Source organism: Halichoerus grypus, chromosome 13 (assembly GCF_964656455.1).
Source record: "Halichoerus grypus chromosome 13, mHalGry1.hap1.1, whole genome shotgun sequence".
In the NCBI taxonomy this organism is placed as follows: domain Eukaryota; kingdom Metazoa; phylum Chordata; class Mammalia; order Carnivora; family Phocidae; genus Halichoerus; species Halichoerus grypus.
The window spans coordinates 4,551,692-4,673,587 of NC_135724.1; the positions used below are offsets into that span (position 1 = coordinate 4,551,692).

Here is a 121,896-nt window from a genome sequence, read left to right on the forward strand (position 1 = left end):
GAACATCTAGGCCCAAGATCCCTGACCACGTTGTCAATGCAGCTTGACTGAACGGCTGAGTCTGAAGATTAAAAGAGGAGGCTCATTTTTAAATAATAAACTAATAAACCAGAAGGTTTAGGTGCCTGCTCTAAGGAAATAGGTGGAACATGTTTGGTTTGGAGAAGGAAGCTATAATCTTAGCTATTCATTTATCCATCCATTGATCCAAATATCATCCATCCCTATCTAACTATGAATGATAGTATTTCCTTACAAAAGAAATAGCTTGCATAGAGTTTGAGAAAATAATATTAAGTAAGATGGTATTATTTTTGGGGACTGACATCCATGGAGATGTTGCGAGTATAAATGACACAGGCTCGCACAGGAATTGGGGGGTACCATTCACAGTGGGGTGCCAAGTCTGTATGGCCACACGAGTGGAGCCCATCAGCCAAAACTTGCAGAACATTCGGTGCTGGGAGTGAGACAGTCAAGAGTCAGGGGAACAGGTGTGGAGTCCTCCCTGACCCCTCTGCCCATCGTGGGAATTTTCTTTGAAAATGCAGATGTTTTGTGTGGAATTGAAAGGACAAATCACATTCTCCCACGTCCCACCATCCCTTCCCCCCACCCCCAAGCTGAAGAGGATGGTCCAGCCTCCTAGGCTTTTGTAAGCACCGTTTTGAAGTTTTACCTGGGTCTTTGTGAGGTCAGGACAGCCATGCTTAGGAGGGAGATGCCTCAGAAATGGGTCCAGTTCTTGTTCTCGGCAGGCCCAAGGAAGCAGAACCGGGGACTGTCTGAGGTGGTGGTAGGACTGAGCAGGTGCACCATGCCCACGGGGCCGTGATGCACTCACAGCTTCCTAGGTGGCGTGACCTTGTAAATGGTTCTTGGGAAAATGTTAGCGTTCCTCCATTTGGCTCTGGCTTTGGCTTTGCTGCCGCTCGTTGAGGCTGAAATGGGAGCATGTGTGCGCACACGTGCATGTTGGTACCGGCTCCGTAACTAGGGGAAAAGGAGGAGGAGGAGCCCACACCCACCTAGTCTGTTCTCGAATATCCTCAGGGCGTATTTGGAAGGCAAACCCCAGCAGGGGGATGGGCACCAACCACTGGGGTGAGAAGCCGTCCTGCTGCCCAGCCGCTTTGTGATGGGAGCACTGACGGTCTTAGTGGTTTTTTGGGCGCTCGCTTCCCCTTGGACTTGGGGCGGCTGTGCTATCTTGCCCTGTTGACAAATCTCGCTCGTTACCTGGTCATTTCCCTTAGTTGTCGTTCTAAAACCTTGGGGGACTCTGCTTCACTTTCACGAGGTGGCGGTGTGGAAAATGGAGGGCTGAGGCAGAAAGGCAGGGGAGCAGGCCCGGAAGAGGAGTGCCTGGTGTCCCCACGGCTAGGACTGGAGTTCTAGGGAGAATCCTGATGGCGGTGGGGCCGACAGAGAAGCAGCTGTGGAGGGAACAGGGCAGCCCCTGGCCGATGAACTGAATTTCACATAAAGAGTGAAACCACCCTGGGGCACCTGGGTGGCTCAGGTGGTTGAGCATCCGACTTGTGATTTTGGCTCAGGTCTTGATATTGGGGTCATGAGATCGAGCCCCACATGGGGCTCCACCCTCAGCACAGGGTCTGCTTGAGGTTCTCTCCTTCTCCCTCTGACCCTCCCCCTTCAAATACATAAATAAAATCTATTTTTTAAAAAAAGGAGTGGAACCACCCAAAAACCTTTTGTCGACTAGGAGGGGACCCCGACAGTCAATTAATGGTCACAAATAACTTATAATGCTGGTAAATTGTTGAAGGCCAGAAAAATCCCCCATGTGAAACCACAGAGAGGAAAGTGAGTATTGTTGGCAGAATGAGCCATTGAAGGGATTCTTGCAGACTGGACCTAATTTCTGGTGGCGTGATAATAAGCTCAGGGGATAATGGGAATGCGGTCAGCTAGAGTATCTCTCTGCTTCTTTGAGCATTTGTGGTTTCTCAGAGAAAACCAGCTGCTTTTATAGCCATGTATTGCAGTTCTATTGACTCCTATTTTTTTCCCACTGAAATCATACACCAACTAATTATTAATAGCTCAATGTCAAGGCGGGAGGGAGTATTGATCCAAAGAAAGCACTTTTCTCAATTGCTACCAGCTTTGGAAATTGAAATTGACAGTAAGCCTTCTGGTTCCTTGCAAGAAATACACGGGAATCAATAAAAGAAGGCTCATAGGGGGCTAAAAAAAGAAACCGGTTGGGAAAGAAAAGCTAAACCAGTAAATGAAAAGTGGTGCAGATGGATGGTTGGGTGGACAAGAATACGTCAAGGAGAGAGGCTCCCAGCACTGGGAGACCCTGTCGGGATGTCTGCTGTAACGCGACTGGAGCGTATCAGTCATTCATAAGGGATGGCAAAGTAGCCTTCACGAGTGGGTGCCATGGGCTCTACCCTGAAGACTTCTCCGTAAATTCCCGGCCTCGTGGGTGGAGCTGGTGGGCTTGTGAGCTGCTCTCTCCACTCCCAGAAGGAGGGAGCCTGGAATCTGTTACAGCAGAACTTAGTGATAAGAGAAGGTGGACTGGTGCTTCCCGCAGGTCTGCGAAGGAATTCTGCTGGTCCCGCATGATGCTCAGGGAGATGCTCTGGGAGCAGTGAGGCAGGAGGGGCTGTTTCCACACAGTCCCAATGGGTCCCTCAATTCGGTGCAGGCTCCATTAAGCCCCATGCAGCCGTCTTCCTAACACCCACCAATGATCTCACCATCTTTCTGCTTTAAAATCCCCATTGTCTATAGAAGAAGTTAGTGTGAGCTTTTAGAGCTAGTCTCAGTTGAATGGAATCATCCTAGCTCTGCACCAACCATGTCGTTAAAAGAAGAAGAAAGCAAAGACTATTCTTTAGAGCGGTTTTAGGTTCACAGCAAAGCTGAGCAAAGTCCAGAGTTTCCGTAGACTCCCGGCCCCACCCATGCAGGGCCCGCACCACTAACCGCGGCCCCCCCACCCCAGACAATGCGTTGGTTACAACGGAGGGACCGACACTCATGTGTTGCCATCATCAAAGTCTGTAGCTTGCATTAGGGTCCCCTCCGTGGGTTTGGACAGGTGTATAACAAGCACCCACAGAGCAGCTTCCCTGCCCCAGAAACCGTCCGTGAGCCGCCTGTTCGTGTCGGAAGAGGGCAGCTTGCAGGGAACACAGGAGGGTCAGGGTCAGAGACCCGCTGGAAATGACCAGAGGTTGGGTTGGAGGTTGGAGGCTGGATTCGAGTTCCCCACCTTTAAGGGAACCTTTCAGAAAAACTGGTGGGCGACAGGATGGTACGGCCATATGTAGATTCAAAGGTCAGGGCTTGTGTCTGTTCTCTTCTCTTCTATATTCCAGTGTCTGCCACATCCTAGGTGCTCAATAAACGTATGTCAGGTGAACGAGCCAGACTCACCCAGAGAAGAGGGAATTTAAGTTGAGCCTGATGAAGGCTTCCCTGGCCATGATTGTTACCAGCGCCTGGAACTGATCACGAAATCCTCTATCTGGAGGAAATCAGGTCTCTGGAGCTGAGCCCGATTCAACACCGATTTCCTGAGGGTTAGAAATGCGGGGTGTTTGGCAGTAAACAACTGGTTTCTTATATCGTCCAGTCCAGAAAGCAGCAGATACACAGTTCACTTTAAAAACAGAGGGAGGCAATACGATGGGAAGTAACAGTGGAGGTGTGTGCTGTAGACCCGCCACGGGCTGGCTGAGCACGAGGCTTCCCGGGAAAGCACGTGGGCTGCCCCCCGCCCCCAAAGCAGAATCTCTGCTTTTAAAAAAAACAAGTCTTCCCCATGTGATTCTGATGATCAGCCGGCTGGTTTGCCAAAGGCCGGTATAGAAAAATCATCAAATAGGACGCCTTAAAAACAGACTAATGCTCATCAATTTAAAGTGAGGTAGATGTTCTTTGGAGGCTGGGGCCAACTTCATGCTGGTAAACTGAGGCAGGTCTGCTGGGGTGGGTGAGGGTGCCCCCTCACAAGCGCGCCCTGCATCTCCCACCCTCCGCCACCTGCAGATTAATTCCAGGTCCGGAGCACTGCCCTCCGGAGAGGCAAACACTCATTTCAGGGAGTTACCCTGTCCCCTGAGGCACCCGCTTTGTCTCCTGCAGCCTCTGAACCAAGTACCGCCAACCGAGTGGCTTAAAACAACACACGTTGATTTCCTTACATTTCTGGAGGCCAGAAGCCCAACACCAGTCTCACGCGGCTGGAGTCAGGGTCCCGGCAGGGCTGGTTCCTCCTGAGGTTCCCGGGGAGAGGCCCCCTTGCTCACCGCCTCCGGCTTCTGGTGGCCCCTCCACACCCACTGCTGTCCACCTGGTCGCACTCCCTCCTCCTCTTCCTCCGCCGATCGCCCTCTGCCTCCCTCATAAGGAAAGACACCTTTGCTGCCCTGTAGGCCCGCGGGACCCCAGGGTCATCTCTTCATCTCACGGTCCTTAGTCTGCTTCCATCTGCGAAGTCCCTTCCCTCGTATCAGGAAGCGTTCACAGGTTCCAGGAGTTAGGACGCGGACATCTGAGGGGGCATCGGCCAGCCGCCCACCACACCAGCCCAAATGAACCAACAAATGCGGGCATTTAACAAGGTCACTCACCTCCTAAGCGTAACTAAAATCAGCTGCTCCGAGTGGTGAGCGTTTTGTTTGACGGGAAAGTGAGCTGCAGAGCCGGGGACAGGATTGGGAACGCAAGCAAAGGCCACCGGGACTGAGGACACAAAGCCCAGCGCGGGCAGTGCGGGAGGAAAGGGGCAGGAAAGCGCGGGGGGCCGGTGTCACCTGCTTGTGCAGGGAGGTGTCCGAGCGAGAGGCGAGTGTGTGAACTTCTCTGCCCACCTCTGCGTGTGACCGTGAGGCTGGTGGGCACGGACGGTGAGCGCCACGGGCGCAGAAGCCTGCAGCCAACAGTAGCTACGAGCATCGTGCTTCAGCCCGTCCCCAAACGCCGGCTCTGTGCCCAGCTACCAAGCTCCCAGAAGGAAATCCTCGATTTTCACTTCATGTGTTTCGTCCTGTTAACCTAAAGCCACACTGCTCTGAGAAACCGCATTCTTCAGCAAAGCAAGATTTCATGAAGGTGAACAGGAGAGTTCGTAAGCGAGACTAGCAGATTACAAATCACCAGGAGCCTTTCGACAAGGCCTGATGGTGAGGTTGGAAGGAAGGCAGTGTTTTTTAAAAATACCTCAAGATTATGAACAGAAAGTCTTTGACCTTAAATAACTATTTAAAAAAGAGACATTTTTCCTTTAAAACAATAAGTGAATAATATTTTTGTCTTGGACACCAAATAAAGTCACTTAAGATGAAAAACTCCTCTGAGCCGCTAATGCTTGGAACCGACTTAAAACTGGGTGTCCGCAGCCCCTACCCTGAGTGTGTGGGAATGTGTTCTCTCTCTGCGAGCTTTCCAAAGGGAAAGTGAGCTGTGGGACCGGCAGGAAGCCCAGAGGAGAACCCGAGGGAGGTTATCGCCACCAGGGCCTCTGGAGAGAGGGGCAGGATCTCAAGGGGCCACTCGTGTCCGTGTCGGAAAGGGAAATGCAGGAGTGGTGACGTGTAGCTGGGCCCCTGGACAGACCCCTGCCCCCGCTGGCTCAATCCCGCTCCTCCAGCTGCTCTCAGAGAGAAGATTCGCCCTCCGTGACACGGAGAACTGAACGAGCGTGCCAGCTTGGGGCCCGGGCCACGCACTGGTGTCCCCACGAGAGGCCCACGGCGCAGACTGGGACGCTCACACCGCTGTGGTTAACCTTGAACCACACACTGACTCAATCTCGTGCTCCCAGACTTCACGGGGGCCTGAACCCAGCACGTGCCGAACTGACAGGTGGATTCGGATCCCGCCATCACTCCTGCATGGGGCCCTGCATCCGGGGCCCCTTCCTCTCGTCGCCGGGCCGCTGCCTGGTGCTGGGGTTCGGGTCTGGCCCGCGGGGCTGCCCCACGGGGGCAGGAGGAAAAGCCGCTGGGGCCCCCACGGCCGACATAGCCCAGATTCTTGTGTCCGGAGCCTTCCGCGTCCTGGCTGGGTGCTCCGGAGGCTTTATCTAGAGAGTGGCCCTGTGGCTGGACACCAGTGACAGCAGTGGAGAGACGCTCTGGGGTCTGGTCCTCGTCCAAGTCAAACAGCAGAAATCAGGGGAAAGTTGAGCCCAGGCCGCGGGGCCGTTAGGACCCGACTGAGAAAACACGCGAGGACAGACGGGCCCGTCTGCATCTTCCCCTCAGCGCCCCTGGCAGGTGGCCTGCAGGGCTTTGGGGGAGGCCGCCTCGGCTGTCAAAGGAGTCTCAGCCCCGCACATGCATGGCTTTGCCCGGGGCACGTTGTGAGTTCACATTACTGTGTCTGTTTGAGGGGAGTCGAAGGGAACAAGTCTGTGACGTCCTGATGATCACCCAGCCAGGGCCCCCGAGCGGGGTCCCCACACTGTCCGGGATGCTCTTAGAGGGCGCATGCAACCCGGGACACAAGCACTCATGGGGAGCCTCAGCTCCTAGTGCCATCGCCTTGGGGATGAGGCTTCAAGTTATGAATTTTGAGGGGACACGAACATTCAGACAGTAGCGATATCCTCTTGAAAATGCTAATCCTTGAAGCTTCGCTCCTGTGCAGGTCTCCTTCCTGAGACAGAAACCAGGGCATCATTTAGCACCTTTCCCACGCAGCAGGTGTACCTTCCTGTTCGGACGCCGGGCTGTGCTGGGAGCTGGGAGGCGGCCCGGCTTCTGGGATCTCCAGCAGCTTCCCTGAAGGCTTGTAGGATGAACGCGGGTGCTTTCCCGCTGTGCCAGGGGGAGGGGATGACCGGGAGAACAGCAATAGCAACGATCTTTATTAGTCATTCTACATCTTTCTCTCCCTTTACAGATAACCAGCAGAAGAGGCCTTTTTGGTGGTTTGTTACCTGTTAGTGGCTGTTACTACGTTTTGTATGTTCTTCACCTACTGCCCTCTGGGGGTGCGGCAGGGGGCCCAAGTCTTGGGCTACGAAGCTGGGGCTTCTAGAGAGGGCAGGAGAAGCACTTTCCCAGTGCTGAGGCCCCTCGGTGGGTGGGGTGGGGATGGAGACAGGCAGGGCTGTCTGGGTGAAGGCACTGCGTGGAGAGCCAAGATGGCACCAGCCAGCGCAGGGTGACGGGCACAGTGGGGGCCGCTCCACCGCTCCCACCAGGGCCCCGTCCCCTGGGGCTCAGCCGTAGGCTCCCGTATGACAGAGACCCGGGGAACAGAGATCTGCGGAGGGCTGAAAGGGGCTGCCGGATCTGATGTAACAACCCTACTCACTGATGAGCCCCGCAGACATTCACGCTCTCGGCTTTGCCTCCACTCACCCTGGCGACTCACGTCCGTCCTGCCTTGTGGACCCCAGAGCAGGGAGCTAATCAGTCTGCTTGGATTGGGGAACGAGTGGGCATCCATCCCGTCCCCTGAGCCCCTGAGTCAGCATGTGCATAATGAGCTCCTTTCTGCGGTGATGAAGGCGGAAGATAATCAAAATCAATTGCAGGAAAACATTTCAAAAGACCACGTCTCTCCCTCCTTCTGCCCCACCTCCCCTGCACTCTCTACCCAACTCCTCTCTCCTTTCTTCTCCTTCTTCCTCCCCTTCTCAGTTCTGCTCCCCTCTGCTCCCTAGCGAAGCCATGAGACTGTCATGGGGCGGGGGAGGGGGGACTGGATGGGGGCCCACCCGCCAGAGAGCTCCTTTATCCTGGCTTGGAGGGGGGGGGGGGATGGGCTGCCCTGCAGTGCTCGCAGTGGAAAGAGGACACACCCAGGGTAGTAGCTCTGGGAACCGGATACCCTGCACAGGGATGGGCCACCCGCCGAGATCCGCTTCAAGCTATTTGGGTCATCAATGAGATCAAACGAGGCATTATAGTCCAGTGAATGGCGGGCTCTGAACAGATGTGAAAGTAGCTTTTGCTGGAGTCCCAGCGTCCCAGAATCCCGGGGTTGGAAAGGACCTAAAGCCATCTGTCTAATCGCTCAGATCAGCTAATTGCTGGAATTCCCTCTGGCAGGTTTCCTGTCCGCTCAGCTCTGTCAATACCTGAGCTTTTCAAGCGCCCAGGAACTCAGTCCCATGCAAGGGGGCCTGGTAGCCTGTTCTAAGTTGTATAAAAATTTCTCAGATGAGTCAAAATCAGTTTCCCTTTAGCTTCTACCCGTGAATCTTGTTTTGCCCCTGAGGCCATGCAGAATAATTCTCCTTCCACTTCCATACTCCTTTGTTCAGCAAACATTTGGGAGGTTCCAGAGTGCCCTAGTGGCCAAGAACAGGGACTTTGGACAGAAGTCAGGCAGAATTTCCCGCTTTGCCATTTTCCAGTGAGTGACCCTGGGCAAGTGACTTAATGTCACTGGGTGCAAGGCTGTGCGTTTTTAAGTGGAGGTTAAAGATACACTTCCTTCCAGAAGCTGTGGGAACTGCAGGAGACATCTGTGCGGCATGCGCGAGGGTCAGCTGCCGTTGCTTGAGCACGCAGGTGGGGCACGGTGTTGGTCCTGAGATCCAACGGAGGCACAGAGCCTGCCCCTGCTCCCCACCCAGCAGAGCACTGCAGCTTGCAGGCTTGAGGAGCGGCCTGCTAGCGCTTGGACAGCATCTTTGGGTTTTTGTTTCTTGAGCTGGACTTGGTTGTTTTATCAATTGAAAATTCCAACTCTGCCCCGTGACCTCAGACTTCTGGTCAACATGACATGGGTGGGGCTGACATGGGAGACCCCCCCCCATCATAGTATGACCCTGGTCCAACCACAGGAAAATGCTTGATAAAATAACAACACTTTTGGAAATGCAGATCCAGGCTGAAAATTCTCCAGGGCCAAAGAGAAGGGAACTCAAAGCTGCAGCTGAGAATCAGAATGAAAACTCAGTGGGCTGAGAGGCTCTCAGAACTCTGCCTCACCTGCAGGAAGGAGGAGATGAGGCCAAAGGCGCCCTCTCACCGCTGCCCCGTCCACTGTGCACAGAGTTGGAATCTGACATTCATGGGGAGCCAGGGAAGACTGTCCCGTCTGTGAGCAGGGTTAAGAAAATTCTGCCCATCTGCCTGGGCTTATGACTCAGAACCACGCCTCTCCCTCCGGGTCACAGGTGGAAACAGAGTCAGCAGAGGTCTGGGACACTTGCAGGTGCAGGGTCTGAATCACACCACCTGTGAGGTGCAGAAACCCCGAGCTGAGAAATTCACCTGTGAACCTGGTCCAGCACTGGTGAAACCCAGGGAGCCCTGCAGGATGTCCCCATATCCCAGGGCAGATGCAGGGACTTAATGTGGAAATAGTTCATACTGGCGTTGACTTCACGGCCAAGTAGTGCACATCACGCAAAGAAACAAGGTGCTGCTTGAGAGCAAACGGCTGCGGCGGCGAGGACAAAGAACCTCCCTGGAAGCACCAGGAAAAGGGAAGTCTGGAAGAGACGTCCATGTACCTATGCTCGAACTCTCAAAACCGAGGCGGCAACGAACAAGCACAGGAAGACCCAGGAAGGAATGAGTAGAAATTCTAGGATAGGAAGTATGGTTATTCTAAAGAAAACTCAGTAGACGGCAGCAGGGTAAGCTAGATGCCACTGAAGAGAGCTGATGAATGGAAGAACGTGCTGCAGAAGCCCGCTCTCAGCACAGACAGCCGGAGAGGGGAAAACACGGCAGAGAAGCCGAGCAACGTGCCAGACCAAGTGAAGACGCTCAGTGCAGGCCTACGGGATATGTCGGCGCGCTCCCTCAGAAGGAGGGAGTGCACAGAATGGGGAAGGTGAATGTGAAGAAACAGAGGCTGAGAGTTTTTAGACTTTAAGGAAGACAAGTCTTCAGGGTGAAGAAGCACACAACGTTCCTGCAGGGAAAATGAAAACAATGCCACTTTTAGATTCACCATAATGAAATGGTAGATTATTAAAAATAAAGACAAACTTTAGAAAGAAGTAATATCCCTTATAAAGGGATGACAATTTGACTAAAAACAGATTTCTCATCAGTAATAACAAATACCAGTAAATAATGTTGAGAGAAAATAATTGTCAGCTTGGGGTTCTGTCCTCAGCTGCCTCTCAGTCAAGAACGATGGTGAAATAACACTTTCAGTCTAAGACATTTGCCAGGCTAAGTAAGCCCTTTCTGAAATAATCACTACAGGGTGTATCCAGCAAGAAGGGAATGGGACTCCTGCAAGACAATGGGACGATTTGTTAAAAAGGAAAATTTGGGGAAACTTAAAAACAAGGCAGGATTAAAATAATAAATTAAGAATAATGTGGAAAATGGGAGGCAATGAGGAATGAAGACCTTCTGAGGGGAGTGGTTTTGTTCCAGAAAATGACAGGAATTTTAATTAAATTTAATTTTGAATGTGAAGAATGAATTGCGGGATGATTTCATGGAGAACCCTACTGTGCAAGGAGAGAGAGAGAGAGAGGGAGAGAGAAAGAAAGAAAGAGAGAGGAGGGGGAAGTGGGGGAGAGAGAGAGAAGCATTTACCTTAGATACTGAAATTTAAAGGACTTAAATCAGGAAGTTCAAGTCAACCAGACTTTCTGGGGAGAAAAGCCAAACTTCACCTTTTTATTAAAATTCGAATTCCAGTCTTCTGTCTGGGTAATAAATATTCAAATAGATGCCGGCCACCTGGATGCAGCTCAAGGGAAATGTGGGTTGTGATTGTTTAGCTCAGCTAAGGAGGATGGCAGCATCGGTGTTCACACTCACCAGGATTTTCGTGGAAGACTGGGGGATGTGTCATGGACTTCTTAGTGGAGGCCACCTGAAACGGGGAGTCTCACAGAGGCTCACCAGGGCCAATCCGTGCTAACCATTTTCTGGAAGAAGCTGTGACCACTAAGCAAGAAAGGGACAGGCAGCTGCCATCAATGATTTGGGTGGAATCAGCGTTAGATAATCAATCAATATACCATAACTCTGCATGGTCTTATTTGCCTCCTTTAGCATTACGACTTGGAAAACTCCCTGAAGCCAGAATCTGCTGGACCGGAAAAGGCTGAAGCTCCTTCAGAACAGTTTGATTCAGGAGGATGGGGGCAGAGTTCCCTGGAGGGTGGAGCCAGCCCAGAGGGGCAGATACATCAGGAGTTAACACTCAGGGCTTTCAAAGGCACCTGCTTTTTAAGAATGCATGTGAAAATAGAATAGAAATAGAAACTGTAACTTCCCAACCAGGGGAGAAAAAAGAGGGGAACTGAAGAAAAATTGATAAATCAACAGAAAATAGAAAGGCAGAAAAAAAGGAACCAAATAAAAAGGAAGGCGAATAGGGAGCCAAACGCCAGGCAGAAAGAAGTCCACGCGGTACGGAACACACGTTGGAGCCAGTGCAGTAATGTAAGAAGAACAAATAAAAATTAGAAAAATTGGAAAAAAAGGAATAAAACTGTCATTCTTTTTTATTTATATGATCGCATATGTAGAAAACTGGAAAGAATTTAGGATTTAGAAAACTCAAGAGAATTAAAGAATAAAAAGTATCAATCAAGAACTAATTTTAATATAAAATTTAGCCATTTTGCAAGAAGTCACAAATGATTACAAAATGTAATTGGTAGAGATGTTGCTTATAATAGCAAAACTAGCAACAAAATACTTAGCAATAAGTTTAGTAAGAGACGTGTACACCCTTTATGAAGAAAATGATACAATTCTAAGGACCTAAAGAAGACTTAAGTGGAAAGACCTACAAAGACCATGTATTGACAGACATATTATGAATATGTCAATTTTCCCTCATAGTTGCTACTGCTGTGTAAAAAATTCCTTGAACTTAGTGGCATGAAAACCAGACATTTTTCTATGCTCTCACTCTGTGCATTATGGTCTGGAAAGGCCACAGCAGGCACGGACCCGCTCCTCCTGTGAGGCAGGAAGACCCACGTCCAAGCTGGTTCCTTCCCTTGTGGTCTGGCGCCCGGTCTGAGCACGGCCCTGAGCCCCTGCACGCGGTCTGGCCGGGGCCTGGCCTTCTCACGGCTGCGCTGGGTTCTGAGCAGGAGCGTGCGGATAGTATCTGATCCCAAGGTAGAAACTTCGTGGTCTTCATGGTGCAAGAACATTCTTGTTACTAATATCCCTTCCATAGTGTTCAAAGAAAAACAAAGCGGTCCTAGATAGCAAGAGAGGATGTCCTGTTTATAACACTCACGTACACAGGGATGAGGGGTCGGTACCCTGGGGCTCAGATGCTGTCTGCAATCTCTCCATTGCTTGGTTTCATTTTTCGCTCTCGCTCTTCAGCATGAGTAGATGTCTGTGCTTTGTAAACCTAAGCAGTCTATTTATCTCCTTAATTTGCTCAGTTTTTAAGATAAAACTATGTATTTATTGCTTGCCTTGGAAAACAGACAACATGAATGGATATCATGAGCCACCGCAGGGAAAATGACAGTGGCATTTCTAGAATGAGAGTGACAACTTCCATGCACACTAATTATAGGTGTATGGGTTTCCTGATTGCTCTCTTGGAGGGGAAGGTACTACACAGAACAAGGCTGGAAAACATGCAGATAGAAGCAAGCCTTTCCACTCATTTTCTGGAAATTGAGAAAATGTGTAGTCAATTGTTTGTGTAATAAAGTGTCTGGGGTTATTGCAAAATTGACTATTTCTCAGTGGAGGTCATTCTCTGACAATTCCTTCATGGTTACAATAAATATGTATTTGATGTGATGAAAAAGTCCTCAACATGAGAGGACTTAACTTCCTATCTTTTAGAAAAAAATAGAGAAAAGAAAAGGTGGCACAAATTAATTCTTCTCCAGTTGACTTTTGAATGTGATGATATAGCAGCTTTTAAAAATTGCTGATACAAAGGGCCAACAAGCTCAGGAGATGCTCAACATCTTAGGCCATGAGGAAATGCACGTCAAAACCACAATGAGGGGCACCCAGCTGGCTCAGCCGGTGGAGCATGCGACTCAGTCTCAGGGTCGTGAGTTTGAACCCCGTGTTGGGCGTGAAGCCTCCTTAAAATACAAAAGCCATGCAGCGAGACACCACTCTACAGCCACTAGGATGGCCGTCATAAAACACGATGGAAACTGACAAGTGTTGGCAGGGATGCGGAAGCCCTGGCCCGGCTCACACGCCACTGGTGGGCATGCAGACGTGCAGCTGCTGTGGAAAACAGTTTGGCAGCTCCTCAACACGTTAGACAGAGTGACCAGATGCCGCGGCAATTCCACTCCGGGGTACATACTGAAAAGAATTGGAAACAGACGTTCAAACAAATACTTGCACACGGATGTTCATAGCAGTGAGACTCATGATTGCCGTGAGGCGGAAACAACCAAAATGTCCATCGGCAGGTGGACAGATGAACACCGGCTGGCTCTCCACACAGTGCAGTGTCGCTTGGCCATCAGAGGGAATGAGGCACTTCACACGTTACCATTCGGAGGAACCTTGAGAATGTGCCGTGTGACAGAAGCCAGGTACCAAAGGCCACATGTCATAAAGATGCCTCTACGGGACATGTTCAGAGCCGGCAAATCCAGGGGGACAGAGAGCACATCAGTGGGTGTGTGGGGGGGGGAGCGAGATGGGGAGTGACTGCTGAATGGGTAGGGGTTTTATTTGGGGGTGATGAAAAAGTTCTGGAACTAGGTAGTGGGGATGCACATTGTGAGTATACTGAATGCCAATGAATTATACACTCCAGGTGGTTCAAAGGGTAAATTTTATGTCATGTGTATTTTACTAGAGTAAAAGAATTGCAGACCAGAAAGCAGAGATGCAGTATTTTTCCATCACACAACTCAGGGTAGACGGGCTTCTCAGTTTCCTGGACAGGCTTCTCCTGGAGACAGTTGCCTTCTAGCTGGGCTTGGGACACACGACTACGTCTGAATCAGAGGGCAGAGACACTGCTGCTGTGCCTCATGCCAAACAAAACAGAAAAATACACCCCCAAAATTCAAAAACAAAAAACAAAGATTTATTTCATACACATAGAGCCTAATTTTTGGAATTGAAGGTCCTTTGGTAGCCAGGGTCTGTGGGCTCCACTGAGAAGGCTGGTTCGAATCCGTGATCACTTGGGGGCAGAATTTCCAGATGTGGCTGGGAGTGAAAAATGGGAGCTATCCCTTTTCAGAAGAAGAGCGGTGGCAATGATGGAGGTGAGGAGAAGATGGGGGGCAGGCAGCGAGGGCTCCAGACCCTGCAGAGCTGGGCAGAGAGGGCCGCTGGTCACTTCTGAGAGCCCTGCTGTGGAGCTGGTGTGCTATAGTGATGGGTCTCCCCTTCCAGAAATGTGCCCAGGAGGAATCACAGCCTGAGGCGTGTGAGTCTGAACAGTGTGGTTGTCCTGTTTTCTCTGTTGCAATGCCCCTTCTTTCGCCTGCAGACTTTTGTTCATGCCTTAAGACTCAATTCCAGCAGGACCTCCTTGGGAACCCCTCAGCACTTGCCCAGCCAGAATCCGCCCCACTTGCCTCTATGGTTCATAGACCTTTCTGTATCTCCTCACTGCAGCTTTGTTAGGTTAGTAACTCACAGCCATGCTTGCTTTTGCTCCACTCCACTCCATCAGAGACTGCTCAGCTGGTCTGCAACGGCCATTCTCTTCTTCCTTAATAATAGAATCCTAATTTTATTAAGAAAGTTGGTGCACTTTTTTGGCCCTTCCCACCTTCCTAGTTCCAGCTGCCTGGAAAGCTTACATGATGACTGGAGCTCCAGCAGCTATTCTGGATAATAAGGTGTTCTTGAGTATGGAAGCCATTGCTTGGATAGTGAAGCATAAAAACTTCGAGGTGCTTCAACTTATTGTCATAGACCTGTCATGGACCATCATGGACCAGCCTTGGACTGCTTATGGACTTCCTTCACATAAGAGAGGAATACATATTATGTCAGTTAAGCCACTATTATTTTGGATATTTCCATTATATGCAGCCCAAATTGAATGTTAAGTGGTACACTTGCATAACCTTGCCCCAAAAATTCTCCCACAAATTCCAGAAGCATGGATGAATAATGTTCATTTTACTGAACACTGGAGAAGGATGTTATATTGCAAATCACGTGAATTTGTAAAATCCCTTTAAAACACTTCTGTTCTTTCTCCAAGATTCTTTTCCCTATAGCAGTGGTTTCATCCCTATTCTTCCCCAATCCCTCCAAATCTCCTCTTAAGCTTAACCAACCTTTCTCTTCCCCAACCCACACTCAAAGTTTTGTCAACCTGCACACTCTAGCTTAGTCATCTGCTGAGTAAGACAAGACCACCCATTGCTCACCAAGTATGTCCCCTGGGGCATCGAGTCACTCTTCCATATTTGAGATTATAATTACTTACTTCTATCTTTGTAGCCACTTCACTTCCTACCTCCTGCTCACATGGTGGGGTTCATCAGTGTTCATGCAGAACGCCGTATGCATCTGTGTATCCCCACTGCCCAGCACAGCACTCTGATGGGCAGAGTTCTCAATCCACCTGCCCCCTTCCTTGTGGCCACACCTGCCACTGCAGCCTCCAGAGTAAGTAAGTCTGCTACGTATTTGCCACATAAAGAATCGGCTGTACCAAGGTTATGCCCTGAGCCACTGGGAGTTCTTCACTCCTCTTGACCTGTACTTGGGGGGCTGTATATCACCTCCTCTTTGGTTTATTTCTAAATAGGGTGCAGGACAGGAGGACCAACTCAATTGGTCTGTAAGCTACAAATTTTGAAGCTAATGTGTGTCTAGGCTTCATGTGTTTTTTGTGGGCTTTGCTCTGTGCTTTCATTGGCTTTATCCCAAGCCTCTTGGGCAATTATTTTTGGCTCATTCAGGGAATGGCTTTAAATCAACTTTTTCTGTTCCAAATGCTTAATATAGGGCTTGTCCACATGTACTGTTCATAGTATTATTGGAAAGTGTCTCTTGTACGTAAATCTTTCTGTACCTAATCAGTTGCCTCCATGCGGGTGCAGTATACACCCTATTTGCCTAGCCCGACAGAGAATTCTTTTTTTAAAAAATATTTATTTTAGAGAGAGAGAAAGAGAGCGGGGAGAGAAGCAGAGGGAGAGAGAGAATCTCAAGCAGACTCCCCGATGAGGGCAGAGCCTGATGCAGGGCCTGATTTCACCACCCATGAGATCATGACCTGAGCCAAAACCAAGAGTTGGGGGGCGCCTCGGTGGCTCAGATGGTTAAGCATCTGTCTTTGGCTCAGGTCATGATCCCAGGGTCCTGGGATCGAGCCCCACGTTGGGCTCCTGGCTCAGCGGGAAGTCTGCTTCTCCCTCTCCCCCTGCTCATGCTCTCTCTCTCTCTCTATGCATCTGTCTCAAATGAATAAATAAAATCTTAAAAAAAAAAAAAAAGGGTTGGACACTTAACTGACTGAGCCCTTTAGGCACACCGCCCCCCGCCCCCCATCAGAGAATTCTAAGTGGGTTCTCCACTGGAGGAGCTATTTCTTACATCCCATTTCCACAGAGGGGGAGACACTGAAAAACTGTACTAGGATTTCTACACTATCCAATCTATCCAGACCAGCATAAGGCCTTTGGAGTCCCTAAAGACCGGTGGTCAACAACAGAAGTGAAGGGGCCAACTACACATCTTGGGGGCAAAGAAAACCCTTGGGCAGGGCTGCTCACACTGCAAATGGGAACCCAGGTCAGTGACCCCCTGCTACAGGTAAGGAGAGATTATTGTGCCCAGGCTCTGATCAGCATGTGGGTGTGGAGGACTCAGGCTGGGTGTGGGGGATTCATGCTGGTGCTCTGGTCAGGGGCTGCGTCTGGGGGATTCAGGGGGGGTGCCCCAGTCGGGGGCTGGGTGGGGGAGACTCAGGCTGTTTCACATTTTCTCTCTGATTTCATCTCTTTCTGTATAATTTCCAACTGCTGCTGTAGCAAATAACCACACACTTAATGGCTTACCACACACTTACACACTTAAGACAACCCAGACTAATTGTCTTACAGTTGTGGAGAAGTCTGATATGGGTCCAATGGGCTAAAATCAAGGTGCTGGCAGGATCGTGTTCCTGCCAGAGGCTCTAGGGGAGAACCCGTTTCCTTGCTTTCTCCAGCTTCTAGAGGCCACTCAATTCCTTGGCTCATGGCTCCTTCCTCTTTCTTAAGCCAGAAACATGCCATCTTCAAATCTATCTCTCCCCTCTGCCCCATCCTCACGTCTTCTCTCACTCTCCTGCCTCCCTCTTCCCCTTAGTCCTAGATAATGTCCCCACCTAAGATTAACTCAATCACATCTGCAAAGTATGCCATGTAAGGTAACGTATCATAGTTTCTGGGAATTAGGACTGTGGGGCATCATTCTCTCACCCCTCCCTGTGCACTATGAGACCCTGGAGGCATGTCCTGTGTTGCTGCTTCTAATTTTGGCCCCTCCCACCCCCAAGTCCAACACAGGCACTTCATCTAGTGGTCAGGTGTTGATTGACCAAGTTTGATAAAAAGCTTCTCTTGGCCACTGGTTTTCCCCTTACAGACTGACGGCTGCATTGTCCAGAGAGCCCACATCCCTCCCTCTGCCTTCTTCGTTTATCTTGATTTCTCTATTATCAACTTCCACCTCATTTTTATGTCTTTTGATTGCATGACAAAGCTCCAGAGCTTACAGAGGAAAGGGACGAGGAGGGCTGTTCACAGAGGAGCCCCGTTTCTTCTGGCTCTGGTCCCCAGATGCAGCTGTGGGCAGGAGTGAGGAGGCGGTTCCACGGCAAGCGGGGCAGTCTGGAACTGGATTATTTTAAGCGCAGAAATGTGCTAGAACTTCAAATCATTGCTGCAATCTGCTGGCTTTTTCCCCTTTTAGGCTGGCTTCTTTAATAGTTCTCTTCCCTCCCCTGAAAAATAATAGCCTTTACATAACTCTGTGGCTGGAAACACAAGATAAGTCCACTGGTTGTTTAGGAAATGTGAATTTTAAGATTAGGAAGCAAAAAAAAAAAAAAAAAAAAAAGAACACGTTGCTTGGGTAGCTGAGATTCTCAACAGGAATGTATGTGGACACTGTTCTGTCTTAAAGGTGACAGTTTTAAAGCTTAGTAATTTTCTTTAAAAACAAAATCCAAAGTGGTTCACAGTCTCTCTTTTTTTAACCTTAAAAGCTTTTTTCCCCTCTTAAATGATTCTGCTTAATCACTTCAAATACAGTGAACAGAAATATGGGGGTGGGGGTGGGAAATCCCACACACGCCATGGTTCAAACCCCGAGCCTGACAACAGCAGTGAGTAAGGATAGAAGCCAGCCTTAGATGCTTCTACAACTGCCTGAGGTCACCTGAGAAAGGCACTGCCTGCCCAGAGGTTGTGAGCGCCCTGGTCCCCGCACCAGCCCCACAGCATCATGGGGCACGGGGAGAGGTGCGGTCCCCGCCCCAGTGGACAAGTCCCCACAGGACAGTCAGGGGGTCTGGCCTGCAGGAGCCCATGTCATCTTCAGGGCCACCTCCCAGGGCTGAGCTCGGAGATTCAAGGACAGGATACATTAAATCTCACAATTAGCAATGCATTCCTTTTATATTAAGCATTACCTCCCCTTTTTAAAATAGAAGAGATTGAGAAACACCGTCGCTTATGTTGTGCTCTTTTGAGGACCTGCCAGGGCATCCCTTGGACCAGCAGCTACTTTGCACAACTGAGGAGGAAGGGTCACACCTCTGGTGCAGGGCATGCTGTACCATTTAAAAGAATACGGCCTTCTAAACAATACTGTTTTAATATTATAGAATGAGATGTAAAAGTATGAGGAAGGCAGGATTTATCGTGTCAGAGGAAAATAATACAAGAGTTTTGCACATTCTACCTGGGAAAGTCTACCTGGGTGAAGGTTTTCCTTCTTCTCTTGCTAGTGGCGTGGACGGTTGCAGAGTGTAACCACTTGATGCTGGGTTATACTCAGTTTTGTGCTGAGGAAGTGCCCCCTAAATTTTACACACACAGATGAACCTGAATGGAAGGTCGCGAGAATTCCGCTCTCCCTCACATACTCCTTGTGATTTGTGGGAATCACCTTGCTTAACTTGTCTGGAGCAGAGCCACCTTCTCACGGAGGGGTGCTGAGAAATAAATACCTTAAAAGCACTTAAAAGTGCTTTTTGCAATTGCAGGGTGATCTAAGTCACAAATGCTAATCATTATTTTCCCCAGGCTCTTAATTTCTCCAGGTGCCAGAGAAATGCAAGATTAACTTAAACATTAGCAGATACCTCGAGTGCTGCATTTTTAATGTTGACACATTAGCTGTGGTATTTCAAGTTGGGAAACACGAGACCATAATATATAAATTGGAATCCTAAGTATTCAATCACGCTCTCCCCGGGAACTCTTATAATAGATGGAAGTAGCAATGTTTCTTGAGAATATGTCCAGAGATCTGGAACTGGGCTAATGTTTTCCAAGTCTAACGAGAAAATATGATGTGTGTTAGAGACTTGAAGCATTTTTCTTTCCTTTGTGTTCTCATGGGGTTGGGATCTGTCCCTCCTCCTCTGCCTGCGGGGGCTGGAGCCCCACGTTGATCTAGAGCTGAGTGCGTGGTGCCCTGGGATTTAACAGTGCACCTGAGCAGGCACATCCCTCCCCAATACTGGCCTATCGTGATATTGTTCAGGTCATTGTGTAATATTTACATTACTATGACTAAAGAATATTTATTAATCCATGAGCCATGAGCAATTTGCTGTCCAAAGTTCTGTTTTCCTTGAACTTTATAATCGTTTTTTATTTTTTACTTATTTGGTTTTCATGTTTTTATTATGAATTCAGCCTCAAACTGTTCTGCATCTGTCCAAATCTCCTCTCAAGACCTGTGGAAGCACTGATTTCACTTTCTGAGCGTGTCTGAGACCCCTCTACTCTGCCCAGGACTGATGGGCGCCTGTGCCTGTGGGCCAGGTGAACACCCCTGCCCTTCGCTGGTACGCTGCAGACTCTCCTCAGCGCCTTTCCATCCTGGGTCTCTTACTTCCTGTGTCCCCCATCTTCCACTTTCTTGTTTTGGGGAAGCACATTCTCTAGTAGCTTTCCAAGAAATGGAGCACGAGAATTAATTTAGTTTACACCTTGCGTGCCTAAAATATCTTTATCTCTCTGATGCATGGTTGACAGTTTGGCTGAACATAGACGTCTAAATTGGAAATTTAATTTTCCTTCAGAATTTTGGAGAATTTATTTCATTGCCTTCTAACTTCCACTGCTGAGCTGTGATACTTTTCTGATTCTTGCTTGTGTGTATGCCACCTATTTTTTTTCTCTGGACATTTTCAGGTTTTCTTTCTTTTTTTTTTTTTGCTTCTAATATTGCAAAAGAATCAATTATTATATTGGGTGCTCGGTGGGTCCTTCTAGTCAGCTAACTCATGTCTTGTGCTTCCAGAAGTTTTCTTGAATTCTTTCTCTGATGATTTCCTCTCTTACACATATTCTTTGCATTTTCTTTTCAGTTATTAGGTCTCCTGAACTTATTCCCTCTTTTTTTACCTTTTCTCTCCTTTTCCCCATATTTTTCCTTTTGCTCTATATCCTGGAGATTTCCTGACTTTTACCTCCTAATACTTCTACTGAGTTTTCCATTTTCCTGTCATATCTTAATATCCAAAAGTTCTTTTTTGTTATTCTCTGAGTTTTCCTTTTTTGAAAAATAGTATCTTGTTCAATCATCTCATTGAGAATACCAATGATAGTACTTCTGAAGTTTTCTTCTTCCTCAGAGTCTCTCTTCACTCCACCTGGTTGTCTCCTGTGTTGGTCTCTCTTTCATGTCAGAGGGAAGATGTCTGGTGATCCTCAGATTTAAGGATTGGGGACTGAGAAGCTAATGGTAAGCTCTGAGGATCTGGGTGGGTTCTATGGATGTAGGGTTCATTGTGGGGAGACGTGCTGAGCTCTGGAACCAGGGAACCTGTGATGCTAGTATTTGTGTTTAGGAATTTCCTTGAGCTGCTCAGCTTCTCTGGAAAAGTGTTTTTCAATCTCTTGCCTGAGGGACTTAGTTCTAGGAGCGACATGGAGGAGGAAGGCTGAGGATCTCTGTACCTGTGGGGTTCTCCAGAGAAGCAGAACATACATATATATTCAGAGATTTATTCTAAGGAACTGGCCTATGTGATTGTGGGGCTGGCAGGTCTGAAATCCAGCGGGCAGGCTGGAAGGCTGCAAATGCAGGCAGGGCTGATGTTACCATCTTCAGGCAGGATTTCTTTTTTTCTGGGAAACTCGGTCTTGCTCTTAAGGCCTCCAACTGATTGGGTGAGGCCCATCGACATTATCAAGGGTAATCTGCTGTGCTGAAAGTCAACTGATTGTCAGTGTTAACCACATCTACGAAATACCTTCACAGCAACACTTAGTGTTTCATTAAGTAACTGGAGACTACAGCCTAGCCAAGCTGACACCTAAGAGGAATCATCAGTCTTCTTATCTGATTAAGTTATAATTAATTCATCAATCAATAATAATTAATTCAATAAATATTTATTGAGCAGCTAGTCTATGGTCTTGGCCTTTCATCCTCACTCTGGTGTGCACCCGGCTCTCAGGTGTGCACGCCTCGCAGGACAGCCTGTTCACACCCTGCAGAGAACCTCAGGCTCACCGGGGCACCGGGGGTCAGCACATCTGGAATGGCAGAACAGGGAAAGATACGGGTTTGCTTGTAGACAAACGTCTCTATTTTATTGCCTCGCGTCACCCCACTCCATCCAGGCAGGCAAAGTCATCTGTCACCTGTCCAGAGGCCTTCCAGATTTTAAAACCACATGGCTACTTGAGTAAATCAGCTACTCTGTAAACACTTTATTAGGAGCCATTTGCCGTCCATTTGAAAATCATCAATGATGTTCCTGAATAGAGAGCCTAGCTGTGTTCCCTCAAGTGCTTTTCTGGCAGACAGGGGTCCGTGCTCCCCAAACTCTGTGCACAGAGCCCCACCTGCACATCGGCATCTTCAGACTGAAGGTCAGAGTCCGTCGTTATATTCTGTTGGGGATTCTCAAACTGTATCTGACTGAAGAAGAGCAAACACCCCGGTTTGGGGAAGGGCCTTCGTGATGGGTGCGCCAACGCTTCGATGAGCATTCCCTAGGCAGATGCCGTTCATTCATCAGCAGCAACTGAAAGGTGTTTTCTGGCCTCTTCTGCCTGGACACACAATAAGTCTACACATCTGAGTTTTGTGCGTCCAGCCTCTCGGCCACCTGGAATAGAGCGGTACAGCGGAAATGCCCCTCGGCTCACGTAGACATGGTGTGTCCCACAAAGCTACATGTAAACACCATTTCCCTCAACCATGCTCGGATTTCCCAGGCTCTGAATCTGCTTTTGCATCCGACTCCCGTTTATCAAAACCTGAGCTGTTCCCATGGGCACGCCTGCCACCTCAAGCCGCACGTCCCCTCCGTCCAAACTGGTCCCAGGCAGGCCCAAGGGCGGATGACATTTAAGGCTCTCTTACCCAGGAATTTGAATGCCTCCCTAAGCAATTTGTATCTGGCCATCGATAAACAGTTTATGGGCATTGCCTGGTGCAGGCTGACGTATTTATCGAAGGTCTTATCTGCAATCTCGATTAATAAGAAAGATACAAACATAGGGCGCCGGCAACACAGAGAAGTGACTGGATGACTGGGATGGCTCTGCAGCTCCCTCATCCGACACACCTCCAGCTCCCGTCACCCAGGCCACATTTATGGCCCCTTCCCACGTTCCTTCGCTCCGAGGGTGGGCCTGTGCTGCTGCAGCGCTCACGATGGAAGGGAAGGGGTAGTTGGCGCAGCCAGTGGAATGAACACAAACAGGAAACGACACATCTAAAGGCAATTCGTTATAGGATTTCTGAAGTTCTTTCAATATTTCCTCAGGTGCTGGGGGCAAAAACGATCAAGTATGAGCAGCATCAGCCCTTGAGGAGCTGACGGCCTGGGAGGGACAGTGTATTACGTTCCACGGAAGTGAGAGGACATGCGGGAGGAAAGGGGGAGGCGTCGGGGCTGGCTTTTAGTGGTGCCACGTGGAGAAACACATTTCTGGTGAAGAGGAAAGATTCTCAAAGGTACAGGAGTGAAGAGGCAGGTATATATAATATAGTTACAGAACTAGACAAAGCTATATGCTTGTGTATTAGATTATATACAATATACATCGTATATAAAAACATATGCAATATCATACCCTGGCCTGAGGTCCCAGTTCCTAAAGGCAGAGGCGGTGGGGCTGGAGAAAGCTGTACACTTGCCTGGACCCGCCGCACCAGGCATCAGAGGGGTGCCTTTATATGGAGGCAAGGTCTCAGCAGGCTCTGCTAGACACACAGGGTTACTGGCCAGTCGCCTGCCCATTAGCCACCCCCCCCCCCCGGAGGGGCTGCAGCGCTGTTATGACCAGCCAAGGTGGGCGGGGGGCGCCACTCTGCAGGACAGGCATGGGGCACAGGCTTTGTCTCTTTCTCTCTTTGTCCTTGACCCCCTCTCAGGGGGTAAGCCAGGAGGGGGAAAGGTGGGGGAAGAGCAGAACCTGCCCCGACTTCCCTCACCCCTCCGCAATACACATACATACACACATGCACACACGCACACGCACGCACACGCGCACCCGCTGCACCCCCTGGGGCTGTGATGCTAGCCTGCACTGTGGGAGGATGGGGCTGCCAATCAAACAGGAGATTTATACCTTCAAATGGATATGACTGCATCTTAAAGAGCCCAAATGAAACTTTCCAAAACCTTGTGGTAACCTAAGAGCTGTCAGTAGGGAGTCTGCTAAGCCGTGGGGAGGGGACTGGACAGCACAGTGGGTAGCAGTTTTGAGGCACATTTGTGTCTAAAGCAATCTGCCACCAGCCTGGTTCCAGAAGTGAAAGGATAAGCTAGTGTTTTTGATCATCAGCGGCTCCTAACCACACCTGCGGGAGGGTGGCCTCCGCCCACCTGCAAGCTCCCTCCCCAAGCCAGCCAGAGCCCTGGCTCACAGGCCATCGGGCGCTCGCACCTCCTAGTACTTTATTCCCAGGAGCCGAACCTGCAGCTTTCAGGACCCTTTGGGCAGCATTTCTTCTTCCTTCCTTCTTCCCTGGGTTAGTTCCCCCAAATAAGGAAGGCGGCACTCCTCGACTTACATTGTGACCTCGCGTAAATATCTAGCCCATGTGTGAACACGGTTCCAAGGCAGGAACTCACACTCACCATGCACTGCCCGTGTGGTCTGATTCTCCATCAGGAGGGTGATCCGTGGTGACTTTTCAGGGGTCGATGCTCTGCAGTCAAACAGCCATCATGAGAGACCGACGGGATTGCAGACAGGCTGGGGCTGAGATTTAGGTTTTGGAATTACTTGGATCCCGTGTCGGAACAAACACCAACAGTTCCATTCAGTGCTGTTTCTGGGGTTTGAAAACACAAAGGAAGACAGTCATGTAGCATAGTGAGCGTCTTCCCGTCCCAGGAACCACCAGCGTGGCACGGCTTCGAAGCGTGTCCTCACTGGCCTCTGACACGGGCTCGTCTGTGTTCTCCATCCACGGGCAGGCGGCACCAGACTCCACCTGTTCCTCTTGTGGCTTTGGGAGCTCACTCGAGTCATGGGTTTATTGAGGGCCTTTTTTGAGGCCCTGCATTGCACCTCAGGTTCATTCTCACCTGAGATCTGATTCCCTAAGGAACCAGTGTTGAGAGCACCTTGTACACAGAAGGCCCTCGATCAGTTATCTGTTGAATGAACGAGTATGGGATAGCAGGGACCATGGTTCTGGTGGCTCCCACTGTTGAAAACATCTTTATTTTCCTCACTGCCATCTCTTACTGGCACAGGGGTCACGTCTACTTCTCAGTGGCCAGAGGGAAAGCCGCAGACTGTGAACTGACATCCTGAGAGGCCTCACCTCTGTGAGGTGGCGGAGGGGGATCTGAGGTGCGTGTCTTCCTTCTACCCTTGCCACTTACTTCACAAAGTTACCAAGTGCCCACCAATCAGCATCCGGCCTCGAGTGAAGTCTGGAGCCCTTTAGGGCCCCCCAGTTGGACCCCAACCCACCTTCACACCTTCTCTCCCACAGCGTATCCCCTCGGGTCAGCCCGGGACTGTCTGTGCCCAAAGAGACCTGTAAGCTTCCAGCATCCTTCCTTGGCCTGTCCCTCAGGTCTCCCCCAACCAGCCCAGGGGGAACGTCCGTCCCCTACCCTCCTCGAGCGCCGCTGTCTACACCCACTCACAAGGCTCTACTACGTGTACTGTGAGTCAAACCTATTTTCCCCACGGAAACACACTCTGCAGAAGAGACCCCGTTTTCTTGTGACTGGGTTACGGAAAACCTAACTCTGGCAGTGCTGTCACCGCTGGGAGCCTCGCACTGGCTCGGGGTCGCTCAGCCTCAACACTGCCACCATTTGGGGTGGATGCCTCTGCTCTCAGAGGCTGAGGGGAACAGCCTCCACGGCACGCCTCTCCAGTAATTTCCACCACTGCTTTCTTAAAAACATTCTTTTCTGGATTTCTTCTACGTAATCATCTTAGAAGAAACCGTGTGGGCTCCCACGTCTTACCTCAAATGCAAACTACCAGATCCACCTGGGGAACAGATGTGGGCTGCTCAACAGGCCAGTAGAAGCTTCTGGGGTACAAGCGCAGACTACAGTGAAGAAGCCTGCACTGTGATGTGGTGGACAGTGACATTCAGAGCACGACCCTACTGTAGAAGTCCCCTGTGGCGACAGCTGATGACCTCGGACAGCTGCCGATTGCTGGGTCCTGATGTGACAGGGGCAGGGCCGGTGGCCTAAGGACAGGGACAGACAGTCACTCTCGGAGAAGCTGAGCTGCCGCCCTGGCTTGGCAGCCTCATGGGACATGGAGGTTCCCGATACTAAGGACGCTCGAGAATGCAGGACATCTTCTCTCATTAGGGCTGTGGTTGAGTCAGGACTTGTGGAATTCAAAACTAGAGCCTGATGGAGAAATCAAATAAAACGTGAGGGTTCGAACAGAGCTTCTCAAGATGTCCACAGAAACACATGTGATCTCCTCAGATGTGGGACAGATGTGGCTAGAAATTTCCAGTTAAGGAGTGTGGGTAGACTTCATGGTTTTTAAGACCCCCAAGAAGAAATAACCTTCAACAGAGAATAAAAAGTGCCTTCAAGCTGGTCTCGATTAAAGTTGCTGCAGGCTACCACATGACTTCTTAACCCGATTTATAGCCCCGGTTCTATCCCACTTCCTCCTTCCAAGGACAACGTTCTGAATGACAGGAAAAAAAAAAAAACAAAACCCAAACAACTCCTTGTTTTCTTCCCTTTAAATACTACCAAATTCCCTGGAATTGGTGACCTTAAGGACTTAGAGAAATTAAACTACCAACTCCAGAATTTCCTCACTTAGTTTTTTTTTTTAAGATTTTTTATTTATTTGAGAGAGAGAGCATGAGAGACAGAGAGCATGAGAGGGAGGAGGGTCAGAGGGAGAAGCAGACTCCCTACTGAGCAGGGAGCCCGATGCGGGACTTGATCCCGGGACTCCAGGATCATGACCTGAGCCGAAGGCAGTCGCTTAACCAACTGAGCCACCCAGGCGCCCTCCTCACTTAGTTTTATCAGTTGCTCCTTTGATAGGTCAGGAGGCAGGGAACTGTACCGTGTTCCCTGAGGACAACTTTGATGCGATCAAAGAGGATCCCATCTCAGCAACAAGTTCTCTGCAGAGACCAGTGTCTCAGACCTTAGCAGAATTACAGTGTTGTGAGAACCAAGTTGAACAAGCACTTTCCAGGGCCCACTGTGGTTAGAGGAGAGCAGAAGGTAGAGGGGTCGGGAGCTGGTATTAGACATCAGTAGGCACCCACGTGCATTCAGAAGCTTACGTTCTAGCTACTCACGGCAGGTAAAGCAGAATCCACAATTCCCAGCTCATGTTCCCAGCCCAACACATGATTCTCTTCCTCACTGAACAATAGTTGTAAAAGGCGGTGCCGCTGGGGGAGACAGGTATCAAGTTATATGTATATATCCTCATTGAAGAGAGAATGATAATTAAAATTCTAAAGTTCCTGCAATATCTTAAGAGATAGGAGGTTGAATTGGCTTTTGAAGCCGAATGTCTTTTTCTTCTGGGAAGCCACTCCTAATGGGGAGAGACCTTCTGGGAAGGAGATGTTTGGCACCGCGTGGCTCTGCCCCATGGAGGCTAAACTCCGCATTATAATGTAAAGGTTGTAATTATTGTGGTGTCTCATTTCTGCAGACTGTGATTCTTTAGAGTAATTTTCTTTTCCAAATATGGATTTAGACTATGATGCGCCAATATTTTATTGCTTATTTTTGTGGAATTGGTGCATAGTTCTTCACAGGCAGTGTCGAGAAAAAATCCACAGACTAAAGGAAATGCATGCAGGCCTGACCTTCTCTTCACTCCTATGTACTGGAGAGAGATCGTTGAAGAAGAAAAAGACAAAGAAGTCAGGTAAGGCAAGGTGAGGTCAGCTTAAAAAGGGAAGGGAATCAGCTGGTCTTGGGAGGCACAGTAACACAGACTATATCCTGGGCTATAAAAAAACAAGTCTCAGTAAATAAATTTAAAACAAATGACCACAGTAGCATTAAACTAGAAAACAATGACAGAAAGAGATCTGCAAAAGTCACAAATATTTGGAAATTAAACAAGCTTCTAAATAGAATTTGTAAGTATTTTAAGCTGAATGAGGATGAAAACACAACATGTCAAAATTGTGGGATGCAGCTAAAGCAGTGCTTAGAGGGACATGGATAGCACTGAATGCTTATATTAGAAAAGAGAAAGATCTGACACCTATGATCTAAGCTTCCATTATATCAGTTAACCACTAAGTCCTGGCAGCTCTACTTCCTGGGTATTTCTTAACCAGTTTATTTCTCCACATCATGCGACTGCAGTCCCCTAAGTGATCTCCTGTCTCCAGTCTTGCTTTCCTCCAACCCAAATCTCCAGACCCTCCTCTACAGCTGCTCTCACTGCTCTTCCTACCTTGTGTTCTAGCCCTGTTTATCTTCCCTGGCTCCTTGGAGTTCTCGTGCCTTCCTCTGGGTCTTCTCACACACACGTTCCCTGCCCCCCCTCCATCACCCTTTCCTCCAGTTCACACCACTAATTCCCACCCTCAGAAATATCCTAGCTTAAACTTCCCTTCTTTCCGGAAGCCATGCTCCTGCTATCGCTTCCATGATAGCTCATAGTGCTTCCTTTGTGGTAGCATTTAACACATCCTCAAAACGTGTTGCATTGTGTCTCTTCCTCACTGGATGGGGGGACAGCAACCAGGCCTTTTATATTTGATATTGCATATCTGGCTTCTAGCATAACTTCTGTGCCTTGTAGGTGCTAAGTAAATATTTTAAAATGAATGAAAGCCTACTCAAGTGGAAATATGACCACTATGTCAGTGGTTACAGGTCAATGAGGTCAGGATTTTTGGATCACAGCTTGCAGTCAACGTCAGTTGTTTGCTGGCATCCACTGATTCTTCCAGCTTGACAACAGCCCTGAATTCTATTTGGGAATCTGCATGGTTCCTGGGACACATATACTTACTCTGGCTCCAGCAGTTACTTAAATATTCAGCATTGAGAAAGCTGATCTGCTTGTGGCTTCAACTGCTTGAAGCCACATTTCTCAATTAAATGAGTTATTGGGATTCCCTAAAAGGCTCCAGGGCCCTCCCGCTTCGTCATCTTCCCATCACGAAGGTGCCGGGTGACTTCCCTGGCAGTATTCCTGTCATCTTTCCTGGCAGGACTATTTAGAAGTATCTGGGCGATTGCCCAGTGCTCTAGAAAGAGTATAAGCAACAACTTGGCACATGTCGGAGTGAAACATGCCTAACACCATGAGGAGATGCAACAAATAAGAATAAAAAAGGAAAACCAATGTGGAATTAATCTAAATTTAAACAGTATCACTCCTTCAATATTTTTGCACATATCAGGCAAAAGGAAACGGATGTCTGGCCAAAAGAGAAAATGCTATGTCTTGTTCCATCTATTTTTCAAAATAAATGAATTGTCTTCTTCCTGATAATACAAATAATTCATGCTCATTATAAACACTTGGGACATTTTTTAAAAGGTACAGAAAAAAGAAAGATCACTCAAATCAGGATGCAAAGTAACCACTGGTGATGTTCTGATGCATTTCCTTTCATAAGTTTTTATACATGTAATACAGATGTACATTTTCCTTCTCAAAATTCAAATGTACGTTTTTGTGTATCACTTGCGTCTACATATGTGACTCTAAGAAGCAATCTGTGTAACCTGCCATTTTGCAGATACACTATAACTTACAAGAAACTCTTCTCCTATTGTCGAACATGTGGGCTTTTAGTTTTTACTGTTATAAATTACTTGGTGTTGAGCACATTGAATATTAATCTTCATGGACACCTCTGCTTAAATCACAGGTCAGCTTCTCCTCTTGTGTTTGGATCCTCTCTTCCTTTCTCAAGGACACTCCTCCTACCTCAGTGTTCCCTGCTTGAGAATCCTTGCCATCAGTGTGCACACTTTCTCTAATGTCTTCCATCTTGCACAAAGCAAAGCCCCTGTCACCCATGCCCTTTCCAGCTGCCAGACCCTCCCTGCTCCAGTTGCTGACCGCTTTCCCTTTATCCGATCCTGACTTCAGCTCTACTGCCTCACCTCATATTCACTTCCATCTGCTCTGGTTGGGTATGGCCCTGCCCCTCCAGGAAAACTGCTTTTTCCATCTCTGTTTGTTCATGCATTTCTCTGTCCTCACTGTCCCTGACTTGTTGGCACCATTCAGTAGAGCCTACCTTCCTTCCAGAGACAGTCCCAGCTCCTGGCTCCCACGACACCATCCTTTTTTGGTTCTCTGACTTCCACATTCTTTGCTGGCTCTTCTTCGGCTTGTCCGAAAACTGTTGGGGGTACCTTAGGGTCAGATCTCGGACCTCTTCCTTCTATACCTTGTCTGGGTAATCTTATTTTCTCCCTGGACTTTAACTACCAGTGATATGCTAATGACTGCAAACATGTCTCTCCAGGTCAGACCTTTCTCTAGATTCACAGATTAACTGCCTACCTGATATACTTCCCTTGGGTGTCCGTTAGGTAACTCAAACCTAACACTGCTAAAACAAAAACATTTAGTTCCCCCATCTCTTCAAAATGGCTCCGTCCTTCCCCTCTCTTCTGAAACTCAGTAACTCCCATGATGATTCACTGGTATTTCAAGACAAAAATGTAGGACTCAAGCTGATTTCTTTTTCTCACTTTCACATCCAACCCACTATGAAGTTCATTTGTCTATCTCCATAATATTTTTGAGTTCAGCCTGTCTCTCCATCTCCACTGGTTCTCTTCTTTTCTAAAGCCTTCACCATGTCTTGCCTGGATGACCTGGCAGCCCCTTCAGTGCTCTCCAGGCTTTATGTCTTGTCCGAGTGTGACCCATTCTCCACACATCCCCCAGAGTGGCCTCTTTACCAGCCTCCCACTGCTTCACCACCTGGCCTCTGCTGTCTCTTTGATCTCACCTCTTAGCACTCTCCCATGGGCTCTAACACCCTAGCCACCTGGGCCGTCTTGCTCTTCCTCTCCCACGCCACCATTTTCCACCCTAGAGCCTTTGTGTTTGTTGTTCTTTCTCCTTGGAACATTCTGCTCCCAATCTTCACATGACTGCCTCCTTCCTACCACCCAGGACTCACCTCAAATGTCACTTTACAATTTAAAGTTGGCTCTCCCTTCACATATTAACTCCAGAGTCTGAGAAACTTGCACATATGCAAATCACACACAAAACAAGTGGAAAACAAAGAAAAATGCCAACTGGAAATAATCCGTCAGCAGTGGAATGGATAAAATATGGTATATTCATACAATGGGATAGTACAGCAAAGGAAAAGAAATGAACAAGAGCAAGGGCATCAGCATGGTTGGACCTCAAGTCATGATGATGAATGAGAGAAAGAAGTCGCAGAAGAATGCACACAGCATTGAGTTAACCTACACAACCTTCAAATATATTGTGTGGGGATATAGCCACATATGTGGTAAAACTATAAAGAAAAGCAAGAGAATGATTAACAAAGTATTCAGGGAGATGATGACCTCCCTTCTGTGGGAGCAGCAAGGGGTGCATAGGGAGCCTCTGAAGTTTGGTAAGGTTGTCCCTTAACTTGGACGTAGGATATTTGTTTCATTTTTAATCTTTAAGTTGCACATGTATACTTTATAAGTGCTTTTGAATTAATGGTATTTTTTACAATAAAAAGTTTTTTTTTTAAAGATGGGACTGTAGAGCAACAGAATTATTTTTTCCTTAGGATTAAAATAATAATGTGAACTATGCTCACTCTGTGTATCTTGGTTCCCTCACTGTTGAGCTGAAGGAACTGGACTCCTCAGCCAAGATCTCTTTCTGTTCTTACATTCTGTCATTCAGCACAGAGCAGGCTGGTTTGAAGGGACCTTGCGAGGACATCTGGTCTATCTCCACATGTTCCAGAAGAATTGCCAGTTAATTAAAACCAGTCCAGACAAAAGTGAACCAGTTTGATTTGGAAATCCCATTCTCCATCTCCCCAGGAAGAAATTACACAGCCTTGTTATATAATTAACTTTAAACGTCTGAAAATTCTTCCTTCTGACTTATATAGTTGGTTTACACTTTGGGGCCTCCTTTCAAACAATGGGACAATACATTCAAAGTCGGAAAGTTTGGGGAGACTTAGACTAAACAGGGCTGTCCGTCAGAAATGCCATGGCTCCCCACACCCAGATGGAGCCCTATACCTGCTCCTCGAGCACAACAGGATGGAGACGCAACAGGTAGTACGCGTGTGTGGAGAGGAACGCTGGGCTAATGTGCTCTTGGGCCCAATAAAATCTGTCAAGTTGATGGCACGAGTACAATGTTCAGTAATCTCTCAAAGGAGAACCCGCCTGATGCGTGTCAATGTTCTTATACGGCAGGGACACGCAAGATTGTGTTTCAACATAGCTATTCTCGGACACTGTGGAAGCCGCGTTCTGTTTCCCTAGCCCCCAGGACTGCACTGCACTGGGAATCAGGTTAAGCAGAGCTAAATGTAATCGTTGTGTGACCCGACTGGTATATGCAACCTGGTATTGAATATCCTACTTTATGTTGTTTTTATTCTCAATTTCATCTAGTTATTTCCTTAGGGACCACAGAGCAATAGTAGGCAGAGAAGTAATGAAATGTGGTAAATATGGTTAAAGAGAAATAGGACTAAAAATACTTTGTTTCATCCTCGCAGCCCCATATATAGTGTGGCTTACTTTAGTTTACAAAGTCCCAAAACTAGTTCTTAGGAGGAAAAAGGCAAGCTGAATTTATTGCTGTGGGAAACACAGAGCTTGCTCAGTTTTATAACATAGAAGTTCTCTGTTTTATAGATATGCCACGAAAGTCTGGGTCATAATCATTAACTGCCATTTATACCGAGTGCCAGAGCACGCTCGCTGAAGGTCACGGGCACTTCTGAGCCGGTGCACGTGTGGGCTCCGGCAGGCCCGTGGCGCCCTCAGCAGCTACAGAGCAATCTCGGGGCCTGGGTGAGGTAACACCGCATGGACTCTGGAAGCCTCAGGCATGATCTCTGAGGGAACAGGTCCTTCTGCTGGTAACTGAGAGAAGCTTACACTGGTTTCTCAAACAGGTCTCAGTGCTATAAGCTGGGAGGACTTTTGGGCATTTTGGCCTAACCCAAGAGTGAGTCTCAAGGGAAACAGAGGTGCAAGGGGAAGGATTCCCCTCCTACACTCCTCAGGTCTTGAAGGGCTTCTGCCAACGTCTAAGCTCCATGCACCACTGCCAAACCCTCCCTCCATCTAGAGATTCACTGGGTGGGGTGAGAAGTGTCTAAAGGGAGCGAGTTTACAAGGGGGCAGTGAAGCAGAGAAAAGATGAAGAACTGCTTACTTGAGGAAAGGTTTTGAAGGGTTGTATGTGTTCGGAGGTCACCAATACCCATGAAAATGATCATGTGAACATGTCTTCTAAATCCTTCTCTTAGATCACACATTTAAAAAATCTTGAAAATCGTGAAGCAATGCAGTTCAGCAGAAAGAATGCTGCATGAGTGTTCCATTTGTCACTGGCCAGTTGATCAGGTCCCTCTGTGTCGCCCGTCCCCCACGTGCTTCCAAGGCAGAAATGCCACGCGGCCCTCACAGAAGGCAGGGAGAGAAGGGCCATCATGACGCTGACAAGTCCCCTGAGAGGGAAACGCGGGGTACCAGGGAGGGGCACCAACGCTGGTGTAGGGGGTTAGCAGGCTTCCCGGAGGAACTAGCATCTGTGGGAAACACTCGCTAACCAGGGACAAAGACCTGGTGCTCTGTCACCTCCCAACACAGAAAGATCAATATTTCCCACCGTGCGGTAGACTGGGAAACACAGACGTCCCGACGTCCCAGGGCATCGGACTCCGCTGGCGAGGCCTCCCAGCTCCACTCTGAACGGTTGTCCTCCTACACAAATGGAGAGCATGCCAGTGAGCCCAACAGCACGGCACAGGGATCTGCTCATGTCTTCATACTCATGTTCTCAGGGGCTTGCCTAGCACTGTTGCTTGTGAGCCCTGTCGTTCGTCCTCGTTTCTACACTGTGCCGTTGTACTGCTCGTCTACTGCTGTGTAGCACATTAGCCCTGAAACTCAGGGGTTTAAAACCACCGTGAATCTCTCTCTCTCATGGTTTCTGTGTGTCTGGGATTCGAGAGTGGCTCGGCAGTGGGAAGAGACCACGGGCGCCAGAAGTAGCAGAAGGGGAGCATCACAGGGAGGCATCCTGCAAGTTTCTAATAAGGCTCCTGAAATTTTGAAGTCCATTTCCCATCGACTCTCCCCCTCCAACTTGCAATAGTGACAGTAATTGTGAATTCTGTCCCCCCAAACCCCATTCCCTAACAATTTAGGTTTTGTGGGTTTTTTTGGCGGGGGGGGGGCATTTCCCTCCTCTCTTTAAAGTTTACGAGATGTGCTGGGACTTGGCTATTTCTTAATAACACTTCCTATATTCCACAGTATGGTTACTTATATTTGCTTTTCAAGTTAATAAAGGAATAGGTTTTCTAATGCACTGTTGTTCTTTATATTGAACCCTGAAGCAAATCCATGAAATAAAAAAAATAATACCTTAGACTCACATTGCTCACACGTAGCTGCCATGGGACTTCCCTCCCTGCTTTTTTTCCTCAGGACGATCCCTCAGCATCCTCATTACATGGATAAGGGCTGAATAAAACTAAGTTGGAAGCAGAGATTATAGGCTGTTTTTTTTTTTCGTTTGTTTTGTTTTCAGAACTCACATGAATTGATCTTAAAACTGAGGTCCACAAAGTAAAAACCATGCAATATGACTGTAGACCTAAGGTCAATTCACTCTTTTCACACTAACCATTTCTAGTTAAAACTTCTCAAAGCATCTGACCTGATTTGACCACTTAGTTCCATGCCATAGTGCTGCAGATTTATGTTGCCCTCTGCCCTGACCACTCAACCCAGATGCCTCTGTTGGGATTTTTTTTTTGAGCCTAGGGTCCTCCTACTATGCTATCTTGCAACCTCACATACATATATTTCTGTAAAGCAGCTCATTCTGAGAGTCCTGGGCACCTGCCATCCTTCAGAGAATAGTCAGAACGCAATCCTTATGACCTACAGCCCCAGTTTACTTTCTTATGGCCCTAAAGGAAAGCCCCTTCAGTATTCTACACTATGTGAAGGTTATTTTTTCCCATTTTATTTTTCTCTTTAAAAAACAAAACCCTGTGTAATATAACACACACACTGAAAAGTATATAAACATATAGGTACAGTTTAATGAGTAATAAGTCAATGCCTGTAGAACTACCACCCAGGGACAAGAAACAGAACAGATATTGCTAGTATCCCAGAAGGACTGCCCTACCATTTACCTGCCCCAGCCATACTCCCTTCTCTCCCTCATGACACACCAATATGCTGAATTTTTAAATAATAATTCCCTTGATTTTCTTCATAATTTTTACATGGTTCTTTTGCTTGATCTGACTTGAGTTCACTGCTCTGATAGGTTCATTTACTATAAAGTTTGGTAAGAAAACCATTTTTAAAATCTCCAAATAACTGTCAATACATTGCTTTTTCTTCTTTCCCAAAAGAGGCATATGTAGGTTGCAGAAACCTTTATATTGCTTATGTGATTTTTAAGGATTATATGGTTGTCTGCAGAGAATTAACACTTATATTAGCAAAGATTTCTTTGTCTAATATATTGCAGCCTTTAAACAACATTGACAGGAAGAGTAAAAAATTATAGCGAAAAATCCTTAAACAACATGGTTGAATTCTTCCTGTTTTTAAACTTCACATGGATGGAAGCTCATTCACATCTCATTTCTATCATGGTAGTAAGATTCATAATGGCCATTTAGATTGCCTTTGAGCCATTATGAACAGTAATAGTATGAAATCTTATTTATATACAGTCTACTGGGCTCTTCTGTTTCAGCAGTTTGTCAATCTGAACACCAATACCATATTGTTTTAATTATCATAGCTTTGTATAAATCTTGTTATCTGGAGAGCAAGTTATCTCTCTTCTTTTCTGTTAAGAGTCTTTATTTGTGACTTCTGCAAGCCCGTATCAATTTTAGAATAAACTTATCAAGTTCTAAAAACAAACATGTTGAAATGTGGCTCAAAATCACAACTGAATCTTTCCATTATCCAGTTTCCAGTCTATGAATATGGTACAGCCCTCCATTTATTTTGATATTCTTTAATACCATTCAAAAACATTGTTTCCTTCCTAAAGTTTTTGATATTTCTGGCACCTTTATAGTTCTGATATTATTTTAAATTCTTGGTTTGAATTTTCTTGGATCACCTTGGTGAATATGGGCAGAGATTCACTGGGGCTCATGTTTTCCCCCTATTTTTCTCACACTAAGGCGGTATACCGCCCCCCCCCCCCCCCGCCCAGGCACTTGGGGGTGGTGGCTGATGGTACCTTCACCTTGGGCACAGTCTTCAGGTTCCCAGCAAAACATGCCTACTGCAGAGTGAGGTGGGCATCTCCAGTAGGCTCCCCGCCTTTGACAGGCACTGAGGGTTTACATTTCTGTTCCCCTCACTCTTCAACATCATCAAAACACAGCTCCATTTCCAGTCTGGGTTATCAAATATCTTAAGAGCAAAAGTAATTTTGAATTCTCTGTTCACTTTTCTGGTTTTCTCTTAGCATTTATACTGGTAATTCCTTCTGTCATTTTGGTTCTTGAATGTTTCTATGAACTTTAAAAAATGTATCCATCATTACTGGTTTTCTGTGACAGGTTTAGTTTAAATAACCTAGCCTGCCATTATTGAAAACAGGAACTCATTGAGGAAGTTAGTTTTCAAATTCTGACTCAGACCAAAACAAGTTCACCAAGTGCAGAGCTGAAAGAAGAGGGTAGGGGAGGCTCTCTGCTTCACACAAACAGTCCCATGTCTATTTATCTCAGTACGGCAACATTGGTATGGAGCACAACTAGGAATGGATTTGGGAAAGAATGTTTTTAAATAAAACTTTTAATGGTTAAAACAGTATGTTTATAAAATTCCATTGTATTACTCATTTTAGCTAAATGATTATGTTAATGTATGTTCCCTCTAAGTGTAGACCCAGGATTTTAAGGCAGCTTAACTCATGTTTTTCAGAGATTTAAATATTTTATTCCTAAATTATTTTAGTGGTAAGATAAGTAGATATATAATAAACCACAGAACCAATTACGTTTTGCCAAGTTTCTCCTTAATTATAACTGCAGATTTCTACTACTTTTATATAGTAATACAGGCTACCAACTAGAAATAATTCCCATTGATGCTCTGGAAAAAAGCTAGTGGAACAAAATTTAAAAATATTATGCATATATGTAATTTCTTTCATGGATAAATGTCAATAGCAAAACATTCTTTGAATAAATTCAGAAATTTAATAATATAATGAATATATAGTAACAGCCAGGATGATCTTTGTAGAAGACAATAAAATACTGATGCATTTTGTGTGTGTGTGTCAACTAGGAAAATTTTCTCTGGCAGAAAACAGAATGAAAGATGCATGCAATATTAAGAAAATCAATCATGAACATTCCTTTTAAACACAAAGCTAATAAGCTAAGATGATGAACTGTTTATGAATTTTTCTGTTAATACTGGCAGTAGGTTCCAGAATTTTAAAAAATTATAGAGGAAAAGCTTAAGATGGAAAAATCTTACCCATTTGATTCATTCTCACCAGGTATTTGTTCCTGGTTGAAATGTTTTATCCTTTTGTTTCAGTTCACAAATGTCCCTTTGGTCTTGCCATCCCTTCAAACCAGGGTGTGTGGGTCCTCCCTCCACAGCCAGACTGCCTGCAGGGACCCCAGCACTTGCTTCCTGTGCACCTGACCACCTCCTCCCCTGTGAACTGCAGACCAAGCTGTCTCTCAGGTCTCCTCCTGGCCAGGGCACTGATGCTGCTCTTGCCATCTCCACACTCCTTTCCTTGGCTCTGGGACTCCTCACCTCTCTTTCTGACCTTATCCTGACTGCTCTTCTCTGCACATTCTCCCTTTCCCCATTCCTTACACACCAATACTGTGTACTCAAAATTTTCGTTCATGTTCTTCTCTTCACTCCCTACACTCACACGCATCTTCAGTAGTTCTATGTGAATGATACCCCAAACTCCATTTCCCTGAGCTTTAATATTGTTGGTCTATTGTCTGTCTTTATGGTCTATCTTTATCTTCTGCTAATGCCACTAACTCAGTTCACGATGGACTGAATCAGCCATCTTCTGTTATATTTTCCCCACCACGCCTCTATTTTCTGTATTTTTAAAGGGTAGCATTCTTCTTACAGTGGTTCAAGATTGAAAACCCAGCTTCACCTCTGACCCTACCTCTAGAGCCAGTTTCCCTGATGGCCACTTGTAGGTCAGTACGGTCTTATTTTCTTTTCTCTGCTGCCTGGACTAGGTTTCTGGAACAGCTTCCAGATGATTTAATTACGCAGCCTAAAACTCTTCTTTACTACTGTGGCCCGGTCTGCAGTCATTCTGGTCCCCATATGAAACACAAGCTAACCACACAAGAACCAGCATTCACTGCTCCTAAACATGTGTACCTCTTCATGCCTTTTCTCATTTGATTTCTCTTTGGAATGCCCTTCCTCCCATTCCTCCTGTGTCCCAATGTGCCTGGCATAACTATTGTTCATGCTTCAAAGTCCTTGGGTACTCGATGCCAGTCAGTAAGAGAAATAGAAACTTTGTGTCCAGAGATGTAAGATTATGGAGGCTGTGGGAAAATATGGTTTCCAGAAGGGGATAATCAAAGGATAATATTGTTGAGGGTAATTAACAAGGATTCAGAGAAGTCCACTAATGACACTTCTCAAAAGAGCTGTCTACACTCATGATTTCTAATTCTCCCTTCTCCCTTCACCCAGTCAGGCTTTTGCTTCCATCACTCCATAGAGTTGCTCGTCATCAATGGCCTCCACATTGTGAAATGCCAGTCCCGCTCCTTTTCATCTCAAGTGAGATGTGATCAAGCCAAACACCTTGGAGTCATCCTCAGCACCTCTTTCTCTCAATCCCTAATCCTTCAGTGTACGGTATCCTTCACAACATGCGCAGAATCGACCACTCCTCATCTCTTCCGCAGCTGCCATGGTGGCACACCACTTCCATCTTTCCCTGGATGACTGCACAGCCTCTGGGCTGATCCCCCTATTTCTTCTCTCATGCTCTCCTCTAGCCTCAGTCTGTTCTCAATGCAGCAGTCAGAATGAGCCTGTTGAAACCCAAGTCAGACCATGTCACCCCTCTGATCCCAAACCCATCTCACTCAGTGTAAAAGTGACTGTCTTCGCCATGGCTGACAGGCCCAATATCATCAGATCTGACCTTCTGGTCTCCCCCCTCTGGCTCTTTTTACTCTAGCCACTCTGGGCTCCCTGATGTCTCTTGAACATACATAGCCTGCTCTTTATGCCTGGAGAGCTCACCTCCTTCAGGTCTTTGCTCAAGGAAGCCTACCTTAACCATCTTCCTTACTTTCCCCTATTTTTCTTTTTCCTATACTTGTCACTTTCTAATACATTATATTATTTATTTGTCATGTTTATCATCTGTCTTTCTCAGTGTTCACTGATATATCCCAAGGTTAGTGTTCACTGATGTATCTCAAGTACCTACAATAGTGCTTGGCATGTAGTAGATACTAAATAAGTATCTGTTGAATGAAACGAAGAAGAAACTTTTGAGAACAGAAGTTCTGGGAAGTGGTGATGACCTAACTAGTTTACATGGCTCCAGTAGCAAATGCATGTGAAGAAATGGAACCATAAATGTAAAATAGTTTGGAATTTATCCAAGCCTTTCTATTCCTATATGTAGTCTCTCCAAAACATGAAAATACACCTATCTGAATACCTTTATTTTCTTATTTAAAATAAGACACTATGTAGGATACAACATGAACATTTTAAGCATCAATAAATAATGATCATGACATCTTTAAACAGTTATAAATACTGACCATTCTTAAGTATCAGTAAATACAATATATTGTCAATTCCAGCATTAACACCAGATGATGTGCAATTTGAAAAAGAGAGCAAAAACTGGTTAGTGAACTGGTTAGTAATCATTGACAAACCCATATATTTTACGTATTTTATATGGTAAGCAAAAAATACAAAGACAATATGTAATAATGTATAATTTTAGTAATATATAAAAATATAAATAGAAAAAGTTCAAATATAGTAAGCAAAAAATACTGTGAAATTGAAAATACAAATAGTACATGAAAAACATTTTTACATTTCTATGAAGATGATTCTTAGCATAAATTCTGGCATATTGCCATAGGTTTTTAAATGAAATGGCTAATCTTTTAAGGTTCTGCATATAGGCAAACATAAAATTATTTATGGTTTAAAACTGTAATGGTTCTAAAACTAACATACAATTGGAATATGAAGAATGATTTGAGGGCAGGGTGGGGTGGTGTCCACAATGCATATAAATCAACAAAAACTTAAACAAGGAAGTGCAATTTAGTTTTCCCTAATTAGATTTGGAATTATCCTGGCTTTCAAAATTATAATCTTTAAAATGAACCAAAATTTTCACTAATTTTTTCAGTGAGTCTGAGCACAGCAATTTGGCCTGGAACCTCTTCTCTGAACATGAAATAGTAAATAATCAATCAACCTGTTCATGTATCTCTATAGTAAATCATATATATAAACATATATATAATATGTACATACATATTATATGTACATACATATCATATATACATATATATCAAATATACATGCTACATATATTTTGTGTGTTACGTTTTCATTAAGGTAAATATTGTAAGATGAAAAAGAAACCTACTTTACACCAGAAAATAGACTGATCCTAACATAAGCAGGCTTTGCCATGTAGATTAACATTTATCTAAATGAAATACTATCCTATAAATTAGTTTTAGACACTAATGGAGTGGAGGAGGAGCTAGCAAGGTTATTTATATAGAGTTGGAAGATATTACACACTAAGCAGTGGGTTTATCTTTTTAATTATTTTGCTTAGTCTTATAATAAAGTAAGTCTTTTATTACCTAAAGTATGAGGACAGTAGCAGGAAGGCAGCTAGGAATGCATGGAGCAGAGGGAAAGACTGGTTTCAAGGAAGTACATGTTGTGACGACTGAGTGACCAAATATATATACTATATTCACAGAATATGTTAATGAAGATATTCACAGTATTTTCATTAACAAATATTGTCACCACAGCCTCACAAACATGACATACCATTTTTTTTTTTATCGCAGTCTACTAGTTATCTATCATACCAATTTTAGAATGAACAAGGCCCACTCAAAATGGGCTTTAAACCAGCTGTGTTTCCCTCTGAAAATGACAAAATATTTCAAAATAGAAATACTCTGGGAAAAAGAAACGCTTACAGTAAATTAATCAACCAGGTGCCACTTCAAGAGCAAGAATTGTATTTACAGTTTTGAAGTAGAGTTTGTATTCACTTTTGCCTTTAATTGCAATGATTTAGTGAAGTAGGAAAAACAGCGAATTACATTAAAAAAAAATCAAGGTTCAACTTACACTCAGCTCTCTGCTGGGTTTTTAAAAATTTAATGAAGAATTATTTCAGTAGAATATTAATGAGGATTTTGTATTTCTTTTAAATATCTTACACAACAATTATATCACATTTTGCAAATTAAACATCTAAAATGTTTGAAAGCCAGAATAATACTAATTAGGTGAGAAACTCTATTTCTGTTTCTCCCTTTTTATAAGCTCAATAATTTATTTGTAATATAGACCAAAACGTCGTCGTTGCATTTGCTTCACTGCACATACACTTCTACGTTTTTGCTGGGAACCCAGAATGGGTTGGCTGGAGGCTAGACTACACAGCCAATGGCAGTTTTGTTATTTCATTAGCACAGTGCTTGGTCCACTGCCTGGCACAGAGCACATACGTATGCTGAACAAATAAATCTTCATGCCATTATTTTGGTTGTATGACTGAAGGCTCTAGCTGTTCTGTGAAACAGGTTTTATGTTTATTGAGGGCTTTCTGTCAGTTTACATGTTAAAGTAAAATTTAGTGAGTTAGTAAAGATACTGTAGATAGGCCAAAAATTGTAATATATTCATACACATATTCTTTTTTCTTTAAAAATATGCCATCCCTTGCCTGGTAGAGAGCTATATTCAAGTGTTTATGGGTGAACTGTCTGATGTACTGAATTTGTCTTAAATAGCATAGTAAAAAATGGATCTGTGAGAAATAGGTGAAACAGAGCGGTAAAATATTAATAATTGCTAAAGCTAGGTGATGGCTACTTAGAAGATCTTTACACTATTGTCTATATGTTGTAAAGCTTGAAATCTTCAATAATAAAAATAATATATTCAAAGAAATCTCCATAAAAATAGTAAGGGCAAAATAAAGGTATTTTCAACTAACAAAACTACTATACACTTGGATATTTTAAAAATATCTGTTCAAAACCATTTGTACAATACTGTTGCCACAGTGAAAAGTTGGGAACAACTTAAGTGTCAATCAGTAGTGACAGTTAATATAATATACCCACAAGCCATGGAATAAATACTATGCACCCATGAAAATAACAACTGTCAAGTGATAAAGGAGGTTCCCCAGCAGTGTATGGAGCCTGATTCCATGCTCACAGGAGTGTGTGAATGTCCATCCATATTCAGAGTGGTTATCTCTGCAAAGAGGAATTACAGGTGTTTTTTGTTTTTGTTTTTACTTTTTTCTTGAAACTGTTTTGTAATTACTCAAATTTTTTACAGGGGTATATACTATCTTTACATTTGGCAGAAATTATTTCCAATAAAGATATCCATAATTTTTCTCATTATGCTATTCTTTCTAGGTGATGGAATAATTTTTTTTAATTTAAAAATTATCTTAGATCTTAAATAGTTCAAAGTGGGAAAGTGTTATACTTCTAAAAAATTATGAAATCTGGAATAGATTTTTAAAAATGAAAATGAAAAATTTTAAGGCATTCTAGCACACATTTTTTCCTTAACCACCTACTGAGTGCATTAAAATGTAGTCAAAAACTACATGAAATACAAGATAGTTAAAAAAACAGGAACAGGATTAAGTACCTTTTGGTTAATTGAAATCAGGCTGAAATTCTATTACAGAAAGAAACAGCATTTGTAGGAGAAAAGAAGAAAATGTTTTCTAGTCTGTTCACAGGAGTTTGAAAATATTCCAGTAATTCTATGCAAAAAAAGTATTTGTGGATATTTTAGTAATATGTTTATTCTTAGAATAAAACAGATGGCAGAATGGAATACAATGCAATTTCCAAACGCATGGTTTGTGAATTCAGTGCCTTGGACTCAGCATTATCAGCTAAATCTCAAGTTTCACTTTAGCCGGCACTGCAATTTTGTGGAGTAAATTTTAACTTCATGATTAACCTTTGAAACATCATATAAGGTTAATTATCTTGGGTAAAAGTCCCAAAGGTACATGTTCTAGTGGTTGCGGAATCTTGTATCTTTAGGCGGTCTGTTACTGCTATGCCCTCTTTTTAGTCTGCAAAGACCACAGAGCAGTGTGGGAGACAGCCAGCTGCGGGACCTTTCTCCACCTCATCCCTCTGTGGGGGCCTTTACTATACGCAACAGATTCTGTGTACAGTCCTTATTCAAGGGCTGCACTGTTCCCAATATTTCCTATTTCCTTGCTGATTATAAGGCTTCAGGTAATTTAAAAGTAGCTCCTTCTTACCAAGAGGTTGGGGATCCCTAAACATGGCAATACCAATTCAGATAATGTAACAAAAAATAAATCAAAATGTATCACCTAAGTTACCTGGTGGACATTTCCTTCCTTCACATCCATGTTCTAAGCTTTAGGAATGAGAGGTTTCTGAGCTTTTGATTTGTCCACATCATGTATCTGTAATCAGATTAAAGAATCACACTTGGTTAAAATTAACTGTATATACTTGCAGTTGTGTTAGGGTAGATACTCAGTTTGTCATTGTTTCTAGATGATCTGGGGAAAATCATTTAAATCTTTAGGGGTTTCAAAGGCCTACCATATGATAAATACCCCAGATTTTTTTACCTTGTTCCTAGAGAAACTGGAATGTCCATAATGGATAGTATTGGAATGAGGTCTCTTTGAAGTTTTTGAAGATTCCTGATACAATTTTCTTTTAGACCTGTGGCCTGTTTTGCTTATCAATTTGTGGTCATTTACATCAACTTTCATAGTTTGATTTATTGATCGTTGCTGTAGTAGTTGGGGATCTTCCGTTTCTGTGTCTGAATCAAAAATGTGCGGTTGTTTTTTTATTTTTAGTGACTTGTGGCCTCTTCCTAAAATTTGTGTTATATATTTGTTTGTTAAATTTTCTTTTCCATTCACTTGGAAGTCAACAGCACTGTTTATTACACCTAAACTGTTATTTGACATCTGAAATGCTAAACTATTAGACAGGTGTTTACTTTCATTTAAACTCACAGTTGATGATTCTCCATTAGAAGGGGGATATTTTATCATATTTTCACAGGACCCAGTGTTTTTTTCTTGTAGTCTAGAAGTCTTCTGATTTAAATTTCTAGCATTCATCTGAATGTTATGATTAAGTCTTTTTCTCATAGCTGGATCTAAATTCAGTTTGTCATTTTGCATCATGCTAGTTTTAAGTGAAAACAATTTAGATTCTGTAACAACATGCTGTTTTCTTTTCAGGTTGCCAGGTTCTAAGATATTTTTGTTCATTTGTAATGACTGATTTTTGAAAACTGGTATGAATTGAGGGGCAATATTATTCTGGGAACTAAAATTTGTGCTTTGAACTCGAATCTTTTCTCTGTTGGGCTTTGGTACTTCCAAATGTACTTCGGGTGCCTTGTCAGACAGGGATTTCTTTCTGTTCTGGAGAGCTTCTTGCTGGAGGTGCAGAGTTGAGGACACCCAGGGCTTCTTCAGATGGCTGCCAGAATGCTCCACCTTGTGGTCCATGACTACTGAACACGGTAAAAGACGCTCAGCCAGAGCAGGTCGTGTGGAAGGGCCCTGAGTCAGAGAGAACTTGAACATTTGTTTAGTGGTCAGATTAGGTGCCTTGACTTTGTTTTCCTGAAAGGATAGAGATTAGGAAATTTTTAAAATGTAAAAATGTTCTTAATGGAAAAGAAATAACATATAAAATATCAAAATAAGAATATAAAGTAACACTACTATAAAACAGAAAAAAACAAAAAAAACCAATGAGCTTTCTTGAGAAAACATGTACGCTTCTATGGTTTGCATCCTTTTTAAGATACCAACCTTTCAAGATATTTTAGATGAAGATATGTTCTACATTCTATATAAATCAACTATGAAAACTACAATTAGCTACCCACTGTCCTCCAAATAGGTCCATGCTGCTCTCGTTCAGAATGTCTTTCCCTCTTCTTTACATTCTTCCCCCCTCAACTTCCTAAGAATATGCTATCAGTATTTGTCACCAAAAAAATAGTAGTAAAAGGTGGTGTTCTTGTCTTTCAGCATGCATGTTCCATCACCTTATGTAGATACTAGATTCTTTGAGGGTAGGAACCATGATGTATTTATTCTTATATACTTGACATTTTAGAAAAGATTTATTTTAGAGAGTGCACAAGAAGGGGCAGGGGCAGAGGGAGAAGGAGAGGCTATCAAGCATACTCTCTGCTGCCCAAGGTAGGGCTCTATCTCATGACCGTGAGACCATGACCTGAGCTGAAACCAAGAGTTGGATGCTCAACCTACTGAGCCACCCAGGTGCCCCTATATTTCACATTCTTAAATCATTCACAGTTACTACAAAATTCTTGTTCTAAGAAATTAAATGAATGGAAGAGGTGGTTGCATCTATAGCAGGCCTTTAAGAATAAGTAGGGTTTTGACTATAGGACATTGGCTGTCTGTGTTTTGATCATTTTGTATTCTCATTGCCTAAAAGAGTGCTGGTACCTGGTAGCAATTCAACAAGAATCTGTCAGACCGACAAAGAGTCAGACAGCTCAAAGACAGCCAAGTGTTTAGTCTTTTTAAAAAAATTGTGGTAATATAGATAAAACATAAAGTTACCATTTTGACCATTTTTCAGTTCAGGGACATTGAGTACATTCCTTATTGCACTCCTGTTGTGTAACCATCACCATTATCATTTCCACCACCTTTTCTTCATTCCAAACAGAAACTCAGTAGTCTTCAACAACAATTCCAGTTTTCTCTCCTTGCAGCCCCCGGGAACCTCTATTCTACTCTCTAGGTCTATGAATTTGCCCTCTCTAGGTATCCTGTATAAGTGGAATTATACAATATTTGTCTTTTTGTGTCTGGCTTATTTCACTCAGCATGTTTTCAAGGTTCATCCATGTTGTAGCAGGGGTCAAAATTTCCTTTCTTTCTATGCCTGAATAATATTACACTATATAGAAATCCCACATTTTATTGATCCATTCACCTGTTGATGGGAGGTGTTTATAGTCTTTTAAAATACATATCTATTGAGTCCTAGAGTCCATAAAAGTGACATGTGACAATAATCTGAAACATGGGATAGGGAGTTCTTTTCTCATCCTCTGGCATCAAAAACAGAGTCACAACTTGAAATAAAATTTTAAAATTGCTAGGAATAATGTGCAAACCAGAACTGTATAAACCAGAACTGTATAAACCAGAACTCTCTCCACTACTGGAGGTTCAGTTGTTGAGTGGAGTTGAGAGGAGAGCTGGAGAGAGTTTTCAGAGATAAGAGTTATAAATAGGCAAAGAAAAAGTGAGTGATCCAGTTATTAAGCAGAATAAGTCACACTAAAACTTAGTGGTTCAAAACAATAATTAGGTCTTCTCTCTCACGATTCTGGGAGCTGATCTGGTTTAGTTCAGAGTCTCTCATGGGGCTGCAGTGAGATGACCCTGGGGCTGGTGTCACTTCCTCACTCACGTGTGATGCTGGATGCTGGCTGTAAACTGGACTAACTTCAGGCAGCCCCCTCATGTGGTCTGGGATCCCAGAGCAAGAGTCCTGAGAGAGACAACTTCCACCTAACCTAGTCTTGGAAGTCATGCAGCATCACCTCTGTCACAGTCCTGCCCAAACACAGGAGGAGGGAACAAAGACCCCTACCTTGCTATAGCATGAGTGTTGTCACTGGTCATAAGGGCATGTGGATGGACAATCTTGTGACCATCTTGAAATATGGGTGTACATGTCAGAAAGCATGCTGCCTCTAGCCAGAACCCACGTCATCTCTTACCACCCTCAAGCCTCCAATGTCACAATACAGGTGACCTACTGAAGGGCTGGTGCACTATGCAATGAAGCTGCACAAAAACCTGATGCGGACTTTAGAGAGACTTAAAGAGAAGATATAGTGGGAGATGAAGGAACTATGGCCTAATTCCTACTCCACACCAACTAACAAGGTGCCATAGTACATCCCCAGGGGTCTGAGTTGTCTTTCAGCCTTCACATACACTTTCCAAGTGTAAACATGGTTCTTGCTTCACTTCCACCTCTCCAGTCACGTGCCACCCTAAGCCTGAACTGTGTAGAGAACGGAATTCAGAAAAATATACTTCTGGCATACTTAAGTTGACATAATACAAAGTCACCATAGAGAACAATATTCTTTCTCCCACCCTGGCTATTTTTGGGAGAAATGGGAAGACTCCAAGAAAAATCTTGGGTGAGGTTTGAGTTGATGCTGAAAACAGATGGGGAGGGCTCACTTCTCATCTGTAGATTTCCCAAGTTGGAGGCTTATCCATGACAGTAAAGCAAGAAGTCACCTTACTTTACTTCCCCATAATTTTCAGAGGGCACAGAAGACCCAGCCAGGTTTCATGACCCTGAATGAAGGGATACAGAGGTTGACTAATGAATAAGAGCTGGCTTATAACCCCTGAAGATTTGCTAACCTGAATGAAAAAGCATTCATCAAAAATCGGTTTGTATTAGTTTGATAGGGCTATTGTAACAAGTATCATAATTGAGGGGCTTAAGCAACAGAAATGTATTGCCTCAAAGTTCTGGAGGCCGAAAGTCCAAAATCAAGGTGTTGTTAGGATTGCAGCCATGAAGAAAGTATCTGTTTTAAGCCTCTCCTCTTGGCTTGTAGATAGATGGTCATCTTCATATTCACATGATGGTATCCCTGCACGTGTGTCTGTCTCCAAATTTCCCCTTTATATAAACAATACCAGTCATCTTGGATTAGAGGCCCACTGTATTCCAGCATGACCTGATCTTAACTAATTACATATGCAATGATCCTTTTTCAAACAAGGTCAAATCCTGAGATTTGGAGTTAGGGCTTCAACACATGAATATGGGACAAGGAGGACACAATTCAACCCAAAACAGGGTTTGACATATACTTCTGAAGACAATGAAGAGGGGATGCAACTGTTCTTCTGAAGACTCTCTGAACAAGGGAGCTTAGAAGAAAACCTTATACGTCATCTTCGTCAAGATACCACCAACATCAGACCAATCCAGGTCAAGAAATGAATGCCCCTCTCTCCCCTGCATTACCCAGCTGTGACTGTGTGATGGATATTGGTGGACTGAAGTTCAACATCCATTCTTCCCTCCATCTAGTGTTCCTTCCTAAACTGGTGCCTGGAAATCTAAAATGGACATTTTTTTCCTTTGCAGTTAGGGTTCAGGATGCAATTTAGGATCAACTAATCAGACATACTCATACATTATTTGGAAGGAAGAAATAAGGTAAAGCCACACTTCTGCAGTTTCCCCTGAAAAGTTCAATTATTAAGGTCTTTGGTTTTTCAGTTGCAGAGTTAACAGAAGCCACGTATCCAGCTCACGATCTTTGTAGGTGTCTAGAAACAGCTTAAAGCATTCATTCTCCTGGATCATTTTAGGTAAATACACCAAATGCCCTCACCCCACACAGCCTTTTCCTGCACATAGATGCTATCATGGGGAGAAGAACAATTCTTAAATTTAAATGAAATTCTACCTCAAAGAGATGTTTTATCAGAAGTGACTGGTCATCTTAAAATATTTAGATAGACTTTTTTCCATTTGATGAAAAAAGGATTCAAGAACTAAGCCATTTTTTTGACTCCTGCATTTTATAAACTGTAGTAACTTTTAAACAACATATCCACTACTTGACATTCCGAAAGAAAAACTCATTCTAGGTAGATTTAGATGAGAATAGAATTACTTGCATTCTGACATAAAACTTATGTAGAATATGTGTCTGAAATATGTTTACATTCACACCCTGTTTCATCTTCATCTATCTCAGAAACATACATCTGATGAGAGTAACTTCCAAGGGCTTGTTTTGCCCTGTAGCCTATCGATGTATTATTTACTCATTCTTTCAACTTCTAAAATATAGTAAATAGCCAAAGGGTGAAACCTCTAGGTTTATATTCAAAATTTATAAAAAGACTACAAAAAGGACAATATAAACAGCAGATGAGATGATAAATAATTCATGGAACTAAAATACTTAAAGGGTCAACAAACCAAAGCTTTATGAAGTCATAACTCAACAAAAATCTTATATTTTACTACATTATTACCATTATTGTTCCAGGTGTCACTGGCAAATGTGGCTAAATTGACTTTTAATTTCTAGAACTTTACAAACATCTTAACATAACTTGGCACATTAACATAAACTGTAGAAGAAAACCAAAAGCCTTATCATGTATTTAGATGAATGGATGTCATTTAATGGAGTCCTAGAATTAAGGTAATGATTAAATGAAACTTGAGGATTGACCAAAATAACTGATTAAATGTGTTTTATCTATTAAAATCTGGTTCTGTGTATTGCACCACCTGAGTGTTTCTTGATTAAAGTTGAACCAGAATTCAGTTAAGCTTAGATCTAACCACAGGCTTGTAGGAAAGAGGAGGTTTAGAATATGTTAACTGCAAATGACATGACACAAGAAAGCAACAGTCAGATCCAGAATATGGGACGTTCTCCAGGGAAAATGGTCCAGTTTTTCCAGCAAATAACTGACATAAATAAAAAAAGGAAGGGGGTTTGGAATGTTATAGGATAAAAGAGACCTAAAAGATATAACAACCAAATGAAAATGTGTGGGCCTTGCTTGGATACGATTTAAACAAAGCCCCCTAAATCTTTGAGATAAACAGGGAATTGCAATATGGACTGGTATTAGATGATACTAAGGAATTATTGTAAATAATTTTTAAAAGTTCCTGTCAGATAGAGATGCATACTGAAGTCTTTACAGATGAAACAACATCGTATCTTGGGTTTCTTTTAAAATACTCCAGTTTACTCCCCACCCAAAAACTACATCAAAGAAGAGCTAGATGACAGGCATATGAGAGTTTATTATACTAATTTATTTATCTTTGAGAACTTCCATCAATTAAAAAAGAAAACTAGTTTGGTTAAGCACTCTTGCTAATTTAATTTTTTAAAAAGTTGGTTGAGTTTTATTAAATAGTCTGATCAATTTGTTTTTCACTTTTTAAACTTATGCTTTTTAGGCTGCATGAATCTTAGAGCTAACATGTGGTGTAGCAATAACAGGAACTAACATTTACTATGAGCTAAGTACTAGGAACTGTTCTGGGTATTATCTAATCCTAAAACAAAAAACAAAACACCCTGTGAAGCACTGTGAAGGACGCAGTGACATGCTGCTCAGATCCCCTTCACAAAAGGGCTGCTGCCCCCACTGCTGGGAGCTGGCCCTTGCAGGGATGCCCTAGTTCCAGAAACCTACCTCACCTATGGACGTGCCTATCCCTGGGTGGCCCAAATCCAATGACAGATGAAGGAGAGATTATAAAGGCCTGGCTATTTGGACAATGCAAAACCACCATGACGGGCTGTTTTAGCCTTAGAGCTCCTGGGAAGATTGGCCAAAACTACCTGGTACCTGCTTTGCTAATGACTTCTCCCTTTACCCCATCTTCTTCCATCTTCACCTTCCACAGGTGTTCCAAATTCAGTCCCCAATAAACATCATGTGCACTAGACTCCAGAGTCAGCTTCCTAGAGAGCCCAATTTGTGACAAATGTTATTATTAGCACCACTACCATGCCCCGTTTTACAAGAAAACTGAAGCACAAGGAGATCAAATAACTTGCCTAAGATTATGCACACAGTAAAGGTTCCTATAACCAGAGCTCTTAAACACAAATCTAAACTTTTCCCAATTTCATGACTAAGAATCTTCCTCTGGGTTTCAGTTCTAATTGTGCAATGTATTTAACTGCGTGGCTTTGGTTAAATTACTTGGATGCTCTGAACTTCAGTTTCTTCTGCAAAAAGTGGGAAAACAATTCTTTATTCCAAGATGATTAAGATGAAATAATACACGTAAAAGAAGCTGGCACACAGAGGCACTCAATAAAACTGAGTAGGATAAGTTCTTATTGTCAGGAGCAATACAAAGACCAGAATTTCCAATTAAGTGTTATTTTACCTTTAAGAAGCAAATTTGCACAAGTATATTGTCCAGATTCACTATTTCTAAAACAGACATGGGCTGGAAATAATAAGTATTCGATAAATATATCCAATAAAAGTGCATTATATAATGATGTATTTACTTCTAAATTCTCATATTTGGACTTGGCTAGTAACTACTAAAAATGTTATGTCTGGGCAAAACTTTAAGATTCATTATCATAAGGATGCCAGTTGGAATTTGTCCACTCACATTCTTTTTCTTTCTTTCTTTTTTTTTTTAAAGATTCATTTATTCCAGAGAGAGAAAGAAAGAGAGAGAGAGAGCAAGGGGGAGGGACAGAGGGAGAGAGAATCTCAAGCAGACTCCTTGATGAACGCCGAGCCTGATGTGGGGCTCAATCTCACAACCCTGGAGATCATGACCTAAGCCGAAATCAAGAGTTGGATGCTTACCAGACTGAGTCACCCAGGCACCCCTCGCATTCTCTTCTTAGGAAATGGCCTTGCCTATTGGCCCTGAATGTCTGTATAGGCTGCCATGTTTTTATATCATTTACATGAGGTGTCCTTGACGCAAGGATAGCAAATCCAAATACTAGCTGGGTGACAGATGATATAGCCTGGCCTGAAAAGATGAATGGGGCCTATCAGATCCTGGCTCTGATTTTAGTTGAGGATCAAAAAGAGAATGAAACAATTAGCATAGAAGCAAAAGCTGAAAAAAATGCCATAATCCATAGCAAGTCAACACCATGTGAAAGCTGAAATCATTGGAGCAGTGGAAACTAAAATAAACAGAGGACCTAGTCAAGAAAAAAAGATTGAGCAGACACAGAAATATTCATATAATTCATATTACAATTCAAACTGCTCAAATTGTTCAAACTTTTATCTTTCCCTTTTATGAAAACACACAATTGTCATTTACAAGAAAGGTCATTGTTGAAAATTTTAAATTAAATTCCTTACATTTGTTTCTCCAAAACCTCCCTTCCAATTTTATTATCTGTTGACAAAGAAATCTTATTCTAGTGAGTGTGAAGATAGGCCAGCATATTTTCTTCATCAGTATTGCTTAATTGCTGCTTCTTTTTTTTGGTAAGATTTTACTTGGCATATCATCTTACAAGGAAAATGTTATTGAATTAATTCAATTTATGTAAATGGAACTATACAAAGGCTTTTTGGATCAAGCAGACTCAAATGAAGTGGCAGTTCAAAGTAAACTTGGATTTGTATGAGACAAATGTTCCCAAACTGCCCTATAAGATCATATATTCATTGAAAAAAACTTTTAATGAACACCTATTTTGTACCAGGCAGTTGGCATAAGAAAATGAATATGATCACTGCCCTCCAGGAGCTCATGCCAAATTAGAAGAGACCAGTAAACAACTATTACTACAATGCCACAATAAATACAAAAAAGACAACAAACAGCAGTGATAAATGGTCAAGTACAATAACAAGTAACATTAAAGGAAACACTGAACTGAGAGAAAAGAATTCTAGTACAATGGGTTAGATAGTCCCTCACAGAAAGCAAGAGATCCAAGATAGGTGCACACTATGTCTTAGAGAGCTCAGTAGGGCATGAAATCTCTTACCTGTACATGAGGTTTCATTAGTTCTTGTGTGTAGTAGCATGGTTTAGTTGTCATCTTTATTGGAAAGCCACAGATATGAGGCAGTTTAGATTTTAAGTCTGAAATGAAACTTTTCAACACACCTTCCAAATCTACCCTTGGAAAGAACTGTATGGGCTGATTTCTGATGCAGCTGAGAGGGTATCTGAACAATGTTAAAGAATAGTAGAACAGTTTTTGTACTTAAGAGATAGCAATTTCTTTTTTTTCTTTTAAAGATTTATTTGAGAGAGAGAGAATGCATGCATATGCATACACACACACACACACACACACACACACACACACACACACACACACACGTGGGGGAAGAGCAGAGGGAGAGAGAATCTCAAGCAGACTCCATGCTGAGTGCAGAGCCTGACTCTGGGCTTGATCTCACAACACAGATCATGACCTGAGCTGAAGCCAAGAGTTAGACGCTTAACTGACTGCACCATCCAGGTGCCCCAAGATAGCAATTTCTATGGAATTAAAAAAGTATTACAATATTAACTGTTAAAAAGGCACACATAAATAAATCCTATTTCATATATTGCTTATCTCATATTTTCCAAAGCAAAATGTGTTTTATCACAGGGATCTTGCTTCATTCTCTTTTAACACTCAAAATCAAGACTGCTCATTGTGTCCTTCTTATAGAGCTTTCTATATAGACTGGCCGACTAAGATATTTCAAAACTAATTTATAAGAAAGACACTATGACCTTTAGAGATCACAAAAATAAGTGTTGATAGTAAACAATAGAGAGGTTGCATCTCCAAAAGCTGTAAAAATTCAATACAAAGAAACAACACATATAGAGTGTATTCAAGCTCCAAAAGCAATTCTTTTAGAAAAGCAGTTACTTTTTCTGAAGAAAAATATTCTGAGGACTTGGAATAACGTCTTTGCATCTAATGAAAGGGAGTAGTTGATCCCTGTCAACCTCAATTTTATATTAAGATTTGGGTTAGGAAGTGTAGCATGGAGAGAGAGAACACTATGACTCTTCCTTCTTGCAGTCTGAAACTCCAGCAGGTCAGAACACAGACACAGGAATGTGGAATCAGTACCAATTGTAATTGAAAAGTTTCACCTGAACACTCATATTATTAACTTATTTAAAATAATGGTAAGACAGATATTTTCTTAAATCATTGGGGTGCATTAAGTGCAAGTCAGATCCTCTAAATTTTGCCTGTAAAATTAAATAATCTTCCAAAGACAAAAATCTTTGTAAAAAGACTAATTCTTTTAATTTTACCCTTTCAATAATATCCAAAATACCACTGGAGGGAGCACTTGGCTAAGGAGAATCCTAAGATTTTCTTAGTGTCTAGTAGCAATCATGTGAACATTTTTCTATCTACTCTAAATTTCCTTTTGTTGCCTAAATTGTTGCAATAGTGCTTAAGAGAAAAAAAAAATCATTATTAAGCTCATTCTCAAAAAAAAAATAGAAAAATTCTAAGGAAAACAAAAAACATTCAAGCTGGGGAAAAAAAGTAGAGGGGAACGCAGTTTCATTGAGACATAGAGAAGTTTGAAAATGAGGACAACATGAGAGCCAGGAGTAAGACTGGATCATGAGGTTGGAAGGGGCTTCTGTTATAAGTGGTGTGTAAAAGGATATGTGAAGATCTTTCCTCCTATCATTTTGAAGTAGATGCTGCAGTATATTTTAGTATTTCCACAATCTTCTGGAAGTTTATAGCCATACTAAAAATTAAGAACAAAGCTGAAATTCTCTTAAGAGAAAGCTAAACTTAGGTTAAATTATAAGAAGCAAAAATCAAATAGCTTCTAACATAATATACATTTCTATTCCTTACCAGGTCATTCCAGTGCATCTGGAAATCTTCATATGAGTGAAAAGGACAGTCAGGGGGTATGGCGTGAAGAATTCTTATTATTTGTCCCCTTTTCATACTATGAAAAATAAGAGTTGATAAAATATTATGAGCCAGTGCTTGGATATAATTTAACTATATAATTTAATTTAGAGAATACTCAAAAAGATTTAGCCACTATCAATACATAAGTAATAAACTAATCATTTGCTCCTAGTTCCAAGTACACCATTTTATTAAATCTTAACAACCAGAATTGTTAGGAAAAACTAAATTGAATTAATGCAATGTGCCAGTTATAAACACAAAATAACGTTTAGTAAATGCTGCCATACAGAAGTATGCCTAGTAACTGTTAGACTTTAAGGAAAATTCTGTTAAGAGTTAAATGAATCGGAGTCAAATCTATGTTCCCTACCTACCTCTTCTCTGCTTTGATGATTAAATTATTATGCACATTCTGTTACTTAACGTTCTTTTAAAATTTCATCCCAATAGTCCTATTTATATGAATAACAAGCCATTTTTTTCCCCTAAAGACAGTTCAAACTTAAAACAGTTCCTATGAAATGATAATGAAACATTAATTATATGCACAATTTAAAAGGTTTTAATGATATTATTACATTATTATATTATATATTATTATATAATGGTTCATAATGAGGTATCTGGAAATTTTACTTTTGTAAAGACTATATTTAACAAAAGTGTAAGTGTATAATAAAATTGTTTTAGTAATTTGATACAGGAAATTGATGGCTTCTGTATGACATTTTTTAAGTTACAAATCGCTTTCAAAAATTGTTTCAAAAATTCCTTTATACTTCTGTATACATCGTTGCTGAAGCAAAATGAGAGAGAACTAACTATAACTTGGACCCATCCCAGATGATACAAACTGAAATCTCACCTTGGCAAAACGTAGCACCAGTTGCTTAAAATTGAATGTCCTTCAATGACAGCATTCTTGTCAGTATCAAAATCCTTTATAATACTCTGAGAAATACCAAATTCTCTTAGCTTTTAATAGAAATAAGATTTAATGTGTAAGTCCTCAAAAGAATTTGTCAAACAAAAAGAAACACATACATAGTCGATCACAAATTTTAAAGGCTTAGTTTAAGTTGGAGATACATAACACTTTACATAATGTAATCAATGTTTCAGCTCTCCTTATTTCTCTCTGTACAATATATCTAGTATTTCATGCTTTCTCTCATTTTCCAACCCTGAACCTCTCTCATACTTATTTCAACTGGTTTTCAACTTTTTGATTATGCTTATAGGAAATTGAATTCCTTCTAAAGGAAGGTATTTACATTTTGTAAGAATAGTGTCTTAATTTTTTATTTTTTTTTAATGGAGGATGAGTTAGGGAGTTGTTCCTCTATTTGGTCTTTGGAAAGGAGAGCACAGAGCCAATATTCTCCTTCTGTATCCATTTTCCATCTCCTGGAATGCTTTTCCTCTGGTCCTCAGGTGCCCTATCTGCAGGGTATTTAAGCTGATAGTTTACCAATCCTTTTCCACTTATGGTTTTCTTACCCTGTGGGGCATTTTAATACAGTGAATCAAAGAAAAGGAGAGACTTGAAGTATTAATGTCCTCCTAGGAGGATACTGTGTTAGGATCAGAGAGAATGGTTCATAATCCCTCATGCCCTTTTTAACCTATCATCATACAGCTTTTGGGAAATAATGTTCTAACTTCATTCTCTACTACTGTTTTTCAACAAACTCCAACTAAACTGGCCATTTTTTTTATTGCCTAGACAAGTCATAAATAACAATACACTTGCTTAAAGCACTGCCCTTACCCTGATTTATGAGTTCTACCAATAAGAGCCTTACAGGCCTAGAGCTAGACCCATCTCCTCTACGTTCAGTGACTGATCCTTCCCTGAATTCTAATAGCATTTATTAAGACTAATGGAAATGAGGGAGCAGGGCAGAGCAGAAAAACATGAATGCAGGAATAGGAAGATAAGAACTGCTGGTTATGTTGTGAGGTAAGAAAGCAAAGACAGAATGAATAAGGATTCATATTGTCCTGTGCACTGGAGAAAATTTGCCCGGTGGTATACTGTACTTAAGAGCTATGTTGTCTAATTTGTGACCTAAGAAAAGGATGGTCATGGGGCGCCTGGGTGGTTCAGCCAGCTAAGCGTCTGCCTTTGACGCTGGTCATGATCCCAGGGTCTTGGAATCCAACCCCATGTTGGGCTGTTTGCTCAGTGGGGAGCATGCTTCTCCCTCTCCCTCTGCTGCTCCTTCTGCTGTGTGTGCGTGCTCTCTCTCTCTCTGTCAAATAAATAAATAAAATCTAAAAAAAAGAAAAGGATAGTCAGTGCTGGGATGGCTGTGAATGTCAGGAAAGACTGACTGCAGGTGAATAAATAGATTGAGGGAAAACAGAACCTAAAATTGAATTCAGAGAGGGTAGGTATGTCCAGATATTCAGTTTATGGGTTCTCATATACAGTCACTTACATAGCTTGAGTTTATATCCTTCTGGCTATTTTCAACACTATTCAGAGATTCAAGCAAATTGCTGCAGAGATCTCCATGGTACCAGCACTTAATGTCTATATTGGTTTTTCTCAACATAGATTTTTTTGAAGACTGGCTAACTACCCAAGTGTTCACCATATGCCCCAAGAGAAAGTTAACCTCCTACATGTATTTACTTAACAAATATTTATAATGTGTCCTTTCCTGAACAGACCTGCACTAACAAGGTACTCAGTAAATATACCTTCTTCTTTATAATGCCAAGCTAAAGAATTTGGATTTTATTTGCTCTAGGCAATGTTGAGATACTAGAGATATTTAGGTTGGGGCCATCTGTTTTAGAACGAGAACTCTGTTGATACTGTGAAGAAGAATTAGAGAATAAATAAGGGGAAAGGCTGGAAAAAAGAAGGCCAATATGGAAACCATTTTAATAGTTCACACAAAAGAAGAGAGTTTAATTAGAGCAGCAGAAATGGAGAGAGAGGAAGAGATTTCAGAGACCAAGGTAGGCTATTAATGGCTGATTAGATGTAGGGAGTGAGATCCAAGGGTAACTCTGCAATCTGTAGCTGGTTAACTTATTGGCTATTGATGCCAGTAACCAAGAGCAAATACAAGGAAGAACAGAGTTGGGGCTAGTGAGGGTGACAAATAATTCAGTTTCAGGCATAACCAAGACAGAGCATCATCAGTACATTCATGTGAAAATATCTGAGAAAGGACAAATTGCTATTATACAAGAATATTTGGGCAGTAAGTGTACAGGCTTACCACTGGAAGAGTTGGAACCCTAGGGAACAGCAACATTTAAGGTGCAGTAAGAGAGGAAAAACCATGAATGAGTGGTAGGAAATTCTGGATAAAGCAGTTTCAGAGAAATCAAAAAAGGATATGATTTCAAGAAGGAAAGGGTAGAAAATAATGTCACAGTTCCAAGGTTTCAAATATGAATTCTCTCAAACATCTCCTTTTTTCCTGAACTCCTAAAGTCATGTGGTTCTTATGATACTTAGTTTGGTACTATATTATCGAACACTGTTGTTACTTTTTTCAGTACATAATAAATATCTATTCCTGTCAGGCTCTATGGGATGTACAAATTTGAGTCAAGAAACCTAAGGCTAGGTGAAGGAAGTATAATGCAGTGTGGCAGAAAGAATGGAGTCAAAAGAAAAACTTTTAAATCCTAAATCACTTTCTTACTACCTTTATGACCTAGAGCAAGTTACTTAACCTCTGTCCCAGCTTACTTAAGGGGAATGAAAGTGTAGAAGATAAACTGGAAAGGAGAGAAAGGGTAAACATCCTCCTCCTCACTTTTATTCCCCCCACCAGACCTATAACCAATACTAGATTTTGATAAAAGGAAAATTCAATGCAATTATCTTTTAGTCTATTTGGGGAACAAAGATAAATAAGGCAAAAACTAGACTCTCAAAGAGATCACAACTTAATAGGAACATAGACATGTATGAAACTCATTTTTATAACAGTCAGAACATGAAAAATGCCATATCAAAAATTTAGGTAAAGTGAGATTTGGAGGAGCTGATTATCGATTTTAATTTAGGAAATCAATTTAAATGAATAGAGTAAGTGTGTACTGAGTATATAATATTGAGTAGAAGATAGGAGTACATCTTCTCCATTTCTGGTGTTTGCTTCCATGTTGAGAAAGCTCTAACACATACTTCTGATGTCTCTCTGCCCTTCCACTCATTCCTCCCTAGGGTAGATCAGGTGACTTATCTGGCTGATAAAACTGGGACAATTCCTTCTTCCTCTTGGGAACTGGCCTGCTGGCACAAGGTAGTGTACTGCATCCTGTCATATGGGGAACGGTGTCTGATCTCTCAAGGGAGCCTGTGGGTTTCCATTACTCCCACAAGTAGCAGGGAATCTACCTAATTCTACGGTTCAGATAGGACATATTCTCTAACAACTGTTTTTTTTCCATAATAAACAGTGTGACCATATATCTATTAAAATAAATAAAATGAAGACCAAACTTGAAAATCCCTTAAGCAGACAAAACCAGTTAAGCACATAAGTAAAACCTAATCCAGCTCATTCTATAACACAACTGAAACTTCACTTCGATTATTTCTTGTAAATGCCTCTTAAAATCATAAATAAAACTTAAATTGTTTTCCAAAACAGAGTAAGACAATCAGTTTTAACTAATCCCCTGTCATCTGGAAAACCCCATTATTATAATGAATCATTATAAAGATAAAATAGCTTCTACATTTTCATTATATAAACTGTCCTGCAACAACACCCTTCCGAGTTTCATTACACTGTTAGTTTGAAGACTCTTGGTTCACAAACTATTCTTTTACGTACAATAAATTCAATAAATACAATTTTAACTGATCTGATTTTATTTTTATCATACCCCAGTTCATATATGTTGCGCCAGTATCCCCTTAGGTTACTGTCCCTTTCACTCTCAAAAGTATCCATTTGGGACCATAAATTATATTCTCATCCTAGTAATAAAGACGGTATTCTGATCTCTATATGTCTTATTCTTCTTTGTCAATCTCTAATTGATTCAAAACTCAGATATATAAAGCACAAGTCTCATCTGCAGAAAATTCAAAGGACAGTAAGACATGGTATTAGTCCTTAAGAAGCTTATTCTAAAGTAAACTGGGGATATAAAAATGAGTATAATTCTAAACATACACCTAAGTATATGAGCATGGTGCAGAATAGAATGAAGGTTTAAAAGAGGTTGGGAGGTCACAGTGGGTCCAAGCCTTAGAAAGGTTCCTCAGCAGTACAAGATATTCATGTCATGCTGTCCATTCCATTTATTTTTATGCAGGTCATTTTCCCTACTGGCTTATACAATTCCTGAGGGCCAGATAGTAGAGCCTATTTATTTTTGACTTGTCTATTGCCTCAACATAGCAGGTAATCAAAAAAATTAAAGAGAAATATGAATGGAATAGCATTGGAGCTGGCCCTTAAAGGATGGGCAGGATGTATAGCTAATGAGAGGGTCACTCTAAGCAAAGGAGGAGTCATTTGTCTCAACACGGACACCACTGACACTTCAGGATGGATAACTCTTTGTTGGGGTGGAGGTGGGGTTGCTGTCCTGAGCACTATAGGATTTTTTTTAGCAGCATACCTAGCCTCAAACCACTAAATACCCCTCCCCCTTTTTAATAACCAAATTTTTCCTCAGACTTTACCGAATGACTCATGGGGAACAAAGTCATTCATTTCCTTCTCCACCCCCCTCTACTGAGAACCACTGTCACAGAAGAAGGAAAACAATATTTATTGAGTTACTATTAATGTGTAAGTTTCTACGCTGGGTGCTATGGGAATTAGTAAAATAAAAGACATATCCTTCTAAGAAGGCAAACAGTGTTACGTATTTTTTTTTACAAATATAAGAAATGCTACCAGAATATTAACAAGGGGATATTACATTTAGTATGAGCTGAAATAGTGTCTTTAATATTGGGAGGTGAGAAAAGAGGCCAGAAGTAAGTGCTGAGGCAGGGCAGGGTTGTGGAGACTCTCCACTGCCATTTAAAAAGATTTTTGAGCAAGAGAATAATATGATTAAATCTGTGTCAGGGGCGCCTGGGTGGCTCAGTTGGCTAAGCATCTGCCTTCAGCTCAGGTCATGATCTTGGGGTCCTAGGGTGGAGCCCTGAGTCAGGTTCCCTGCTCAGTGGGGAGTCTGCTTCTCCCTCTCCCTCTGCCCCTCCCCTCTGCTCATGCTCTCTCTCAAATAAATAAAATCTTTTAAATAATTAAAAAAAAACTGTGTTAAACTGACGTTTTGAGTAAACAGATTTGGAACAGTATCAACATATCAAGCATTTAATAATATGGATTTTGATAATAAAAAACCCTTCTTATCACTCTTGTTAAAAATTAAAACCTACTAGCATGTTGGTAATAAAGTATATAGTAAATATAGCAAAGTTAATTATAGAAATCAAAATATGTGGTACCTCAGGTAATGGCAGTCTGATTGTGTAAGCTTCTATACTTAGACAAACTTGACTTTCAGTTACATTGATGTCTAATACTGAAAATAAAATATTTAACTGTGAATTTTCTGGAATTATTACTCCATTTTATTAATATTTTAAGTAACAAAAAATAACCTTAACTTTATTTATTCACATTAGAAACTCAATTAAGAATATGTATTTTGTCCTCACATGGTAAAATTTTAAAAAATCACCATATAATGTTTGAGAGTCTGCAGATGAGACAGAGGCCTGAAACAACATGGATATATGGGCATGTATGTATTGGGGGACCACAGGGCAAGGTTACAATAAGAACAATGAGACATCCCACAGTTAGAACAATTCAACAAGTACCTTTTACAAGCCTGATTTCTATTTACATGTGAAAAATGGACACTGTCTTCTTAAATCGGGAGAGGTGCCATGCCAAGCTCCTAACTTCATAGTCTTTTCCTAACAAATGCTCATCAATATACCAGCAGATACAATACAGATCTCATAGAGCCCCAAGGCTTCTACCTTGCTTTCTCATAATTAGAATTACTTATACAAGTCAGAGAGTGGTTATCCTGGGAAGGGGTAGTACCTGAAAGAAAGCATGAGGGATTCCTGGGGTCCTGGTAATGTTCTGTTTCTTGATTTGAGAACTGGTTATGAGGATATGTTTAGTCTGTGAAAATCCAATGAGCTATACACTTAAAATTTATCAGTTCTGCTATAGAATATTACATTTGGTAAAACTAAAAGAAAAATTCTAACACAAGAGTGAGGAATTTTTCTCTTCTAAACTTTTATCTTTAACCTCTGACAGCTATAGTCTCTTGACAGTGTCTGGGGATGAAACTGAATTTCTGTAATGAACCCATTTGTCCAGAGCTAGAACACAGTGACTGCCGTGTCCAACTTAAAACTAGTGCAAGGAGGGCAAATAGGCTTCAGCCTGAAAGTCAACTCAAATTAAATAGTTGTGGATTATAAGTGCTAGCTCAGGATTTAAGGCTATGCCCAAATTGTGGTGAAAGCTACCATGACTGATTAATGTCTACTTGGTCTTAGGATTCCACTTGTCTGCTATCTGTGGACTACTGTTTAGGAACAGGTCTACTTGAACAGCCATGCTTATCTATGAAAGAATTAGACCATACTATAAACTGTGTATTTTAGGTCATCTTTGTCTCTTTAGACAATCTTTTTTTTTCTCTTTTAAGGAAAAGAAGAATTATGTTCTCATAAGAAATACATCTTTTACCTACAACAGTACTAAAGAATTTTCAACGAGTCTGGAAGCTATACATTACAAATGCCTGCAGAATTTAACTTCTTCAGAGTAATAATTTCAATTAAGTAGAGAAATTAAAAATATAGATTTTATTCCAATTACGAGAAGTAAATTTTTTTTTCTCATAAATAAGAATATATATTGTGACCCAGAGATGATGTCCTGGGTAAAATTGTGATTATAATAATACCTGATTATATTCTGATAATCATCAAGATTGTAACAACCCAGCAATTTGTAACATTGTTTTCTTTAATGACTGTTAACCATATTAATGTTTTATCTATTGACTTATGCATTTTTACTTACCAACAGCACTTTGCTTTCCCATCTGAGAAAGAAATTCTCTCCCTTAAAAAATTCATAGGGTATGCCACATTATTATAACTTATAAATCATGCTTAATAAATACAACCTTTTTATGTTTAATTATCAAAGCTAAGGAAAATACCTTAAAATGCAGTTTTACACAAAGGAATATTTAAAGACAGTTCAGAGAAAAAAATATAACCACTCAAAAAGTATCTTTTCAATTAAAAGGACAGAAATATCCAATTCTTCCTTCTAACATTTATTTCCTGGCATCAAGTACTTAGAAAATGGTCAGACCTCAACACAAAATCCAGAATAGCCTTTTGGTTCCAACCATTTTTGGTAATTTGTATTCATTTTTATTATAATGCTCTATAACTTATATTTATTCCTTTGTAAACATCAAGTATTACATAATTTTTAAAAATTCTTTGAAAAAACATCAGCAGGCCTCTGGATACCATCCTAAGTAAGAAGATGACATTTATGTTGTTGTGGACTTGCCTGAGAAGGCTTAGCTGGGGCTATGCTTTAAAAACTATTCCCTAAAAATAATGTATCTTGAAATTTAAAACAGATGCACAGAATAGAAGTAATCTAGTTCAGAAACCCCCAATGACTGAAAGATATAAAGTCACCTTGCACCAAGAGATGACCAGTTTTATTCCAGGCTGGAGCAAGTCTAGCTGTGAGTGAATATGAAAGGCAGTTTTGAAGAATTACAGGAATTACTCTTTGTGGAGCCTCTACCTAAACATATTAAAGAACAAAACACAGACAAATTTACAGCAATTGGCATGTCCTATAAACTCAAAGAAAATGTGTGTTTAGATCATCACCCAAAAACCTGTGTTATTTTGGGTATCAGTTACAGTCATCACTACAGCTAATCCTATCTGGTTCTAAAGTTAAATTATTGTTAAAACATATTCGCTTTGAAACCATGAAGACTATCATGCTACAATGGCCAAATTCTTCCTCCTTATCCCGTCCCAATAAGCCTAAAGTTTTAGAGCTCCTGTGCTAGGACCCTACACTATACTTTGTATTCTGCTCTGCACAGAGGAAACCAGCCCAGAACTGTATTATAATTTTCATTGTTGTTCACTCTAGTTCAACATCAGAAAACAATTACTTACATGTGCACACATGAAACCAGCAGACTATCTCTACCGGTAGAGAATTTTTTTTTTTTTTAAAGATTTTATTTATTTATCTGAGAGAGAGAATGGGAGACAGAGAGCATGAGAGGGGAAGGGTCAGAGGGAGAAGCAGACCCCCCGCTGAGCAGGGAGCCCGATGTGGGACTTGATCCCGGGACTCCAGAATCATGACCTGAGCTGAAGGCAGTTGCTTAACCAACTGAGCCACCCAGGCGCCCCGGTAGGGAATTTTTTTAAATCAAGACTTTTACTTCTGACTAATAAAAAGCAATAGGATCCAGATTTATCCTCCCACTTGAGGTAACTAAAAAACTGAGCAAGTTACATGAAATGGTATTTCACAAGACTCTGGACATCTAGCAAGAAAGAAGAGCAATCCTTAAGAGATGGAAATCCTACAATTACCCCCCACCCCCCACCCCAGCATCTCGATTAAAGAGGGTTTCTAGGCTGTGGTGCAGGGAGGCAGAACCCTGGAAGAGTCAATGGGCTGCCTTAGTTGAGGGGATAGCTGAGAGTCCAGGAGGCCAAGGGAGCTAGTTTTGGGGGCAAAATATTAGACGGGGTAGAGCTGCACAGAGAGTGAACTCTGAGATCAGCAGAGTCCATCTTGAGTCATCAGCTGAGTATGGATTAGCCACATGCATGTACGGAAAATACCCAGGGCTAGGGAAAGAACAAGGTTTTCTTCTATACAAATATCCTTACAAATATAGTCCAAAAGAAAATGCTGCCATTGCTGCTTTTAGCAAGATATGCAGAGAAATGAGAGAGCCAAGGAGAATTGTTTCCCAATATTATTCACCCTTCATTTTTGTACTATTTTGGTTTCTGGTGAATTTTCCCAGGATACAAGTAACTAATTTGTTGGCAGTGAAGAGGATCAAATCTGTTCAATTTGTTTCATAGATATTTTAATTAAGGATGCTATCACTAGGACTTCAAGCAGCAGGATGAAGCCAACCTGTAACACTAACCTCAAACATGAACCCAGGGTCTCCCCAGGCCTAAACAGCTGAACAAATCCCATAAACTATCAGGATCTTCCTTAGAAAGCCAAATTGTTTTCTCCTTGATTCTGTATTGACTTTCGGCTTGGACTGAGGCATTAACCCAGATACAGTAGAATGTATCAGCATACATTCAGCCTTGGCATACAAGGAGGAAATGTAGGGCAATTCTGTAATCCATAACCATCCTGATTCATGACCTGGATGTCTTTCAGGGCAAAGATGGGGTCATTGACCACTGCGGCTAAAGACAGGGCTAACTTTTGTACCATGTTTTCTCAGTAACTGATACAAAAGGTAGATAGAAAATAAGAATATAGTAGCTTAACAACACTATCTACTGCTGTGACCCAATTAACATATATAGACTACTTGACACAACAGCAGAATACACATTGTTTTTAATTAGACAAGGAATATTTACTAAGGAAGATAATATTCTGGGCCATAAAACAAGTCTCAATAAATTAAAAAACATTCAAGTTATATAAAACATGTTCTCTAGCCACAATTAAATTAGAAAACAATAGAAGGATCCTTGGAAAATCCCTGGATATGTGGAAACTACGTAACACACTTCTAACTAACCCACAGAAAGGAAATCAAAGGGGAATTAGAAAGCATTTTGAACTGAGGAAAATGAGAACAAAACACATACATAGGAGGAAATTTATAGCACTAAATGTATCTATATTAGAAAGGAATGTTCTTGAATCAATGACCTCAGTTTCCACCTTAAGAAACTAAAAAAAGAAGAGCAAAGTAAACCCAAAGTAAGCATAAGAAAGTAAATAATAAAGACGAAAATGAAAAGCAATGAGATACAAAATAGTAAAACAACAGAGAAAATCTACCAAACCAAAAGCTTGTTTTTTGCAATCAATAAGCTTGCTAAGCCTCTAGCAAGACTGATTAGGGAGGAAAAAAAAGACAAGACACATTACCAATATCAGGAATGAGATAGGTGACATAACTACAGATTCTACAGCAAAGGAAATTAAGGGAGTATTACAAGCAACTTTATGTGAATAAGTATAACAAGTTAGGTGAAACGGACAAATTCCTTGAAACACATAATTTGAATAGTTCTATCATCTATTAAAGACATTGAAATTGTAGTCAAAAACCTTCCCACAAGGAAAATGCCAGGCCCAGATAATTTGATTGGTGAATTTTACTAAGTATTTATGGAAGAAATAAAAATTCTATACAAACTCTAAAAACTAAAAAGGTGGTTCTTTTACATGCAAAGCAATATCATATGAGAAAGATATTTTAATTTTTGTTTGCTGACAAAAGAAGTTGAATACAAAATCATTATAAATAGTATTTGCAATTATTATCCTTTAAAAACTTACCTTAGCTCCATATTTTTCAATATAGGCATTAAGTTTTCCAGCTTTATAAAATGGTATCTATAACAACAAATCAATAAAAATCCACATTTATAAAAATTACTTAACACAAATATATTATTAAATAATGCAATACATAAAGAATTTAAACATTTAAACATACAACAGCCAACCCATCATCAGGCTATCATCCTAACAGCTTCTATTTCTTGGAGAAGCAAGTGATAATCATTCTCTCCCTAAAATAGAATCTGTGGGTACATTCTCAAAATGAGGAAAAGCCTTTCTGAGAGTGACATGAATGTAGAAAAGGAAAAGGCTAATAAATTTCATATAATATTTAACACCTTTCTTAATAATAAGTTTCTAGGCACGAATAAGGAAAATGGACACAAATATAACCTCAAGAGAAAGTTCAAAAGACCAAGGTGCTTCAACTAATCAATTAAAGAAACAGAAATCAAAGAAGATATTATTTTTAACCTAACAGATTGGCAGATATGTAAAGGTTGTTAATGCCCAGTGTTTATGAGAATGTGGAAATACAGAGTCTCTCAATACACTATTAAAATGCTATCTAGTACAAGCTTTTCAGAGAATAATTTAGCATTACCTAGATTTTAGTTCAAAATGTACTGCAATCGCACTTATAGGAATTTAAATCATAGAAACTACCAAATAAAAATAATATAATTTCAATGATGCTTTCTGAAGTCTTGTAGTAGTACAACTAGAAACTCAGATGTGCATTAGAAAATATTATTATACACCCATATAATGAAATATTTGACAGCCTTAACAATTAATAAGATGTATGTATTGAAACAGAACATCCAGGAGAGGCTGTTCAAGGAGAAATGAAAGGCAAGTTTCAAAATACTATGTATAAAAATCCAATTTTCTACTTTAAATATTTTCAAAAAATTTATAGTATGTAATATCTTTGTAAGAAAGCAAAACACATTTTTAGATGGCTACTTTTCTTTTAATATTCTTGCTAAGATTAAGATGCTTGAATTTACTAGAACTCTGAAACAATGTCCTCCTTGTTCCATAAAGATTTGCAGGTAGAGAAGAATACAAATAAGAGGTAGTAGTATTTACTTGTCCGTCAACAGCTTATCTTTCTTAAAAATGATATCAAGAATGAGAAAATAAAAGATGAATATATAACCATATAACATAGAAGAAAAATAAAGGAACTAAAGATTTTTTGATGGCTTGTTAGTATTAATAAATGTTCATTTCACTGAATTCTGAAGATCTAAATTCTCAGAATATGAGGATTTTCAGAAAGATTTTTGACAAAAATCTCAGGATAATATAATTTTTATAAAGATTTTTAGCATTTCATTATTATTCCCAGTGACATACAGCACTGGGAAATTTGTTTCTCGTTGTAATTTTATTATGTGTAAATTTTTTTATTTTGTTTTTTTTAATTTTTAATTTTTTTTAAAGACTATTTGTTAGAGAGAGAGAGAGAGAGAGAGAGAGAACACATGCACAAGCAGTGGGAGCAGCAGGCAGAGGGAGAAGCCGGCTCCCTGCTGAGCAAAGAGCCCGATGTGGGACTCAATCCTAGGATCATGACCTGGGCCGGAGGTAGACGCTTAACTGACTGAGCCATGCAGATGCCCTTAAAATTTTTTTTAAATAAAATTTCCAAATTAAAAAAAAAGAACTGTCGGGGTCTTGGGTGGCTCAGTCAGTTAAAGATCTGCCTTCGGCTCAGGTCATGATCCCAGGGTCCTGGGATCAAGCCCCATGTTGGGCTCCCTACTCAGTGGGGAGTCTGCTTCTCCTTCTCCCTCTGTGTGTGCGTGTGCAAGTGTATGCATGCTCCCTCTCTCAAATAGATAAATAAATATTTGGTGGAAAAAAAGAAGAAGAGAAATATCAAGTTTAAAATAAGTAAACCATTGATCTAAATTCTTTAAAAACAATTGGAGATACGTTGGGATACGAAACTTCTTCCTTTATATTAAGTGGAATTCTAAAGAATAAAATATTAAAAAAAGATTAAGCCCATGCTACCTTAAAATTATGCTATAATTTTACTATTCATTAATAGTCTTTATCTTAGCCTTTGTGACAAAAAGCTAAATATTAAATTAGAACCACAAAAATGAATTTTAAACATCAGGTATATCGAAGTTAAAGTCTATAAATGGTTCAAACTACAACACAAGGTAATTTGGCTTCAGAAACCACCTTCAATTTGAGCTAAAATTAATACTTGAATTATTGTTTATCAATATTGCTCCCAATAATAAGTAATAATACTTCATAAAATTTTAAAATACTAACCGCCATCACTACCCAAATTTGGCTTAATATTCCAGGCACAGGTGATGTAAGAATATCTTGGTGTAAATACAGCAATTGCCTGTGGAGATGAAATGTACAATTTTAAAGTGGACTTGCCCTCTGTCTGATTTTACTTTATCAGAACATTTTGAAAATTACTTAGTTCTATTCAAAAGTTTACATTTTTTCTAGGGAAGGACTGTGTTATATAGACTTCTGTATCCCTCCCCACGCTTAACATGGTAACTTGAACATTTAGCCACTCAGCCAAGATTTAAGACTGTTACAAGCTTTCAGATATTGATATGAATATTGTCCCTGCATCTTAGTTTCCCAATCTCTTTCATCCGTGAACCTAAATTCTTCATTTAAAACTCCATTTCTGTCCAAATAGAGATTTGAAGATGTCTATATATTGTTAAGAATCCAGCTCTTCTAACTTCTGTTTTCCTTTTTTTAAGTGGTAGTCCGGAGGTACTGGAGGCAAGACTCTAAGGATTCATCTATCAGTGAAGTCATCAACTACTTCAATGTTAGAACTACTGACTAGATGCTTTTCCTTCAAAAAGGCAATTTTTTCCAAACCTAAATGAAGTGAGTAGTGGTTTCATTTTAGCATCCAACAGCCAAATGAACTCACAACAAAAATCACAATTCAAATTATCATCAAGAATTTTGTTTCAAAGATCAAGGAAAAGGTGGATAAAACGCATGAAAAATTTCAAAATTAATATCAAGAAAACAAACTTTAAAAAATAAGAGAGTGTGCGTGGTGGGGAGGGGTTACCTCAAAAAGTAAGATGGGCCAGTCTGTTTCTGGTCAGAACACTGGTGCAGAACCAGGTGCAGCAGGTACTTGGTTTTGCAAGGCCTGCCTTTGTCTAACATAGCTAAGCCTCTCCTCAATCTGTTCCAGCCTCTGTCAGTTACTGGGACAGTGAATCAAGACACCTCACTCTGTGGCCATGGCCACCCTCAAATTGAGGGTAAACAGCAGAAAATCTCAGGTTTTCCACCCACTTGTTTCCAAAAGGAGTCACAGGTAAATGTCCAATAGGTATCAAATGATACCTTAACACAAAGGGTACAGGCTCCCGGATGTACTTTATTGGGAAAATATACAATGGGGAGAAGAAAACTTTTGTAAATAAGAGCAAAATGGGAAGACACCCCAAGAGTGTTTTCCTTATTTCTGGCTCCTAGCAATCTTGTGTTTGTTCCTCTCCAAGAAATTCAGTTACAGATATAACCTGTATTCTAAGAGTCCTTCTTTGAGTGACTCAAACAATTTAAGGGACTAATACATGGTGGGTTCTTAGCAATCATGGAGTTATACTTTAGGCTTCAATCAAGCTGTTTTTCAAAGAATATCTTGGGTCAGACATTTCAAAACAGCTCTTTGAGAAATACTCTTCAGAAATCATCTTATGTTGACCCACAAAATAAGAAACTGCATTAATCTAAAATGTTTACAGTATCTCCTAAAGTGTCCATAAACAGTAGGTACTCAGTAAATATTTATTTATTAATTTCTACCTCTAAGTTTTTACGAACCTGATTTATCAATGTCCGTAAAAAATTTAAATTAAAAAGATCACACAAGAAGTCACAAATATAAAAACTGAATAACGTTGGCATTCAAGCTCAAATATTTTAAGTCCTTCCCTAAATATAATCCAATATACCTGGTCAGAACAAAACTGAATTCCTGTATTTAAAATTATATACACAGATTAAATGGAAGAGTATTTTGTTTTAAAGGAGATACTTCTGAAACAGCTCTTAAAGATCTCAAAAACTTAGAAAGCCTTACTTATAGAATGGATTTTTTACCTGCACATCTTCATTTGTATACTCCTAATCTCAGTATCCGCCACCTCATTACTCAGTATTATCCTGACAGCACAGAGTTTGTGTAAATCTGGAGGTGTGATGAAGAACAGTGACTGCTGCCTAGAATCATTCATATTTTCCTGTTGACTGAATGTCTCAGCTATCAGGCCTTTAAAAATAAACAAACAGCAGTAAAATGGTAGTAAACTATCTTATCAAAAGGGTTTTAATACCAACCCATCACAGAATATTTGATATTGTGTTAGAATAAGACAATAAAAACAAATTAGCAGACTTTAGCATTTAAATATCACTAACATTTTGCCCTTAAGAATTGTTTAGCCTAGATGGCTCAGTTGGTTGAGCGACTGACTCTTGATTTTGGCTCAGGTCATGATCTTAGGGTTGTGAGATCTAGCCCAAGCGGGCTCTGCACTCAGTGGGGAGTCTGCTGGAGACGCTCTCTCCCTCTGACCCCCTTTCTCCCCTACACATACTCTGTCTAAATAAATAAAATCTTTAATTAAAAAAGAATTGTTTAACCTGCTAGAACTTTGTTACAAATTTTATTAAGATGTAATACAAATAACCTCCAATTCACCTTTTTTTTTTTTTTTTTTTTTTAAGAATTTATTTATTTATTTGACAGAGACATAGTGAGAAAGGGAACACAAGTGGGGGAGCGGGAGAGGGAGAACCAGGCTTCCCGCCGAGCAGGGAGCCCAATGTGGGGCTCGATCCCAAGACCCTGGGACCATGACCTGAGCTGAAGGCAGACGCTTAACGACTGAGCCACCCGGGTGCCCCAATTCACTTTTTTTATATTATCAAATTCAATGGTTTTTAGTATCACAGTTATGCAATCATCACAATACATATCAGAAAATTTTCATCATTCCAAAAAGATAATGTAGAATTACAAGCCTGAAGTTCTATATCATAAGTAAAATAATTTGAGTACAATAATACAAAAATGAGCTACTATTTATTAAATGCCTACTCTGATCTAGATACTAGATATATTTCTATTCCATTGTCTTTATTTAATAAACTCTTTTAAAATTCCTGGCTATTCTTAAGTTTCATTTTGTTTTCAGGAAAAAAAAGTATTTCCTATGACAATAATAATTTTTTGAAAATCTAAATGTATAACAAAGTCTTCTGTTGTTTCAGGTTATCTCTGTAAAGCATTTCAAGGCTGAATATATTTTTCATCTTTTTACATGAAAAGAAGTATTTACTAAGGTCTCTAATTTTTGTTATCTAGTTTCCTTTTCCAAAATTACTTCGCTTTTGGGACCTATTTCCTAGTTGATAATTCAGAGCAGACCTCTGAAGTCTATCCTGTGTATTAGACAGAACTGGACTGTTACAGTAGCTGAGTTAATCAACTTCTCTCACGTGCCCACATACAGCAGGGGTAAGGGTAACAGATTCTAGTACTTCAAACTTTTAAACATCAACGTATTTTCTCCCTTTAAGAAGGAAAGTAATCCCATTATCAGCCCAGTAATCCGGCGCGCGACCAGCCTTAAGCGTGAGCTCAGGACCCGAACGTCGTGGTATAAGACGACGGCGGACAGTGCCCCTCTGGCTGGCTCCCACGCAGCCGCCACACTCGACGGTCTGAAATTCTCATCTCTCCAGGACCACTTGGTTCTTTTAAAATGGGAAATACTCTTAGAAAGGTTAACACAAATTCCCATACGGTGTTAATGACCTCATCAATGGGATTTCTGACATTAAAAATAAAAACATTCCTTCTGCTTTTCCGCTCTATTTTAACCCTCACTGTTATGAAAAGGTTTTTTGAAAAATACAAGTTCCAAGGCAAAGACAACCTACTTCGTAATTTTGCCTAAAATCCACTTTCTCTGAAGCATTATAATAAAGGGTATCAAAAGTGAACGAGTCGAACATAAAGCAAAGAATCCACTACGGCGCGGGCGCAGAGGAACCACCGCGAGTACTTGGAAGAACCCCGGCCAGAGAGCAGGCCCGGGTCTGGGATTCCTTCGTTTCGCTTCTAACCTACTTCCCACTAATAGGACTCCGGTCATTTTTCCTCCAACCCCTTCCGGCGGAGGCACCGCGGAAGTGCTGCCGGCTTCGCAAAGCCTGCCGGAGAGCTGCCCGGAGCACCACCGCCGCGCTCGGGGCACGCTACAGCTCCTCCCCGTTATGCGGCGCTCCGGCGGGTGCGGTCCGAGCTCAGGAGCGGTCCCCGCGCGGCGGTCAGGGCCTGTCCTCCTTCCCGGCGTCGCCCCAGCACCCGCCTGGAGCGCTGCACGCCTGGGCCTGGGCCCCGCATGCTGTGCCGGCCGCAGGGGCCCGCAAGGTCCGCGCAGCCTCCGCACCTGCCCGCGGGCCTCGTGTTCTCCGGGCGCGGACGGGCCGCGCAGGAAGCACCCCGCCCCGGGTCTTCAGCGGGAATACGCTGAGCACTGCCCCCAGGAATTAGCCCCACACTGGGCCCCGGGGCCCGTCCCACCCTACTCCGCCAGAGATGCGCCGCGCTTGTCGGGGCGAGGGCACGGGGCCCCCAAGCGGACTAGCCCCCTGACGGTTACAGGGAACCAGCAGCGCCTTCGACGCCGTCGCCTCGTGAGGCGGACGCACAGGCCTTCACACTCGCGTGAGGAAGGGGTGCGGCGGGAGGCAGGGCCTGCAGGGGCCTCCGTGCTGCCTCTCTGGATCCCTCACCCAGATGTCGCCCAAGGGACGTTCGCCCTCTGCTCGGAGGCCCCGCGCTCCTCACCTGCCGCCTCGGCGCTCTCCTCGCTGCTCTTGGGCGGTGCCCCCAGCACGCCCCGCACGCCTCCCGTCAGGCCCACACGCCCCCAGCACCACCCGCGCGCCACGTGCTCCCAGCAACCTTTGCGCTCTCTCCACGTGCGGCACGTGCATTCTCCCGACATGCCCCACAAACCCCCGCCACACGCCCCATGTGCTACGTGCTCCCCTGGCATGCCCCGCGCGTCCCCGGCATGCCCCGCGCGCCTCAGCTCTTCCCACCGACGCTGCTGACGCCCGCGCGCCCGGCGGCCCCTGCCATTCCTTTAGAGAAGACCTGGGGTTGGCCCAAGCGGGATCCGGGGCGCGAGGTGTTGCAGCTGTGGCGGGAGAGGACAGCCCCTCCCACAAAGCGCATCGGCTGGGGGGCTGTAGGCGCCACTCCCCGCGCTGGCCGGCTCTCCGGGCTCACATAGGCAGGTGCGCCCTTTGCCTCCCATGAAAGGCCCGCAGAGGCCGAAGGGTCCGTGACTGGAAGGTTCTGCGGCGCTCTGTGGAGCAGCAGCTGGGTGCAAGCACCTTACGGGCACCTCTCCTTCGTTTGACAGGTATTTATGAAGCGCCTGCTGTGTGCCTGGAACTTTTCTAGGAGCTAGTGATGGACCGTGAAGCGAATAACTTTCCCTACCTTCGCGGACCTTGCATTTTCTTTGGGACAGAAAATGGGATAAATGAGCAAAATGTAAATATGGTAGATGGCGGTAGGTGCATTGCTTAAAAATAAAATGGGATGGAAAGCCAGGGAGTGTTGGGAGAGGCCGCGACAGAGGGGGCGGCCCCATGAAGACACGAAGGCGATGGAGGGGGTGGCCGCATGGATGTCGGGGGACAGGTTGCAGGAGAGGGAGTAGCGAGTCCCAAGGGCCGAGGCAGGAGGGTGGCCAGCTGGCCGCGGTGGAGCCCAGAGAGGTTGAAGTGGGACACACAGCACTAGTCCTAAGCCGTGCACGTTGCAATAGGTGCACCCAGGCCGCTGTGCTGAGAATGGACGGGCGGGGACAGAGGGACGGGAGGGGGACCGTTGGGAGGTGATGGCCGTGATCCAGGAGAGCAGTGGTGCGGCTTGGATCGGGGGGGGGGGGGGGGGGGGCTGGGGAGATGGGCTTGGGTTGTGAACATGCTTTGAAGTTAAATACGTTTCAGACGTGGATTGATACGGGGTTTCAGAGAGAGGAGCCACGTATAGCTCCGAGGTGTTTGAGTAGGGACTTGGAAGGACAGGGTTGCCATTAACCAAGAAGGGGAAGGCCCCAGGAGGAAGGAGGAGTCCGTCTGGGGATGAGGATCAGGAGGGCTGCACTTCCCGGACATGTCGGTGTTGGGAAGTGAAGAGGATCTGTATGTAACAGACCGAATGTAAAACCACGAGGCCAGATCACCGAGAGAGAGAGTGTAGAAGAACAGAAGTCCTTACACTGAGTCCCGGGAGACTCCATATAAGTAAGTTTCTGGAGATGAGGAGCAACCTCATAGGTGGAGTGCCAGGATATTTTTATTAAGAGAAGAGCCATTTTTCAACTCATATTTTACCAGGTTCCAAAAGGTGTATCGTGAAAGGATGAGATTTTGTATTGTGTTTAACGTTTGATCCACTAAAGTAATTATTTTGTATTTGCAAAATAAACTTTGGCAAAGAGGAGTGCTTTTAGGTATCTTTGTAACTCAGTAAGAAAGTGCTCAATACTTGTTTGGTTACTTATAACCAGCTGGGAGATCACGGTGATTATCACAAGATTGATGACCAAAATGAGCCTCCTATGACAAACAGCAACGTTAAGTGAACGATATACAATCTTCTGAAGCAAATATAAAACAAATAAAATTTTTGTCTTTTCTTTTTTTTTTAAACATTTGCTTATTTGAGAGAGAGAGAGAGAGCAGGGCTCCCAGGCACCCAAGGTGGGGAGAGGGGAAGCAGACTCCCTGCTGAATGTGGAGCCCAAGGCGGGGCTAGATCTCTTGACTCTGAGATCATGACCTGAGCCAAAATCAGGAGTCCCTCACTTAACCAACTGAGCCACCCAGACACCCCTGTCCTAAACTTTTATAGTCTGGCTTTATGTCAGCAGGCATTGGAATTATTAAAACAAATCTTTGAAGATTACAGAAAAGCTCTTTATCCTACCTGGTATATACACATAGGAAGAAAAAACTGCATTAGGACAAGGTGAAAATAAATATAGATTCAGTTTAAATAAATGTATATATTCACTAGCTTTTCTTATCTATTTAAGTACAGATAAAGTCTCGTGTTCTTCATTCTGAAAAGCACACCTGTCAGCACTTCATGTTCTTAATATCTCTGCTTTGAACTTATGGCCTCTGGCTTCAACAATTTTAACAAGGCAGAATTAAAGATATTTGAAATTTTCAATTATGCCCACATCACCAAACTCCCAAGTACTAAATGTCCAGTTCTATTCCATTAAAATGAAATGTTGCTTTATGGAACAACATAGATAAATCTTTTAAAATTAAAATGTAAATAAATCGTAAGTAGACAGTTTTATGGTTTTTCGAAAAGGACCATCCTTGTTCACCCACCAGTCAGACCTAAAAGTAGAACATTACCTGCATCTCCAACATTCCCCTTCATGCCTTCTCCCAGCCACTTCCCCACTTCCCCCAAGGTAATCACTATTTCGACTGCTAACATCATAAGTTAATCTTGCTTCTTTTGAAAATTTGTATTAATGGAAGCATACGACATGAATTCTTTTGTGTCTTGCTTCTTTTGTAAACATTATGATTGTGAGATCCATATTATTGAGGGTAGCATTATCTTATTCATCTTCATTACTGGATAGCATTCCATTGTGTATATATACTTCAATTTATCCTTTCTGAGATTAAATGGACAATTAGATTGCTGCCAGTTGGGATTATTATGAAGAATGCTGCGAAGAGCATCCTTGTTCAGAAAAAATCCTAGAAGGCTACATAGTTGTATAATTCTATTTTTATAAGGCTCAGTAGTTCTCCAAGAAACCCTGAACAATGAATTGTTTCTTGATGTATTTATATGTGTATAAATATTTTTTATAAGCAAGGAAACAATAAGCACAATTCAGGATAATAATGATTTTTGGGTGGCAGAAGGATGGGATGTAGGAGGAGCCCATAGTCCCCAAGTCAAATAAAGTGTTCATTGGTGTTCATTTATATTCTTCTTCAAAACATGTATTTGCATTCACTTATATGAACATTACATCATTATTTTTAATTAATAAAACACAAAATGTCATAGGGCCATCCAGAAATTTTATCCAGGGAAAAACTTTACTGACAGGATACATTTTGATGACAACCTTGTGGACAGGCTTATTCAATTTACCAGGTATATGAGTTACTTATGTTTGTTTCCCCTTATCTCACTCACATGCATTCAAGATGGGAAGGAATCCTCTTAAAGATTCCACCCACTAGTTTGACTACATGTATGTATCTCTTTTATGAAGATCAAGGTTGTTGCATTATGCTAAATCATGTTTAAACTGTGTGGGCATACAAAGATTGGTTCATATTTTGTGGTAAGGCAGGTACCACATGAAAATATAGGTCATTTCCGAGAAAGGTTACCTGGGGAAGAGTCAAATCTTTAGTCAGGAAGCTGGAACTAGGATGATAAGCCCCAGGTGGGGGCTGAGGCTGTGTTCAGCATGCACCTTGACCTGGAATTTGAAGAGTTTGGATGTCTAAGATTGTATTTGTGGGTGGAGCATAATCAGCTGTCCTCAAACATAGAGAGGGAGACTGGGATTTAGCATGATGTGTCCCTAGAAAGGGCTCCCACTGGGTGTGTGCTCATAGTCACTTAAGGAGAATTAAGAATCTAATGAACTGATTCAGTTGACATCACTGCTTCATTTATTAAAGATAAACAGACTCTATCAGGCTCTAGGATTACTGTATTGTGGAAAATTATTTTTTGCTTCCTTTAGCGAAGTTCATTTGAATATTCTGGCCCTGCTGTAAGAAAGCTAAGAGAGAGCTGTTTCTTCATACTTATGCCAGAGTGCCAAGGAGGAGAGTAGGGTGGTAGTGGGTGGCAGGGAGTGATATCAGTAATCAGTGAGAGAATCAGGCAAATAAGGATATCCAGAGACTAATATTTACTTCTTTCTAGCATCAACCTTAGAGGTCCAAAGTGATATTTTTATAGCGATTCCAGCTTGCAAGAACTCCACTGCCCTCTTCATCATTCACATCACTTGTGCATTTACGTGGCTGCATCAAGCACTTTGGATTGCTCCTAGGTGTGTACATTGTTCATTTTAAGCTATTTTCATGCTGCTGCTGCATTTAGCCTCTCTTTTTTTGTTTCCTAGGCTGGGAAAGAAAGAAAACAGTTTTTTTTTTTAAAGATTTTATTTATTTATTTGACAGAGAGAGACACAGCAAGAGAGGGAACACAAGCAGGGGGAGTGGGAGAGGGAGAAGCAGGCTCCCCGCGGAGCAGGGAGCCCGATGCGGGGCTCGATGCGGGGCTCGATCCCAGGACCCGGGATCATGACCTGAGCCGAAGGCAGACGCTTAACGACTGAGCCACCCAGGCGCCACCAGAAAGAAAACAGTTTTATCTTTAGTAGATGTCTTGGGAAAAGTTAGAAACTTGGGAAAAGTAAAGAAAACTTATCTTTAGTAGATGTCTTGTGAAAAGTTAGAAAACAAGTGCCTCTTGCTAGTGACAGGTAAATAAATTAATCCACATTTTTCAGTATGGTTAAAGTAAAATTATGACATTTCCAAGTACTTACATGCCAACTTCTATATAAGTTTATACCTTTATTCATCCAAAAACATTTATTGAGCACACACTGAGTGCTAAGCACTGTGCTGAAGACACAGCTGTGACCAGCAGAGTATCTGCCCTTGAGGAACTCTTGGCCCAGTGAGAAGGGCAGATGTGTGTACTGATGACTTAGTGAGTGTGTGATAGAGATAATCAGAGAATCAAGGAATACTGAGTAGGCATTAGTGGGAGGGAAAGAGTGTGATCATGATCAGCACGTGGCTCCTCCAGTGTTGACTCCTAAGCTGAGTCAAAAAGAGTCCTGAATTCTAGGCCCAGAAAAAGGAAGTGGGAGAAAGGAGTGAGGAGAGTACTCTGGCAGAGAAGGGGACTTGAGCAAGGGTATGGAAGTGAGGATAGGATGCTGTGTCTCTAGAGAGCTAAAAATAGCTCACTGTTGCTAGGCTGTAGGTTTGAGGTGGAAATGACAAAGGATGTAGCTAGAGAGAGGCAGATTTTGAATGATCTTGGACGCTCTGGTAAGGAATGGGAACTTTAGTCATTGGGAGGCATTGGAAAGTCTTAGGCAAGTAGTGTTGTGATCTGATTTTAGTTTAGATTCATTCTTCTATGGAAGATGGACCTGAGGAATTGAAGACTAGAAGGATAACCTGTTAAGTTATTGTAAGCAGGTAGGCAGGTAATCATGAAAGGCAGATCTGGCAGAATGGTACTAGAGATAAAAGAGGAGAACAATCATTAGATGTTTAGGAGGGAAAGTCTCTTGGACTTGGTGATGGAATCAATTTTGAGATGACTTGGATAATTTGTAAGCTTCTGACTTGGGAAATACACCATCAACTGTATTTCATAGAACTGTCTGGAAACCTAATCCCTTTACAAAGTTAAATAGGATATCTGGAATTTTCCTTATGTATACCATTTTGCTCTTATTCCATTTACTTGTGCTGGAGACAAAAAGAGATTTTAAAAAATAAATGTAATATTACAGCCATGTCCTACTATCAAACATTCTCCTTATTTGCCTGCTTCTAAAAATGGACCTACAAGGAAAATGTGCCTAAGAATGTATTTACAATAAGATATGTAATTAATTTGTCATCGTTTGAAGTTAGTGAGAAACATTGCCCTACCTCAGCAATGAATTTCAGACATTTGATGAGCTTTGTGGTCAGATAATAGCCATTGTTCTCTACTCCTCATTTCTGCTTCTGCAGTCCAACTGAACAGATTCTCAACTGACATTTGGTGTTTTACATGGATAGAAACAACCTCAAGCCATATGTGCTTTATTTGAAAATGAATAAAAATGTAAAATATTTAGAAAAATTTGGAAATTATTGCTAATAGGAAATTATTTAGAAATCAACCAAATAGGCTATATAGATGAGAGATTTAGAAATTTTTTGAAGGAAAAAGTTAACTTATGCTAATAAAGTATTTAAAAGACCTGGATACAATGCAAATTATCTGTGTAGATATTTGAATTGGGAGTCCCATCTTTGTAGAAGTGCCCATTTGTTTGAGGGAACCAGTTCTCTATGGTTATACCTATATAATGGAGAATTTAACTATCAATGGGCAGGAAAAGGCTGTTCAAGCACATCTTGTGCATGAGTGACAGAAATAGAAAATTAGTAAAAATGTAATCATGTTTGCTTACTTTTGCCTTATAGTCGAAAAGAAACAGTGCTTTTTACAGTATATTTTTACCTGAGGAACTTAGGGATGGAGTTGGTTTTCTTTTTTTTTTTTTTAAAGATTTTTTTTATTTATTTATTTGACAGAGAGAGAATGAGAGAGAAAGCACATGAGAGGGGGGAGGGTCAGAGGGAGAAGCAGACTCCCCGCCGAGCAGGGAGCCCGATGCGGGACTTGATCCAGGGACTCGATCCAGGGACTTGATCCAGGGACTCCAGGATCATGACCTGAGCCGAAGGCAGTCGCTTAACCAACTGAGCCACCCAGGCGCCCTGGAGTTGGTTTTCTACGTGTTTATAAAAAGGTCTTTGCTGGAGGGGAAGTCAGGAGTTTGTAAATATTTGTGTTCTTTAATTTCTCAGGTTCGTTTGTTTCCAAATTTGCCTAGATTTACTTCACCTTGAAGCACCTGCCAGATAGGATGTTTCCTCATACCTGTGTTTAGAATAAGGAAGCCTTGTAGAATAATAATAGCAGTACGAGCTAAAATCTATTGAATGCTGCCTGTGTGCCAGAACTTGTACTAAGCATATTATAAGCAGTGGCCTAGAACAGGTAACTGACTAGCTCATAGTTATGTATCTGATAAGTCAGTAAACCAGGGGCAGGATCCAGATCACTAGTGCCAGAGTTTTGTTTTTAACCACTTCTGGAGTTGGAACTGAGACTGACATCTAGAACAGTATTGATGTTGGATTATAGATATAAGCCATGATCTCAGGAGACTCACTGTTCTGCTAGAAGTCATGGGAAGACTCAGCAGTTCTGAGAACTGTTTAGGGAAGTAGTATAATCTGGTTTACTATTTTTAAAATATATAGGAACTTTGTAACGCTAAATGTAAACATTTGAAAAGAGAAAAAGTCTCAAGTCAATAATTTAAACTCCGGCCTAGAGCAACTAGAAAAAAAGAAAAGAAAAAACAAAAAGCAAACAGAAGGAACTAATACAGAAATTAATGAAATTGAAAACAAGAAAAATAGAGAAAATCAAAGAGAAAGCTGGCTCTTTGAAAAGATCAGTAAAACTGACAAACCTCTAGCAATGCTGACAACCAAAAAATGAGAGAAGTCACAAATTACTAATATCAGGAATTAAAGAGGGGATATCAGTATAAACCCTACAGACATCAAAAGGATAATAAAGGAGTATTATGAGCAACACCACATATAGATTTGACAATTTAGATGAAATGGATCAATTCCTCAAAAAGTATAAAATACCATAACTCACCCAGTGTGAAACAGATAATTTGAATAGTTCCGGAACTGTTATGGAGATTAAATTCATGGTTTAAAACCTCCTGAAAAAGAAATCTGCCCATATGGTTTCATTGGAGAACTCTACCTATTCTACTTTTAAAGAGCAGTAAAACCAATTCTACAAATCTCTTCCAGAAAAATAGAAAAAAAGAGAATACTTTACAATTCATTCTATGAAGCCAGTATTACTCTGATACCCAAACCAGACAAATACTATGCGTGAAAGAAAACTGCACACCAATTTCTCTCGTATAAACACAGATTAAAAAAAAAATTCTTTAACAAAATATAATTTAGCAATAAACAAGTGGGGTGTATTCAGAGATGCAAGGCTGGTTCAGTATTTGAAAACCAATGTATTCCATCATATGTGAAGGCTATTTGGAAAGCTTGGAAAAATGCTTCCTTCTCCACGGCCATGCATCCAATGGAGGAGTAAGCAGGGGGCAAGGGAACTAACATTTATGAGGCTCCTAATGTGGAAGAGCTGTGTTGAATCTCTAGGAAGATGACCTACATGTGTAACCTGCTGTGTAGGTCCTTTTGGAATTCACTGCTGAAAAGGGCCTTAATAGATGACTTGATAATATGCTGAGATTTCTCCGTTTTTTTCCCTCAAACATTTGTAAATCTTCCTATGGGTGTTCGCTCAGCTGGGGAATTGCTGTTCCGGAGTCCAAGTGCTGTTGATCCTTTAGAATTTATGTGAACACTCTACCGTTGAGACAAAAGAGGACACTAAAGCAAGTACTCGCCTAGTCAGGGTCGACAGCCTAGAAGTGCTTCAGAGCTTGAGGAATCAGGACCTTTTCTTTGTACAGCACAAATAATTTCCCTGGGCTTTCTTCCTGTGAGATTGGGCACCCCGGGGAGGGGAGTGTCGAGCAGAATTACTGAGTGACGATTCTGTGCAGCACACTGTTTCACTGAAGCAGAGAGATGGCACTGCGTGTTTTAAGTCCCCGAGGCTCGGGACTGTGCCATCAGGTTAACAGTTTAATAGTTAACAGACTCGCGGCGGAGCGAGTTGGTTGCACAGTGAAATTCAGGGCTGGCTGTTCTGCCCTGATTGCGAAATCGCGGCGAAGATGGCGTGCGGCCGCCGGCCCCCCGCGGACCCTCCTTGGCCCGCCGCCCCGCCGCCCCACGCGGGTACACCACGCCGGGTGCCGCCCGCCCCCTGCCCCGCACCCTTCAGCGCAGATGCAAGAGAAACCCCGCCCCAGCTCGCCACGCCCTCCGCGCGCTCCAACCACCGTGCTCCTGAAGGGCACCTTCTGCAGCCAGTGGACGCCCGCGCGCTGGGCTGGGGCGCGCTGGGGTTGGCGGACGCTGTCGGCCGAGGGCGGGCCCCTTGAGTGACACGCGTTCTGCCCAGTCATCGGAGGCCGTGCGCCACCGCCCCCTCCGCGGCGGGGGCCGCCCTGCTGTGGGCGCTGGGCCGGGGCCCCGGAATGTCCCGGGCCCAGCTAGCTGAGACGCGCGCTCCGCTGCTCCCGGCTCGGCTGCTGTCTGCACGGCCTGAGGCTCGCCGCGTTCCGAAATGGCCGAGCAGTCGGACCAGGATGTCCAGTACTACACCCTGGAAGAGATCCAGAAGCACAACCACAGCAAGAGCACCTGGTTGATTCTGCACCACAAGGTGTACGATTTGACCAAGTTCTTGGAGGAGGTGAGTTGGGGAGACGTGACGCTGGCTGGAGTTTGGGGTTTCCGTGAGGCGAGTTGTCTGGCCGCAGCGCGGCGGGGTTGACGTGTGCGACTGTGAGGAGTGCGCTCGCCCGTGCGTGCACGCCTGAGAGCGTTCCTCCCGCCTGCACCTGTGTTTGCATACCTGTACTTACACACCTGTGCGCGCACACTTGGGAGCGTCCCGGGCGCGTCAGCCGGCGTCGCTGCCGGGCGAGCCATTTTAGCCGCCCGCGGCGGGCCGGCCCCCGGCAGACGCTGCCTCCCTCCGCGCGCAGGAGAGCGCCACTTAGCACTTAGTGGGAAGCGAGCGCGTCTGGGGCCGTCCTCCCGGGAGAGGCGCCGCTGCGGAAGGGTTCTGAACGCTCCCTTGTGGGTGTACGGAAAGCGGGGGCTCAAGCAAAGACCGGGGTCGTCCCGCTTCTGTTACTCCGGGAGTGGATTCCCAGTAGTAGCCGGCGGGAGGCCGCCCGTCCTGCGAGCTGTAGCATCCCGCAAGAGAAGACCCTGAGGTCCGAGGTCGGGTGTGGCCCGCACCCGCTCGCCGCGGCCCCCACAGGCCCACCCGCAGCATCCGCGCGCACCCTGTGCCCCAGGAAGGAGCGCCGTGATTGCTAACCGCTTCCAGTGAGGACTTCACGGCGAGGTTCGGTGCTGGACTCTGGGGCTAGGACGTTAACCCCGCCTGTGTGTGCGGCTTTGAGGGAGGAGGCAGGGTGGGTGGGGAGATCTGCCGTGGGACTCGGTCCTTGGCTTTGGAAGTTGTGAACTTTACCTCACTTAAAGGAAGACATTCCTTCGATGGGATTCTTTGCGTTAGGATATAATTTTTGCAGCAGATTCTAAGGTGCTTTTCTTTGCTCCCTCTGGATTTGTTTTATCACTGTGGGTGACTTTGAACCATAAATCTGAATACAACACGGATCCTCCTTCGCCGCCACCTCTACCTCCCCCCCCGCCCCCCCGCCAAACAAATGAGAATATGTAGTGATGGGAATTTTTTTACATAGTTGGAGGGGAAATGAAAATAAAAGCCTGGTCTTAGCTGAATCACAATTTACATCAAAGGACTTTGGAGGAGCACTTTTTTAAAAACTGTGTTTAAAAAAAGCTGAAGACATTTATTAATAAGATACTTTACTCCTAAATTGTCATTTGGTGGTGTGCCAGAAGATAAAATAGTGTTCCGATTTAGGAGTGGCTTATAGTAGGGAAGCACACTGATCTGTCCTTTCTCCAGAGCCACAGGCGGTAGCGCATCTGGAGCTCACAGCCCTGCATCGTAACATCAGGGCCAATTGATGCCAAAGGTCTGCTTTCAGCTGTTCCTTCCTCCTCTCCCATGTATGTGTAATTCTAGAATTTTAAGACTCAGTGTGTGCTTTCTTTGTTTCTATCTGTAAAAAAGAACAGCATTTATGAAAGAATAATAGGATATTTTTTGAAATATTTTTTTTCCTTTTTTGTGAGTTCTGTTCTGTACCCTGTGTTGTACAGGCGGCTGCCTGGCCTCTCCCCCACCAGATGTCAGCACCCCCTCCCCAGTTGTGACAGTCAAAATTTCTCCAGATGCCTCCGAGTGTCCAAAAATCACTCCTAGTAGGGAATCACTGTCCTAAAAATGCATTTTGCATAACTCTTAAGGAAGAGAAGATTACTAAATTTTAAACCACTTACATTTCATTCTTATGAGGCAGGAAAGAGAATTGCACAAAATTTTCTGAGTAAAATTGTAAGAGATGCGAACAAGCTGTTGGGTGGGTAAATTAGCTGAGGACCAATTCCTTTATTTTATTGTTTTCTATACTCTGAAAGTAGCTTGAGGAGAATGTGTTAGGTAATAGGTAAAATGCGGTGAAATGAGCTTGGCACTAATATTTGATAACTAACACAGTGAGATAACTAAAAACTATTTATAGTGAGATAAATAAAAACAAGTTTATACTTGTTTCCTTTTCTCAGTTGGTCCTTGGTAAAATGCTCCCTGTAGTAGCCTGCCTCGACTTGAGTTTGGGGCACCATTGCTCTCTGGTCGTCATGCCCTTCCTTTTGATCAGTGAGCTCAGTATCTTCTGAACTCTTTTGGGTGTGTCTCCCAAACCCTCGGTAGATTACAACCCTAGAGGAAGACACATCATTTCTGTTCTCAGAAGCTTCCGTTGCACAGGAAACAGTGCCGTGCTGGGGTCCACCGAGTCTAGTTCAGTCTGGAGCAGACCCCGGAGGGCGGTGTGAGGCCTCGGCCGTGAGCTCTCTAAAGAGGGCCTGAAGTCCACAGTGGCAGGGTGGAAAGGACAACACAGGTGTACAGAGCGGGGTCTGGATTAAGGTAGCAGAGCAAAGTGGCTGACATTTTGCAGTTGGACCCACTGGCAGGAGGGCAGGCCTCTCTGGGGTGATACCCCATCCTAGGATCCCTGCCCATGGCTTCCTGCATCTTAAACACAAATCCTCTCCAGTTCTGCGGCCCATTCTGCCAGGTGTAATTCTTCCTAGATCCCTCCTGTTTCCATTACTTTATTCTGCCAGTGCTGTTTATCTCATAGCTCCTTTTGAAACAGAGGGGGGGGGGCACCTGGGTGGCTCAGTTGTTAAGCGTCTGCCTTCGGCTCGGGTCATGATCCCAGGGTCCTGGGATTGAGCCCCGCATCGGGCTCCAGGCTCCGTGGGAAGCCTGCTTCTCCCTCTCCCACTCCCCCTGCTTGTGTTCCCTCTCTCGCTGTGTCTCTCACTGTCAAATAAATAAATAAAATCTTAAGAAACAGAGAAAGGGGCCCAGGATATCTGTCTCTTCCTTCCTGCCCTGACACTTTCATCATTTTAAAAGCTCCAGGATTTCATGAAACTTTGTATGTTAACTAAAGAATATTCTGCTTTCCCTAATTTACCGAAGTATGAAAGGTTTTTCTTTTTTCTTTTGGAGTGGGGGGGGGGACGGCTTCCTACCTCTAAAGTGAACTTTCAATCATTATGGGCTCTAGATCTCCCTCTACTATGAATTCACCCATCCGTATGGACAACAAGACTTTTCCTGGCGGAGCATTTTCTCCTTTCAGAATATTATACGTTCATATGCACGTCTGCATTCATGTTGAGAAAACGTATAGTGTGATGGGCGGAAGGGGGTATTTGTCTGCTACCTATACTCTCTATGCCTCAGATCCCTTACTTTAAGGTAAAATGGGAGGATGATAGTAGTGTCTACTTCACAGGGTTATTATAAGAATTAAAATAATGCTGGGGCGCCTGGGTGGCTCAGTTGTTAAGTGTCTGCCATCGGCTCAGGTCATGATCCCAGGGTCCTGGGATCGAGCCCCATATCAGGCTCCCAGCTCAGTGGGAGGCCTGCTTCTCCCTCTCCCACTCCCCCTGCATGTGTTCCTGCTCTCCCTATCTCTCTCTGTCATATAAATAAAGTCTTTTAAAAAAATAATAATGCTGGTTAAACACATAACACAATACCAGACACATGGGTAAACGCAAACTCCTAGTTCAGGGAAGGGTGGGCTGGTGTGTTGTTTTCTGTAGTATCTTATGTAGCTGAGTGTTAATAGGAGATTTCAGGTAAAGGTGTAAATCTGGCAGGTGATGTTGAAATGAGAAAGGATTATAAAAATTATATCTTTCCAGTCAAGAGCACAGGTGGAGTTTTTAAGTTGTGCAACGAGCTCTATCTCTTGAAATAATGGCCTTAAAAAACTGGTTTGTTGTTCAAGGGGAGGGTAGACACCTGAGAGGGCAGGCCAGCTCTTTATTAGTGGCAAGCTAAGTACCAGCAGGTGTTTAGTTACTATCTGATGTTGACCTACAGGATTATGACCTTTGTTGCCTGCATATTTTGGAGTAGGTTTTTGTTTTTGTTTTTTTCAGTCCTGAGTTCTAGTTTTTAAATTTATTTTGGTGCAGTTTGGTTTTGTCTTACCTGATTATATTATCAGCAGGGCTAATGACTATAGAACTTTGAGAGACAGTTACTTGAAATGAAAACGTAGGCTCTTGATCTTAAAAAAAAAGAAAACGTAGGCTTTTGGGGCTGGGAGGAAAAAAAAATGGTTTGCATTTCCCTTTCTTTTATTTGGGCAGCCGTGTGTATTCAGTTTTTAAGAGCTGTGGGAGGGGAGAAAAAAGCATCTTATAATTGATGAAGTTATATTAACTTGCTTTCAGTTTCAGTCAATAGATGTTTGATTTATGAAATTGGCATCTTCCTAATAGAGGAGAATGCCTTTGTGTCAAGTTGTCCCCTCGTTTCTGTAGAACATTTTCTGGTCGTCCTGGGATTCTAATGCTCTGTAGCTGTGTCTTGGATATCCTTTAACAGCATTCTGCTTCACAAAGCTGTCAGCTCCTGGCTCATTGTTTTTGCTTTCCGAGACTTTGCGTTCATAATAGCAAGTTTTGATGTAGGGACTTACTTTTGTTATTTTCCTTGAACATGGCTGCCTATTTTGCAGAAACCAGTGGTTCCGATCCTGGGGGACCTCAGTTCCCCTGGACCCAGGAAGAGAGTGGGTGTTTGAAACTCGTGTCCTTAATTCTGAAAAACACAGAAGACTGTATCCCTTGATATGGGGTGACATGTTTAGGGATAAAATTCTAAGTGCCTTTGCTTTTTTCAAGGAAGTTTGATAATACTCTGAATCTGATACTACTAAAGAGCTGTGGTTGCAAATATGTCTTTGATGAATGTAAAATAGGAATGTTGTTATTATTTCACATCTGTAGTTTGGTAATGTAAAGAGATCCTTAGGAGTAAAGGTGGCTCATGCATCTTGGGTAAACAGGTGGCAGAGCCACAAGGCTACTTGGGGAATGTGAGCCTATGGGCAGGGCCTCTTTTATATTTCTGCAATTTTTTTTTAAAGATTTTATTTATTCATTTGAGACAGAGAGAGAGAGAGTACATGAGCAGGGAGAGAGGGAGAGGGAGAAGCAGGCTCCCCACTGAGCAGGGAGCCCGATGTGGGGCTCGATCCCAGGACCCTGGGATCATGACCTGAGCCGAAGGCAGACGCTTAACCATCTGAGCCACCCAGGCACCCCTATTTCTGCAATTTTTTTATTGGTAACTTTTTGCTGCTTTTGAGAAGAGGTTTCAAGAGTGTTTGTGAGCTACTCTGTTTTGAAACAGTAAAAATTTAACAACAGAAAGCAACACTTGAGATTATTAACTTTTGATTTTTTAATCTTTAAGGTGGATGGAAATTCCAGAGGAAGGGAGAATAGATTATGCAGGACAGCTTGGCTAAATCAAGGAGTAAACAGTGTTCATTTCTACTGAATGCAGGTCTCTGGTATTCCAAAAGTCCACCAGAACCATAGAAGACAAGCAATGGGTAACCTTTTTTCTTTCTTTTTTTTAAGATTTTATTTATTTGAGAGAGAGAGAGAGAGAGCATGTGCGTGTGCACAAGCTGGGGGAGGAACAGAGAGAGAGGTACAAGCAGACTCCCCACTGAGTGCAGAGCCTGAAGCAACACGGGGGGCGGGGCGGGGGAGGGGGTCAATCCCATGACCCTAGGTCTATCTTGACCTGAGTGGAAATCAAGAATTGGAGGCTTAACCCACTGAGCCATCCAGGCACCCTGCAATGGGTACCTTTTAATATAATGGAGTTTGAACAACCCAGGTCCTGCTAGATATTCTAAGTGTTGGATGGGGGTTAAGAAAACTAGGTCTCATCTTAGACCTGTTTTGAGGTGAGTCAGGTAAAATCTCTAGATCATTTTCTTCATTCTTAAATGGGGACTATTCTGTCCCCTGTATCAAGTTTGTGAACATTAGAAGAATATATGTGTAAGCACTTGGCAAAGTATATAAATATTTTGATTAAGATAAAGTGTTCTTATAAATTAAGTGTTAAAATTTTGTTAAATGGAAGGTTCAATATTTATTTAGTAGGAACACACACCAAATTATAATGTTAAAAGCAAAAATGATTCCAAATACAAATACTCGCTTGAAATACAATTTTTGAGGACTATGTGCTGTGCGTGATGGGTATCATCTCTTTTCTGGCTCTTTTAAAAATACAACTTTATTGCTTTTGGGGGAAAGAACACATGAATACTCTAAGGAATTGAACAGTGTGGAAAAGAGCAAGGGAAAAGTCAAAACTCGCAGAGTTTCCACTGCCTGTGGTGACCGCCATGAATTTCTGGATGAACAGCCTCCTGATGGCTTTACACACATCCACCCTTGCACAGGGGATTTGTATGTAAATGATAAAATACTCTGTGTGCTGGTTGGTAATCTGTCCTGTCCTCCTATACGTGGAGGGCACCATTCTCTGTCAGTAAATTATATTCTTCCTGGGTGCTTTCTTGTTAGGTAGATGTGTCATAATTTATGTAACCAATCCTCTCTCTCTCTCTTTTTTTTTTTTTTTTTTTAACACATTTCATTGTTTAGTTTGCCTCCTGTGATTGTCTCCTTAGGTAAGTCTCTGTAAGCGGCATTGCTGGGTGAGAAGTTACATGCTTTGTGCGTTTTGTCGCATGTTCCCGGAGTGCCCACGGTGATCGTACTGGTGGCCACAGCCCTGCCTTACACTCCAGTGAGACTTGCTCTCCCCAGGGCTTTGTTTTCTTTAGTGACTGAGAGACGTAGTTGATTACCCTCCTCTCCTGAATTATTTGGGTGTGTATTTTTCTCAGCAGGGGCAGCGTATGGAAACATTTTTTTCTCCTTTAGCATATACATTTTCTTAAAAATGCAGCTGTAGCAAGTAACACCTTGTTTATCCTAAAATTTCCAGCGCTAGTCCAGTTTGGAGCACTCAGGAATGTGGCCTGAGGTAGCAACAGCATAATGAGGATGGAAATAGCAGTGGCTCACTGCCCTCCTCTGTCTTGATGAAGTGTGCTTCTTTTCTGTTATCTTTGAATCTGGTTTTCTTGGGAGCACCTATTTATGTGTCCGTATTTATTAACTGGCTGCTTGTGTCTTAGATCAGGAGAGTGAATTGAAGAAATTCTACTCTGGGCGAGTAGAATTTGGTCTGAGCAGCCTGTTGGTAAGTGATCTCTGCTCACTGGGAGCTTACGTCAAGAAGTCACGTTCTTGGTGCAGAGTTGTGTCTGTGGTCAGGCCCATGAGGTCCCCGTGTCCAGAAGGATGGCCCTGAGCCAGCACTGCTGCTGGGGAGGAATGGGATGCTAGGTAGGGGAGGTGGGAGAGGGAGGGCGGCATTCATGGCTCCAAGCCCAGTCAAGGGCCTTCTGTACCGGCTTTCAAGGGGGGGCAACCTGTTGCTCCTCGGCAGTGAAAGCCTAGAGCGTGGACTTTCCCACCCGTGTCTTGGAGGGCTGGCTGTTGCTTATCATGGACAGGCTGTTCACTGAGTTTTGCACAGCTGTGTCGAAATTGGCCGGGACACAAAATATACCCAGCCTGCTTTCTCCTCCTTCTGTCTTCAGAAAGTGTTAACTAAATGTCATGTGTACTCCCTCCCTTGGTAGAGATCCCCAGTGGACTCATGGTAGAAATGATAGCAGGAGACACTCATTGAACGTTGCTTGGCACTGAGTATGTGCTAGATAGTACGCTGAGTGCTTTTTGTGCACAAATCCCTCCTTTGCATTTGTACTTTTAATCCCCAAAATGATCCTCCTAGGTTGGCAGTGTGTTCTCCTTTTTAAAGGTAAGAGAACGAAGTCAGTGACTTGCTCCAGTCACATGGCCAGTGAGGACAAAGCCAGGATTAAAGTATGGATTGCAGGACTCCCCAGCCCACGTTGTTCAGCTAACCCCATGACCAGGGCATGAGACCTGGGATAACTGGGAGAGCTTTAGGAGACAAGAGCCATCCATTGGGTACATAGTTGCTGTCATTTGCTTTGAGGTTTCTACCCCATGTCCAGAGATCACTGCAGGAACCAGGGAGAAAGCAAAGGGAAGTTGGGAATGGAAATATTTGAACAAAATGAAAACTCTTGGAAGGTCAAAGGGCAAAAATGTGCCTTTCTTTCTATCTGTTGTTATTTTACTATCTTGCCCTCTAGAAGGTGAAGGAGATCACCAGCCATTCTAGTTTCTTACAGGAGGTTTTTTAAGTAGAGTGTCTTGGTGGAGTCTTCAAGGACTCTGTTCCTAATACAGATGACACCTGGATGGTCTTAAGAACCAGTGTCCTGTTGTTTAAGGAAGAGATTGTTTTACGTGTACGTTAGGCATGTGTGCAGAGTGAAATGCTGTTTTGGATAGGCTTCTTGAGTGCGTGCCCCGGGAGGGCTTGTTCTGAAGGGAAATCTGATGAGGTTACTGCTCTGATAAAATCCCTGCATAGGTTCAGCTAATCCCCTCCTGCTCCTTCCCACCCCCTCGCTGACTGTGGGTCCTCATCCCCGGAGCTGTGTGTGACACCCTGCCTTGCCCTGTCTGCCTGTGTCACCATTCCGCTTAACGTTGCAGCCTTGGGAGCTTCCCCCGCCACCAGGAAGGTCTCCCCCCTTTCTTGCTGCTTCCCTTCTGTCTTCTTGATTGTATCTGCCACAAGGTTGCGGTACTGGCCAGACTCTGTCCTGTGTTCCTCAGAGCATGACCTCACCCAGTCTCCAAGATTTCACTGGTTCCGCCAAATTGGTGGTTGCTTTGAGTTTTCAGTTTGGGGAATGTATGTCGTAACTCTATTAGAAATGTAACTTCTTGAAGACAATAAAAAAACTTCATTTTGTGCAAACAGATTGCCATTTCTCTGCTTAATTCTTTTCAATGGCTTTCTGTTGCATTTATAATAAAATCCCATCTCTGTGTCCTGGTTTAATGAGATCTGCGTAATCTGGCCCCCACCGCAGGTAGTAATACTATCCCCCTGCCCACCACCCCTCGCTCAGGCCCTCTGTTTCTCAGACAAGTCAGGCTTGTTTCTGCCATAAACCTTTGTATTAGTCCCCCTCTGCCTGGTGTATATCCCCTTGATCACTACCCTCTTGAGCTCCCGGCTCAGTATCTTTGCAATACCGGGAATCATCTGTCCCATCGTCCTGCTTTGCTTCTCTGCTAATACTTTGATACCTGCTGTTTTTCTGGTTTGCCTGCTTATAGCCTTCCCCACCAGACAGCGGAGCCCCTGTCCATCTTACTCACTGCTACATATCCTGGCACGTCGTAGTAAGTGCTCAGTAAATACCCCTTAAGTGGGTAGAGGAGGAGAGAGTCTGATGGAGGGACACAGACACATTCCCTATACTGTCTTATTTCTTTTTTTCTCTCTTTCCCCACAAATGTTACCTACTAGTGTTATTATGACATGATCCTTTCTTGGTCCATAGACGTTTGCCTGGAATTCTGTCCCAGAGACTTAACATTTAGAAACTGGAGAGACTTTGTAAGGACAGTTCCAGTTATGGCCTAGCCTCAGAGTCTGGACTCTAAGAATGACCCCCCAGCAAGGCTCCTAGGAAGTGAAGAGGAGAAAGTGGAGAGTCAAAGCCTGGGGTTTCCGGTACAGTCTGCCAAAAGCCAGTGAGGCCACTTCCTTCTGCTCACCCAGAGTCCCTTCTTCAGCTACCTACTGTTCTTCTGCACGAACACGCCCCCTCCTCAGCCCTCACCCCACTGGGTGGTTCTCGCTCATGTCCAAGCATGCCTTATTGTTGCTGTCCTAAAACACACTCACATGGGGCCCCTCTTTACTTCCCCCTCCTGGCGCTCCTTGTTGTCTGCTCCCTTTCGGAGTAAAATCCTGAGAAGGTTGTTAAGCCTTCTGCCTTCAGTTTGTCTTCGCTGTTCTCTTAAACAGTTTACCCAGACCGTTCTTGCTAAGGTCTGCAGTGATGCCGCTGGTCCATTCGCAACTCTCCTCTGCTTGATTCTCCTGCACCCCGTGACCAGATGTTCCTCTCTCTTGGAGACACTTCTTACAAGTGGCTCCCAGTGCCCTTCTCTCCCACCTCCCTGGTCCTGCTCTCTCTCCCTTCTGACCTGGGGGGGGGGGCGGGGGGAGTGCCCTCCAGCCCAGTGCTTTGTACTTTCCCTGGGCCATCTCATTCAATGTCATGACTTTGAATATGCTGGCAGCTTCTGAATTTTTATCTCCAGGGCAAAAAGACCTCTTCCATAGCCTTGGGATTGTATCCACAGTCTGCTTCACATCTCCACTTAGATGTCTGCTAGGCCCCTTACGTCTTACATATTAAAAACTCAGCTGACCTTCCCTTGTAAAACTGGCGCCGTTGTCACACTTACCCACTTCAGTTGATGACTGTTCTGTCCATTGGCTCAGGTCAAGAACCTTGAGGTCATAGCTGACTCTTCTCTTACCTCACACCCTTACCTTACACCACACACTCATACCTGAATCCAGGAGGACATTCTGTGGTCTCCAATTTTATAATAGTCAGATTCTGACTAATTTTTCCCACCTCTCCTGCTGTCTCCCTGGTCTGAGTACCATTGCTCCTCGCCTGGTGTCCCTTGCTTGGGACAGCAGACTCTCACTACAGTAGAGTGGCCTTTTAAAAGGTAAGTCAGAACACACCGCTTTCTTGTATAAACCTTTTCATGACAAATTACACCACCTGATTTAAGACTTAGGTGATAGCTACAGCAATCAAGAAAAGTGTGGTCCTGGCAGAGAAACCTAAACATAGATCAGTGGGACAGAGTAGAGAACCCAGAGGTAGACCCATGCAAATACTTCCAACTGATTTTTGACAAAGATGCAGAAGCAATTTGATCAAGGAAGGGCAGCCTTTTCAACAAATGGTTCAGGAACAATTGGACATTAGTAGTCGAAAAATAAATCCTGACCTAAACCTCACACTTGATTAAAAAAAAAAAAAAAAAAAACCCAAATGTAGGTCACAGATCTAAATATACAATGTAAAATATTTTGAAGAGACTTAGGCAGAATTCTTAGACATGACAGTGCAAGTGTGGTCCATATAAAAATAGATGGATAAATTGGACTTCATAAAAATGAAAAACATTTGTTTTTTAAAAGACCCTCTTAAAGGAATGAAATGACAAGCCACTGACTGGCAGAAAATTTTTTTCTAATCTCGTATCTGACAAAGAACTTATATCCAGAATATATAAAGAATTCTCTAAATTCAACAATAAGGAAACAATCCCAATACAAAATGGGCAAACTACTTGAATACACATTTCTTCCAAAAAGATACATGGATAGCAAATAAACACATGGAAAGATGTCTAGCATTATTAGCCACTAGGGAAATACAAGTTAAAACCACAGTGAGGTACCACTACAAACCTCTTAGAAAGGCTATGATAGGGGCGCCTGGGTGGCTCAGTTGGTTAAGTGTCCAACTCTTGATTTAGGCTCAGGTCATGATTTCAGGGTCACGGGATCAGCCACGTTGGCCCACGTGGGGCTCCTCGTTCAGTAGGGAATCTGCTTGAAATTCTCTCTGTCTCCCTCTGTCCTTCCCACCCACTTGTGCATGCACTCTCATGCTCTCTTTTCTCTCTGACATAAATAAATAAATCTTTAAAAAAGGGGAGGGGGCTGTGATTAAAAAAAAAGTACTGGTAACCCAAATGCTGGTGAGGATGTGGAAATATTAACTCTGGCATGCATTGCTGGTGAGAATGCAGAATGGTACAGACACTCTGGAAATCAACCAGCTTTTAAAACGTTGAACATATACTTACCATATGAGCCAGAAATCATGCTCCTAGCCATTTGTCCGAGAGAGATGACAACTGTGTCCGTCTGATAACCTGTACACAAGTCCCAGCAACTGGAACAATGCTGGTGCATAGAGAGGACTCAGTATTTATTGATTGAATAATTAACAGTCTGTAATTGTGAAAGATTAGAGAATTGATATAAAACGGCTGTTGGCTAGTAGCTTTATGTGTCATATCCCCCAACTGGAAACAACTCAAGTGTTGTTTAGTGCATCAATGGTTAGGCTGGTACATGCGTAGAGTGGAGTATGACTCAGCACCAAAAAGGGAACAAAGCAATCTGAACGAATCTCAAGGGTGTTGCGCCAGGTGAAAAAAGATAATCTCAGAAGATTGCATGCAGTGTGGTTCCATTTATGGGACGTTCTCAAAATGGCAAGGTGACAGAGTGAGGAACAGATGAGAGGTTATGGGGTTGACTGAACGGGCAGGGGGAGCCCTTTGTGATGGTAGAGCTGTAGCGCATGGCATACATGTGGGAAAGTGCTGCAGGCTGGGACACACCGGACAGACACGTGCGTGCCCACAGCAACTGGCTGAGAAAGTCAGACTGCCGACCTGGGTTGTGCCAAGATAATGCTCTGTGCATCTGTAAGATGTCATCGTTGAGGAAGTCTGGGTGATGGGTTCATGGCACCGGTTCTGTACTGTTTTTACAACTTCTTGTGAGTAACTATTTCAATATAGTTAAAACAGAAAATACCTTCAGCGGCTCGCTCTCCCTTTCATGGTTAAAGCCAGAGTCTGTTTGATGGCTGCAGGGTCCCATGTCGCTTGGTGCCGGTTCCGTCTCTGATACTTCCTTCTGCCGCCTTCTTCCTGTCATGTCCCGCTTCAGACATACTGATGCCTTGTTCTTCTGTGAACGTGCCAGGAGCTCTCCCACCTTAAGTACTTTGCAATGGAATTTATTCCCCCAAATAGCTGCATAGCTCACCTGTTCCTCTTCTCAGTAAGGCTTGTCCTGACCCCTGCCCCGTTTTAAAGGGGAAGTTCTCCCAGCCCCCTGCACCCCAGCTTCATTACCCTGCTCTATTTTTTTCTTTTTTCTGTAGCCCGCCAGCGTCTAACATGCTGTATAATTTACTTATTATACTTAGTGCTTGTCCATCTCCCTCCGTGAATGCAGGAGGATACATTCTCCAGCATACGCGGAAGGATATATTTCCTGCTTTATTCCCTGAAGTTTCCCAGCAACCAGAACAATGATGGCACATAGAAAGGACTCAACAAGTATTTACTGGATGAGTAATTAAAAGTTTTTAAGTGTAATGTATTAGGAAATTGATGCCGAATGGCTGTTGGGCTAGCTTGAATAATTTCCTGGCAGCTTATTTTATTTTTGTCTTGCCCTTGGATACAGGTTTGAGCCAAATTTATTGTTCTCAGCACTAGATAGAAAAGGAAAAATAGGCCTAAGATCTGAGGGAGAAAGTGAGAAAAGACAGTCTGGTGCCACCATCAACCCTCTTTCTTCCGCCTTCATTGTCAACACAGGCTGTCCTGTCATCTCGTCGTTTGGCCGTTCTAACAAGGTGGGTCACAGACTGTAGACTAATAGTGCCTCATAGGTCGCCGCCCGCCTGCCGCCGGGCCCTCAAGTTTGGTGGCTTTGCTTATTCTCCTGAGAAACTTTGGGTTGAGATGGGTCACGAGGCAACTCCTCTCCTGGCCTCCGTGTCCCCTGCTCTTTTCCCTAGAAGCAGGCCTGTCCCTGTCCCTTCCCTCTACCCCAAGTCTCTTCTTACCTCAGAATCGGGACTTATGTTCCTTTCGGAGATCAGAGGAATAGTTCTGTCAGTAATTACCACACTTGCTTTATTGTATCTACGGAGAGAAGGTTAGTATGGTAGAATTAATAGTATTGGTCAAGGCGTAATGACTAAATGCAAAATTACTTTTGATTCTGGCACGTTTTAAGCCATTTACCATCTCAACCCTAAATATAACCAAGAAGAATTCTGCTTCTCTCTTTTCAAGGAGAGAAAATCTTAACAGCATTCTGTGGGATAATCACTAGCTCACAGCTGCATCACGTATCTGTTCTCATCCCCATGACCTTCAGGAATGCTCTCATGTAGGCAACGGGTGTCGTCCTTGCAATACGTAGTTTCTGTTAACTCTCGTCATTAGGTTCTGTGGCTTCGTACTATTAGGCTTAGTAATGTGATTTAATCCACAGAAATCTCTTGAAGATGAAGGGCAGGGTAGAAAGAAGTGGGGAGTCTTTTGGGTTTGGTGCTGAACTTGGCCTTCAGCAGTTCATAGGGGCAGGTACTGTTTAGGTTCTGGACCGGGTTCTCTGTGGCAACAGCAGACGGGGGCGTTGGAGAAAGGGAGTGCAATCGATGTTACTAGAATACCTGTTACAGGCCAGGCATTCTGCTGTGTTGTTTGCTCTCCCCGGGAGGCATTTATGATGTGGAAATGGAAGCTCAGAAAGATCTGGCACCTTCCTGGGTCACCTCACTAAGATGTGGCAGAGCTGGACCTTGTTCAGTTTACAAAGTACTACCTACACACAGGTGCTGGGACAGCTGGGGTACAAGTCGCAACTTCTAGAATACTAACCATGACACAGGGACCTGAGGAGTGTAAGAAGGTCGATGTTAGAGCCCACTGAGGTGGTCAGGGAGGGGTCACGAGGGCTAAGGGGCTTGCAGTGACTAATGAGGGGTCTAATTTCGCACTTTGATCAGTGATAATGGAAAGGGTTATCTATAAAGCCGGTGGGAGGTGATAATGTGCTTAATTCTTCTTTCTAATTCCCTCTCCCAGTCCAATAACAAAAGCAAGTGAAAAAACCTTTCCTGCGATGCATCTTTATACCTGTGAAATCAGGTTTTTTATAGTGCCTGACGGTCCTCCAGGACGCCCTTGTGTTTCTGCCTGTTGTGTTTCCTTTACCTAGAATGTCTCTCCCTTGTTCACCTGGGGAGCAGCTGTTGAACCTTTCGTGCCGCAGTTCAGGCATCTCTCCTTAGTACTGTTCTCTGGCCCCTCGTGGCCTCCAGCTCCTGGGAGTTGACCCCCACCTGCTCTGCTGTGTAGCCCGTGTACCTGGTGCTTACTGTGCTTGGCCAGTGTGTGTCTCCGGTCTGTTTGCTCACTGGACTGTAGCTCCCTGAGGATGGGGGCCAGTACTTCGCCATCTTGCAAACAACAGAGCTTGGCATGGCAGATGTGTGAGTGAGCGGATGGCTCGCAAGCCAGCGGGGAGAATGCGTAGATAGCCATTGTTTTAAGTTTCCTCCCGTGATCTTCAAGGGAAACAAGAAGTAATTCAGATGCTGCTGGGGAGCCTCTGGTCCCTGAGCTTTGAGGATCCAGCGAGAGGGCGCATGCGAAGCCGGAGGCGGTGCAGAGAAACAGCGTCTGGAAACCAGAGAAAACATTTGGTTGGGCTATCTCGTTACTTTTTTCTAAATCTTGTATAAATTGTTTATGTTCTACACTCCTTTGAATTGTTTTCATTTTTGGCTTAACTCTTGCAGATAATCTCTTTAAATAAATTTTTTTGCTTAGTCATTGTTTATGGACAGTATGTTTACTTGACCTTTCTTTGGCAGTGTTAAATGTTTGGATGGAAAGATCCTATTTAAAACTTTAGAACTGGTGGACTTTGGGTCCACATAACATTACATTTAAGTGGAAAGGGGTTTTTTGTTGTTGTCCTTTGTTTTGCTTGTTTAAACAAGCCCTTGGAGGGAATGACTTTGACCTGACACGTTGTGATACTGTTGTGTAGTTTCGCATACCCTTCTGGGTTTTTTATATGGATAACCTTGTAGCCAGATAAAGCCCTGCAATAGAAGTGTGTGTGTATGTCTGTGTGTTTCCTTAGAATCTTTCTTAGTTGGCAAGAGCCAAGAAGTCAAAGCAGATGACAAAATCTCTTGGGGCCTAGAAGAAGTGAGAGAGATTTTCCCCTAAATCCCCAAATTTATGGAGGAACTTTATTTGTAGGGCATCTTATCCAAAGTCACTTTGATCAGAAACATGAACATTTTCATTTAATTTGCCTGTTCAAAAAGGGGAGGCGGACTACAAGTTGGACACCAGGATTCTGGTCCTGCTTCCTCTATGAACTGTCAGTGTGATATTGGGCTTAATTTCTCTGGGTTCCAGTTTCTCCATCTGTGAACTTGAGGATGTTGAGTCTCTGAAGGTTCTTTCAGACTCTGACATTCTGGGATTTTAACCTTCAGTCTACTTTTTTGAGTCCGAGATCTTCAGCTCAGTTTGATGCTTTTGATGCCAGGCTCATGAATGGGGTGGAGGACTGCAGCAGGACTTTCAGGAAGCTGAGAGTGGTTTATGGTTAAGGCTGGAGCCTGTGATGGATTGAGGGGAAGTGGGAGGCTGGAAAGGCTCAAGTGTGAGGGCCCAAGATAAGATGACATGTCCCAGCCCAATCAGTGAGGCGGGAGAAGGGGGCAGATTCCTCCTTCCTCTGTTTTTTGTTCTACTCAAGCCCTCCATGGATTGGAGGGAAGGCAGTCTGCTCTACTGAGTCCACTGATATGAATGCTCATCTCATCCAGAAACACCCAGAAATAGTGTTCACTCTGGGCATCCCTGAACCCAGTCAGGCTGACACATAAAATGAGCCATCACACAGTCTTACATATTTTGTTTTATTCAAGCTTACCTCTTCACTAACCCCAAGCACTCATGCACATTTCAGTCAGTAAGCCTTCATTGGTACTCATACTCTTCTTGAGCCTATTCATCCTTATCTACTGTTTACCCAAATTCTAACTCTCCTGAAAGGACCTAGATAATCTTTTAATAGCCCCTGTCTTTCCCAACTTCTCTGTTCAGTCAACAATTAATATTGTTGATCCTTTAATATTGCTCTAGTTGTTTAATGTATGTGAAGACCATTGTCCTAATATGGTTTTAAGTTTCTTGACACTGGGAATAATGTTCATTCACATCTTTTAAATGCTTTAGGACTTCAGTGCCTGGCGCATGGTATTGATAAAATGATGGATGTAGTGATGAGAATTAACCTCAGAAGAACTCCAAATAACTGTACTTAAATAAGTTTCTTTGTGGCGCGCCTGGGTGGCTCAGTCGTTAAGCATCTGCCTTTGGCTCAGGTCATGATCCCAGAGTCCTGGGATCGAGCCCCGCATCGGGCTCCCTGCTCAGCAGGAAGCCTGCTTCTCCCTCTCCCACTCCCCCTGCTTGTGTTCCCTCTCTCACTGTCTCTCTCTCTCTGTCAAATAAATAAAAAAATTAAGAAATCTTAAAAAAAAAAAAAAAGTTTGTTTGTCATAAAGAAACAAGCCCGGTAGTCCAGGCCTTGTGTGCCGGCTGTGTTCTGTAAAGCCGTCAGGGCACTATACTTCTGGTTTACTTCTGTGCCATCCCTAGGGTCTGGTCCTCATCCTCCTGTTCAGAGGCAGCATCCCCATTCCAGAAAACAGGATGAAGAGAAAGGGCAAAAGGGGCTCACCATTCTAAAGAGAAGACTTCTAGAAGGTTCTTCCGACCCTTCACTTATATTCTGTTAGCCAGAATTTAATCACATGGCTGAAAGGGAGGCTGGGAAAATCTCTATTCCAGGTAGCTCTTTCCTAGCTAAAAGTTTAAGTGTTGTGGGGGGTCAGGGCAGCGGGGAGAGAGCACAATGAGCAGTGAGCAGCGTTTACCACCACTGACTTGCTTGTGCTGCCGAGGGCACCCCCATGCTGTGCAGATGTTGAGGCTTTCTTTGTTGAGATATTCAGGAGGCATTTGATTGGCATGCAGAAATTCACCACTGTTGATTTTGAATGGGATACATGAAACAGTCAATATTTAAGGATGAACATTCTAGCAGCAATACAGAAGATGAGTAAGAATGGGAGAGGAGTTGGGGAGAAGTTTGGTGGCTGGAGCCATGAACTCCACGAGAAGCCCTCTCTGGTCTTACTTACAAGAATGCAAGGCTATCCTGTCAGGTGAACAACACCTAATGTTTGACTTTGAAATTTTACAGTTTGTTTTTCCAGAGTCACTAAAATGTAGGTATTCTAAGAGTTAAGGTCAAAGACTAAGCAAAAATGTTATTCTGTATTAAGCCTGAGACTGTCTCATTTATGAAATTGTTTCTATTAAAGGGGAATATAACTTGCACAGATAATTCCAAAAATATAATTTGTACCCATCTTTATTTTCTGGCTGGAGAGTCCAAGAAACTGTAGCAGTCACAGAAGCAAACAGTAGGGATGCAGAGTGGACCTGGAAAGTATTTTCGCTCAGTAATTAGTTTCAGAATTAATAGTCGTTGCAGGCTGCATTTGAATCTATCTGTAGTGACTTTGATTTTACATTTTCTTTCTCATTAAGATTATTGTCTTCCTAGGGGAGGTGGGCATGGGTATGGGTTAAATAGGTGATAGGGACTAAGGAGGGCACTTGTTGTGATGAGAACCAGTGTTATGTGGAAGTGTTGAATCACTGTATTATACTCCTGAAAATAATATTACACTGTATGCTAACTAACTAGAATTTAAATAAAAACTAAAAAAAAAAAAATTCACAAATCACATTATGGCATAGTAAGGATATAACAGATCTCTGTAGCTTCATGGTGTTTAACAACAAAAGGATGACTAAAAATATAGTCATTTGAAAAATATGAAGCTATTTCTAAAAATGTTTCTATTGCATGTGATAAAAGTGGAAATTCAAATTTTAAAGAAGTACTCTTGAGGAAAAAAAATAAAAAGGAAAAATTCCTTTAAGATAAAAAAGATTATTGCCTTCCTAGTAAGAATTTATTCCTTACTGAAAACATCTGTATCAGGAGAGGCATCTAAGTTTATCTTTTTTTATCTTGCCAGTTTTTATAGATCTACTTTTTACTGTATTATTAGCATTACTTATTGTTATTTAGTGTACTACTAAATATGAAATATAATTTTATTGCAGTTTAAAAAATCTTCTAATTATGCATTTATTCCTTTACTTAGCATTTCTCTTTGGCCTCATTCTAAAAAGGACTTGAGGTCTCGCTTTCATTATGTTGCTGTTATTATTCTTGGTCTCTTAACACAAAAAAATAATCTAAGACTTTGCCTTCACTGACTATGTATTCTGTACCTGGTCCCCTGATATGTTTGCACTCTTGGGCTCTGGTAAAGCACCTTGTAGTTTACTCTGATACTCATTTTTTTTTCTGTGTATGGGAAATTGGACTTATTTTCATTTGAAAAGAGTTACATGTTGTATGTGGCATTGTGTGTTGTATGTGGTATCTCTTGGTACTGGTTATTACTGAAGCAGAGAATATCCAGGGGTTAGGGGATGAGGTGTAAGAAGAAGCTCTTCTAGGACTGGCCTTCACCACTTGTGCTGCTGTGACGTCAGCGGAACACGGGAGTCTTGCCATCAGGTTTGGGTCACGGTCTTTTTTGTAATGACCTGGGTATAAACCATTGAGCTCCTTAGTGTTAAACGGACCACATGTCTTCTCAGTGAGATTATTTAAACTTTGGTTATAAATGAAGCTTATCATAGGGTTTCTGAGTGGAGGCTGTGAGTGTTGGGTTAACCCTGATTACCGTTGGCATCCCTCCTGAACAAAGCAGTCCCAAGCGTGTTTGAGTTCTACCTCCGCTGACTTTCTCAGATTAAAGGAGATTCTTACCAGTAGAGTATATTTGGAAAGAGGGGTGGGTGGGATCATGCCTAGGCTGGCTCTGTAGGTGAAAAGTGGCAATATGGTCATCGGTTTTAAGTGTGGGGATTTTTCTTTTTCTTTTTCTTTCTTCTTCTTCCTCTTCTTTTTTTTAAAGTAAACTCTACCCCCAGCATGGGGCTCAAACTCATGACCTCGAGATCAAGAGTCATATGCTGTGCGGACTGAGCCAGCCAGGTGCCCTGAAGTGTGTGAATTTTTCACAGCACGTAACTCATCAGTGTTTACCTCATAATACGAGCATGGCGCTACTAATTTAAGATGAAATGAAAATCTGAGCTTGTTTCTATTTCAGTATTGTCCAAACGACTGTAAATACTGGTTAATTCATTATGGATATTTGGTGCCCAGGAAAGAAATATTGATCAAGTTTGTAATATTTTCTTTCTTTTTGAGCTCTTACATTTTTTAGAAAACAGGTAATATACCTATTAGATCACTGAGTACCATACAGACTCAGTGAGTGCCATTAATGAGGTAGGGGTAATCTCACCTTCCCTGTCAGTCGTTCATTTGGCATTAGGAGGGTTCCATTGTTGCCTGTCCTCTGTCTGGAATGACTTATTCTTTCCTTGAGTTTTGATATTCATTTAACACTTCTTATTTTTTGCCTTATTGGTATTCCTCTCATTTTTGTATGTATTTGTGAGTCCCTTGACTTTGATAAACCCTCAAATTCACAAGTACAACTGTATTTCTCATGTTAAGTAGAGTATAACTGAAAAGCCTAAGAGACCACTTCAGACCTTTAGTGATTGTAAAAGGACTAAAGTCATAAGCTAATAATTTGTTAAATTAATATAAGTAAACTGCTCTGTGTCGTGCCAGTCTTTATTGCATTGTCATTATATAGGCAAGGACTTCAACAGCCGTACCCTGTGATGCCCTAGGGTTGGTAAAACAAGTCAGGCTTGATCCTACAATCCGCCATAACCACAGAGAAGAGTCGTTTGGCCTTAGGCCATCATCAGCTTTTATCTCGGCCTCTCCCTGAGTTGGATGAGTTAGTTGACAAAAGCTTTTTTTCCCAAGGCAGTTTGGTTTGTGCTGATCCCTTGTTCTAGCCATTGGCCCTTACCTGTGAGCCTCCTCACCTTGAGACGCAGTGCACTACCGAAGCGGTGGGCTTGCCTGTGTTGTGTGCTCTCTCACACACACATATAGTAAGTATACGGATCTTTCATTGCAAATGAAATGATTTTTCAGTTTTCACCTAGGTTGTCTATATGTCTTGCAAAGGTTTTTTTTTTTTTTAAGATTTTATTTATTTGAGAGAGAGAGACACAGCGAGAGAGGGAACGCAAGCAGGGGGAGTGGGAGAGGGAGAAGCAGGCTTCCCGTGGAGCAGGGAGCCCTATGTGGGGCTCGATCCCAGGACCCTGTGATCATGACCTGAGCCGAAGGCAGACGCCTAACGACTGAGCCACCCAGGCGTCCCTGGAATTAATTTCTATAGAGAAGGCAAAAGGTTTGTGTAGGGGCGCCTGGGTGGCTCAGTCCTTAAGCATCTGCCTTCGGCTCAGGTCATGATCCCAGGGTCCTGGGATCGAGCCCCGCATCGGGCTCCCTGCTCAGCAGGAAGCCTGCTTCTCCCTCTCCCATTCCCCCTACTTGTGTTCCCTCTCTCTCGCTGTCTCTCTGTGAAATAAATAAAAAAATAAAAAAATCTTAAAAACTTTTGTGTTGTCTATAGCTACAGTATCCAGTGTGGTAGCTAATGAGCGTACATGGCTGATTTACATTTAAATAAATTAAATAAACTATACATTCAATTTCTCACCCCCATTTCAAGTGTTCAGTAGCTGTTTGTGAGTAGCGGCTACTATCTTGGACAGTTTAGATATAGAATATGTCCATCATTGCAGAAAGTTCTGTTGGGCAGTACTGGTCTAGAACACTCACTAAAGCAGCTTTGTGAGCCACTTGGTTTCCGTGGAGATACTGTATTTGGTGGAACCATTTGTATCACAATTTGAAGCCATTTCTGAATTCACATCTTACTCCAAACCCCATTTCTGATGTCTGGCAACAAAACCATTGCTTTATTATACTTCTTGATTTTCTCTTCACTTCCATCACCATTATTAACAGGTGACTTTTTTCAGAGCCATTTGTCACAAAGAAAGCTTTTATCACACATGTCACAGCATTGAAAATAAGTTGAGAATCATTGAACTGCACTGTGCTATGGATGCTGGGCAGTAGCTAAGTGCCTCATCTGCTCCTGACTCTCAGGGAGAGTGATTCAGTTGCATGTTTAGCACTGTTGCATGTTACTACATGTTTAGGACCTAGTGGGTCATTCATGATTAGTCAGAACTGTGAGGCTGTATTAGTGAAGGCCAAGGGTTTTTTCTCTGTTATTTCTTTAACCTCAGCTTAAGTGCATGATTCTTCAGGATTGAGCTACGCTGATTTTTTCATGAACTTCTGTGTGTCCCACACAATGTGTTGCTCAGAGTAGACAGTAAATATTTTGATTAAATGAATTAGACAACAATTAAACGTAAAATTATAGGGTTTCTGAATGGTAAGAACTATTATAGTTCAGGGAAAGGAGAGTGGTGTGGGCTAGAATAGTTGAAATGAGAAAGTTGTCATCAGCCACATAACTGGTTAGATGTAATGGTTCCAAAGCCATTGTGCAATGACCTGTGCCTGTCTCCTTTATTTATCCAACAATTACTTATAAATATTTCTTCATATCTGCCATGTGCCAGGCACTGAACTAGATATTGGGGCAGTAGTGATGAGTAGGACAAACAAAAGTCTGTCCTCATGAATCTTATAAACAAATTGATATAAATATAGGTAGTAATGAGTGCTATGAAGGCAAACAAAACAGGAAGTGGGTAGAGAACATGGTGTGGGGTGGCCTCTTTAGATGGCGAAATCCTCGAAGGGCTCTGAAAGGCCAACTTGAGTATGAATGAAGGGTAGATGGAATCACATAAAGTTTGGGAGAGGAACATTCCAAGCAGAGGCAGATGGGAGGGATCTGACATGGAGAACAAGTTTGGCAGGACTGAGGACCTGCCCCAAGACTGGCTAGAACTGAGCAACGGAGGTTTCACTTTGCCCTCCTAGAAAGCTGGAAAGACTTTGGATATTTGCAGGTGTGGGCAGAATCTGCAGGCATGTCTGTTTTCCTTTTCTACTTCCCTTTTACTTCTCCTCAAGTCCACTATGACCAACCACCCTGGGCTAGTGGGCTAGGCTAGCATTAGCCCTTCCCTAGATTGCCTTAATCATCATCTTAAAGTCCTCATAGTCCTGAGGATGTGAGGGAGCTAATTGTACAAGGGGCAAGAGGAAGCAGACCAGTTAGGAGACCATTGTGGTCGTTATGTATGGTGTTGGTAGCTTGGTCTAGGGTGGCAGTGTCGGAAGTGGGGAGAGGTGGTTGGATCCTGAGTATGTTTTGAAGATAGCCACCTGGATTTGCTGGTGGGTTGGAGTCGAGAGAGGAATAAAGTTTGACTTCTGGTTTTGGACCATAGCAACTGGGTACATGGTGGCACTGTTTCTTGAGAATGGAAATTCCAGAAAGCAGTGCATTTTTTTTTTTTTTAAGATTCATTTCTTTATTTTAGAGAAAGAGCATGAGCGGGAGGGGCAGAGGGAGAGGAGAGAGAACCTCAAGCATATTCTTCGCCGAGCGCAGTGCCCAACATGGGGCTGGATCTCAGGACCCTGAGATCCTGACCTGAGCTGAAATAAAGAGTCAGACGCTCAACTGACTACACCCCCCTCCCCCCCGACACCCTTGGAAAACAGTGCATTTTGAGGGAAAGTAAAACATTTGGTTTTGGTTATGTTATGTTGTGTTTGGAACATGGAATAGATGTTGAGTAAACACGGAAGGTAGGCTACTGCAGGTGGGAGGACTCGAGCTCAGGGGAAGCCAGGTATTACTCAGCTGCACTCACTAGGGAACAGTGATTTTCTGGGTCGGAGACCAGGTAAAATCACTGGGAGAGTTAGTGTAGGTAGAGGATGGGAGAATGCCAGGGACCGAGCCCTGGGGTGCTTCCGTGTTGAGACTTGGAGATGAACAGATTAGAAAGTAGTGGCCAGTGAGGTTGAAGGGAAACCAGGAGGGTCTGCTGTCCCAGCAGCCATGAGAAGCCAGCATTTTAAGAAGAGATCCACTGTGACAAGGTTCTGAGGGCTTTTATGCTGCGAAAAGTAGAAAGTCAGATGTAATTTCGGGCCCTGGTAGCCAGCGTTACTGTCGATACCATAGAAATTCACCATGTCTTCCTGAAAGTGTCCTTAAGAGTGGAGTGGGGCTGTGGCAGTTAATGTCTTCCGAATTATGGACTGTGCTAATCTTTTATCTTTTCAAATATATTTTCCTGTAGATTACCCTTAACTATGGATGTCAAGAGTAAAAACTATTGCCAGTTATTTTATTGGTATTCCCTGGTTTGTACCTGGGGTTTCTCATATGCTGTCAGAGCAAGGTGTGTTTGGGTAACTTGTGGAATGGAGATATTGCAGAGGCAGACAGAGGGAATTATTGGATCACCAGGTATGTGGACACGGTGAGTGTGGGGAGGCCCTGCTGGAACCAGTCTACCCGCCGAACTTGGTCTGCTTCTGGGATTCCCATTCCCAGCAGTTGGCACCATCATCCATTCGATCGGGCAAGCCCCAAACCTGCGTCCTCGTGTTGCATCTTGTCTCTCATCCACACTCTTCAACCTATCAAGAAGTCCTTCCTCTCTTGCCTTTTGTCCTTCCCTGCCTCTTTATCTCCATGGCTGCTACCAGCCTGCCTTAGGCTCTTTCTTGCCTGGATTATTGTAATGGCCTTAGTGAATTGTCTTCCTGGATCCTTTCCTGCCCTTATACCTGTTGTTCACTCTGAAGACCAGATTATGTTTTTAAAACTAAATCTGCTTTTGTTACCTTCCCTTCTTAGATCTCTCAATGACTTCTCATCGCTTGCTGGAGAAAGGTCAGAATCCCTGAAAGGGCCTAGAGCTCTGTGTGGCCTGCCCTGCCCTCTGCGGCTTGCCCTTTCTCCCTCCCCTGCCCAGCCTCTCCCTGCCCCATGGGACATTCATCCCCTCTGTCTCTGCCCCTTCTTGACCCTGACTCCTTCCTGCTTCGTATCTCAGCTCAGCGGAGCCACTCCTGAGTCCTTCATGTTGCAGCCTTCTCGGCACTGTGCTCTTTTGTCTCAGAACATTGGTTTTTACCGGCAGTTAGTTGTACGGTTACAGATTATTCCGGTGGGATCCCTATTAGTTTATAAATCCCCCAGGGCGGGAGCTGAGAGCTTCTCTGCTCCATATGTCTGGCACACCTTGGTGTCTGGTACATGGAGACACTTGGCATGTGTTTGTTGAGTCCGTTGACTTTAGGATGTAATAACACAAATGGGAAATGAATCTTCCTCTGGAAAAATGCGAGACTTTATGTTAGGACAGCTCTAGTGGAAATGGCTAGTTTTCCCACAGCTGCACCCAGTTCTGTCCTTCCTGGGTCCTCCTTACTGTCACCCCTGATATTCTGTCCCATCTCTTTTTCTTTGGGCTCCACAGCTGCTGACTGCCAGCGCATGGTGGGATGAGTGGGGGCCCTCGTGAGTGCTGCTTTCTGAGGACAGAATTCAGGGCTTGGCTCAGACTCTTCAAGAGAGTCTCACCTCTTTTGTTACCTCTGATCTTGCCTGCGTGTGACTAGGCACTTTGGTCTTTTCCTTAAATCTTTCAGAAAATCTCCAGATGATTTTCATCACCTGTTATTCTACTGCTTTCCTCTTTGAAGCATTGCCTTTTCTTTGAGTCCCTCTCAAATTCTAGAAGCTACCCAAGAGATAGTAAGTTTTCTCAGAGCTTCTGGGCATAAACCGTAGACATACACCATCTCTGGGAGTAACCAAGATGGCACCAACACCAGTGTCCCCGTCTCTTAAGAGTGCTGACAGGTAAGGAAGAAAGTTTCCTTCAGGCTGATAATGAGATGTGTGCATATTAAGACTACAGCATGAATCTGCTCACAAGAGTGAAGAGAGTGACAAGGTGAATCACCAAGTTTCAAACCATCATTAGACTTCGTTTACTTCACAAAGTGTGTGTCTCTGTGTCTCCCCACCTCATAAATATATTTCAAGGAAAATATCCAATATTACAATAAGCCAGTCCCATATCTTTTGCTGTCTTATCAAGATTTGAGTTATTTTATTCTGGGAAAAAGAAAAAAAACTTTGTTCTTTTGGTGTGTTTTTTTGTTTTGTTTTGCTTTTGTTTGTTTTTTGTTTTTGTTTTCACTGTTTAAAAAAATCCCTGGAGTGGGGCAAATGTATTTTAGTGTCAGTTCATTCATTTTTCTTAGATAGTGGTCAGTGGAACCAGTGGAACCCAAGATGTCTTTCTTTTTTTCCCCTGAAAACAACTATCTCACAGAGATGGTTTAGGCAAAGTCTAAATCATAGCTAGATACACACATATGTACATGTAGAGACATGCTCTCCTGTTTTCCTTGCTTGGTCAGAAATTAAGTTGAGAAGTTGCCCTTTTCTTTCAGGTTAAGGCTGTTGTGTTATTCTCTATGAAGCTGAATGTTTACCTTCTGCATTTTAGCATTTTAAAAATCAAAATTCTCTTTTAAAAACTTAGTTTTATGATGTTTTAGGAAATGCTAATCTATGTTTTTAACCTTATTTGAAAATTTCCTTTGAAGATAAGCTGTAACTGGAAACTAATGATTTGCTCTGAGAGATTTGTCTGTATTCACCTATCCTCAATAGGAACCAAAAGTTAAGGAACTCATGAGTTCAGCCACCCACATGGAAGGAAAACAGTCTGTGAACTTATATAATTTGTGGGTGCTGAGTAAGTTGTCATTTTATATCTCCTGTGTTTTGCTTCTGTACTCCTCAGTCCATGCCCAACAGTAAATAGACTGTTCCAGAATCAACAAATCATGGTTTCCATTGCCACAGCCTTGGAAGTGCATCAGGAAGCTTCAGATTGGCTTTCAGAGTGAGCCATCCCCCTGGTGTGGCTTCTCATGTTTGTTTAAAGTGGACTTCTGATATTCTGTGCCCTCAATAGAAGACATTTAAATAAGTTTGGAAATTCCTGCAGCATGCAGCATTAGGTAGCTGTGTAAAAAGTCATGTTGAGGAAAGATGCTTTATGACATTGGAAAATATTTAATGAAAATGCTAGATAATGTTTATCGGTCATATGTTATGTGTCAGACACCTATATTAACACATTTAATCTTAAAACATTATATGAGATAAATACAATTATGTTTCTAGTTCACATAGTAGTAGTAAGTAACCACTAGGCAATACTGTCTCTGTATCATGTATTATGATCTGCTTTTAATCTAACAAAACCGTATGCATAAGGCAATGATCTCCGTTTTCTTTCAAAAATTATTCACACATGTACATGTGTGTATATCCAGCCCTATTGAGATGGCAAGACCATAGCTGATTTTGGTGATTTTTATTTTCTTCTTTGTGTTTTCCAGTTTTACTATAATGTAGCTGGATAATGTGTACAATAGTAGAGAAAAAAAACAAGTAGATTTCTATAGCAGTAGATATATTTAAACAAAGTAGGAGGAGAAATGGATTTCAAAACAGTAATTGTCCACTGTTCTCTGTTACGTACCTTTATATTTTCCGTCACTGGGAGAAATTAAGAACAGAGTGCTCTCAGTTATGCAGAGGAGAGTTGTTTTGTTTAGTCATTGGACACGTGCTTACAGGTGATTTGCTCAAGGGCAGGGTAAATTTGATCTAAGGGAATAGGCTCAATTTAAGAAGGTTTTTCTCACCCATAAAAGTATTCAGGGTGATATAACCAAGCACTTACTCTCTTTTTACTTGACTGAGAACTCCGTTCCTTGCCTGAGGATCTCTGGACTTCATCTGTGTCTGTGCCTGGGTCCCCTTGTCAGCCCCTCCCTGCATTTTGACCATCTGTTGTTTTACTAATTGAAGCAGCTAAGAAGCAGCTAAGAGCACTAAAATACTTCTGTTGCCCAAGGCCTTAACCCCAACCCCCAGTGGAGTGGTGCTCTTTCTTCTTTGCCTTCCTTGTCCCCCTTCAATAATCTGTCCATACAGCAGCAGCTTGGGCAAGTTACTGCTGCACCTGCTTGCTTCCTTTTCTCTTCCTACTAGAAAGAGAGTTCTGCTACAGGCAGGGGGTATGCTTGCCTGTCCAGCAGGCTGTGCACTTCCTGTACTTGGCAGGCAGACAGGGTGCTTTTCAAAGATGAGTTATCACACAGTTACCATCTAAGGTGTAGTAGCGTAAGTCCACACCTAGATCAAAGAAGTCAAAGGTCAGGGTATAGGACTCAAGAAAAAATAGATTGGGTAAAGGTCAAGAAGAACAATTTTGAGAGCTTTATGGAAAAGCAAAGAGGACATTCCCAGCGGATTAAAAATATGTGTCTCATGCTTTACAGCCATAGGAGTGATCTGGGGAAATGAACATCTTGACTATTGGAGAAAGATTCTAATGAACTTTCAAGAAGGAAATTAAATACAGAAGAGTATGCTGTTTTCATCCACATATGGATGAGTTGTACTCACACATTGTCATCTACCACTTCTAGAGTAGCCTATTTGGTTAATGAAACTGGCCACTTCCTTTTGACTCATTTACCTGGAAAAAAAAAATTTGTTTTTTGTATCTGTCCTTCAAACAGCATCCTGGTGGGGAAGAAGTGTTAAGGGAACAAGCTGGAGGGGATGCTACTGAAAGTTTTGAGGATGTGGGACACTCTACAGATGCTAGAGAATTGTCCAAAACGTACATCATTGGGGAACTTCATCCGGTAAGTACCTTACTGGGGACCTTTACTTCTCTTTAAGGCTGTGGGTTGACCTTGCTCAAAACTGTAGACTTGCATATTATGAAATTGAAGAAGAAGTAAAGCAAAAACAACTCCTCCTGATTATATAACACCATTCTTGTCATAAACAAATCGATCAGAAATTTCTTTGCATTTTCCTGGTTGCAGTTTTCACTGGCACTTAGAGTCAGGACCCTCTAACCCAAGGCCAGGGCTGGGGGACAGTGCCTCTCAGACTATGAAGTGTCACGGAGCAACATATTTTAGAAGGTGGGGGTCATTGACCCAGCATGGTTTCTTTTTTTCTTTTTTCCTTGACTAAAATATTTTAAGAAATATTTCTTAAGAGGGCGCCTGGGTGGCTCAGTTGGTTAAGCGACTGCCTTCGGCTCAGGTCATGATCCTGGAGTCCCGGGATCGAGTCCCGCATTGGGCTCCCTGCTCGGCAGGGAGTCTGCTTCTCCCTCAGACCCTCCCCCCTCTCATGTGCTCTCTTTCTCATTCTCTGTCTCTCAAATAAATAAATAAAATCTTTAAAAAAAAAAAAAAAAAAAAAAAAAAGAAATATTTCTTAAGAAACTCCCTTCTACTCTCATAGTTTGAGGATATTTCAATTCTAAAAAAATGCTTAAAATTTTTTTTTTTTTTAAAGATTTTATTTATTTATTTATTTGAGAGAGAGAATGAGAGCACATGAGAGGGGGGAGGGTCAGAGGGAGAAGCAGACTCCCCGCCGAGCAGGGAGCCCGATGCGGGACTCGATCCCGGGACTCCAGGATCATGACCTGAGCTAAAGGCAGTTGCTCAACCAACTGAGCCACCCAGGCGCCCCTAAAAAATTTTTAAACAACCTCTGTTAAATGAATAAACTCTGTCTTCTGTAAAACTTACACATTCTCCTCACTCTTCTCACTTGACTCCAGATCTTTGAAAACGTCACGGTTGATGCCAATCCTGGACTGACTTTATGCTCCCTAATTTAGCTTTTATATAAACCCGGGGCTGTAGTATGAATTTAGGCCCTTCTGTGGCAGTTTTGAATGACTATATGAAACTTTGCTAATCTGTCTACCAAAGTTATCTGGAATGTAGCTGAATCCTTGGGAAGAGGTGGCGGAGTTCTCCAAACAGATGCGGGCTCCTACACCGTGCATTCAGCTGTTCTTACCTCTAGAGAGCACCTGGGCTTCTCAGCTGGGCCGCAGGGTCTCCTGTTTCCCAGCTCGTGCTGCTTCACGGGGAGCCAGACAGAGGGGTGGGGGCGCTATTAGAAGCGGGCTAATGTAGGCATGTGGCCTCAGCCCAAGTACGTACTCTGAGAAACCACTGAAAAACAAAAATCCATATGAAAAGTTCTGTCATTATGATTGTAATAAAAATCACATATAATTGCCAAATATACTTGCCAATAATTTTAATGTTGTCATTTATTATAAAACATTTGGTAAATACAAATCAGTAGGTGCATCACATAAAATATTGATCAAATAAACTCCTGTGTACCAATTACCAAGCTAAGAAATTGAACATTGCCCAAAAAAAAAAAAAAGTTTTGTTGATTGATATTTCTTGCAATGACCGTGAATGAAGGAAAGCTTAAAGGCTCTTTATGGAAGGCCTAAAAATAGGAAATCTGTTTTAGAGCAATTTCCATTGAATGGGGAGGTAGGGTTTTTTTGTTTGTTTGTTTATTTGGTGGTAGGAGGGGGTACTCTGAAAGAATGAGCTTTACTTACCTGGAGAGTTTATTCACCCACATGTTTTCATCTTGATCTTCATACTTCACCAAAGTGAGGTAGTTTTATGGTAACCAGAGAGGCTTTTCCTTAAAATGTTTGATTCTATCCTTATTCTTTCCTTTCCAAACTTGTAGGTGTAGAAGAGGTGGGTTTTCAGACTGCGACTACAGCATTTCTGCCTTACCTGTCTACTGGGATTCCCTGTGGTCACCTTTAGGTGACCCTTAATTTGGACTACCTCAAGCAGAGGTTTAAGAAAATTGCAACCCTGTAGTTGGGAGATTGCAGGAATTCACTGAGGTTTTGACACAAAATTACACACACACACACACACAGGTATACAAACATACATACACTCATTTCACAGGATAGCAGGGGAATAATCTACTTAGGTCTCAGCTGCTCCCTGAATTGAAGATTAAAATCCAAGTCTAATAAATGTATATGCACATGAACATATAAATATGATTATCATGGATGATGTTCTAAACTTTGGAACTCTAGATTGAAAATTAATCATTTAATCAGCTATTAATTTTTGCAGTCAAGTCAGCTGGATCAAACTTTGTAATTAACAACCTAGATAGATGAACCTAAAGTGCTAGTTACTGAATAGTAATGTTTTCTAAAAAATCTCAGTAAAAGTGACTGCTTTGGACATGGTACTTTTGTAAATGTTCTTTCATTCTGTAATGTGCCTTTTTTTTTTTTTAATTGCAGGATGATAGAGCAAAGTTAACCAAGCCTTCGGTAAGTGTGTCATCCCCAGTGTCTCAGTGGCCGTGCCTATCTTCACTGTATTTCATACCTGTCAAACTGGAGGACAGAAGTCTTTCAGCTATTTGAATGAGGCCAGGCCAGCATAGGTCTCTCTAGGTTAGATGAATATGTACCCTGTTGGCTCAGCAAAATACGTTGTGTATAGACCAGCCATTGTGTTTCATTAGGACAGCTTGTGTGTTCTCTCTGTAATACTCTCCATACATCATTTTTTCACCGTAATTATCAGTAGATACCTCTTGAAGAGCTACTTTTATAAGTAGCACTGTGCTTCTGATCTGAAAGATTTGACACGAGCCTTATTTTCAGAGAACTTAAAATCTGAGCAGAGGTCTTAATACTTGAACCTTGGAGGACACTACCCACGTCTTCTTCACCTCCGTGTCCCTGGGACATAGGTGTTAAATAAGTATTTGTTGGTTGAATTTAATGTTAATCAAATTAAATAATAACTTTTTGATGCATTTTTCCTTAGGAAAGGAAAATATATTCTAGGGGATATTAATTTTATGCCCTGGTTCACTAGCCCTTCTCTCTGAGCTGGTCTTCTCACTTACATTTGAAAAATCCATAGTAAGAATTGATGACAACAACCAGAGTCCCTGACAAGTACAAGCAGACAGAATAGTTGTTGGCCTGTAATTAAAGGACCATGGAAGAACGTTTTGCTTAAACCACAGAAAGAGAATAATTTTTCCATTTTGGTTTCTGTTCTTGCTTTTATTAGAGCCCAACAGTGAGACTCCACAGGGCTTGTATGAAAGAACTGGTGAACTCATTTGCTAGCTGCTGTTGACAAGACATTCTCTTTAATCCACAGCAAAATCAAAGCAGTAAATCCAATAGAGCATAAAGGCCATGTTTACCTTCATACCCCAGATGGTATAATATAAGTCTTGATTAATGCTATTTCTTACAAAGCAATTTCATTTATAGTCTCTCCTTTCCCTATTCAGAAAGTTCAGTGTTGGTGATCTGAGTACTTTGGGAAGACAAAAAATGGACTTCAGAATTTGAATTGCCTCTGTAACAGCTGTTGAGTTCTTGCTGTTGGGTCATACGACATTAGCACCTTTTTTGAGGCTACTTTTTGGGTAACTGAAATCCTGTGATGCATGTAGTCTTTGCTTTTTCTCCATAATCAGGTCAGGGAAAAAGTATATACTTTTTTCCTGTTAGGTTTTCAGGATGTTAATAATCTTGGTGTAAATCATTCAGCTATAATAAAGGATTTGATGAGGCTTGTTACATTAACTTAGATTTAATGTAGGTCCAGTCATATCTCAAACAACGATGCCTACAAACAGAAACTAGGGCTGAGTTGGTAAGCAGGTCTCCTACTATACTGCTGTATTTCCCAAAGACAGACTCTCTCTTCTTTTAGAACATATATGACTTTGATTAGATCAGCAGAAGTAGGATAAGAACTTGCTGTCTTTCTTAGAGGACATAAGCAAATACAATGAAAAAAAATACACGACTACTCTTTTGGATTTATCTTTCTTATGCTTCTAGTTTGCCAGAAGAGAGTGTCCTTGGGTATTTCTTTTGGTGTGTGTGTCTCTGTAAAACCATCTGTCTATCTCCAGGCTGATAAATGTAAGCTGTGGTCTGATTTTTTTCAATGTTGCCACTGAAAATACCTAGTTGAATTGCGAAATAAGATGCAACAAAGATTATTAGCTTGACCCTGCCCAAAGGAAAACATGGTGTTTAGTTGCCAAGATAAGGTATTTGTAGACCTAGAAATGATGCATTTTTAAACAAATTTGTATCTATTAAATTTGCTCACATGGAGGATATCAGTAGTATCAGTACCTTTTCTTGGTTGTGGTTTTCAAATCATTGCTGTTTAAGTGACTTTGTTTGGGTCTCATGATATCCCTGTGGGATCCATAGACCTTCCAGGAAGGTAAAAACAGTGAAGCTCAGACCTTGCTGCAAGCTTTGACCTTGTTCAGGGTCACACTGCAGAACCATGGCTAGCACCCATCTCAGGTTTGGCGGGTGCAGTCTCTTAAGCTTCTTCTGTAGGCTCTGTGCTCCAAAGGCAAAAATATCAGTGTCCCTGATATTTTTAGGAAAGCATTCCAATTAAGGAATAGGCTAAAGTAGATAAATGTATAAATGAGATGATTTTGATTTGCAAAAACTTGATGTACTTTGCATGATTTTTATATAGCTTCTCATGTACCGATGGAATTATTAATCTTTCCTATGTGAAATTGAACCCCTCAGGGTCATGGAGTGAACAGGCGGCAGAGCCTGTAATAAAAACCATAGTCTTTTCTGCCTGTTAGTTGTTGACATATTTGTTAGTTACACACAGAAGCCCAGCTTAGGCCCCTCAGACCATTGGACGGGCAAGACAGTTTCAGTTTCCTTTTTCATCAGTGTGGTAAATGGTAATTCAAACTTGCTTTAGCTCTCAGGCATCTCTGGGTTAAGAGCCTAACAGATAATAAACACTCAGAAATGTATATAATCTTTTAAAGTACAGCTCTTTAGAAGATCGTTGTTGTTGCTGGCAGTGAGGTACCCTAAAAGTTTTAGCATTAACGCTCAGGGCAGTGATGAACGAGGAGGTAGGCCAGCCTAGTTTCCTTAGAGTTGTCAGCATGTTTGGTAAAATGCACGTGCTTGGTATAACAAAATAACAGATCTGTGTCTGAGTTCTGTTTACTTGTCTGGGCTTAACTTTCTATTGTGACAATAATATTTTACTTTCAATGAACTGTTGTGCTCCAGTTCCAGAATTTATTTTGTCATCTAATAGTGGAATAATCCTTTTGCACAGTCCAGTGACTTCTGGTAATCCTTGTTAATTTTATTCATATACGCAAAATTTGAAAAATAATCTTGCAGTAGTTATGAATACTTTTTGTAGTTGCTAAGATTTAACATTGCTTAAAAAGATAATAACTGTGTGAAGTTTTCTTTTTAAATGACTTATTTTTTTCCCCCCTACTGTGTCAGGAATCTTAAAGGCCATGTTTCCAGGTTTGTGGGTCTCCTAACTGATTTGCTTGCTCTTCCCTAACAGTTTTCTGCCTTCTCCTGGGGTTTCTCTAATGAATGCGCTGCCTCGCTCTGTGCAGCTTTTTGCCTCACTGCGGAGTGTGGATGTTTTGCTAATGGCTTATCTTGTGCTTTGGGAAACTGCAGAGATGAACTCTCAGATGAAGCTGCCTTACTTATGGCTACCTTCCTTTGAGGCACTAATACTTTCGCTGGTGTGAAATTTCTAAAGAATGCTTCTTAGTTTTCAAGCCAGGCAAGTTTATTTTTCCTTAGGCCTTAGTTATTCATCTGTTTAGGGAAGTATGTATTTTTCAAGAGCCAAAATTAGTTCACTTTCATGGTACTGACAGAAGTTCTCATAGAAAGTTCTGGAAGGCAAAATAGGCCAACTGTGAAAGACCCCAGCACACACACAGGGCGTCCTTATTCGGAGGTTTTTTGGTTGGTGACCCTGTGAGGTCAGTTCCTGAGGCCTCCACTTTTTAGAGCTGTCTTGTCAGAGTGAGAGAAGGCCAGGAGAGGTAGTGGTCCAGAGTGTGATAATTTAAATGACAGTTTTTATTTTTCTCTTTTTGGTTGACATGTCTTAATACAATTTGGGTACACTTTTACTTCACATAAAATTTGAATGAAATAACTGATTTTATTGAAGGTTTCATTCATGCTTTTAAAGAATTAAACTTTTCTTCCTAAAGGTAGTGGTGGGGTTATATGTCCATGTATATGATGATAATCAGTTTTCAGTTTCTACATTATTCAGATGTGTACTGTGTAGAGGATATTTTATGTAGCCTATTTTTAAATTTTTTTTTTCAAGTTATCTAGGTTATGTCTGTAAGTAATTTAAATACAGATGATTCTTAAAATTTTTTCTTCTAAAAAATGGTGAAAATAGGCATTTTAGTGAAAAGTTTATGATACAATTTTCCCTTTCAATGTGTTTTGAAGAATATACTGAAAATTATGATCTTATTTTAAAAGAAGTTCTTAGTCAATTGAATTTATTGTTCAGATGTTCCCTTAAAGTTCACTTTTTCTCTTGTGTTTCAGGAAACTCTCATTACTACTGTTGATTCTAATTCCAGGTACGTCGTAATTTTCTCTTAAGGTAACTGATCAGAAGGCCAGTTGAGTCTGGGTGGGCTTAGGGCTCCTCCCCCACCTGCGGGCTCAGGCTCCCCCCAGGGTCATCTCCACTTGGTGCCCAGATGACTCAGGACATCCCCTCCTCAACTGTCAGACAGCTCAGACTCTGGACACTCTTTAGAACAACCCCAAATCTCGCCCTCCAGCTGCATCTACTCTATAGTACGGACAGAACAAGTTGGGTCTCTTTTTCTCCAGGGTAGTCTTGTGGCCTACACAGTCTTACTGCCAAGGCAAACATCCTTTCTTATTCAATATATGGTCTGTTTCTTACATTGTAGTGATTATATCTCCGTAAGTGTTTATATCTAAGTGTTTACATCTCCCTAAGCTCAGTGTTCCTTCAAGTGTAGCATGAATCACTTGTTCTAGGGACTGGATTTCTTTGTCACAGTCCAAGATCCTATTAACATTTGTGGCAGCTCTACCATATTGACTTGCATAATTGGCATATATCTCTCTGGTAGACAGAGATATTTAGCCCCAAGCTCAAAACCACACATTTATGCCTATTTTATTTCACCCTGTCAAATGGAACTGCCCCAGTCTGTCAGTGTTCTGGTACATTCCTTGCCTTCAGGCAGTAGTCCTTCACTGTACGTTTTATTGACAGGTTAAGTTTCCTTCTAAATGAAAACTAAAAACCCCACCAAGATGAAAGTTACATTTGTAATCTTTTTTGCAGTTTAAATCTTTGTGTCGAACACAATCTTTGTATGGGTTGATGTGTGAAGAGTATTAAAGGATAGAAAGTTTATGACAAAATATATGTCTTTATAGGAGTTATCTGGCTTAATTCACATTCTACTTTCTAAGAAACTATAGGTTCATATCTAAATTGAAGATCATTCTAGCTTTGTCCCTGGTTTGATCTGTAATCTGTCATTTTTAGTTGATCAAAAATTCTATGCACCAGGACTAAAACAGTGTGTAAGTTAGGGATTTTTCTGAGTTTACACCTATGGACCACAGATTAAGTAGTTTGGGCATGCTGTTTCTTAATGTGTTAAATCTACTGTGCATGGGTAAAGGTTAGATTTTCAAAACAGAATCACGGAACATAGAGCTGTGGTGCTCGTAGCAACCTTAATAATCCTGTGGCTCAAACTCCTTAACTTCACAGTCCAGGAGATGTGCTTTTCTTGTGGGTATAGAGCTTGTGGTTGGCTCTCCCAAAATGAGAACCTTGATTTTCTTGTTCTCAGTTTAGTGCTATTTTAAATTCTTAATGTATGTAAGTAGAATAAAACCTGTAAAGAATATTTGCTTTTGTGAACTTGTGATACGTAACCCAGAGTTGATGTCCTTAGATAAGTCGCTAGTTGTAGGTAGCATCTGTTGGGGGAGTGCTTCATAGCTCTTTGTGTAAGTTAAGAGAAATAGATTTAAGTGGAATGGGGATGGGGGTCATTAATTTTCTTACAGAGCTAGAGCACTTGCTGGTATACTAGGGCATGTGTGGTGCTCATGTTGCTTTTAGTAACTCAGAGTTGACGTTTCATCCAGGCAAGTTATAGAGATAATAAAAACATGCCACAGTGGTTTTCATGGTAAGTAGAAGGAGCGAAGGTTTTGAGTCCTGTGCGCCGAACCTCATGCAAGCATCATTGCCGTTTCTTTCCAGCTGGTGGACCAACTGGGTGATCCCAGCCATCTCAGCCGTGCTGGTGGCTCTCATGTACCACCTCTATACAGCAGAAGATTAAACACGTGCTCGGAAGTGCAGGAAGGAAAAGACTGCTTTGGACCAGGGAGAAAGAAGCCAGTGTTAACTGCTTCAACTGACAGAAACCTTCACCTGAAAAATAATTTTAATACACCCGTTTCCCTTTTCTCCTACTTTGAACCAAACCAAAAAGAACTCTTCTGTTCTTTCTACTCCTGAACTCTTTGAATTGTGCCTTTTGTTCATCAACTTTTTTGATGTTCCATCACTACATAATTTACTTATTGTAGGCATGATCTTTTAAAAAATATATCTGGCTTTTAAAATATGCCACCACGATTGCCTGTCTATTTGGTATATAATTGCCTTTAACATTTAGAATCTGATTACTTAGCAGAGTCATTTAATGTGCTAATCGTTCAGACCCAAGTAGTCTATATGACGTGCGATGGGCAGTGTCCTTACGTCCCTCCTTGTGCTGCATCCTCTCTCCTGAACAACCCAGTACTGCCTGCTCCAGTGTAGTTTCCATTCCCAGGGAATTAAGAAAAGCTCAGAAATGAAAGATTTCTAATTGTTCTACTTGAAATAGATGATAAAAAGAGAAGGTGGCCTATAGGACCTATGAAAAAGAGTCTTACCTCCTCCTTGATTAAAAAGATACAGTCAACATAAAAGGAAACCCGTGAACCATGAGAGGACATTTTATCTGTCCCCTCTCACAGACTAAAAATTTACTGAAGAGATTCTGTCATGTAGGTTCTAAAGTTTAAAAAAATTCCTCATTCAGAGGCAAAAACTGTTTATATACTCATTAAGGAAATGTTGATTCTGTACTTCACAAAAACAACATTTGAAAGAGATTATGGGACATTTGGAATCTGATTTTTGAAGAAATGTAGCTGGTGGTGATGAGGCCTGAGGAAATCTGTTATCGCTCAGTTCATTTTCTCATTGGAGTTCCAGTAGACTAATTCTGTCATCTTTATTTTCTGCCCCATGCTTTTTTTCCTAAAGGATGAATTAGATTCTAAGTACTTTGTAGTTACATATGACTGTGCAAGTTTCCATTGGCAGGCTAACCAACTGGTAAGCAATGGACTTCTTCAGAAATAACTAAAGCACCTTGGAAAGGAATTTTTTAATTACAGAGCATTGTTTAAAACGAGGCAACAGGCCCCAAATTGAGTCACTTGTGCTAAACCCATGTCACCACACCAAGGCTTGATACCTAAACTGATGGCAGTTTCAGCCTCTCCCAGGAGTGGAATCTTAAGCCAGTCAGTCTGGAATTATCTGGTCAGCACTAGCGAGATAATCCCCGGTGGACACCCTCCCTCAGCTGCCGACCCCTCAAAGGAAGATGACTTTGCCTGAAACAATCAGCTCTGCTCAAGTCTCTCTCTGCCCATAAAAGTCTCCCATTTGGTACAGCTCTTTGGAGCATTTTTCTATTTGCCAGACACGATATTGCCCGATTGATGAATTGTTGAATAAAAATAAGATCTTTCCATTTTATTCTGAGGAATTTTGGATTTTAACAGATTGGGTGGCAGTGATGGGATCTGAAGGACACTTCTGACAGCTTCGGGGGCCACGAGAAACACAGTCATGGTACCCACAAACCGCATTCTGTCTTTCTCGTCGTTTCCGAGGGCCGTGGGTAAGTTCCTCTCGGTTCTGAGCTCTGCTTTTTTTGTGTCAAGCTCCTGACCTAATTGGCTTTCTAACCTCACGTTTGATGACAGTCCCTGATTTCATGTTGAGAACTGCTTGTGGTCCAGTCCACAGTCCCCATCTGATCAGGATCCTTTGCCCTTGGGTAAGTCTCTGATTCCATGTTGCTGCTGGTTCACTCCACAGTTGGCCATTTGTTTGGCGTCTGCTGGTTTAGTCCTGTCCCCAGTCCCATGCCAACTGGGGTCAAACTGGGTGTGATGTAAGCTGGCCTGGATCCAGTGTGTTTTGTGTAGTTAAAGGCTATTGTTAATGGGAATCTTGGAAGCCCAAATCTACATGATTGGTGGGCATGGGCTGAGCACTTAAAAGCTGTTAGAACGCTTGCCACCCAACTTTATCCATAAGTTGGTCACAGAACACGTTAGATTGACACTAGGTCCCCTGCCAACCTCAAGAAAGTCTTCATGTGGTGAGGTGCAGTGTAGAACACCACACAGTCCCCAACCCAGCGACACATCCCCTTGGGTATTAGTTTGGCTCCAGAAGACCCAAAGCCTTAGCTCCAGGAATTGAGCACACCACCTTTTTGGCACAACTGCTTATTTGTTGTCTAAGAACTGTGGTCCCAGAAGCCGTGGATATTTACAACAATGACAAAGTTTTACTAAATACAGTCTAGAACTACAATGGCCATTATGAGGAATGTTCCCATTAGACAAGATTTTGAAAGCCAGGGCTCCCAAACCAAACAAACAGAATGGTTTACCCCGGGTTGCAGGAGATCCTCCTCAGATATCTTAAACTTCTTGGTCAAAGACTGAACTAAGGGGCCATAGAGAATTTCCTGAGACCAGGAAGGATCCCCAAAAGTTTCCTGAAGAATTTAGAGTCATTAGCAGGGCCACGGACCCCAAGCTTTCAGATCTCTGTGGGCTTATGCACATACTGGTCAGCCCTGAGGAAGCCCAGAAATGGATGCATGAAGCAAATTGGTGTAAACCTGAAGATATTTAGGATCCTCGCTCTTAAACACACTTCCCTCATGGACCAGAAAAAGCTTACAAAATGGTGATTGGCCTTTTAAAAGCCATCGTCGGAAGGAGTTTTCCCTGCCTGCCCCATTTGGTTTATTATTCAAACAAGCAAACAAAAAAGATGAATCTGTGG

The 121,896-nt window shown here is 42.6% G+C and overlaps 2 protein-coding genes and 1 long non-coding RNA gene across 5 annotated transcripts; 1 reads left to right on the forward strand and 2 right to left on the reverse strand.

Annotated features, from left to right (window-relative positions):
• Nucleotides 1-43,657: 43,657 nt before the first annotated feature.
• On the reverse strand, nt 43,658-70,471 carry C13H18orf63 (chromosome 13 C18orf63 homolog). Its single transcript, XM_036122327.2, has 11 exons — nt 70,314-70,471; nt 68,481-68,559; nt 66,174-66,230; nt 63,281-63,392; nt 62,640-62,681; nt 61,028-61,104; nt 55,442-55,551; nt 54,511-54,607; nt 54,312-54,397; nt 52,657-52,840; nt 43,658-44,710 (listed from the first exon to the last, which is right to left on the reverse strand). The coding sequence occupies exons 1-11, from the start codon at nt 70,445-70,447 to the stop codon at nt 43,658-43,660; spliced, it is 2,031 nt and encodes a 676-aa protein (XP_035978220.2). The 5' UTR covers nt 70,448-70,471.
• A 5,876-nt stretch (nt 70,472-76,347) lies between these two features.
• LOC144379824 (uncharacterized) lies at nt 76,348-82,121 on the reverse strand. Its single transcript, XR_013443241.1, has 2 exons — nt 77,656-82,121; nt 76,348-77,430 (listed from the first exon to the last, which is right to left on the reverse strand). It is a non-coding gene; the product is annotated as an uncharacterized LOC144379824 (long non-coding RNA).
• A 115-nt stretch (nt 82,122-82,236) lies between these two features.
• Nucleotides 82,237-120,567, forward strand: CYB5A (cytochrome b5 type A). 3 transcript variants are annotated; one of them, XR_013443240.1, is made up of 6 exons: nt 82,237-82,494; nt 110,551-110,679; nt 113,157-113,186; nt 116,260-116,490; nt 117,288-117,322; nt 119,008-120,567. XR_013443240.1 is itself a non-coding variant. In XM_036122325.2 (5 exons), exons 1-5 carry the CDS (start codon nt 82,366-82,368, stop codon nt 119,087-119,089), a joined length of 405 nt encoding a protein of 134 aa, XP_035978218.1. In that variant the 5' UTR covers nt 82,249-82,365; the 3' UTR covers nt 119,090-120,567. The 3 variants fall into 3 exon arrangements, 1 of the variants encoding a protein (XP_035978218.1); XR_004926547.2 differs by lacking the exon at nt 116,260-116,490 and adding an exon at nt 116,193-116,216 and having other exon boundaries at nt 82,246-82,494; XM_036122325.2 differs by lacking the exon at nt 116,260-116,490 and having other exon boundaries at nt 82,249-82,494.
• The last annotated feature ends 1,329 nt before the right edge of the window (nt 120,568-121,896 follow it).

Excerpts from the sequence above, each read along its gene's own strand:
- C13H18orf63 (XM_036122327.2), bottom strand. The coding sequence starts at position 70,447 with ATGAATGATTCTAGGCAGCAGTCACTGTTCTTCATCACACCTCCAGAT. Across the intron at positions 68,560-70,313 it reads ATACAAATGAAGATGTGCAG|GCAATTGCTGTATTTACACC; the intron begins GTAAAAAATCCA and ends TCATCTCCACAG. Across the intron at positions 66,231-68,480 it reads AAATTTGGGTAGTGATGGCG|ATACCATTTTATAAAGCTGG; the intron begins GTTAGTATTTTA and ends TTGTTGTTATAG.
- CYB5A (XM_036122325.2), top strand. The coding sequence starts at position 82,366 with ATGGCCGAGCAGTCGGACCAGGATGTCCAGTACTACACCCTGGAAGAG. Across the intron at positions 82,495-110,550 it reads TGACCAAGTTCTTGGAGGAG|CATCCTGGTGGGGAAGAAGT; the intron begins GTGAGTTGGGGA and ends TCCTTCAAACAG. Across the intron at positions 117,323-119,007 it reads ACTGTTGATTCTAATTCCAG|CTGGTGGACCAACTGGGTGA; the intron begins GTACGTCGTAAT and ends GTTTCTTTCCAG.